General features: G+C 43.2%; 4 protein-coding genes across 7 annotated transcripts; 2 read left to right on the top strand and 2 right to left on the bottom strand.

The window, feature by feature from the left end:
• Positions 1–2,160: 2,160 nt before the first annotated feature.
• LOC118783400 (tripartite motif-containing protein 3-like) lies at positions 2,161–31,467 on the top strand. 4 transcript variants are annotated; one of them, XM_036537261.1, is made up of 14 exons: positions 15,312–15,333; positions 16,032–16,073; positions 21,912–22,093; positions 23,311–23,551; positions 23,799–23,950; positions 24,168–24,348; positions 25,521–26,250; positions 26,644–26,747; positions 27,167–27,334; positions 27,453–27,621; positions 29,108–29,167; positions 29,651–29,721; positions 29,929–30,069; positions 30,380–31,467. In XM_036537261.1, the coding sequence occupies exons 3-14, from the start codon at positions 21,948–21,950 to the stop codon at positions 30,530–30,532; spliced, it is 2,316 nt and encodes a 771-aa protein (XP_036393154.1). In that variant the 5' UTR covers positions 15,312–15,333; positions 16,032–16,073; positions 21,912–21,947; the 3' UTR covers positions 30,533–31,467. The 4 variants fall into 4 exon arrangements, with proteins under 4 accessions (XP_036393152.1, XP_036393151.1, XP_036393153.1 ...); XM_036537259.1 differs by lacking the exons at positions 15,312–15,333; positions 16,032–16,073 and adding an exon at positions 2,161–2,340; XM_036537258.1 differs by lacking the exons at positions 15,312–15,333; positions 16,032–16,073 and adding an exon at positions 14,439–14,566.
• Positions 31,468–34,119: 2,652 nt separating this feature from the next.
• Positions 34,120–49,031, bottom strand: c4 (complement component 4). The gene is made up of 42 exons (XM_036536290.1): positions 48,970–49,031; positions 48,735–48,873; positions 48,182–48,374; positions 47,192–47,381; positions 47,025–47,095; positions 46,850–46,935; positions 46,512–46,603; positions 46,204–46,291; positions 46,006–46,111; positions 45,502–45,625; positions 45,281–45,396; positions 44,819–44,992; positions 44,539–44,736; positions 44,010–44,204; positions 43,720–43,866; positions 43,497–43,620; positions 43,009–43,080; positions 42,658–42,864; positions 41,953–42,067; positions 41,676–41,746; positions 41,386–41,525; positions 40,871–41,074; positions 40,647–40,698; positions 40,422–40,505; positions 40,111–40,314; positions 39,780–39,855; positions 39,479–39,635; positions 38,882–38,986; positions 38,623–38,791; positions 37,930–38,138; positions 37,592–37,747; positions 37,184–37,243; positions 36,898–36,991; positions 36,422–36,599; positions 36,181–36,268; positions 35,977–36,051; positions 35,777–35,879; positions 35,518–35,607; positions 35,243–35,335; positions 35,062–35,145; positions 34,817–34,958; positions 34,120–34,535 (listed from the first exon to the last, which is right to left on the bottom strand). The coding sequence occupies exons 2-42, from the start codon at positions 48,821–48,823 to the stop codon at positions 34,394–34,396; spliced, it is 5,163 nt and encodes a 1,720-aa protein (XP_036392183.1). The 5' UTR covers positions 48,824–48,873; positions 48,970–49,031; the 3' UTR covers positions 34,120–34,393.
• A 3,044-nt stretch (positions 49,032–52,075) lies between these two features.
• On the bottom strand, positions 52,076–117,108 carry LOC118783080 (FRAS1-related extracellular matrix protein 2-like). Its single transcript, XM_036536761.1, has 24 exons — positions 111,931–117,108; positions 109,924–110,013; positions 85,745–85,891; positions 82,228–82,458; positions 78,591–78,716; positions 77,622–77,873; positions 68,434–68,583; positions 66,746–66,955; positions 66,261–66,458; positions 65,433–65,597; positions 65,034–65,216; positions 63,681–63,811; positions 62,652–62,807; positions 61,694–61,997; positions 60,923–61,054; positions 60,040–60,371; positions 56,096–56,288; positions 55,056–55,160; positions 54,803–54,930; positions 54,379–54,513; positions 54,134–54,260; positions 53,847–54,034; positions 53,301–53,447; positions 52,076–53,192 (listed from the first exon to the last, which is right to left on the bottom strand). Exons 1-24 carry the CDS (start codon positions 116,957–116,959, stop codon positions 52,689–52,691), a joined length of 9,363 nt encoding a protein of 3,120 aa, XP_036392654.1. The 5' UTR covers positions 116,960–117,108; the 3' UTR covers positions 52,076–52,688.
• A 20,025-nt stretch (positions 117,109–137,133) lies between these two features.
• Positions 137,134–138,742, top strand: zgc:64002 (uncharacterized protein LOC393330 homolog). Its single transcript, XM_036537460.1, has 3 exons — positions 137,134–137,415; positions 137,515–137,722; positions 138,246–138,742. Exons 1-3 carry the CDS (start codon positions 137,253–137,255, stop codon positions 138,670–138,672), a joined length of 798 nt encoding a protein of 265 aa, XP_036393353.1. The 5' UTR covers positions 137,134–137,252; the 3' UTR covers positions 138,673–138,742.
• The last annotated feature ends 5,437 nt before the right edge of the window (positions 138,743–144,179 follow it).

Genomic DNA, 144,179 nt, shown 5'->3' with positions numbered 1-144,179 from the left:
GGCATAATGTTTTTATAATGAAGCTCTCTGCTTAGTGTGTAGTCTGTGGTAAAAGCTTTATTGTATTATGGGTGGTGGTCTGGACCTTAATTTTGTGAGTGAGACTCTGTCTGATGGCATGGGTCCAAGGGACACACTATTTCTTCCATGTGGAATGCTGTACTCACTCTTCTGTGTTCCTGTGATATATCTGATTGACAGGTGGGGAAAAACATCATGGGTTTGTGTGTGGGATTTTGGGACCCGAGCAGCAGATAGATTGTGGTTCTTAAGTGGCCCTATATTATCATGCCCTACAGGTTTCAAAGGGCAGGCCTGACACCTGGATCACTCTCTACACAGCCCAGGTTGTCAGGAGTGAGATAAGGATTAATTCACTCATCCAAAGAGACAAGTGAAAGGGACATAATTACATTCATTTGTGTGATGCCTCTCCTATTGATTAGTTCAAACTGATTATGCCCACAGAAGTGACAGATGTAACGTAGCTATTAACATGAGCGATCATTTTCACCAACTCCTGGCGAAGGCCCACTGTACCAGTTCTGGTGTTCTTTCATCCCAAAAAGATCAAAATTTCAAGTCCCTTTAGGGCCTCCTAAGAGCCCTTTAAAAATCTACCCAAATGGGTCAAAGTTAGCTTGCGGTGTGATAACTAAATTTGTCTACCCTAAATGAGCATTTTATACAGAGTTCTCCGATGCCCTGGTTAAAATGTGAAAGTTTCTGTAATGGTAAAATGGCATACTGTGTCCTGTTGTTCCATATTTAATTGCTGTGTGTGACAGAGGATAACACCCCTGATAATGGAAGCACTCTCTGGATAAGCCAGTGGACTGAGATGAGAGGAGCACCTGTGTGTTTCTCTTACTGTACAGGCTGCTGTTGGGAGAGCGTGTCTGCTCCCTCCATCTGGGCTCCGCAGCGCTGGATGCAGTCTCCATGGCAACCCAAGCCTCTCACAGTAAAAATCCTGAGATGACTGTCTGTGCCCCTCCACCCCCACCTCCCTCTCCCCCCCATACACACACACACACACACACACACACACACACACACACAACCCTTCGTCAGCACAGGCTCATTCTCTCCTCCCTCCAAGATCCCTCTTTTTTTTTTTTTTTTTTTTACTCCTTCCGTCTGGCTCTTCCTATCTCTGGGGTTCCTTTGCATGGTTATGGAGCCTCTCTGGGGACTTCATGAATGGTGAATACAGTGCGGAGAACAAGGGAAGCATAAATGCAACAGGACTGTTGTGGTTGGGTGGTGTGTGTTTTTCTGTTATTGCTGACTGGGTATTTATAGCTTCCCTGAAAGCCGTACGTGGTCTCACAGACTCCTGAGCCCCCATCAAACGCACTCTCTCTCTCTTTCTCACATGCACACACACACACACACACACACACACACTGCCTCGCCCTCTGTCTCTGTTCTCTCTCTCTCTCTCTTACTTGCTCACTGTCACTCGTCTGCTCACATACGTGAATCCCAGCAGGACTCCCTCTCTGTTTTCACACACACCCCCACCCCCGCTTCTTTCCATCTCTCTATCTCCCTCTTCCTCCCTCCCTCCCCTCTCTCTACTGACTGCGCATGTTAATAAGGAACCTCTTCCGTGGGCCTGACCGTCCCCAAAACAAAAGGGCTTCATAAGCCAGCCCTCCTGCGAGATTCACACAATGGGGATTCTATGCTATTTCTATATGGCTCACTAACAGAAACCCAACAGCCGCCACAGTGAGTTCCTCTTTCTACATTTAAATTTTCACCCCAGATGCTTGTTTTCTCCACGAAATCCTCCAGTAATCGCCCCTTTTCACCACTCATAGTGATACTGATAGTAGGAAGATGGCCGGTTCTGGCCCGTTCCGACCTTTTTGTAAAACCAGGGGATGGGGTGGTGGTTGTGTTGGTGAGGGGGAACCAAACCCCACTGCAGCAGACCGCCTTCAGTTCCCAACCACAGTCAATAGCGGAGGATGCACCGGCTCTAACGGATGCCGTTTGTTATGCTCTCCGCGCACATCATTGGATACCCACTCTCCTCCTACTGTCAGAGCGGCCAATACGATGCGACGCTCTCTCTCCTCCTCACTCCCTCTCTGTGTTTCTCACCCTCATCTCATTTTCTCTCTCTCTACCTCTCTCCTCTTCTCTCTCTCTTTCTCTCTCTCCCCCTGTCTGTCTCCCTCCCTCACACACACACGCTGCTCCCTCTGATTTCTGCCGTTTCCTCTTTCTTGGATTCATCCTTTTTCAGGAATGCGAGGCTCTGGTGACGGGCGGCCCTCTCTGCACACGGGATGCTGATGCTGTCCTAACTCCTTTTCGGAATCTCCCGTGAGTATGGCCCCCCTCTCTCTCTCTCGCTCTCTCTCTCTCTGTCTCTCTCTCTCTCTGCATCTTGCTGAGCTGTACCGGGCGCCCGGTCCATAATCGCTGAATGTGTCTCGTTGGGAGGGATGAATAATTTATTGCGGCATCTCGTCACTGCTCGACGGACAGCTGCACCTCAGAGAATCGGGGGGAAAAGCTGTAATTGTAAACCACTTGCTCCCGCCGCAGCGAGGCGGTGTGCTATTGTCATACATGGAAAGGAGCACAGATAAATGACAGCACTGAATCTGATTTTGTCTGTCTGCCCCCTCATCTTCTTCTGCCTCTCTTGCCCTGTGAATCTCGCACACATTTCATTTTGACTCAGCTGTGACTCCTGAGTTTCTACGTGCAGGGTGGCTTCTTCACACTGCAGTCTCTGGGCTGGGGCACATTCGGAGGTGACTTATTTTTGAGTGCAGGAGAGCGCATTCATTTCAGAAATGTCCTGAGTGTGTGTTTCTTTTTTTTCTTAAGAGTTAATGGGATTTGGCAGGGATCGGCTTGTGATTTTATCTTTTAGTTGATTGTCTTGAATCTTTTTTTATGCTTCTCATTCTGTCTGCTCACAGTTCCAAACAGAAATACATTTTTAACAGTAATCAGGAAATAAATGCTGTCTCAATTTATAATAACACGACTCCAAGCTGCAATTTTGCTGTTCTCAAATGTGCTATATGTACCGCATGTTGTCCGAGCACCGGCAAGAGCATTTGCATTGTGCTGTTGTGAGAATGTTGTAGTGGAGTTAAAGGCTACCGATGTGCCACACTTGTCTGCATGGCCATGATTTTTCGCAGTGATTCCTCTGTCGGTACTTGGGAAATTAAAATGTCAAAGTGCATGTGCGCGGTGGACGTGCTATCCAAATATGGTCATGTCCCAGTTGACAGGAGGGGCTGTTAGTGATGCGGTCCCTGAGGTGGGGAGTCGCAGTCGCTGCACCACGCTGTCCTGCGCTGTGTGCGTGTCAGATGCTGGGCCTCGGTGAGGAGGCTGTGGTGAGAGGGTAGGGCTGGTCTCTCAGTGTGTCTCTGGCCGGCCTGTGCTGCAGGGCTGCAGGTGAGGCCGTCTGTCCGTAATGCGTCAGGCTGCACGCTGGGGCCCCACAGTCCTGATGTGTGACACCCACTGGGTCTTATTCAGGGGTATGGGGTGGAGGGAGATGGTGAGCCAGGCTGCTGGCTAAAGCATGTGGATTTCTCAAGGAAAGAGATGTCTCCTTATAGCTGATTTTTTTTACTGTAAAAAAAGGCAAAGTAAACTGGGCTATAGACAGCTCTTTGTGTCTCTAATGACTGTGCATGGTGTAAAGCTAATGATGCAGGAGGCCCATGCTGCTTTGCTGTTAAAGTGTACTCCATTAACTAATGAACTGTAACTTGGAAACTGCCAGTCACTGTGTGCAAATGGTAGATCTGTGGCTCAAACGAAGACGAAGACACTGAGGTGTGATTCCATTACAACCACCCTTGATATTAACGTGGGACTTCTGAGGGAAGGCTTGAGATCCTTGTATAAAGGATGGACAGATGCAACCTCTCTTCAGTGATTCAAACTAATTTTTGTTTCAGTTGGGATTAAAACAGACAATCGTCTCTGACAGGTTCTGCTTTAGGCTTTCTTTTAAATATCAGGTTTGAGAATCAGCACAGATTTCTGGTCATTACTTCTAGAACCACCTGTATTATAGTAGAAGCTGCTTCATATTTAGCGGTCTTTGAGCAGTGGAGGTTGTCATGATAAGCAGAGGGGTGGAAAATTAGTGCACCATTCAGTGCCAATCACAGCATGTTTTCTTAGACTGGTGCTGAGCGCTCTGCTTATTTTATCTAGACATGAACAGCTCCCACGACAGACATGTGTGGCTCAAAAAGCGTGACTGGTCAGCTTATCAGTCTAGAGAGGACCCAGACACAAAATGAATGTTCCACAGCACAAACAAAAAACAAATAGTAATGCTATTGTTAGATCACAGAGTATGCAGCTATTTGGACTGTTGGAATAACCTGTTTGGACCAGAGTGTGGGAGATGGAATGTCCAGCTGGCTCAGTTGGAATGTCACCAGCATAGAGTCTGGGAGAAAAGCAAACTTCACCTTTGAACTCCTATCTTGGCAGAGCTGCGCTAGCTGGATTAAGACCATGCCATGTTCCACTCTGAGTGTATGTGTTCCCTTGGGGCCGACTGAGTGTAGCTGCGATTGACATAACAATGGCTGACTGCAGGTCAGTTGGTGTTTAAGCACCACAAGGCTGCAACAGGAGGAACGTTTTCCAGAGGCATGACTCACAGAAGCATCACTCAACTGGAAGCAGTCTCTCGAAGAGCACGGCTGTGGTTAGCAGAAACAGACTTTTAAGTGCTTTTTGTAGACCCACGTGGAATAAACTCACATGGAGGCTTTAATGGCCACCCCAGGGGCTGATGGGATATCTGTCACTGAATTTTACATCTGATAGGTAAGACATAAATCACATGAATACAGAACACAACAGCAGACAGATGATACTGCTGGTCATTATCTCCTGTCTTGTAATATTCCCTACAGAAACCAGTGAGCTGAGAAGTGTGTGTGATTATGGTGTTATATTTTTCCAGCCAAATTATCCACTGCAGAAAATGTGAAAATTGCAAGGCACCGAGATTTATGAGGAGAATTATGATTTATTCTCGGCAAGAGAAGAATGATCTGTATTCAAGCACCTTTGCCTGGCAATCAGCATATGAATTGATGTACCATCCAACTGAAAAGGGGAGAGAGATGTATCCTCTCTGTGGGCCTTCCCAATAAAATGAGAGGGAGGGAGGTGAGGCTCAGTCTGATGTAAGCAGACCTCTGATTGGAAGGTCATGAGTTTGCATTGTGAACATAGATAATTAAATGCCCCCAGTGCTGCCAAGTTCATAAAGGTGATCCAACCCTTAACCTTTAGCCACTAATCTGTAAGGAAACCAATGCTCTATATTGACTGCTTGTGTTCAACGTCACCAAGCAGACAGTTGATTGATCTGCAAAAAAAAAAGCAGAATTATTGCATTGTGTTTATGTTGTGTTTCCTTTTAAGGCTTCCTTGATGGTGTCCAAGTCCACTTAAAAAAGCCAAGCTCTAGTAAATAAGCCGAAAAAACATGACAACTCGCAGATAAGACATGCAATTTCCTCTGCAGCATTTTCAGGTTTCAGTTAACGTAGCGATTGAAATATCTCCAGTGTAGGCTTCTGAGCTTGAAATAAGGGAGGCTTAAAATGAACTTAAAGCAACTGTTAATTCTTCAAAACCCATAAATCATTGATTTATGTGATTAACAAGTCTGTCAATTTAAATAAGGACTGCCCACCAGCAGATGATTGATTAAATTTTTTTTTGACTGATGTGGTGGCACATGAGGTTACACACACAATGGACCACGTCTACATGGACCACTATGGACCACGTCTACATGATATGTTCCATTGTAACAAAGAAGAATGCCATAAAGCTAACGCAGATCACCACTCCCATGGCTATCATAAAAAGGCTCCAGCGTAACTCTTTGTGATAATTAAAATGATTCAGTGTGAAGTACACAGAGGTAATGCTGTCATATTGTATGCAATCGAGTGAAAATGGAATAAGCTTCAGATGGGTGATCTCAATCTGAACTGGCACAGTGGGTAATAACACTAAAGAATGTTGATTGACAATCTAAAGTTAAGCAGTTTCATCATCTGAGTAGGTTAAAGGTAAATTCTTAGAATCCCCTATTTTACCCTTCCATGCCAACCCCCCAGATTATTTTATTATTATTATATATTATTATTAATTATTTTTATTATATATGTATTTTTGTTACCTAGTTGTATTATTACAAAACCATTGCCATAAAGTTAAGCCTGATGTCAAATCTGTGTCTCCTAATCTAAATTATCCAATATGAGCCAGTCTTTACTAGTAATTAACATTTACTAAACGTAATGTACATAAAAGTCATACTACAACATTAAATGCAATCATAAAAATGAATACACTGCAGATGGGTAATCTGTTAGGATATCTTTAAGGACACCTTATAAACAACATACTGTACAATGATGTTTCAGCCACAGTTGAACCACTTTAACTCCTTTGTTAAACATATTCAATTAAAATCAAAATACCTTTGCTGTCACAGGAAGGAATGCACAGTGAAAACTCAGGTTATGAACTGTCTCCATCCTACATCCTGACACTGGAATTTTTTTTTCATTGATTTGTGGCAATGTTTATTTTGAAGGTGGTGAACTGGTGATTCATGAAAAAGTTGCCAAAATAGCAGAAAAGTATTTAAAAGGCTACCTTTGTACCTCTTGCTTTTCTCTGCATCCTACAGTGTCTTAAAAGGAAATAGAAAGCTCGCTGTGTTCACTTTCATGTTAATTCACAGTTTTGGATAGAAGCATAGCACTCTGTGGCAATGCATGTTATGCATAAAAACTAACACTGACTCAGTGTTGATGGCCTCAGAAAATCCTAGAAATGAGGCAAAGTCAGCGCTCATTCCTATATGAATTTGAGCAGGCAGAGCGAGGTGTGGCTGGGGCGTCGGTCTTGGACGGGTCGATGAAACGCATCAAGCCTGCGTGTGGCAGGCGTTTCATCAGCCATGTGGCTAAGGTGAGGGGCGGCTGGGTGTGCACCAGCACCGGAAAATGTCCTGACCTCTCTCCGAAACGGTGTGGCGGCACAGGGTGTGTGGAGCCTGTGGAAAGTTTTGCATGTGGGGAGGGACGTGGAGCTGCTGGTGCAGGTTCGCGCTGAATGTGCTGAGCAAAGGTGTCTGTCAGGCTGCCGTGAGGCTGTGCCCGCTCTAATAGATGCTGCTGTCTGTTTCTCAGCATCGCCTCCCCCAGGCCCCCCCCGACACACCTCTCTCTCTGCTGTTCTCTGCAGCCGCAGTGCTTTTTCCACAAAGCGTGTCATCACCAGAGGTCTCCTAGGGGTCGTCTGCAATTACTGCACACAGCAGTTAACAAATAATATTCTCAAATAGTGTCTTTTCTGCACCTCTTGTTGTGAGCATGTCTAATTTACCATGACTAACGGAATTTCGCTGTCTTCTGTGTCAGAAATCTGCTGCACCCGGCAGAAATGAATGGCAGGATTATAACACATGGCTTGATTTCATCCACTCTGGTACATCACAATTCCTCCGTTCCCTCTGTTATTTATCAGAGTGATTTTCCTGCCAGTTTCACATAAAAGGCAGCTAGGCTTCATGAGAAAATTACACCCAGTTTTTCGTTGGATGAACCAAGCATTTGCAAATACGCCTCGGAGATGTACTTGGTGTGTACTTGGTACACCCTAAAAAACACGTTCCCTGGGGTTTCTTTTCAAATACTAATTGACTCTCACAAACTCCTTCTAGATGTACATGTTAAGTCATACTTTCCCTCTACAGATGATGGCTCCAGTGAAGCTAACCTGTAGAAGACAGAGGGTCCTTATGGGGGCTTTGTGTTAGTCCAGGCCAGAGGTGATGTATGGCCAGCAACCCAGAGAGTAGACAGATCTCAGGCCTTTGCAGTGACTCTACGATGCAGAGAGATATTCCCCTCCCTCTTCCCCCGCAGGAACTCTGTCTAAATTTCCCTCCTTTGTGCTGACCAAGAAATAGGAGGAGGGAAACTTCCCCAGCACTGCAGAGCATAGCAGCGCTGGAGAGCAGCTGGAGACTGATAACATCATGCAGTTTTTTTTTTTCCAGCTCAGCTCAGAGGATGAGCTATTTTGGCACACTTTCCGTTTTAAAGAGGCCGGCCAATTTTTAAATTACAGTCACATGTCACACCCTTTGTACATCTCAGTCTGCCTTTGTCCGTACAGCAGCCGTTCCCACCTAAGGCTCAAAGGTTAGCGAGGCTGTCAGTCAGTCAGTGTATCTATTTATCTGTTGAATTATTTATTTAGGGGCATGCCGCACCTTTCCGAGGTATTGGCATAAGGTACAGAGCAGATGGTAGCACAATAAAAAGTCTATTTCCAGGTCTGTGTATAGTACAATAAAATGTCAGTGAAAAGGCCATTGATCACACACAACTCAATGATTCTGCTGACCAGAGGCTGAATTAATGAACAGAGACCGTTCCTCCCAGCCCAATGACAGGTGAAGGAAGAGGTGCTGTATTGCAGTGCTCTGTCCGCATAATGTTTGGCGAGAGGAACAGATGTAGGTGTTGCCAGCAAAAGGAAAAGTCAAACAAAAGAGTAGCCTGGACGACCAGGACACTTCTTGTGTGTCTCTGACGGATGTGTGACAGAAGAGCTTCTTGAGTTAATGATTTTTGTAGGTTTGCGAATTACAATATGAGGAAAGTCTACTTTTGGATAGACAATCTGACATTAACTGTGCTGTTCACATGGTACTATATGGCATCAGTGAAGTCCATCATAAATGTCCTAAAATAAGTTCTTCCACAGCTTACAGCCGTTTTTTTTTTTTTAACAGTGCTGATTTTTTTCTGAATTCACATGAATCTCTCATCCTGATGATTTTTCAAAGTTAAATCTCCTCGTTATCTTAATCCAGCTCATCACGAGGGGTGGATTAATGTCAAATTCAGTTATGAAAGCAACGGTCCATTCCATTTTTACCTCAGAGCTGCTGTTTGAAATACGACTTTGTTAATGACGTATGATGGTAACACAGTCCCTCGCGGTGCATTAGCGCATGGAGTAGGACATTTCCTGGCTTTGGGAGGTGGAAAGTTCACTGGCATACAACAGTGAGCAGAGCTGAGATAGATTGAAAAGCTTCTCCTTCACAGATTACATCCATAATGAAACAGGGACTTGGGGAAATGTTATGGCTTGGGTAAAAGCAGCATGTGCCATGCCCTTTAAACGTGCAAATGTTGAGACAAATGCAGGCAGTGGGGTCCTCTTGTACTGACACTGCCCTTGGTGCTGCTGCTCAGGGCACTGACCAGTTCAAGAACAACTGTGAAGCCGTCTGTGCTGTGCGTATTTTTTAAGTGCCTGGCATTCTGAAGGATATGACCTGACAAATACAGCAGCAGCTCATTTGTACAGTCACACAGGTCTTGGCGGTGAGTGTGCGTGTGCGTGTGCGTGTGCGTGTGCGTGTGCGTGTGCGTGTGCGTGTGCGTGTGCGTGTGTGTGTGTGTGTGTGTGTGTGTGTGTTTGCGTCCAAGGTCTTGAGGTCTGCAAGGGTTAGCTTTTATTGTTAGCTTCTTGTATAGAAATACATTCTCATTACAGGCAAGATTTGTGTACTCTCCAGAAGGTAGGCTTATCTTTTATTTCCAGCATGGGGTTATACCTCACCCATTTTCAGGCTCCTGTTCTGGGTCCTAATTGTGGATGCACCGAATTGAGGACAGGCCTAAATAATGCATTAGTCCCCAAACCCACAAACATATTGGTGCAGTCATGCATATCCAGACCCAGCAGATAGAAGTCTCCCCAATCTGCCACCTCCCCCCCCACCTCCCCCGCACCTCAATATTAGCTTCTTCCATATCATCCAAGCTGCAGTCTCATGCACCTCAATCCGTCCCATTTCCTCATCCTCATGAGGCTGGGCAAGGGGCATGCTGATTTTACTTGAAAGGCAAGTAAAATCATGCTGATCCTACTTTAGGCTTTCCCTTAGTTTTTTAGCTGTCCATCTTTGAGGCCCCCACCACCGACACTGCTATATCCTACAGCATGCATACTTTCCTCCTGGAACATTCCCAGCAATGTGAAAAATCTGTGAGACATGCAGATCTGCCTCACACTGCACTGTGAAGATGAGGCCCTGCTAGATCAAGTCACTCCCACGCACACAGACAAAAGCACACAGACACACATACACACACACACACACACACACACGCGCACACACATGCGTACGTGCACACCCCTCTCTGCGGCTGGCGCACAGGGCTGGGCGTGTGGCGATGGAGCTGGCACTAAATACTCTCCCTATACAGAAGCGGAGGAAAGGAATGATTCCACAATGAAGATAAATGTTAGCGTCTGACTGCGCTCCTGTCAGTCCTTTCTTCATAAGATTGATGGGCTGAGTTGGATTTTAATCGCAGTAAACGCAAGGTCTCATTCACTATTGAGTTATCTAGGAAAAAAAAGAATACAAAATGAAACAATATGAGCGTGGCTGCTTGAGCAGGTGGGGGACATTCAAAGGGAATGGGTGTTCTGGAAGGCAAGTGGTGATGGCTGCATGTTGCCCTCTCATCGTGTCAGTCTCTTTTCATGCTGGTCACGTGTGAATGCGGTCCGAATTGTTGCCTTCTCACAGTGACTAAATAATCTGTCCAATGAAATTGGAAATCTTCAGTTCCAGTTCGGGTGTGGACATTTCCAGAGGTCATCATGCTGCATAACACCACACATAACAGAACATGCAAGCAGAGGCCAGAAGGCCCAGGAGAGGGAATTTTGATGAAAAAACGAAATCACTTGAAATAAACACTTGAACGTGTCCTTGATGCATTAAGGGCCCACAGTCAGCAGATGGAGCACGGTGCAGGAACAGTCTATTCTAGAACACTGTGACCCAGCTCTCCATTCCAAAGGACCAATCCAACTCACACGGCAGGTCAAGAGCGCCACTTGTGCTTTTTAATTTTATATTTATTGTTTTTGTTCTACAGGCTTGTTCAGGCTTGTGTCTGTCAATGGGGAAAGCTGTAGCAAGTGTGCCTCGCTGTGCACTTGACCAACTGCTGCCTTCTTGATCCTGCAGCCCAATCCGCCTCACAGCTGATTGCCATGTTAGGTGCCTGAGGCAGATGGCAGTGATCTGCACTGTAATGAATGAGTCAGTTTGCCTTTAACTCATAGCCCCTTTCGCCAAATCAAGCTTGTTGTAGGACATTAAACTGGTTATGCAATACTTGCCGTTAATAATAGAAAAAAAGGGCCATATTAAATATTTGGTTCTCCTTAACGTTGATTTTGATTTTATAAGTGAGAGCCGATTTGCTGGCCGAGCTTCAGAACGTGGGGCAGGAGCAGAGGAAATCTCCCCTCCATCATGCTGTAGCTCCGTCGATTACAGTTGTGACGCCCGGGATAAATATTTTACTTTTTCATTACATATTAAAAGCTTAATCGGGTAGCAGCAATGAATCATATTTTTCCCACAGTTTTCTGTCAGCACTCCAAGTGAATCGAGGAGGGCAAAAAAAAAAAATCAACACGCTAAATTATGCAATCAGAGCTTAATCTGTGATTGCGGCCTGCGGCCGGCTAAAAGCAGCCATTAATTTTGTTGCAGGGAGGAGATGTAGGAGGGCAGGGCAGGGATGGAGCTGGGATCTCATCCCCAGAGTAAGGAGGAGAGAAAGCAGAGCGGAGTCAATCCTGACAGATTAACTGCACAGAGATGTTTTATCAGAGTCTAAGCCTGCTCCACAAGATGATTAAATCCTATTTTACAGGGAAATTTGATGGGACATTAATGGCAAATAATACAAGAAGGAGCTGTAGAAAAGAAAACCATTTTAGAACACCATGTCTACCTATTTTTATTTGAAATTCTGTGTTGTATTTTCTGGCATTAAATGCAACACAAAGAGGACATTTATCAGAGTATATTCAATTGGATACTGAAATTGAGCGCTGTATAGGCAGACTTGCTGTGTTTTATATATGTATATATGTATACGTATATATACCTATACACATCTTTAAATAAATGGTGTGAAGCACAGCTAGAATGTAGAATACAAAATAGTAGAATGTAAAATGGATTATGGATGGCTTTCCTTTCTTCATGAACGTACTGTATAAGTCTTGGTGAAGTTACAACACAATGCTATCACTCACATAGCCACAGAGTCGGCTTAAGATCATGAACACTAAAATACTGTAGTACGGACAGCATGTAGCGCAGACTACTCCCAAGAAACTGGACCTTAGCTTAACCCTATATTCATGGGGTTTAATGCGGTTCATGCTAGACAGCGCACTGCTGCGGCGAAGCGTTTGGGTGTGACTTTGACTCAAATTGGATGCGACACCAGCAGCGTGGATGTATGCGCCGCGGCTGCCATTTCGTCTGAGAGGGGCTGCGCGCCAGACGGCTAGTAGAGACGCAGCCCACAGGAGGTCCTAAGCCAATCACCGCGGGAGCAGAACGTGAGCGATACTGTATCCGTGGGTCTGAAATGTGCTCATCGCCTTAACGCTGATCCTTACAATTACAGCCTTAACGAAAAAACCCAGGGTCCTCTAATGTGTACATTCAGGCAAATTTGTTATGGTTCATTCAGAAAAAAAAAACAACCCTGGGAATGTCTCAAAGTACAATCAACGATTAGTACTTAGTGCTCAAGTGGACTTCTCAAACACAGATTCAAACACTTTTTAACTGGATTAATGAGTCATTGAGATATCTGACGCAATACTGACAGATAGCTAAAGTAAGACAATGGGAAACGCATAACAAAGGTTCTGTTCCCTTTAATGACCTCAGGACACACAAAGGGAGACCAACTGGTCTTGAGTATTTACACAACTAATCAACAGCGGCTTCACGGTCTGCTTGTATTACCTCAAGTGCGTATTCAGCCAACAAACAAGTTGGAAATGAGAGTTTAGCATGTCTCTACAAAGGAAAATACAGAGAACCTTCTCTGTATATGTCATTTGCTTTTGTAGGCAAGGCTTGTATCTTTGTTTGCTCCATGCATATCCTTATCCTCTGCAGTGAAATATGTGCAGCCAAACTCTGATTATTTGGAAATTGGGAGGGGTTACACAGGCATATGTGCTAAGGCATTGGACACTCCATAAACAAACTTCAGTAGCCCATGCTATGCCTGCTTACACTGAATGCGTTCTGTAGTACAGAAAAGTCCCATTAACAGCAATGAGCTGTGAATGAGAGCGCTGCTGGTGTAATGTCATTTTTTACTGCCTCGTCAAATTTTCTTCCGTAGCACAAAATTACCCAATTTTACAGTTGCTTATATTGATGTACTTGTTTGAAAATACAATGATGTGTTAAAAATAGTTGTAGCAGTGGGGACTGGCTGACTGAATGTGGGTTGTTCTAAGTGAGAACATGCTGTTTGTCTGGTAGCATGAACTGAGAGGTAGCATGAAATGACTTTTTGAAAAAATGTTTTGAAAAAAAGAAAAACTTCTTTAACATGAAGCAGTAATCAGAGAGGCGGTTAAAGATGATGATCTGTTTTAAAATAAAAACAAAAAATATTTTCTGTCTGCACTACCTCCTCATAAGCTGTGAAAGTCATATTCATTACAGTGTCCTTGAATATATCATATTACTGATACAAGCTTATTTTGCTTATCATCAGACTCATGAGAGCTTTCACAGATCAGGTTTTGTCCGATGTCTGGACTTTTCAACCTAAATTGGGCTGTCCTTGGCAGTCTGGGTCTGTGAAGGTCTGCATCATAGTGCTGCAAACTGGAAATTGCTCTTTGTCCACTTGACTGCTAATCAAGGACAAGCAATAAACTTTCTTGATGCGAGTTTGGATTTCATTTTCTCAGCTTTAACATGGGATTGAGTTTTGCATTTTGGTGCTCAAGTGCTTATAGCATAAAGGAGGCACTGTAAATGTGAAAACATTCCCGCTAAAAGACTTCTACAAAGGGGGTACCTCCAATATAATATAAACACTCTGATCAGAGTGTGTATATTCTCACACTCTGAACTCTCTATTACACATTTTGCTGTTTTTTCTCTCCTTTTTCCTCCCTCTTTTCTTCCCTCTTGGGCACCCCTCCTCCGTTTGCCAGCACAAGCGTTATTAGACATTGCACCAAAGCGGCTGTCTGAATCAGTCCATGTTTTAAGCATGACCCTCGCTCAACCAATCACAGCAGGGCATGTGGGTGTAGCCAGGGGAGGAGCCTATCGGACTCCTCCGTTGGAAGAGTGGAGGGAGGTGGAGCCTCCGGGCTCAAGCTTAGCCTGCCGCTCCCTTATGTCACTGCTCAGCTGCTCCCATTCAGAGCCTGTGGCAGAGGGAGGGGGCCCAGAGGGAAGGGATAGGAGGAGGAGGAGGAGGAGGAGGAGGGGGGGGGGGCTGGAATGGTCGGTTGAAGGGGGGTGTGGGTAGTGAAAGGGTTCTGCGCTGTTCCTTAGTCACTGGGGCCTGTAATCTCTGGTCAGGAAACAACAATGGGGGCTGCCTGAAAACTCCCAGACCATCTCCGTGCTGTAAGTGAGTTTCCTCTCAGTCTCCGGGTTTGGAAAATGCCATTCCCGTTGGCCGTGTGACCGCGTGTTTGTGCCTCCGTGTTTCAGAGAGAGACTATGTGTGTGTGTGCGTGTGTGTGTGCGTGAGTGTGTGTTTGTGAGTATATGAGAGCAGTGGGCTGTGACTGAAGCTGGGATGGAATGCCATTGTTATAGCCGCTCTGTGCTGCAGAGACAGCTGCCGCTAGCCTGATAGGAGCCCGAGAGGGGCTAATTGCCTGTTCTTTCTCTCTGTTTTAACCCCTTTTCACAAAAAGTCGGACAGGTGGTGCTTCCAGCAGGGGCTGTTGCTGCTTGTTTATTTTTCCGCCGGGCCAACGGAGAGTCAGGGGGAGGAACCGGGAGAATTTTGGGAGTGCCTTTTTAAGGCTTCCTCTGCTTTTTTTTTCTGGCTAGTGCCAGAGCTTGGTGGGCCATGCTTGTGCCATCAGTGTCAGGACGCTGATCAGACAGCTGTTTTTCTGAGTTTACTGTTGACAGGAAAGGTCCGAAAGCCACAGGGACAGAGAGAGAGAAAGGGGGAGGGGGTGAGGGAGAGTCGCCCACAGCAGTTTTCCCCAGGCAGGGAAGCTGTGAGGCAGACTTGTATGCCCCATCTAGAAGGAGCAGTGATTGAGAAGTCGGGTGTCCTGAAGTGTCCTCAGAGAAGGGGATGAGAAACATGAGGACAGAGTTAACAAAGGACGGAGAGGAGGTGGTGTTGAAGGATGTACAGTTGATCACAATGGGTGAGTTTCAAGCAGAGGAAATTTATTTGTGGACTAGTTCCTGGAATGAATTTTAAGTGGGTCATGGCCATATGGACCCACGTTATACTGCTTTTAAATGGATGAGTTTGCTGAACATTTTTGCCAGCAAGTCTTTTTATGGCTTTCAAGGCCTGGGAGAAGATATTTTCTTATCTGAGAGTATGACTCTTTCTAAATACAGTGTGTGCATTGTCCTCTTATCTGGTCTATTCCCTGCTACTTTTCACTGATCTGAGACCAGTTTTGTTTGTATGGTGTAGACTTCTGTGAGAACATTTTGCTGGATTTCATATATTTACATATCTGCATTTAGATTTTTCAGTGTCCAAACCTCTGGTATTAATAAGCAGTGTTTTAAAATACAGGACTAGTTGTTTATTCAGTTTCTTTAAATATAATATCATTCTTGATGAGTCATGGATTTTGTTTAATTAAGGTATTAATGAAAACTTTGCTCAATGTTTTTATTTAAAGTTTACAGTCTGATGTGGATTGTTCTAGGGGCAGGTGCTGTCTTTGCATTGGGTGGCTTAGGTGTTTCAACTGAAATGAGAAGTGTCTGAGAACAACTTGACCAATACCAAGTATACTTTTAGGAAATTGTATATGTCTGCCAGATTAATGAAATGACACAAAAATGTGGATTCATTGCATATTTATCTCTGTCTTCTCCACAGTCCACACATGGAATCAAATATACCTCAGGTGGATTGGCACAGGTCCTATTTTGTTTTGTTTTTGGGAGGTTAATTTAAACATAATGTGGATTATCAAGTTTCTGCATGATGTCCTTCATCTTTAACCTTCCAGCATGTCTTACTGTTGTCACTTAAAATAATTACATTATTGTCATTCAGCAGATGCTCTTAGCCAAAGCAAATGATATAGGTTACAGTTCTATCCATCTACGCAGCTGGATATTTACTGAGGGCATTTTATTTTAAGTATCATGCCCAAGAGAACACCAGCAGTTCTCCAGCACGGAATTAAACCAAAAAAATTTTTGTCATGAGCCCTGCTACTTTCCAGTTTCCACTACATCACACTGTTGCCCAGTAATATCTGTGATAACATTTCTTACCATGGACAGAATCACTGATAGTGACATTTGTTACGTACAGCCCACAGACAAAGCCCATGGCACAATGGTAGTGTAGCATAGTGATAAGGGGTAGGGCTTGTAACGAAAAAGTTCCTGGTTTGATTCCCCACTGGGGCATTGCTGCTGTACCCTTGAGCAAGGTGCTTAACCCACAATTGCCTTAGTAAACATCCAGCTCTATAAATGGATAACATGTAAATGCTATAACCTATGTAAGCTCTGGATAAGACAAATGACAATGTAATGTAATCAAACATACATTAATGGTTATCACTATTCTACAATCCCACTAAATTAGCCTGTAACACTGTTAGTGCAATGCGTGCAGATTCATCCAACATTTCATCCATAAAGAGCAGTCATGAATCACATTGCCATGAGGTCTGTCACGGGTTGATTCATCTTATTGTTCAAGAATGTTCACAGCTTTAGGAGTGGCGGCATTAATTGCTGTGAATGGTTTTGGGGAGGGGAGGTGGGTACAGTATGAAGCAGAAGAATATTTGCAAGCTTAAATTGCTAGGTTGAATTTGTAATGTTTCATATATGTGATGGCTTTCACTTATGGGAGAGGAAGGCATCTGAATTATGATGAAAAGGGAGATGGGCATGGGGGTTAGAGGCCAGGTGCAATCTGTCAGGCTCTGGAAGTCTATTGCCAAAGGCATAGGGGAGCAACTCCAAGGATGTCCTGAATTCACATTTTGGGTTTATTCAAAGTAGAAAATCCAACACAAAAGAACTGTCTGAATATCAAATCCTATGAAGTACACCCTTTCCTTCATTCAATCTGCAATGTGTTGTGCTGTGGCTTTACCATCTAAAACCTCACACTGTAAAACTGCATTTCTATGATTGTAATCTTTGTCCATCTACTATAACTTCTCTTACCAGGGTGATGTCAGTTAACCTCTGCCCCTCTCATGCAGTCTGACCGTGTTGGTAAATTGGTAGCAAGTCTTCACTGAATAGGCATGCGTGCAACAGGACCACAGTAAAAAACCTGCTGCTAATTAATATTTAAAATGTCTGTGTGATTTCCATATTGTGTCACAACTGCTGGAAGACAGACTGACAGACAGCTGGAGAGAGCAGATTTCAGGGCAGTGTTATAGGTAGTTGTACATGGAAATTAAAGAAAACAGTTTGGAGACATATTAATTACACGCTGACTGGGCAAAAAGATGGATAGCCATCTTTTGATCCTTGAAACATTCACCCTTCACCTTATCTCACTGCTGGTGGGGGATGGCACCAGGCTTGGAATGGAAGGTGCATGAATGGTAAGTGAGGCTAAATCTGTTGTCAGGTTGTGCTGTTGCCTCATGGATTGCGCCTAATGAAAAAAAAAGAAACTCCTGACAGTTCCGTTTCACCTTAACTATCATAAAGCCCAATAAACCAGGAAATAGATGTATAATCTCAACCAATTACTAAGAATCCTTTACTTACTTACTTACTTTAACAGTAAATGAAAGGTATAGCATGACCAGCTGGCTTACTAGCCTTTCTGTAGTAAAAATGCAGTTAAACTGGATTACCTACTGGAGCCAGTCTCTTAATGTAAAGCTATTAACAAACTTGTCATTATAAAAAGCTTATCTGTGTTAAGACAAGGCTTAGCTGACAGGTTATGCAGAGTGGCAACTCATTCATTAACCATTTAGTTTGCTAAATGGTTACTTATGCACCATTTTATAAAATTTTCTGACCCTACCCTACTGCTTAACTGTGTACTTGTGCAGAAACTGGGTAGCTGCCCAGTTATCATTATGAAATGTATTAAAATCTCCCTGGTGCCGGGACAGTCAAGATTGTGACCTTCTGAGTCAAAATTAAAACAAGATCAAAAGAAAGAGCATACCTGAACAGGCATGATAAGGTAACCTTTCCCGTTAGTGTAGTACGGTACAGGGGTGCAAGGGATTGCATATAGACAGTAGTGTGCACCTGAAATCAAATTAAACGTTGAATGGGAAACAGAAATGTCAAATGAGGAAAAGAAATGTCAAGTGGGTAAAGTAATTAAATGAAATATAGGGAAAAGCTATACCTGAGCAGGAAAAAAGTGTGAAAAATATGTAATGCTGCTTCTACTCATCTGACAGTAAAAGTTCCAATTTATTCCAAAAAGTCAAGGAGTTGTCAGAGCTATTTTCCTCTCTGGCTGGGGTGTTCACCACCATCAGCTTCATACTTAGCAAACATTGCAGCCTTACAGAGTCTGTCAATGATACACTGCAGTCTGGGAGATGCTGAGTCACAACTCCTTACCAAGATGGAGGAATCATCATGCTCTATCTTTGAGATGGTTTCACACTGCCAGTTCAGCTGCATAAGAAATGGCAGGTTGCAACAACCCACACATTAGCAGGCCAGCCATGCTTAAAATGACATTACTGTTTTGCTGGCAACTCCGCCTGTGTTTCTGACATCATCCCATTCTATTCATCGAGCATGTCATGGTCACTCATGAATGATTAATTTTGTCAGAAACATTTCAGTCAATCAGTCAAAATCTGTGCACTTAATTTGTCTGAAAACGCACAGGCACAAAGATTTCATGCTCAGTATACATTTATTGGGTAAATAGTTAATGCCTAAGTGGTGAATTGTCATTTAAAAAGTATGTTTTTCAAATTTTACCATGCAATTTTCCATTGAGTGCATTGATTTACTTTTTCATTCTAAGGAAAATTATTTTGAGTTTGTAAAAAAAAATGAGCGCTATTCTGTAAGATTGTCTGCCTGAATTGCAGCTGAGAATTAGAAAGAATGACACGACAAACCTCTTTTATATATATTTAAATATAATCATTAGCATGCCTAATAACCTGTGATTTTTGGTCCAGATATGCAGATATATGATAGACAGCATTTTGCAGATCAAGTCCAGATACAAATTAAATATCATGGTTAGAAGAGACTGCTTGTGGATATTTGTTATCTCTTCATTCAGTGTGACTGCTATAAAAAACCCCTCCTATCACAACTCCGAGCACATGTCTTGGGCCTTACAGATATGCTCCAGGGCATGTTGTCTCCCAGCTTTGTGTCAGAGAACACAGAGCTGGGAGACAAGGCCACTTTACCAACAGTGGGATTAGAGCACTGTATGTAAAAATCTTTTTTTAGATTTCCTCATCACAGTGTTGACAGTCTGTGGCGACTAGACCAAAGGATTAGATACGAACATGCAGTAAAGACATGAAGTAAGAAACAGTAAGAAAAACAACTGAGAGCAGACGTCGTTGTCGTATGTATGGGGGAACGAAGAGCGTTTCTTGATGAAGAAGTGCTCACTTTGTGCACCAAAAACATGATGCCAGTGTTACTGGTTTTTGCAGGTTGTTAAATCACAGCACACAAATGGAACCTCACTGTTACTGTATCTGTGCAGAATTTGACAGATGTACAGATGGGTGGATCCGTGCCAATGGTATAAATAATAAATCTCCTCTTGACCCACTGATGCAGAGCTCTAAAGCTTTGCCTGTCGTCATAATGGCTGCTGCTATTATGAGGTTACTTTGGTTAGTCATCTGTTTTTTTTAATCTTTTTTTTTTTTATCCAAAGTAGTTATCAGGTGAATGAGATCATAATTTAAACATGCCATTAAAATATTAGCATTGCTTGTGTTTGGAGGCAATATTTTACATTCCCCTCTTTTAGCTTCACCTTTCCAAAATGGCACACCATCCTGCTGTGGCATTTTATTGATTTGTGTGATTGCAACCACCAAGCAGTATCTGCCTGCATCTTTGTTATGTGAAGCTACACTTCTCAGTGTACCTCACTGAAGCCTTATCTTTCCTTGCATTTGACCTCTTCTAACTGATGTATAGTATGAGATAAGGGTCTCTATAATGTACACCGCTGTTTTTATTAGTATTGAATTTATTTCACAGAAAACTCAGAGAGCATTACAAAATCACTATTTGGTCATTTTTCTTTTGGCTGTAAGCAGCATTGCCATGTTCAACGCCCTAGAAAAAGGTTTATTTATACTTAAGTTACATTATTCTCCTAACAAAAAGTGCACACAAAGTTCACGGCCTTTAAAAGAATACATCAAACAGAACACTTTCCCTGAGTTTGTGTTTTTTCATGGAGTGATTCTAGATGCTTTTTAATGCAGGGCCATAAAGAAACTTATATATATATATATATATATATAAGTTGTAAATTCAGTTCGCGGGTAGAGAAAATTGACTTAAGACTGGCAGGAATTTGCAGCAATTGTGCGAGGCTGGGCCCTGTGCCATCCTCAGCCGTTGCCGATCTTCAGCCCCCCTCGGTGAAACGCTTCGGCGAGGCACGTTTGCTGCGGCTCGCCTTTGCTCGTTTTCAGAATGCCACATGAAACACGCCGCGCAGAAGCGCGGAGTGTGCTTTCGTCCTCCCTTTGTCTGCGCACAAAGAACATTTCGCCGTTGTCGCCGACATTTATCGTGGTGTTTTAGCGCCTCTAACCTTGTTTATATTGAGTATATTTTTTGTTTGTTGGTGCATTAGTCAAATACAAGGAATAAGGTGCTGCTTAAATTTACACTGGGGGCTTCTTTTTCTTTTTTTTTAAGTGGCAACACTATGAATTCAGTGCTATCAGTAAGAAGGGAATTCAACATCAAGTGCAGCCTTCTACACTTAAATTTAGTGTCCTGCTCTGCCAGCAGCATTCCTTTCACTCCAGGGTACTTGTGGTTTCACTATTAAATCATTATTTTGCTGTATGAAAAATGAGCTCACACAGTTGTGTTTGAAAGGCATTGTCATCGTGTTATCATCCATGTGTGCCTGGGGAGAAGGAAATCACCCACATTTACGCATTTATGTTGTTCCATATATCAGATGAACAGCAAGTGTAAAGGGGATGATTGTGAGGTCAGACATTGTGGTGATTGGCTGTGTCTCCAGTGATGCAGATGTTGTGTCTGTTGCTGGCCATAGGGCACGTCATTCCCCTGACAGGTTATGAAAGGAAGAGGCCTAGTTCTCGTGCCAGGCAGTGTAGTGATGGCACCGTTGAGAATTAACATTTGACACCCTCTAATTGACTTTTTAGTGTGAGATGAGGGTTTCCACATATGTGCCCTGCTGTTTTTACTATTAATTAATTTATTTGGCAGGCAGTTCAGAGAGCATTGCAAAAGCACTCTCTTCTGTATTTAGTTCTACCATGTGGTGTTTTTGATCATTTGCAGTCATTTTTCTAAAAAGTTGTGTAGCCATATTGAACCCACTTGTTTTAAACTAGATTTGCCTGGTCAATTCACACCAGGATGATTGCTCTTCCAAGGGTGGATGCCAGACACTTTACCTGGGTTTATTGTTTTTCCAGCAAAGTACTCTAACTGCCCTTCAAAGCTAAAAATGCCCTTGTAAGCTCAGCATCGGGGAAAGTGTGTGGTTGAACGCCAAGTGAACACTAAGCCTCTCTCTGCCTCTTTGCAGGTTAACCGGTGCCCGTGCCCCTGGCACACTCTGTGAATGTCTCTCACCATGGCCAAGCACGAGGCCAGCAGCACCAGCCCGGTGGTGCGGCAGATAGACAAGCAGTTCCTGGTCTGCAGCATCTGCCTGGACCACTACCACAACCCCAAAGTCCTGCCCTGCCTGCACACCTTCTGTGAGAGGTACGACCTGTGCTTGACCACCTGATCTCACAGTCACAAAATCTAAGTGCTCATACTAAACATAGGTCTAAAATAGGCTAACATTTCCATCATACAGCCTGTCACATTTCTTAATCACTTCTGAAAACCATCACCATTGCATTAGAGATTCATTTGGTGAATCATGTGTGTAAGTTAATATTCACTAACATACTCTCTGCAAACACGAATGTTCAGTGCAGTTTGAATGGGACTCTACTGTACATTTGATATGGTTACAAAACAGGGGCATAAGATGTGCTGTAACCCATCTCTTAGAAATGGAACACTATGAGCTCATCCAGGATTTAACAAGGGTAATTTTGGGGCGGGAACACAGACAGAAAATGTAGTTCACCATACATGGAGTACTGCTGCCACTTATTTTCATACCTTTGGAGATGGTTTTGCTAAGCAGTTGGCTATGACGTATGCAGGAACCATCCAGAGTGTGGTGATCGCATTCATGATGTCACAATACCGTCAGCGGCCTGCTGATATTTCACCTGCTCTGATTCTCTCAGATGACAGGAATGCTTTCATCTCTCTTGGCAGGCCTTCCCAACCCGCCTTTCAGAGTTAGTTTTTGGCTAAGCTCAATACCCAGATCACCCCCTGTGAAGCTCATGACCGACACAGATACACACCCATTTGTGTTCTGTGCTAGAGCAATACTGAGATTATCTTTAGTTTGTTTCTTTATTGATCTTATTTCATATTTATGCTCTATATTTGCAACTGTTTGCCTACAAAGTAAGAAGGGAATGTACAGTGTAGAGGGATAACCGCAAATATTTGTTTTGTATTCAAATAAAATATGAATATGAAATGGAAATGACATATTGGCATTGTCTTATATGTATTTAAGTTTAGCACTGTGGAATTAATGACATAAGTAAACATATCTCTTTTTATCTTGGGTTTTCATTTCCTGTTTTTCTCTCTGCTGTTTTCTTTTTCTTTATGCATCCCCTTCTCTCTCATTCTCTATTTTTCTCTTTGTCATACTCTCGTCTTTTTTCTCTCTCTGCCTCTCTCTCTGTCCTACCTTTCCCTGTCCCTCTGTCTCTCGCTGTATCCCTCTCTCTGATTCTCTCCCATTGCCCCTGTCTTCCTCTCATTCTCTCTCTGTATATACTTCTCCTTCTCTCACGGCTTTTCTCTCTCTGCCCCCCCCCCCCCCCCCCCTGTCTCTGCAGGTGCCTCCAGAACTACATTCCCCCACAGTCTCTGACTCTGTCCTGCCCTGTGTGTCGGCAGACCTCCATTTTGCCAGAGAAGGGCGTGGCCGCCCTTCAGAACAACTTCTTCATCACCAACCTGATGGAGGTTCTCCAGCGGGACCCAGAGTGTGCGCGCCCCGAGGCCTGCAGTGTCCTAGAGTCTGTCAGTGCAGCCGCAGCCGGGAAACCCCTCTGCTGCCCCAACCACGAGGGCAAGGTAAGCCCCCCTGCTACCCTGACACCTTCGCTAGAACAGAGCTCTCCCTTATTTTAACCCAGATACAGGCACAACCGGTATCATAATAAAGTGGAAGGGGTAAAAGTTATTTTTTCACAGTTCGGTGCTTTTTTCAGGAAATAAAAATAATAACTCATTTTTCGGCAGCGTGGCTTTGGTGAGGCTCCACCGTTGAGTGGGATATTGCTGCATATTTTTCTGCTTTACTCCCTGGCACCCCCTGCAGGTGATGGAGTTCTACTGCGAGTCATGTGAGACAGCAATGTGTCTGGACTGCACAGAGGGAGAGCACAGGGAGCATGTGACTGTCCCCCTCCGAGACGTCTTGGAGCAGCACAAGGCCGCGCTCAAAACCCAGCTGGATGCCATTCGAAACAGGTGCGAACACCCACCATACAATCATCCATCTTAACCGATCCTGCTCATCATTAACCCTGACAAGAGCCACAACTTTTTCAACATCTTATAGTTTTAGATCAGTGAGTTGCTCAGACCTTTGATCAAATGTGTCCCTGCTGCTGCTATTCTTAGCCTGTTTGTTGTGAAGTTTCTCACACGGGTTGACCTCACACCACCCCCCATCGCCCCTTCCCAGGCTCCCCCAGCTGACAGCGGCCATCGAGCTGGTGAATGAGATCTCCAAGCAGCTGATCGAGCGTAAGAATGAGGCTGTGAACGAGATCAGCGGCACATTCGAGGAGCTGGAGCGGGCGCTGCACCTTCGCAAATCTGCGCTCATCACCGACCTGGAGAGCATCTGCAACGCCAAGCAGAAGGTTGGTCTAGCGTTCCCAGAATCCCCTGTTCTGTGATAGTCTGTCAGGAAGAACCCAGCTCTGTTCCAGCCATAATGCCTCGCAGATGTTTGGCCTCTGAGCCTCACAGCTCATTCCTTTACTTATACTTTGAAATTACATTAGAATTGAAATATTAAAAGGGCCATTCTCTGAAAAAACCATCAGATGTTTACCTTACAGTTAACCTTGCAGTTGTCATTGAACATTATTTCTGATTACTTACTCACATCATCTGGAGAAAGACTATAACCATTTAACGTAAATAAGTCCCCGCAAACATGATTTACATGGATTTACCAAGCACAAGCCAGTAGATACCTTTGCAATACTGTTTTCTTTGTGGAATCTCCAGCCACACTTTGTTGATTTTACTTTCTCATACCTAAACAGTAGATGCCTTTTATGTGAAAGCGGCTAGAAAATCACACATAAGGAACAGAGGAATTGTGATGTGTCAGAGTGGATGAAATCTAGCCACGTGTTATAATCCTGCCATTCATTTCTGTTGGGTGAGGCATATTTCTAACACATAAGAGAGAGAAACACTGTAAGGCTACATTAGACACGCTCACCTGAGGTGCAAAAGCATATTTCCTTTCATTTACTGAAACCACATGGTGTTGAGTGCCCGTAGCTCTGGGCCTTGTGTGTGTGTTGAGTAGGGCTGGGCAATATAGCCGTCGCGATATATCGGATAGCTATTTTTAGCGCAATAACAGCTATCCCTGGCGTGTGGTGTTAGCTTTCTTCCCGTATTGTTTTCCCTTTAGTCATACCTGATGTGGGAGCGCAGCTCCAGATTTCTGAGGCCGTGTGAAATGCTTCCAGGGGAAAAAACACCACTTGTGTCGTATCTATTCAATGTTGATATCACAGCAACAGCGCTATGCTGCTTCCATGCGGTAGACAGAAACAGATAAAGATAAAGAGTGAAAACATATGCTATGTGTTTTTCAAAGCTAACCGGTAAGTAAGCATTTCACTGAACTTTGGAGGTGTGCTCCCGCATCAGGTATGACTAACGGGAAAAAGAACCTAACGCCACATACCAGGGATAGCTGTTATTGCGCTAAAAATAGCTATTCGATATATCGCAACCGCTACATCGGCCAGCTCTAGTGCTGAGTGTCGGCCTTGTGTTCGCCGCCCAGGTGCTGCAGGCCCAGCTATCTGCCCTGCTGCAGGGCAAGGAGCACATCCAGAGCAGCTGCAGCTTCACAGAGCAGGCCCTGAGCCACGGCAGCGCCACCGAAGTCCTGCTGGTGCAGAAGCAGATGAGCGAGCGGGTCAGCGCCCTGGCCCGCCACGACTTCCCCGAGCAGCCGCACGAGAACGGCCACCTGGACTGCCAGGTGGAGACGGAGGGCCTGCGGCGTTCCATCCAGAACCTGGGCGTGCTGCTGACCACCAGCACCGTGGGCCACACCAGCGTGGCCACCGGAGAGGGTCTGCGCCACGCCCTGGTGGGCCAGCACACCACCGTCACCGTCACCACCAAGGACAAGGATGGCGAGCTGGTGAAGACGGGCAACGCGGTGCTGCGGGCCGAGATCGTGGCTGCCGACGGCGGCTGCACCGAGGCGGAGGTGGTGGACAACAAGAACGGCACGTACGAGGTGGGCTACACGCTGCGCTCCGAGGGCGAGTTCTCCTTCTCGCTGCTGCTGTACGACCAGCCCGTGCGCGGCAGCCCCTTCCGCCTGCGCGCCGTCAAGCCCTCTGATGTGCCCCAGTCGCCCGACGACGTCAAGCGGCGGGTGAAGTCGCCCAGCGGGGGCGGGGGGCATGTGCGGCAGAAGGCCGTGCGTCGGCCCTCCAGCATGTACAGCACCAGCAAGAAGAAGGAGAACCCCATTGAGGACGAGCTCATCTACAGAGTCGGTGAGTGCGGTCAGTCATCCTGTGCACTATGCTGACTCTGGATACTAGTGTCTGCTAAATGACTAAATGCAAATGCATCAATCATAATTTCCACCACGACATTATATATTACATTATTGTCATTTAGCAGATGCTCTTGTCTAGAGTGACTTTTATTAATTTATACAGCTGGATATTTACTGAGGCAATTGTGGGTTGAGTACCTTGCCCAAGGATACAGCGGCAGTGCCCCAGCGGAGAACTGAACCAGCAACCTTTCGGTTGCAAGCCCTGCTGCTTACTAGTATAGTACACTGCCCCCATATGTGAGATGCTTTTGAAGTCAGAGTCCCCAGGGTAGCACTGGATGTATGATTTAGTGTGCGTTTTCTTTTCTCTGTATTCATTTTGCAGGGACACGAGGGCGGGAGAAAGGAGAGTTCACTAACTTGCAAGGAATTTCTGCCTCAAGCAACGGCAGGATTGTGGTGGCAGACAGTAATAATCAGTGTATTCAGGTGAGTGCTTTCTGATGTACAGGTGTGCTTGGCTGCTGTGGTGATGAATTGCAGACTAAGCAAGCTCATATTGCTCCATACAGGATCACAGTACCTCACTGCCATTTTATTTCACAGGGATGCAAACTAAATGTGTCCTCAGCAGTAATTGCAGGTGTTTTTGTCACCAACAAATAATATATAAGCACATGTACATAAGAATCAGCAAAATTAAAAGAAACATATTTTATGCTTACGTACATGTCTATTCAACAGAGAAAAACATGTATAGTATTATAAAATAATATCACAATATTTGAATTTGTTTATTGTCATGTTGAGTTTGGACTTTTTGGAAAAAATGCTGCCGTTGTCTTGATGGTTTCCTTTTGTGGTGCATTTGTAATACTTTTAGCCATCATGTGACTCTCCTTCCTTAGGTGTTCTCCAATGATGGACAGTTCAAGCTAAGGTTTGGGGTCAGAGGTCGCTCCCCAGGGCAGCTACAGCGCCCCACGGGTGTCACTGTGGATATGAACGGTGACATCATTGTGGCTGACTATGACAACAGATGGCTTAGCATATTCAGCTCTGATGGGAAGTTCAAGGTGAGTGCTCATATCTGTTGAGAAGGCTAAGTGTATAATAATTATATAATACTGGTCGGCAGTAATATGTAGCAGTCTGTAGTCTTTAAGCACACTGCCGAATATCTTCCCCTTGCAGAGTAAAATCGGAGCTGGGCGTCTGATGGGGCCGAAAGGCGTGGCCGTGGACAGGAATGGTCATATCATCGCCGTGGACAACAAAGCCTGCTGCGTCTTCATCTTCCAGTCCAACGGCAAGCTGGTGACAAAATTTGGAGCCAGGGGTACATCAGACAGACAGTTTGCAGGTACAGGGGTAGAAGCTACATGGCTAAAAAGTTTTCATGTGCAAATATGGATATACCAGTTTATCTAACCAGTACAAAAGTGTGGACAAGCATTTTCTGGCATTCTGCAGTCTGCCAGCTTGCTGTCTTCTGTGATTGTTGCCAGTTTTATTTTGTTTTTGGAAATGACAAATGCATGGCATTTCACTTCAGAGGCACACTTCCCAAGCTTACGATATTGCCCTTTGCACCTCTCACACAACATTAAACTCATATAACTATATTAAGCAAATTGGATTATAGGGATGTGGTGGAGATCACATACAACAACAATAACATAGCAGTCATAAGTCTCTCTTGATTTCACTACCTGACTGATAATCCTTTCACTGCCATCCACAAAGCCTGTGAATACCATATATTGTCTTGCTGTTCTGGGCATTGGGATGGTCCTATAATAAAACAGTAAATAAGGAAGTGAACTGTGCCTCCAAGAATATTACACAGTGCATTATTTTACTATTATTTGTTTAAAAGGGAACCATGGAAAGGTCTTGCTGTTGTGAAAAAGGAGGAGGTGGGGCCAGATTTACACATGCTTGAGTTCCAATGTTTCATGGGACAACATTATCAAACGTCATTTGGTTGTGGTTTTCTGTTAGTTCATTTACTCATTAATCACTGTCTGCACTATTTGTGTTTGCTTGAATTGGTCAGCTTATTTCTGTAAACTGCTTTAATTTCTTGTCTGCTCTGGTTGTAGAATTGCCCTGGTTTTAGGGCCCTCGGTAAATCTCCAGCCCACCTGCTTGGTAGCATTCACAAAACTGTGTTGGGGTTGCCAGTTGCAACCCCTAGCTTTGTTTACATTTAAAAGCATCCTTCTGTACTATTTTGTGTACTTACACAAAATATGTGTAATTTACAGAAGGGTAAAGAGTTTGATTTGTTAATAGAGATAATCTCTAGATCTCTCAAGAGAGAGAATCTCTTGATCTACATTCCATGCTGTTGGTGTTCATGAGGATGAGGCATTGGTCACTGCTTCACAGCTCTGCTGTCAGACCAGTGTGTGCTAGAGCTTAAGTGCGGTCTGGCCTGCCAAATTTTACCCTGCCAAACCCTGATGCCATGCCATGGCATCCAACTGGCCAGCAGCTAACTTAACCTGTCATGCGCAAGTCTGCTGCCAAATGCTGTCTCATCACTGTCACCAGTCTCCATTCTGGGTTGTGACCTAGGTTTTCCTGGACTGTCAAAGCTGTGCATGGGTAGTTTAGAGATGCACAGTGACTGGGTAAAGTGTTTTGTTAAGTAACATGCTTTTAGTCTGAACATTGTGATTGGTCAGAGACTGACCAATGAGAGTGCTGCAACCTGTTCCATTCCTGCTGTATTCCCGCAATGTTTGTCAACAGGGAGGATGAGAGGAACTGATCTTCATAAAAAGACCTGGGTTTGGGGTGTTTATCTTTCATTTCTGACTTTTCCTTTTCATTTCTTTTAGAAAAAAGTGGTGCAAACATTGCACTGGAGCAAAAGCTTAGTAAATCTGGCCCAGTGTTCAGTAAGTATTTTGTGTGTTCATACCTTGCCAGTGTTCGTTGTAGAACATTCTTTACCACAAAGATCTGTGATGGAAACAATTACAGATTAATGTCAAAATTCAATAACTGCATTTTCAATGCCTCACACCAATAAGAATTTAAGATTTTAAAATGTGAATGGCTAAATTCTTGCATTCTACCTAAATTTTAGACCCTATGACATAGAAATACATACACTGAACTTGAAATAACATAGAGAATCTTTTTTCAGGCCAGTCTTCATACATCTTTTGGGTTTTGACCTCAAAGTTGAATTTTGACAGAATCATGCACAAGCCAGAGAAGCATCATGATTTTTAAGTAGCATATCTCACCCTGGGTGACAGGCCTTTTCTCCTCTCTGGCATATAGTTAGAGTGGGGACTCACAGTCAGGCACCTCTTCCTATCATGCTGTGTGACAACATGTAATGATCTCCTTCCTTCTCCCTACCGTGTCTCAAGGTCCACACTTCGTAGCTGTAAATAACAAGAATGAAATAGTGGTGACAGACTTTCACAATCACTCCGTTAAGGTAAGGCTTGAGTATACAGTTACAGCATTTGTATCATGTTTTTCATGGCAATTTATCGGCATGCCCCCAGGCCCATATTCTATTTGCAGAGCTTTAAAACATATCCCCTTATGACTCAATGTGTCCATTGACGTAAAGCCTGTCAGATGAGAATATAGCTTTCTTCCAGTGTTGGATGACTGAGGTCTATTTGTGTCATTTCTACAGGTGTACAATGCTGATGGAGAGTTCCTCTTCAAGTTTGGCTCTCACGGAGAGGGGAACGGACAGTTTAACGCCCCCACAGGGGTAGCAGCGGATGCCAATGGCAACATCATTGTTGCAGACTGGGGCAACAGCCGAATACAGGTGAACTGGATGAATGCAGCCCTTAGGCTATTTGACTCTGGGAGATAATTATGTGGTGGGCAGTGTTACTTGCAACCTGAAGAGGGAGCTATTGTCTGCCTTTGATGTAAAGAGCTGTATTGTCTGTGATTTTACATTTTTACCCTCTGCACTCCCAGTAGTTTTATATAATTTACATGACTACTTGTGTAAATGTGTGTATTTTTTACATATATATGCAAGTGTCATAAATTTAGGATCCTGCCAGCCTGTTATGTTGTCCCTGTTCTTCTAAATTCCTTCATCTAAATGATTATTGGTTATCTCGCAGGTGTTTGACAGTTCCGGGTCCTTCCTGTCTTACATCAACACCACGGCGGACCCTCTGTACGGGCCCCAAGGCCTGGCCCTCACGTCAGATGGACATGTGGCAGTAGCCGACTCTGGGAACCACTGCTTCAAAGTCTACCGCTACCTGCAGTAAGGCAGGGCCAGGCCATTCAGACCGCCACAGCAAGCACTGAGTCAAGACACAAGAAATGTACAGGGTTCAACGATCCTTCTCCCATTTTTGTACTGTAACTTGGAACATCAAAAAAAAGTCAGCTCCATTTACTTTTGTCCAAACTCCTACAGGAGAGGAAGAGAAACGAACAAACACTCTTTGTTATTTTTCTGTTGCCGGAGTGTGTGGACATGAAAAAGGTTTCAGCTGAAGGATTCAGCTTTCTGTTTAATGAGAAAAAAAAAAGAATCACATTACTGTATATCAGGAACACAGAACGATTCTAAAAATGTCGGTGTTTGTTGTTGGTGAGATAAACAACAGCTGAAAAAACAAGTTGGAATGTAATGGAGCAACAATCTTTTCCAAATGCATGAAGTTGTAGCCTATCAGAACAACAGCTGTAACAAAGAATGTTTATTGGGTAGCTTTTCCTGGCGCTGAGGGCCTGAAGAAAAATTGATGACTCATACCTCACTCATGACTTTGAGTGCAATAATGAGTCACAATCTTTCTCTCTCCATTCATTTCATTTTAACAGCAAATCTCATCCATGAACAAGTAAGCCATCCCAAATACCACTTCAACGCCATCCGTGCATTTCATTTGTTGTATATTTATTCTTGTAAACATATATCTGTATATCCTGTAAATTGAATTTGTTCGCTGAAGCTGCAAACCCACGAGTCTTTCAGTAATTCACAGTTCAGCTAGCTAGCATTTAAGCATTTGTAACAAGTGTGCAGGGCAGCTTTCGAGCTCAAAATTTTGTTTTTTTGGCGGACTAGACATACCAGCCCGCGCTTATGAGAATGATTGTGTAGTATTTATTGCAGACATCAATAGCACAATGATTCACTTTTTTATGTGCTTTTTTTTTTAAAGAAAAGACAAAAAAGTACAAAAAGGAAGAAGTCAGTTATTCTTAATTTATTTTATTTTATACATGATTTTATCTTTTGCAAATTATTTTTCTAATTTGATGTGTTTGATTTTTTTTTCTGCCAAACATCAAGTGCAAGCCTTGACATTATGCTGTATAGCAACCTTTTCCCTGTCCCCGAATCCTCAGATGTTGTCACTTTCAGTGGCAAACAAGTGGAACCGATTTCAAAAAAATTGATCTTTTATCAGAATTTATTTGCCAAAAATAGAAATGGGTAGATGTTGAACATAATATAAAAGAGTGTAGCATATACATTTATGTATATAGATATCACATATACTATATGTATATACTATCATTGTTATTACTCTGGCAGAAGACAATTGCCTTTAACAGACCAGCATTTCTGTTGATTTTCCCATGTGAGCTATTTTTGGTATCTGGCATAGTTTTAGCCATGGTTATCTCCAACCCTTGGACTTCAGTATAGATTTTTTAACAAAGCTTTCATTGACGAGCCCCCTACAGGTGAAATCTGAGGGTCAGAATATTCCGTTTGCAAACGTATTGTAACAGTCATTTTGCTGTGCTTTGTTTAAAAGTTGTGAGGGGTTAAATAACAACCAGGTCAACAGCCATTCTTTATTTGAGGTGGGGGGGGGGGGGGGGGGTCACTGTTATTGCATGTTGCAAACTATTTCATTTAGAATGGTGAAGTTCCAAAGTAGCCTACAACAGTGGTGCAACCCTTATATAACAAGCCATCTTTGTCCAGTGTGAAATCATATCACCGTGCTTCTTTCCTATCCCATGTATATTTCTGGATCTACATGAACAAACATCTGCTTAGTGATCATTACATTTGTTAAACCTCAGTATTACCCATAACAGCTGCTGACTCCTTTCATCGTTGCATGATACTGTTTAGGCCATCAAAATAACATGAGGTGCTGTCAAACATGACAAATTCCTACCACATTTATGTTTAGTCACTGGGTTCATCTATAGCAGTGCAGTGAAATTTTACATATTAAACTTCAAATGAGTACATGGTTGTTTTTTGTCATTTTTTGTAGCTTATCTGTTACTTGCAGAGTAAATGGCAAAACAGAGGACAAGAAAAGATTGTTAAGGACAGTGTAATATGAAATGTCCGACGAGACCAGGTAATGCTTTAAGTGCAGTCAGTGTTTTCACAATTTCAGTGGTTGCATGGAATACGTAGACAGATTTGTTCAGCGAATCCTTACTTATGGAATTATTCTGTAACTGTAAATGTTTCCAGTTTGCCACCAGAACTGTTCCTCAATTGCAATTACTTGTTTTCATAGAAAGTTCTGGTATCAAAAAAGCTGCAGGCTATGCTAGAGAGAGATGCTGAAATGTTGTGTCAGATGGTGTTCACTCCAGCCCTTCCAAATATTATTATTTTAGTTTATATGGTATGTTTGTGTGATATTAACTTGGACTATTTGTTCAGTGCAGTGTACCTTATGTTTTTGATCCCATATTTTCAGACTGACCAGACTTTATTACAATGCATTTTACTTGTGAACCAGTTATGAAGGCTAGGTTTGGAGCATTTCATACTAACATGTTCCATAAATAACTGCACAGAGACAAAGCTTCCTGTAATGCTATTAAAACCTTTACTGTGTTTAGTATCTTTTTTGTTGCATTGTTCACAACCATGTTTGACAACCAGTTCTTGAAGCATGCATTGGTGCTTGTCTCAAACCTGTCTTTGATAACACGCCACATTAGATGAATTTTCCAGTGTCTGCTGTGCTAACATTACAATACACACACACACACACACACACACACACACATAAATATAGTAGCGTGCACGGACTCTGAGGTCTGTTTTGACCCGGACATGGAAGAAAAAACTGGGGACAGGGGACTGCTGTCAGTGAACATTTTTCCCCTGTTGTTACAGGCCAACTGTGGGTTGTCTGAATCGCCAAAAACAACAAAATTGCCAATGATTTTCTAACGGCCAAAGCAACTTATTGGAGCAAAAAGATATAGCGCTGCTTATAGACAATGGTCTCATACAACACAGATTTCAAAATATTACAGCACTTTAATTAGATGCCCCCACCTTCTAACCCTTAACTGTTCAATATCAACCATGCACCCCTTGATATTGGGAAAAGAAACCCCATAATTTGTGTGCTGCCCCACCCCCACCAGTCCTTATTGGCACCCTCACTGCAGGGGGGTGGAGCAACACTGAAGTAAAAAACTCCACCAAACTGGTGTGTGTCAGAACATTTGCTAATAATGCTACACGATATACAGCTTAGAACACTGTTGTCAAACTTGGTTGCATTGCATGGACAGGGAAGTACTCCAATGTACTGTACCAATCGATGGTCACGTTTTCAGAAAGATGTGTGAAAACTGATTTTGCAGGGTTTTTTTTGAAGGGTTTTTACATGAATTCCACATTGTTCCACATTGTTCTACTACTGGTCAGCCCTGGATAGGTGGTCAAAGACAGAAATGTCTCCCTGCTGATTTCACTATATCACATAGAACTGGAATGCTGCAAGGGACTTGGTTATATGTGAGATCTTGGTAATGTCTGTCATCTGGAAGAAAATTCAGAGTACAAGGTGAGCATTGGTATGTTATATTGAAACCTTTTTGTAACACATTCACAGCGCCCCCATTTCAATGTTAAATTTTCAGTGTTAAGTTTATTTGTATTTATTTTTCTGTGAACACACAGCTCTTGAGTCTCTATGATATTCACACTGGTAATAAAAGCACATGATGGTTAACAGAGCAGCATTTCATAAATTTGTGTTTAAATCATCACATACTATTGGTAAATACAGTGTGTGCAGATTCATGAAAACCCAAGAAACAGATTAGCGTTGAATTAAAAGTCCTGTGTGTTAATGCAGAGGCACATCCCGAGAACGCAGTTTACTCTCCTCTGATTAAAGAGCACACTGGTTCAGCTCATACTGTTGTATGAAGTCTTTCAGAAGCTGACACGCCCTGCGGTTCTTCGTTGCCTTGCATTTCCCCTCCTCTGGTATTTCTTCAATCCACATGTCATTGTTAAGGATGTACCTAGGCCTACAGGACGCGTGATGGAAAGGAAGTTATTTCACTCACACTTTGTTGCTGATGATATCCCTGTATTATATACAGAACAGCAATGTCAAGAGACACTCAAAGACTATTACACCTATACAGCTATTCAGATATAAAACACAACCTGATTCTTGAGAAAAGACTTTCTCAAAATGAAGACTGTTCTTCACTGTATGTACAATATTCAAATGTGTCCCTGAAGTTTTCAGTATCTTAACCAATACTCCTGTTGCTGTAATGTCTATAACAGGTCTGTGGCTTACTGTTGGTTGTCATCGGTAGTGTGTGTTATGGTCGACTTTTTGCCCATCATCAGGTACTCCTTGTTGAGCTTCATGTTAAACGAGCAGCTTTTCCGTACGATCATTTCACGCACCGCATTCCTCATGATGGCATTGTCCTTATCTTTTACACAGAGGGCATAAGAAAAACACGTGATTACCCTGCAGAGGTCCCACCTGATAAAATGCCAAGTGGAAGGAGAGTGTAGCGGTGACGTATTGCTTACGTATCTGCAGGACTTTGGTGACCAACATGGTGTAATACGTAAACACGCCATCATCTGTTTGCTTGAGGACCTTGACCAAGTAAACTGTCACAAGGAAAACACAGTTACAAACGGAGCGGATGCATGAATGCGAACAGCCATTCTTCAGCGTTAAACACAGCGCGTTAAACAGCCATCTTACCGTAGTCCACAATGGGAGAGAAGCAGGCGTAGCTGTTACGGGTATCTGCTCCCATGTTCTTGCTAAATGTGACTATGGTTTTAGGACAGCCACCTACAGGAAAACAAAAATGATTTTAAGTATTCAAATCAAAATAAATGGAAATAACTTTGTTACTATTATTACTATTATATCATATTCCATGTTTATGCAGTACTGTAAACAGCATATACTGCAACCTAGAGGAACGTGACGGGGGGGGGGGGGGGGGGGGGGTTGTAGGGGAGGTACAGTACCTTCTGCACAGGCGCACACGTCCTCACTGCACAGCTTAGAGATCATGTTGCTCTTCTGAGGGGCGCTGTAGAAGACACTGCACCTCCTCTCTGAAAATTAAAAAAAAAACAAAACACAACATCCAATCATGTTACACAGTGAGCAGCTGAGAATTCTGGATAGGAGCCATTGAGTTCCTTGACTTTGTCATCCACTGCGACACTTGCACTCTTCTGGAACTGTATCACATGGAGCAGCGCTCAATGGGTGGACAGATACCTGGGTTGTAGTAGTCGTAAATAACAGCACCGGCTGGCTGTACCAGGCCTATAGGAGTGATCTGAGTGGCCCTGAAGGTCACACACTCCATGCTGTCTGTAATCTACAGGAAACACATCAGCAAGATGTATATGTATTAGATGTATTTACTGTACTGCAATATCATTTCCTGACCATGTTCATCACAGAATGAATCTTACCTTATTAAAATACAGATATACTTTGTTTGGTCCGAGATCATAATGATCAATATACTTTTCTGTGCCCTTCACATGCTGAAAAAAGGAAACAGAACCATACTTGAATGAGACAATCAAAAATATATAAATGGGTTAAATCTTCTCGGGAGAAACAAAATTAACATTTTATAATGAGTGAAGTAGGAATAATAGAACAGATATTACATCTTCAAGATCCTGCATGTTTGGTTCTAATCCACTTAAAAGCGAGATGTCCACTATTGCCATTCCAGTAGAATTCATTCCATTCGTTCTGTGGGTTAAAAACAAAGAGAGACAGGACCATTGATGGTTGAGGTAGGTAGGTGCATTTTTGTCCGTTGTTCTAAACAAAAGCAACAAGGCCTTGAACTTGATGCGGGGCAGCTACACGGAGCCAGCGTAACGCGGGCCCTTCTCGGTTTACCTTAAACACACTGTGTAGATGAGGGTACTCTCCCTCGTTGGTATCTCCGGGGCATGCCTCTTCCGGCGTGTGCGCAGGTCAAACCACTCCACCCTACTCAAGGGCTCCTCTTGTGCCTCCCCCACCTCCCCTGTCTCATAGTTATAGTAGTCATCCAGCTCAAGATCATCCAGTCGCTCTGCAAACCCCAAAAATCTATATTACAGTCAATCAATCAATCAATCAGTCAATCAACTGATCAAGCAAGCAATCAATATTTACATAATATGATGCATATGACAAGGTTTTGACACAGAATACACAGAGACTATATTGCAAAACACATGCTCAAAAATACATTAAAAAATATTTATAAACATAGCATGAATGTATAAATATAAATATAACATATATAACATATAACAAAGTACTTTTGACCTCATATTCAGTCTTGTCTTTTTCTATTTGTGAAGCTTGTAGACACAGTATGGACTTACTTTCATACTTCACCTCTCCTTCCAAGCTGATGTTTAAGTGAAAATAATCACAATATGAATCAGCCCTTTTCATAGTTCTATATGTATGAACAAGCTGTTGAGAAAAAGCAGAAAATACATGAAAAGAACATTTGTGTTAATAATAAATGAGCTGGATATTGAGTTGGGAACTTAAAGTCATAGTTACCGAGTTCATCCAAATGGCAGAGCGAAATAAATCTTCCACATGACTGTACTTAAATATCCGTTTGAAATTCTTCAAGAAAAGCTAAAAAATGTCACTCACCGACACGGTTCCTTTTCCGACACCCAATGTGCTGACAGAGACAACACTTCCTCCTATGACCTGTACATACCATGAGGACACAAGGATGGAAATGGTCAGTTCTGATAATCAGACACCAGGGATTAATGGGCAAATGCTGAACAATGCTTTGCAACAGGAACAGATGGGAATCTATATTTCCAGGCTGTGGACTACTTTTAAATTACAATGATGTAGTTAACATTGCATATTCTGAAACTCATTTTTTTGTATCTTTACATAAAAGGTTTCCCACATTGTTAGCATGTGTAAACAAAGATAGAAACTATCATACAAACATTTACTAATAAATAAATCCTGGGATCAGATCATTTCTGAGGGACAGTGAGCAGTGTTGATGGCACCATGACAGCAGAGTGACACTCTAACCTGGATGGCAGGTTGGGTGAGGGCGTTTCTTTTGGTGATGAGCAATCTCTCCCTTCTCCCTCTTTCGAGACACACCTCCACGTTCAGGTCAAGGTCCTGAACATCATTGTCTTGGATGCTGTACTCAGACAGGGCCTCCAGGGCCACAACTGTGTCCTGAGAAACAGTGTTCAAAGGGAATTTTTAACATAACTGAACCGACACAATAATTAGAATGTTTAAAGCAACACTCAAGTTGCTGCACACGTGAAAAAATGGGTTACTTGTTTGAATAAACCTTACATGCAGTTGCATGCGTGTAATCGCACACAGGTGAAGGTGACCGCTGCATGACTTACCTGTGTGGAGCGGAACCCACCCCCGTACTGGCGCTGCTCTGTGAGCCACCTGGCAATGCTTGTGGAATATGACCTGTCCTCCCCCAACAGCGCCTCCAGCAGGGCATATGATGTCATCTCCACGGAGCCGGAGTTGGCCTGGGTAACGCTGCGGGCTTTTTTCTCACCTTCCGGATTCTCCTCATCCGCCCAGTGGCAGATTCCCTTCTCTGTTATACCAGGTTATAGCAGGAACAAGACAGGTGGGCACTGTTAACCTTGATGACAAGTATGAATGGCCATGATGCCAATGTATACGTGTACCTTTAAAATTTCCTTGGAAGGTCTTAGTATTCAGTCACTTCCCGTTTGTGGATGTAGATTTTTAGTTCCTTGTAGACGGTAACCATAGCTGCCAAATGAATAATGACCAATAGAATACACATCGCTGTTTGGAGACAGGTGGTCTGATGCTTGATGTTGTAGACAGCAGCCTTAATGCTGTGTCAGAGCTCCTACTCATTTTCCACTTTGTGGTACTGTGTACCAAATGGCAAGGTTTGCACTTGTTCTTATCACCTACTACTGTTTCAAAGTGTTCCTTTCACCCTTTAACCTTTTAAAGTTAAATTGTATTGTATGAGAGGGAATGGCCCTCCACGTTCACAAGACGGCCCTGACCGCTACAATAAGGGTATGTGAGACAGTACAGACCCCGGTCACAGATGGCGATCTCTCGGAGCTTCGCGTGAGCCAGCTTGGCAGTGGGGCTCTGGGGCATGGATAGAGAGAGGGCGTAGGCGGTGATCGCAACTGCAAAGGGCCTCTTCAATGACCCCAGCTTCTGTTCTAGATACTGTTGAGCTTTTACCATCGCCATTCTCTGCAAGAAATATATCCTTCTGATAAACATCTGTAATCATATGAGTTTTTTGAAAACGTCAGATGACAATAAAATGTGACAAAGAATTACCAATTCGGTGCCTTCTCCAAGAGGATACACAGGCAAGGTGTGGTGCATCGTCACTAGCACAAATGCTGTCAACGACGCCTCTCCATCTATCCCTCCACCACTACCCTGAAACCGGGGCAAAGAAAAAGAGAAAATCACAAACCTCATGTCTTAAGCCAAAACACACAAGAGTCAATTCAGGTTCAAAGTGCTGCAGAAACAAAGGTTTAACATAAATATCTGAAGACACGGTTCTTCTACCTGAAACATGACCGCCTAAAGCAATTCTTATGTCTTAAACTTTGTTTCCCTTTATTAAAAAAACAGATCTAATGGTTTAATGTGCTCATATCTCTAGTAGCCAGCTTGTACCTTGTCTGGCCAACTATTGAAGCCTGGTCATGTAGCACAATTTTGTTGGCTCCGTAAATGACTTTTTGCTTGTGTTGCACTCTGCCTCACTTGTAAGTCACTTTGGAGGAAAGAGGCTGCCAATTGAATAAATTATATCCATGACTTTAGGGGAATTTTACTCCTGTTTATTTATGGCAAATATTAAGAACAATGACAATACTAATACTAAAATTCAGATCTGTAAGAAAGAGAAGTGTACAATACCTGCAAGTGTCCGCTATAGAAAGGGTTTGGATCACTGAAGGCACCCGTGGCATGCTGTTTGGACACTAAGTAGGACATGGACTCTTGAATGTAGGAATCCTGCACGGTAATGATCTCTCTGCTGCGAGTCAGCTCTTTTGCTACGAATGCCGTGAGCCTGACAAAGACATCACAATTATCGGTGTTTAATTTTTTAGCTTATTATTTTATATATCTTAATAATACAAATAATTATATCTTTCCTTTGCTGTGCATTGCAAAGCTGGACTAAAATCCGCTTAGAGTTAAAAATGGAAGTTACCAAACACTGCGAGCTGCATTTGAAAAAGACCCATATGAGCCATCAGCATTCTTGTGTGTCAGGATTCTGTTGTAGCCTGAAAAAAACAGTTCAAGGTAGTTATTTTTTTATAATGTGTCTCTATAATCGAATCTCCTGAGTGCCTATGAGACATTCATGTCATTATGACATCAACACAACAAATAATGAAATGAGTACAGAATTTAGTCTTCGGCAGTGTCTGTAGAGAGCATGTCCAGTGTGAGTGCGGTGCAGGTGAAGGCCCATATTGATCAGTGGGGTTCTGAGGAGAAGCCGAGGCCTGGTGCAGTCTGGCGTAAGGCAGGCTCACCTTTCTGGATCATGTCCTTAGCTTCATTCCTGCGGTCGGGATTCAGGTTCAGCCACTGGTTGGTTGCGTCCAGGTACAGCATGGCGCGGACGGCGGGGGACATCTTCGTCATGGTCTGCTCCGCGCAGCCCGTGGGCAGCGTAATCAGCTTTTCCACACCCTCCAGGTTCAGACAGTTCTCCGCAGACTGTCCCATCACTCCACCTAGGGGGAGGGGGTACACACTAAGCTACACTGCAGCCCCAATCCTCACCAATGCTGCCATGTGATAGGAAAGGCTATACATGGCTGCCTGTTTGGGACACCCTCACCTTTGATGCTCATCAACGTATTGGACTCCCCATCCGGTACAGCATCTGAAGGAGCTGGGATGTGGATATCCAGCTGTTTAGCATCTGCATGAGAAAAGAGTGTTAGATGGGAGAACTGAATTCAAGGCAAATTTTCTGTACATATTACAGTCCTGCTTTACAAAGTTTCTTTTTTTGTGTTCTGTCCTTACATACATCATATGCGTAATAAATGAAATGTATTACTTCTTCCATCAATGTTATGTTCTTGATGCACAGAGACGAGCTCCCCTTCTCCCTGCGTGACAGAGATGAGAAAACATCCACTGTGTCAATCTACTCTGCCAATGCATACTCTATGGCAGACTGAGGAAAAGTCACACTCAAAGTCAAAATGAGTGAGAATTAAAGGCTTTAGGATCTGAGAGGTGGGTGAGATGCTTGTTCCTCTGTTGCCTCCACATACGTACCACAACCTTGAGTTTCTTCTCTATTCTATCAGCTGTTTTCATAGAGGTGTAGGCAGTCACTTGGATGGGAATGTCGCCAATAATCAGAGGGACGACCACAAAGTAGACGGGCACTGCTGAATTCCCTGGCACTGACACCACCTGCTTGTCCTTGTCACCACCTGCACTGCACAGGCCATCCACAGAGGTCATCTTAACTGTCACCTGCCCACATTGGAAGAAGGAAGCACGAGCATCCTATCAGACTAATGGTCTCTGGCCCTATGCATCTCATGTTCAAATCCCAATAGGATGGGGCACAACCTATCTTTTGTAATCCTGAGAACCTCATTTTACTCATGTCACACTACTTGTCACCCTAGATAACTGTGTTTGCTGCTCAAACAAATAAACAAATAATAGACAAAAACAAAAACAAATTGCTTAAACAAATAATAGACTGCTGGAAATTTAAGAGTGTAGCATGGTGGTGTCTGGTATTAATTTAATTGATTGGTGCCTATTAGGGTTCATACCTGTAAAAGTTCTGGCCCATAGTTATAGACGACAGCTTTCACCTCAAGTTGCTCATTCCTTTTAACCGAGTAAGGCAATTTTACAGACACAAAGAAGTCCTGGAAGACCTTCAGGGGCTTAGGTTCAGCTATACAAAACCCTGAAACATAGAAAAATGGATGAGGTAATGTAAATGAGTCCAAATAATTTCATTTCATATTGTGTCACTGTCATCATATGAGTCAAGAAGTATGATGATGACTCTGATAGTCTAAACGAAGAGAAAACAGTGTTCAGTGCTCAGTCTAACCATTTGTGGTGGACATGCCAATGGCTTGAACCTCCCAAGTGGTTATGGAGTCTGGAAGGGTAACAGGATGCCTACACAACAACAAAAAAAAATGAGTACAAATGACTCCAACTAAAACTCAATCACGTACATTTTTATGGATACAGACGGAAACATCACTTTGAGCCGAACCAAAAAGGGCGTCAAGCTAATCTGGAAAATGCATCTGCCCTTGGTGCATATCAGCGGATTTGAAGACGCTTTTCTAAAAGCTGTGGAAGGAAGCATTCTGGGATACCTTACAAGACCAGAGGTGCCCACGTTCACGGTCTCCCACATCCATGTCTGTGGGAAGTGGCTGCGGAGCTTGATGTTTGTCTCGTCGATGGCGTCCTCTTCCTCGTCACTCTCCGCTGTCATAGGCAGTAATGAGGACGTCAGCAGGACATGGGCTCACAATGTCGTCTAAAATACATTTATGCTTATGGAGGTCAAAGGCCAAAATGGAGAGTCAGTCCAGTGCAATCACCACAAATCCAAACCTGCCGACCTGCTAATCACAAACAAAGCTAGGACAGGTGGCAGATGCAACCTGGATCAGGACCAGTACCTTTCTTACAGGTGAAAGAACTTCTCGTAACAGTTTAGTCATTCATGATCCATCATGACGTTAGTAAATATGTGAGAAACATAAAAAGGATTAACGTATGAGAAAACATAAAGATATGTCATATTAATATATATCAGGACACATGAGAACCTCTGGGGATAGGAAAAAAGGCTTAAAATTGGTGCGATAAAGAAAAGGAATCATACATTCAAAGGGGAGGGAGGGAAAGTATGAAAAAGGGATGATAGCATAAATGAAAAGTTTATGATTTATTTCAATATTTGCTGAAGTGATGTAGTGATGGGGAGAAAAGGCTTTAATGCTTTATCATGTGAGAGTCAGGGAGGTGATCACACAGAGGCACGGCGCTAATGGAAGAAGATGGTACGGTACATCTGGCCAGACTGTATTTCTTCTTGCTTCTTCTGATCTTCTCTCTCAGTGCTGTGGCGTCTTTGCAGCACTTCAGGAAGGCTGCGCGGCACTCGGCAGACTGGTGGAGAGTCTTGGCATGACGCTGTTCACAGGAAAGTCTCATGTTGAGCTTGGCTCCGTCATTACAGCACTTTCTCTCTGCTGAGCTTGGACCATATCTGTTCACTGAGAGGGAGTGAGGGAGAGGACAAGAGAGAGAGACAGACGGAGAGAGAAAGAGAAATAGGTGATAACCAAACATATGAAGACCTCTCAAACATGCTGAGCAGCAGAAGAGTGGAATAATGTAGCAGAATGCTAGAAGCACACCAATGGCAGAGAATTCCTGGAAATGTGTATATGATCTCTTTGTCCGTGATTTCCTTCCGTCACAGGTGTAATCTGGTTGGAAGAAAATGAAAAGATGTCATGTTAATCATTGCTACTATAATCATCATCATAATCATCATCATCATCATCATCAGCTGCCATCATTCTGGCAGTTGCTATCATTACAGGTGTGTGGTCCATAAATCTACATTATGACATCACTATCAATCAGATTTTTTTTGAAAGACAAAATTATTGTCATACATCACAGCAGAGGTTTCCAAACTTGCTCTGGAATCCCCCCCCAAAAAAAACCCTTTAACTTCAATATGACTTTTTGAGGGTTGCCTCTTCAGTTTTAATGTTGACCTTGATAAATTATCTTGATTTCAAGTACCCCCTAAAACCATTTCAAGTACCCTTGAAGGTACTTTTTCCCTTGGTTGCCTTGGTTGAACCTTCCACATTTGAGTAGTGCTCCTTCTCACCTATCTTTGGTGCCATGGTACTGCTCCCTAGGTAAGTGAGGCCAGCGTCTTTGAAAACAGATTCATGGTTTTTTCCTCCACCAATGGAACAGCCCAGGTCATAAGAGTTCATGTAATCAAACATCTGTTTAACAGGCAAGGGGTAGACTCAGAAACATTATATAAAACTGGAAGAGCATTGCAATTACAGATCTGATCTCAAAATGAAGTCTGAGGATCTTACTTTCTGGGCAGTCAGCTTGTTTTGCTTGTTAACTATGTACACTGCAGTGTCCACTGCAGCCAGTGCTACTCTTCCCTTGTCTGCACGAACCATCACGTCTATCTTGCTTCCTGGTGTATATTCTGGCTGGAAGGGCAGGACTTCTAGCTGAAAAAGCAAATAAAGACAATCATGTGACATATACACACAGAAGTCTATCTTATAAAAATTGCAGGAAAAAATAAAAGTGAGGATGGTCAGGGTCTGTTTTCAAGATCTTTCATTTGGTTCCTCATAATAATGTTCTCTACCTGCCCTTTGCAGACATCTTGGACATCAACCCACACTGAGTCTGCCACAATCTTTGGCGCCCCCTGGTGATTTATGTAGTAATAGGCCACCACACGGAAGGCAGGGACCAGGTCGTGACTGAATGGCAGGCTGACAGACGTGACATCTGTCCGTGCAACCCTGTTCACTTGCACCACTTTGCCTTTACTCAAAATCTGTAGCAAAGAAGGAGAAAAATAATCAAAACTGCCATTAGTACCATAGTTCTAAAAACTGTATAGTATGTTGTTTGAACAGAGATAGGCAGCCTTCAACCTTGAGTGGCAGTGAGGGTTTTAGACTGCAGCCAAACCTTTCAATTTCACATTGGGATTGAGGCTAAATGTGTACAGGTGACCATGTTGTAAAGCTACTCGGTATCATACTATCCTGACAGACTTCAATAATCTGCAGCATGCCACTGTATCACTCCGTGAAAAGAGGTTGCCTACCTCTGCCTTATTAATTAATAATATTTAATTAATTAATAAGTATAATCACATATCTGACCATGTAATAAATGTGTGAGGGCCTTTCGCTTCCAGGGTGTGTAATATCTCTGAAAGTGACAGTCATTTCTTGCCCCTGTTCTAGGATGAGGTGGGGCACCTCCACGCTCAGGTAACTCCCGCTTTGGGAGCTGGTGGCAGTGGCACTCATGTGTGCGTCGCTGCGGACAACATCCTGATCCTCTCCTTGTGCAAAAACCTGTGAGAAATACAGTTCACGGTCTTCATGACGTTCTTGTAGGTTACAAGCCATCTCCAGTCTTTCTGTTTTGAGAATTCACCTTGATGTGCAGAGATTTTGCCAGCTGGGGCACTTTGAAGGTGAATACAGCATCGCCAGCATTGTTCCCTGACCCTTGCAGAACAATAGATTCCTCTGCAAGCTCGTTCACCCTAACTGTGGCCCTCATTTGCAGGTGCGGGGCAGGGGTCCCATCTGGGAAGGTTGCAGTAGCCTGGGAGTACAGAGAACAAGACTGAACACTGGACACTTTAGCTCTGTGCTGGAACTGTGTGTTTGTAAGTGTGTGTCCATGTATGTTGGTGTGTATGTGTGTGCGAGATTGAGTGCGTATGAATAAAGAGGTACATGTGTGTGTGCATGAGGAAATCCGTGTGTTGTGTGTTTGTGTTGATGGAAACATGCATTTGTTATGTTTACATGGCCGTGTGTGTGCATACATGTATGAACCAGAGACCCTTAAATAGGGTGTGTGAGGGTCGCAGCTCCCACTGTGACATACCAGAATAGAAAACATCCCCTCAGGCGTGAAATACTGTTTTGTTTTTGACAAGTCAATTGTGTAAGGAGTGGTAACAATCTTCACAGTGCTGCTCTCTGCCTCTTCCAGCTCTCCACCTGGAGACAGTACAAGGAAGTCAGGGGCTTGAAACGTCTTTTGTGGGTGTGTATGTGCTCACATGGAAGATTCTGACTTATGGATCTGTGAGTAACGGTACACACTGGCGGTTTCTAGGGCTGTAACTGCAATGTAAAGACGACAGTTGTCCAGATTAATGCTTCGGTTTTGCGCCTGTTCTCGCAGATCCTTTGTGAGCAGGGTCAATGCTGCACTGCCATCTTGGATCTAAACCACAAGAGAATACAAAAACTTCACAACAGAAAACTTGAAAATACTAACACATATTTCTACTTGAAAACAGAGGGGTCTCCCAGTGATTTCAGACATTTTGTAAAATAATCATTTCCATAAAATATAATCTTGAAATCTGTTACATTTTTATTTCATGTTAGAGAATTCTGAAATATTCTTGCAGAAATATTACTCTCAAACAGGTAGCTGTTAGAGTACGGCTTTGCTGAGAAAAAACTCTCAAACTGAGACTGTTATTGTGGATAAATGGTGGTTAGGAACCTTTAAATTGAAACTGGTGTATTAACTTAATTGAGTTAAAATGTCTTTTAATGTGATGCAAGCAGCTTTATTTAGTCATAATCTTTACTTACTGCAGTCTGTACTTCAATGCCAGGTAGAAAGGTCTTATTCCCTTGTTCGTCGATAACGGCAAATCTTACATAAGCTATACCATGGACACCCTTCCCGTAAGTGTACCTAAACATGGCACATATTGACATGAGACATGAGACAGTATGGCCAGCCTACCAATGTATGGTAATTCAGATCTAATTTTCAAAAACACCTACCTGGCAGACACATTGAAATCAAAGGACTCTTCTTTGAGTACATAGTATGGTTGCGCCGGCTCAATTTTCACCTCAAATGATGGAAGAACTGGAAGCATTGAATGGAATAATCTGTATTACATTATAGTTAAATTTAATCTTCTTAATATGTAATCTTTAAATATCTGAACAAATCGAATTACTATGGTAAAACACATTTTCAAAACTACTTTATTGTTAAGTTATAGTACTTTACATAATAAAAATGTCTCTTTTTATGTCATAAAACTTACAAAGACAATACTCATCCAGCTCTTGGTTTGACTTACCATATTCTCTGACTTCAAATTCCACAGTGGTATTTGATGCAGTCTGAGAATGTGAGTTTAAGAATGAGGCAACTATTTTCCAATGGCCAGCCCTTAAAAAAAAGAACACATTGGTTGAATAAAAAGTATGTTTTTTTTTTTTTACTTTTTAACTTTCTTGTTCTGTAAGTCTCGAAACACACCCAGCCTAAAATGTAAAAGCTGCCTCACAATATCCTAATGTAGATTCAAACCTGTAAAAAAGATGTGGTGTACTGCCCACTGGTCCACACTGCCGTCACAAGACTGTTATCCTTTTCATACTGACAGTTTAGGTACTGTAAGAAAGTCTAACTTACTGCTCAACATCAGGGATGGCTACATGATCCTGAAGAATTTGTTTCGACTGCACCGTACGTTTATATATCATCAAACCTTTGGAATTCTGTGAAGAAAACAAACACTTTTAGGAGAGCTAATTCACTCTCCGCCTTCAGGTCACAAAGACCTGTGTCACACACCACACATACTCACAAATATTCTCAGTGCAATGGCCTCATCTTTGGGCATCATGTAGTTGTCCAATGTGAAGACCCTAAAATTTGCTGTAAATAGTGAAACATAATATTCAGATTTATACTTTGCCAGCACACACAAAAACAAATGACAGACACAAAGCTGAATTATAACAATGCAGTTACCGATTTCTCCTGGGTTGTAAATAGGTTTGTTGGTCTGGATAAAGATGTAGCCCTTTCTGGTGGACAAAATTATATTTTGTGTCTTAGTTCCATGAAGATCAGGGCTTTCTGCCACTAGCTGGACATAATGAGTGGAACTTTCTCTCTGTCTCTTTTTTTCCCTTGCATTTTTGTATAAGGCTGGATCCACCTATATCAATGGAGACAGACCCAAATAATATGTAAATGTTCACAACAATAATCATTGAAATTCGAAGAAAATACCACACTGTGTCAATGCACTTGCCATTTTATGGGGATGTCCAGTGGATATACACTGTATGGACAAAAGTATTCGGACACCTGACCATTACACCAACAGGGACTGTAATGACATTGCATTCAAATACATATACTTTAATATGGAGTTGGTCCCCCTTTTGCAGCTATAACAGCTTCCACTCTTCTTGGAAGGCTTTCCACAAGGTTTTGGAGTGTTTCTGTGGGAATTTGTGCCAATTCATTCTGTAGAGCATTTATGAGGTCAGGCACTGATGTTGAATGAGAAGGCCTGGCTCGCAATCTCCATTCCAGTTCATCCCAAAGGTGCTCAATGAGGTTGAGGTCAGGGCTCTGTGCAGGCCAGTCAAGTTCTTCCACACCGAACTCATCAAACCATATCTTTATAGTCCTTGCTTTGTGCACTGGGGCACAGTCATGTTGGAAGAGAAAAGGGCTTTCCCCAAACTGTTGCCACAAAGTTGGAAGCATAGCATTGCCCAAAATGTCTTGGTATGCTGAAGCATTAAGATTGCCCTTCACTGGAGATGAGGGGCCTAGCCCAAACCCTGAAAAACAGGTGTGGCCAAAATACTTTTGTCCATATAGTGTATAGTGTGGGGAAGAGAGGCATAGCCTGATTGGCTTTATGGTAAATGATTTTCCCCTGTATTATTTAGCAATGAGACATGTGTTAGACTTTAATGAAACATGCATGCAAGGATATAATACCTTAAGTTTGACCACTTCCTGGTAATTGTTGCCTGCATTGAGTACCACAGTTTCTTGTTTTGAGACGGTCATGTCTGCTGTCTGGTGCTTAAAAAACAGTGTCACCGTGACAGGCTTGGTGGCTTCATGGAGTTGGATCGCCACCGTCTCGTCCACATCCAGCTGAACAATGTTGGGAGCTGTGATCAGATACCTGGAACCACACAAACACACATACACACAGACACATACATACATACATATATACATAAATACATACAGTGGAAGCACACATAAACACACACATGCATATGCACACACACACACAAACATACAAAGAAGCACACACGGTATGCACACACATACATACACATACATGCACATATATGCAGTTAAATATAACAGACTACAGTGATAAGAAAGCTCAAGTAAAAGAAAGATTGTCCACATAACACACATAATACACAAAAATCCCAACAAAATAAAGGTGCAAAAAGCAAAACATACAAGCTAATACAGGTTTAGATGTATATAGAAAAAACATTTTCCTATGATGTGCATTAATGACACTCACAGTGGTTTCTGTGCACTTGTTGCCAGCAGAGCAGATATGATGAGAATCAGAGATAACTCCATCTGGATTGACAACTTGGCCATCTTCATTAGAAATTCCAGGCTCGTCTTCAGTTTCAAATTCCCTCTTATTGCAATACCTTCACAAAGACATACAAATTACATAAAATACTGTACACAAACAATTGGAAACTCAAAAACATTCATCTGTATGCCTGTATGTCTGTAAAAAGCACCATGCACTTCAGTCAGATGAAAAGGTCCAAGTTGCTAAATGAGCTCACTGTGCACATTTCTCAATAGCTCTGTGCAAATTTGGCAACAAAGGGGGAGTTTTAGAAAAGGGTCACATGGTTTCCCAGAAATGAGACAGTGTTTTTGTTCCAAAAAAAGATAAAAAACAGGGCTGATGTTAACTCTGTCTCTCCACACAAAGGTAACATAATCAATACAAATGATAATCTCCCACTGTGTCCTTTGGTGTACTGAGTGATGTCCTTGTGAAATATTATTCACAGAGGCTTGTCAGACTGAAGCAGCAGCTCATTTTTCTTGGCAACCTCTTCACAGAAGACAGTGGTATTCACTTATTCTGTGTATTCATTTCCTTAAAAAAAATAAAATAATGCCAAAACAAAAGCGTCTCAAGTACGTCAAATACCTCAAAACCAAGATGCTCTGTCAGAACACACTAGTAAAGATGTGGATGTTCAGACCTGGCATGGGATTCTATTGACCTCATGTGGTTATACAACTCAAAGACCGAGCCAATGTTTTCCCAGCAGGTGGACCAGCAAAGTGTCGGACTGTAAATCTGCCTTGTCCAAGGATTGGAAACAAAGCTCTGGCTGAATAACATCACCTGCCAGAACAAACCACAGCAACACCACCCGAAGTCTCCTTTCGTGGAGTTCTGCTTCAGTCTGTGTACTTGGCTTCCCTACCTGACCATAACCAAAGTATTTTCTTTACATATATTCTATGTATCAGTGTAGGATGTGTGTTATTGCACTTATTGAAATGTATTCACAACAGCCCTAGTTATTACAGCATGTGGTGATAGACTGGCACATGTACAGATGCAATCTGTTGTGTGTTGTACTCTTGATAGAAGTGTCTGGGTTTTGGCAAGATAGAAATTTAAGTCACAAATACTCCATTCATTGCTTTCAGTTGTCTTATATCATTAGCATTGCATTAAGATCCTAAGACTGACTTTGTGTTAACAATCATATTTCACATTTACTGACAGCAGATGGTGATGTTGCAGGCATTTGTTGGTATGGTATGAGTTTCACGCACAGTCACCTAGGTTATTGAAGTGCCTCGTTAGTGTGTATCTTTTTGAAAAAAATATTAAATTGGCTTGACTATGAATCATTATGATTTGAGCTTTCCTTCTACCCTGTCAGGTAAGGTCCCTTAACTCCCTCTCAAGACAAGATCTGTGAGGACATCTTACTTTTCTTGGAAAAAAATCTTTATTTTTCAGACCACATTCACTTTGTGCTCCAGAGGTCTATGTTACAAATACTTACAGTACATTGGCAATATTATAACACTGACCATTCCCCAAAACATCCAAACTATATTTACTGTATTTCTCAATACATATGTATATACATAAATACATACATGTGTACACACACATAAGCATTACAAGTGTTCAAGACAGTTCCATTCTAACATGATGAAAATGGACCATGTATCTAGAGTAAAAGCTGGGCATACTTAAATGAAGCACAGTGTTTACATACATACATAAGATCAGCAGAAACATGATACAGTAGGATGCAATATGCCTGCTTTTTTATATCTTAGATTGCATAGCATTCCTATTTTCAAATAATAAAAAAATTACAGAAGTGATTTGCTGTGTGAAGTGAAGTGCAGAGTAATACAATCCCAACAACTCATCTGAGGTCCTTACCAAAGCTCTGGTCTTTGATTTGCCATTTTACTGTAGTGTGATTCTCTGTGGAAGGGTGGGAGAGTGGCTTACTTACAGAAATCTGACTTTACATGTCAGAGCTGCCCAAGCGGTGATTTTACAACTGCACTATGGCAACTACAGTAGGTGACTGCATAACCACTCTCATACGATGGTGGCCGTCCAGCGAGCGTAGTATAGTACGTGATATAATTTTGTTTTGTGGTTCACAGAAAAGAAAAAAAAAACTCCTAATGATAAGTATATGTAAAAAAGAAATCCCAGTACTAATTAATTTAACATGTTAGGAACCGTAAATGGTAATGAAATTAATCTAGTCATTATCATTATGACATGAGGGAGACAATATCAGTTTTGAAATGCTGTATGGAAAATGCTTGCTATTTGAAATGAAAAATGTCAGTTGAGGCTAGGGGGCAATGTCATGATCTACTTCATTTGATAGGTTTATAGATGGGCTGTAATGTATCTCATGGCTAACAGTACCATTCCCTTTGAAGTTATTGTCAATCACTTTGCTAAGTGCGATGTATTCTAATTAATTTCTTCCTTAATTAACAGATTACAATATTTAAAAATTTTGAAAAACAAATAAAATGGCAATATGTCAACAGCACAGCCATGTAATGGAAGTGACTTGGCCATGAGTTCCGTCCATGTCCTCTAAGATAGCAAACATCTTGATTACTCTTCTAAAATGTACATAGATGCCCCTCACCTTATAAAAATTATATTTGTACCTAGCAGTACAATCTGAAGCTGTATCTAGTATATCTGTGACTGCATTATGGCAGACCAGCTGTCCTGATGGTCAGTTCACTATACTGCTCATAATCAGATTAGTTTTAATAAAATTGTTTATTAATAAAGTTTGAATAAAGTTTTTTTTATTAAAGTTTTAATTATTTTAATTAAATTGCTTTTAAACTTTTAAAGACTAGGCCACAGCACCACTTAATCAAACTGTTGGGGTTAAAATTGAAATAATTTTAAACATAACATTCATGCGTGATGAAAGTTTTGCTGAGCATCAAAAATACTGACAAAACGTGATTTCTCTCATTCTCTTCCAGAAACATCCCAAAGTTGTTTTAACAAACATTTTAGAAATTTTAAAGATTAAAAGTGGGAAATAAATAAAGAGCAGCAAACATGCAGAAATACTACATGATCAGTGACAAAAAAATATGATGTTCCACATGATATTTGTTCCACAGTAATGTAACCCCACATGGTACTGGTACATGACAGTGAGGTGAGAAATTCAAAAGAAAAAAAAATACACAATACAATGATCAGTAATCTTTCAGCTACAACAATACAACATGGATTTCATTAACATTCAGTGTTCTTTTGAAAGCCAGGTTTGTTTACAGCAAATACATCTCGCTAAGTTTAATCTGCATTGTTTGAAAGTGTGAAGAGAAATAGGCAATGGAATCGGAAAATGAATAACCTACATGGACGCACAATTTGAAATCTTGATATCTAAGGTTGACAACATTATGAAGTGCACTTACAGTAAAAAAAACCGTGAGTTCTTGCAGTATAAATAATACATGGACACTACCAAAATGGCCTGTAAAAAATCCCATCCTTTCCATTGACCCAGTACATCTAATCATTTCTCATTGATCCTTAATCTCAGACATCCCCAACCCAAACAAGAGGGGATCTCTAGCACCTTTGGATAAATTAAAACAGTCCTTTGGAAAGACAAACATCAAACCATTTTAAATCAAGCGCCTAGGTTCAAATAGGGTGACCTGCTATAGACGGGGAGATTGAGCTTCTGTTGTTTTTCAGTGACAGTTGAAGTGCCAGTTTTTTTTTTCCCAAGTAGCACGAGTTTTCAGATAATTGGCGACCTGAAGATGGAACCAATGCCCTCTTGTGTTCTGTTAAATCTCCCCCCAGCAGTCCCGATGTACAGATCTGAGGCACTTACAAATTGAACGAACCTCATGTCAGAACCTCTGTTTTACGGCACTGGGTCTGCAGCTGTCAGACCTCTGAGCTGTCGTTGCCGCCGCAGCCTTGCGCCATCATCGGCTCAGTGCTGCTCGACACCTTGGGGGCTTCCTTCTTCTCCTTCCTCTTGGCGCACATGAGCAAGGCGACCACCACGACGATGAGGACGGTCAGCAGCACCCCCACCAGGATGGCCGCGATCATCACAGCGCCGTCGTCGCCGTCGCGGTCGTTGAGCTCGCGCGGGATGATGCCGTCGGCGAACACCTCCCTCTCGGGGCTCTGCCGCCGGTGGCTGCGGTCCAGGGCGATGTGCAGGATGTTGGTGCCCCGGTTGTTCTCGGCGCCGATCTCCTCGGCGATGTCCGGCACCTCTTCGGCCGACCTCTTGGAGCGAGACCCACCTGGCAGAGTCAAGCCGCTGCCCTGCACCAGCGAATGGTATTCCAGGCTCCTCTTCCCAATCCCCCTGTTGGCGTTATCCCTGGAGCGAACGGTGTAGATGGTGTGGATGTACCATTCCCTCCCTGCTGACACCTGCAGGGGACAGAGCAGAGGAGAGTGGTATCTAGAGCTGAGACTGAAATCACGGCAGGCTACAGTACGTCAGAGACAAGGGATACTAGGCAACCGATCACGACCAACCTGAAACAAAGCTGTGGAATCCAGTCGGAACCCGTCCGAGCCCGGCTGCCTCACTAGGGGCAAGGCCTCTGGGTCATCCACCGCCAGGACAGCGTTGAAGCCCACATCCCCAAAATTCCTGCCCTGCGTCTCAGGCTGAGCTTTGTCCTGCGGTGGATGAAAAGGGGAAGCATGGTGCTGCACAGGTTCTGCACACAGTCTGAGCTCGCTTTCAATGGGGTTCTCATTCAATATGGTAGCAAGGATTGAAGTGCAAATCAAAATGGAGCAGAGCAGTGCAGCAAGTTATGGTAAGAACCATTCAGGGAGCAGGCAAGTGACTGAAAGGACTGAATTAAGTTCCCATTCAATATGTAAGCAAGGATTTATTCAGCTGTATAAATGGAAAATGTGTAAAAACTGTAACGTATGTAAGTGGCTCTAGGTAAGAGCATCTGCAAAATGACTGTAATGTAATTTAAGAGCAATCAAATCAGCATGAACTATGCAGAGAAGAATTTAGTTAAGATGAAGACACAGCACTGAGAACCATGCTAGTGTACTTACGATGATCTTGAACCTGTACAGCAGGGACGGTGAATCGGCCAGACAGCCGAATTCGAAGTTGGTGGGGTTGTATTTGGGGACGTAGCCGTCAGCCCCGGTGCATAGGAAGACCTTCTCAATGTTGCAGATGAAGGAGTGGCCAAGGTTCTGCACTGGGTCCACCATCACACGACCATAGATTATATCACCTGCACGGAGAACAAGTGTCCATTTACAATGCTCACAGTGAATGATTACTACACTGTAAGTAGTTAATATGGGTCATAAACATATTTTGGATCCAATACCCTCTGAGAAAGCTGTGTCGCTCTCCTGCCCAAATCCCATGGAACCGTCAGACAGCCAGAGTGTCTTCTTGGACAGCAGGAGCATCTGGGTGTTCAGGCTGAATTCGGCAGCCACTGGGTCACTTACCTGTAAAACAACAGACAAAAAGATGAATTAGGCCGTTTACAACTGACTGAAAGCTGAGGGGAATGCCTGAGACTGGTGTTATAACTTCATTTTAAAGCCCTGAGTACTGTGATAGTACCTGCTGGAAGCGGATGTCCAAGTCAAAGGTAACAGGTTCCCTGGGGTTGCAGACAACAGGGAGAGTGTACTCCAGGCTGGGAGCAGCTGTACAGGGGATCAGCTTCACTGTGTATGTGCCCGAGTAGTCTCTCACCTGCAGGGGGCAACGTGATGGGAAACAAAAGTGGGACCTCCATAGGTAATAGGAGATACCGTTCAATTTGCAAAACCACTCAGAGAAACAGGTACATTACAGTAATGTACATTAATGTAATGCAGTAATGTTGGATCACATAACTATTCACTCAGGAAAAAGTGCATCCACAAGCACAGGATTTTGCAAATACTGGAAATGAGAAAAAGGAATTTGGTATAGTATTTTAAAGTAGAAAAAAAGCAAGAAAAGTTATGTTACATATGTACAAGAGTGTAGGGCAGCTTACAGCAAAGTCTGAGATGAAGGTCCACTGCTGCATGGGCTGGTTGTAGGTGGGCTCGCTCCTCACCAAGGTCAGATTGAAGGTCAGGCCCGGGTGATCCGGGCACATTATCATCGAGGTCAGAGAGGAGGCTGGGATAACAATACACATGAAATGCTACTACAGACTGGGCGAGGCTGCCAGCAGGAAATGGTTTATTGTATGGTACTGCTTTGGGGTGCTGAGGCCAGCACAGTAGAGGGACTGGTGAACTCACCGGAATGCGATGTCACAAACAGACCCCTGAAACGGGCCTCGGTGCGGAAGTTGACCACCAGACGGCCCTGCTCATTAATGCGCATGCTGGTCGGGTACAGAGCACCTGCCATACACAAGAGATAAATGAGCAACAGACAGCCACTATGAGGATGATATTCATTTGATTGATTTGACCGGAAAAGGTCTTGCTAATTGAGACAGTAGGAGGAACACTTCATGCCATATTTGAGAAGCTGTACTGCTAGGCCATGTGGTAGCACACCTATGGCATTTTGCCTGATAGATTGCCACATAGAGGCCACATAGATCTTACCTGATTAGTCCTCTCACCATTTTTTGGTTGCTGTTGCTTGAATAACAAGTGTGTCAATTAGATAAATAATTCTACACCCAAAGAAGATCCTTTGACTTATATTTTAACTCAGGTAGAAAAATTAATTCTAACAAAGGTAAAAAAAAAAAGCATGAGTCAAGGTGGAGCAAAACCTAGCAAAGAAACTCCATTCAGAAAATCAATGCATTTTTGTCTGCATTAAAACTGTGCGCAGTCTACACAGAGTAATTTCTATGTATGTCATCACATGCCCCTCCCTGCACACATGAAGAACAGTGTGTAAACCTTTCCACACGGTCAAATAATCAGTGGATCTATGGAAATGGTACACAATGTTCTGATGTTAAGAAAAGGGATGCTTCCTTACCATGCAATCAAGAGAAATTAGCTAGCTCAATTAGCTTTCCAGTGGCATGGATTCTTCCAATAATGAATTGTTTGATAGCTAATCTAGCTGACAAATGAAAACAACACCAGTTTAAAGGAAGGGACTTGTGTCTTCTCTACTCTGAGCTCATATGTTGCCACTATGGTGCACAAATTTTGAGTGATACAATGTGCTATGGGGGGTCAGGAAGGTCACAATACAAGCTAAAATGATTCGACATCAGAATGTTCCTTGAGGAATAAACCTTTATCAGTCATCACAAAACCTGTATTTCCCATTGCACGTGTTTCCCTACTTTTTTAATTGTCAGACTTGCCTTGCAGTTCTGCTTCTGGAGGACTGCCGACACCGTCCTTCCACAAGATGGCAGTGTCGTACACGAAAGTGAGGCGCAGCTCGGACTGCAGATCGAAGTGCTGCCAGCCGCCTGCCCCCACCGGGGAGTGGAACACGTAGGACACATGGAGGGGAACCCGCAGCGTCACATACGACTGGACCAGGTTCAGCACCTGCCGGCCAATTGGGAGAGAAGACATCAGACCCCTCGCAGTTTTCTCGACATGAGAAAATCCATTTTGTGTCCTTCTGTGTTATTGTATAACACTTCTCATTAAACATTATTATGTAATCCGGCAACTCATGCATGCAACATAATGCCATATTTCACATGTGGTACTGGTGACTACTTATTACAATGAACAAACTGTCCCAGTTTTAGAGTCATTTTCTCTCTTTCTGTCAGTTCATGCTAGCTGCCGTAAGTAATGTTTAGGTCTCTCAGTGCTAATGTTCGACTTATACAGTATAATACATGACATATGAGGATGTTACTGCATGCTGGCAAAAGTCCCACGTAAAATGGGAAATTTGTTAAAACATTTTAGCAATCCTTTGAAAATTTTCTAAAAGATCGTGTACAAAATCTGTTTGACATGGGGGTTTACATTGGCTTTGGCATTTGCGTTGGCAGCTTTCCAGAGGGGCGTGATTTTCTTTCAGCCTAAAGCCCAAATCAGGATGTATTGCAAACCCTAACATTTTTCAGAGCTTCCTCCTCTGTTTTACATCCACTCTCATTTCAGCAGCCTGTGGGCAATCAATCGCTCTACATCAAAAAACCCAGGACGCTCCATTTGCCTACTGGAATATAAAACAGTAATTTCAAACAAAAGATTCCCACAATCATTACACTAATACATTATTCATCATTTTTCATCATTTTTCCCCCCTCCGAGATCTTTGACTGAAACTGCTGACGGAAGGAGATGAAAAAGCCTGATGTCACAGCTCCGGCCATTGGTGGACTTGTGGGGTACCCTGGCGCTCGTCTCCACGCCGTGACCTCTGGAGTTAATATCTGCCGCCTGCGCCGGCCGGCCGCTGCGGTCGTGCACAGACCTGCTCTGCCTTCGGGTGCAGATAACCGAGGGCATAAATGATTTGCTAGCCCCCTGACACTGCGCGCCGGGGGCCGGCCACATTCCTGCGCTGCCGTCTAGCTCCACACAAAAGGGGCCTCGGCACAACAGGAGTCCCCCCCAGGCTTCTGCCCCGCGAGCCCCGCGTCAACCCGGAGGACCGGCCTGCACTGGTCTTTGTCCCCCGGCAACAATGAAGTGAACGGCAAATGAGGCGCTAAGTTTCCCGTCCCCTTTTCATCGTACTAATTACAATCGGTGACATCGGGCTTAAAGCGACCGATGTCAGGGCTAAAAAGCGGGTCTCGCCTGGTTCAACGGGTGTGGTGCTGTGGCCGCTTTTTTTTTTTTTTTTTTGCGCTGTTCCCATTTGCGATCTGACTCAGGCTCATTTGAACACGGTCCATCGTACGTCAGACTCTCAGCGTGAGACTGAAAGGGGCATAAAGGACAGAAAGGAACACAACAGAGCACTTCCCGCTGTGGTAAATATCTTGCCAATGGCTATGGTAACAAAACATTCTTGTAGCCCCTGATGAAGATACACTGTGTACCAAGTCAGTTGTTTTCTCTGCTGTCATATCGAAGTAAAGCTTTGGACTGTATACAATGCATGATCTGTCCATCCGCCTAGCTAACTTTTCCCACGGTCACTGCAGAAAGATCTGTGTCCATTAACAAAACACTTCACTGCCTCCCCTGCAGTAAATGTTCATCTATCTCTGGAGTTCAGCTTCTGGCTTCCCTGTCATTAAAGTTGATTTTTACTTTATGATTACCAGAACAATATTATAAAACAAGGATTACAAAACAAATGCCTTGTAATTACTGTACGCACACTCTTTGGGCTGTCAGTGGATGACTACATTTGGAAGGTAAACATTAAGACAGAAAACTTTGACCACTGTTTGTTGTGATTTGCATTTTTGACTGGAAGGTATCAGAGGTTTCGTATAGTGTTGTCCAGTGCATAGTTTTTCTAGGGCATTACTTTCTGTTTTCACAGAAGCCAAGATGCTTGGCAAAAGGCAAAATTGCTTGAATCAAACTTCAGAGCTTTAACAATGGGAGAGAAACCTTACCTATAATTCTACAATTTTAAATCTTCAGACATACAAAGCGATCATTTTTTTCCTGTCTCTTTTTCTGTCTTTTTCCTATCTTCACAGACAGAAATGCTAGGACAGGATATTTGTATTCCCGTATAAGGATACACAAAAAGAAACATATATAATTACGAGATCATAATTTCTGTTAATTCCACGATTACATATGAAGTACAGTGCTAATGTAATGTTAAATGAAACTTGTAGCAGTTCTAGGCTCTTTCCACAAGAGATCACTGTGTGTCAGCAGCAAACTAAATACAGTGTCTGCCTTAGCTGGCTGCAAGCCAGAACAATTTCTTCAGACACAATGCACAAAAATGTTCAAATACTTCACGATAATATTTATTTTACTTAAAAAATACAAACTTGCCTCTCAATTATATTTGCGTAGCCAATTATAATCAGAGCACTATAGCCAGAAAAGTACTTCCAATCAGGGAGAGGCATTATTAAAATTAAGCCTAATTCTGCAAAATGGAAACCCTGCAACACAAAGAAATGCCTTCAATCTACGCACCAGGAGTTCCCAAAATCAGACAGTATTTGCAAAAATGTTGTCATAACTTTCAGAGAGCACTACATTTGTTTCGAATGTTAGTTCATTAGATTTGTTGGCAAGTTAAAAGCATTTGAATGCTTTCAAGGGACTGGATTTCTTTAAATAACATTCTTAATGGTTTATTTACAATCACCACACATATTATCTTGTCTGTGCTATTCTGGGGTCACAAACCGCTTTCAGTGTCGAAACAGGGTCATGCTGAAGAAGTGGTTGAGAGGCACTCCTGTACACCCATCCCCTCCTCCATAGCCTTAAGGGGTTTTGCAGTAAATATTTAACCAAAGTTCTGCTCTGACATACCAAAGTATGTCAGGAGAGGCTCCTTGGCAGACAATTTACAGTGAGATGACCCACTAAAAAGGAACTAACATGCTAACATCACATGCCGATCGTGCGACCCGGGGTAGTCTTTATGACGCAAATCACTTTTAATGAACTGGGAGCAGACTGACGGAGAGAGTTTCCATGGTGAATGCCAATGAGGGGAGTGCACAGGCATGTTTACAGAGAGGTAAAGGGGGGGAGTTTAAGAGGAACCCCTGTCTGAGCAGGGTGGCACCTACAGTATAACCCCGCAACAAAAGCGAAATAAGACTCGACACCCTTTATAAGCACCGCCCTGACTTCTGACCCCGTGTAGCCCGGCAGGTGAATGGAGGTCTCCGTGAGGAGAAGCTGGCTTCCATAAAACAACACAGACGCTCAGTGTTTGCTGAGCGTTTGGTTAGTCATTACCCGAAGGTCAACACAAGGCGCGTTACAACAATGCCACAGTGCGGGGGGCCAAGCTTTACTGCCTGTCTGCTGCCTGTGTGCCATACTGAGCAGACGGTCAAGAGCAAGCTATTAAACGGCCTGTAAACGACTCTGGTGTGTGTGAAAGATCACTGGGAGAGAAAGAGAGAGGAAGTCAGGGAGTGAAGACTTCCTAAACGTGAGTCTCTGCGGCCGGGCTCTTATGGCTCAAAGTGGATTTCCTGCAAGTTAAAAAATACCATCGGGGCACTGAAGGGGGCTTTTTCTGAGTCACTATGACTCTGTCCCGCAGGGAGCTCCCCATTAGCATTGCATCGGCTCTCTCTGTGCTGCTAGCAAGTGGAGAAAGGATAATAATTCTTTCAAGCAGGCCAAAATTCCCCTGGCCCAGGACCGCGTTGGCAGCACCGCTCACCTGCCCATCGGTGCCAATGGTGCCGCCGCAGTCGGTCAGCAGCTCAGACATGTCATAGTAGCTGACAAACTCCCACAGGCAGGCCTCCAGGTTGAGGTTCCTGTAGAAGCGCAGTGTGCTGGAGCTCCTCAAGGGGGTGTTGTACTGGTAGGGCGCAGTCTCGCCGATCACCTCCGGGTTCTTGGTGGCGTCGGTCAGGAAGCCGTAGCGGGTCTTCACTTCGTTGAAGTCCAGCAGGTTCGAGCAGCGGTGGTTGCCCACCCGGGTCCCGTCGGGGCTCAGTGTGAGCTCGAAGTTGGACAGAGGCCGAGTGGACACGACAGGCAACATCCCTGAGAGTACAGAGAGAGGCAAGAGTCAGAGTGAGAGTTAATAAGGGAGGAGAATCAGAGTGGGGGGCTAGTGAGAGAGGAGTCAAAGTGGGGGTACTGAGAGAGAGGAGTCAAGAGTGGAGGTTAGTGAGAGAGGAGTCAGAGTAGGGGTTGTGAGAGAGAGGAGTCAGAGTGGGGTTACTGAGAGACACCATGGGAGAAAGAAGTGTCTGACTGGGGATTAGTGAGAAAGTGAGAGTAGAGACAGATTGGGGGTCATTTTGAGAGAGATAAAGGGAAGAGGAGACTCTTCTCTGTCTTACTATAGCTTAATTCAAAACAGATCTACACAGACAAAGCTGCACTGCTTTTCACTCTAGGGTCGATGCATGAACAATCATAAGCCATGGAATCAGATAGGCTTTTGGCTTTAAAATGTTTAAACAGATCACGATAAAGGACCCAACAGCGCACAACAGCATGTTGAATGTTATCATGTGTAGAGGTGCTGGGGGCTCTTCCCTACAGCAGAGCAGACAGATTATTCAGAGCACCCCCACAGGACCTCTCACCGTCCATGTGCGGCATTGTGATAATCAGCTTGATAAGGTTGGGGTGGTCTGGATCCTCTGGTCCTGTGTAGCGCAGCTTGGCGGAGAAGGGCTCGGCGCCCACCGTGCCCACTTTACGAGGCTGGCACATGCCTGGCAGGACACACAAACATCACCACGATCAATAACCACAACAAATCACCATGATTCGTAACTTTCAATCTGAATTCAAAGCCTTAGATCTTATAGTTTAAAAACAGTAGATTCAGAATATAGTTGCACCAATGGATTAACAAAATACTGTCAGGTTCAGCATTTGATCACTGAAAGTATCTACGAGTTCTAGCAGCTATTGAGGGAGTGATCTTGCAGTATCTTAGGCAGGAACAGTATCTATAACCTCCAGAAATTAGTGAGAAAGAGATCAATCTGTAACTTGGTCATGGATGTTCTGTATCTATACCTGCGGCTGGTGAGAAGATTTTACACAGGTGCCTACAGTATAACTTTCTGTAGATGGTCAGTCAATGTATTATCATAGGCAGATGGTGTGTATGACTTCTTGTAGTCACTCAGAAAGAGATTTGTCAGTGATTAACACATTGATAGTGCTGTTTACCACTGCAGCTGGGGGAAAAAGGGCTCGTCAGTGCCTACAATTTAACTTTCTGCCACTTGAAAAAGGGGTCAGTCACACTGAAGTATGCAACGTATAACTACTTAACCCCTAGAGTGCATTTTCGGTGTGGAGTTGGGGGGTGGGGGGGTGAGGGGTAGAGTTTCGGCTCTCACCCTCCTCCATGCTGATGGACACGATAGGGCTACTGAGCTCCAGGCCCTCGTCCCCGTTGGAGTTGACGGCGCGGGCGGCGCACTGGACGCGCGAGCCGGCCTGGAAGTAGATGGAGTCCAGGGTGATGAGCTTGGAGGAGGTGAAGAAGGTGTTGAAGTCCACCTCCCGCATGGGGCTGGTGACGCCGTCCAGGCCTGTGGGGGCGCTGACCAGCCAGCGGTACCGGGTCAGCGTGTCGTTGATGTGCTCGCTGGAGCAGATGGAGCCCGTTTTGTCGTAGTCCGAGTACTTGGGGTTGCAGGCCTAGCGGGAGGGAGAGTTTGACAATAATACATTAAGAAACAAACACATGCTGTGGGCGCTACATGATGGCTGTAGGGGACTTGGTAAAAGATTACATTTACATTACATTACAATAATTTAGCAGAGGCTCTTATCCTGAGTGACTTCCAGCAAAAAAGAACGTAAGTGTATCCATTCAAGTTGAATAAACAGTGTCAGACCAGGCTAACAACACTCCCAGACCAGTGTGTGTGAGCATAACACTATTAAAGCCCTTCCCTAAGTTATCTTGTGCAACCTGACTAGGCAAAGGAAGCCAGGTATACTACCATATATCAGTTGCTAGATCACAGAATCCAAAACACATGGCAATACTGCATGTAAAATACACAGCAAATACTACAAGTGGCAGGTGTTAGGGGGCAGGGCTGAAGGGCTGGCTTCTTGTAAAATAGGTATGAGAACCATGGGGATACTGGTGTATGATTTCTTTATTCTTTAGCATCTTATAATATGATTGAACTTCTACACAATTCACCATTCAGCCAAAGTTATTATTCAAAAAAGCAATGAGCTCCCCTGTTTAATCCTACACTTTGGACAATTGCTTATGGAGTTGTGTGCCCTCCTGTTCTGCCTCTGTGCAACACTGCAGAAAGGAACAACTTGGCATACTGTCACACAGACGACAGGATATCCGCCTGCAGGGGGTGTGTCCTTGGTCCTGCCCGTGTCATCATACTGAAGCAGTGACACCACCTGGGGCACGGAGGGAAAGGTGACGTCCGCCATGCTGTTGGTTTCCTCGATGTAGATGATGGCTTTACTCATCTGTCAGGTAACACAGGAGTATGGGCCGTTATGAGGAAATAAGTCATATATTATAATATAAATCAAAGCTTGTTATTTTTATCAGCTATGATTTCACATGCTTTTCAGTTAACACAACAGAAAAAAACACATCTTAGGTTTGTATTCTGTTGTTTAAATCTTTCTTTAAAAAAGAAAGATTTGGCAGGGGAAAAAAAAAGTTTAATTCTTTCACTAGAAGCTAATCTTGGAGCAGATGTGACAAAGAAGGTATAAACAAGCTTAACCACTAGAGGCATCAGAGCGTTGATGTGATAAATTATCTAAGGCACTGAGGCTGGGTAAGTAGAAGGAAATAAAATGCATTATTTTACCAAGCATATCCTGCAATTCATTCTCATGCAAGCCTCAGCTACAAATAATAATTGTTTATCTGGCTCGAGCTTGCATTTTTCAGTTATTTGTGGCTTTTTTTGTGGGGCTGATTTTTCTGTGCTTATTAATAATAACTATTAACTAAGATGGGTCAGTATTCATTTTACAAATACACATTGATTGTTCATAAAAGCAATGTGCATGCAGTTTTGTACTACAGTAACCGCAAGGACCACATTCAGGTTCCACAGAGCTTGTTGTCTGCTACCCTGGGCTGTGCAGAATACTGTATCTGCATGCCCATACAAACACACCAGCAGCGTTCATATTGAATGCAGGACTTTCTGAGAATACTGGAATCCAAATTTGAAGTGCATATTTGAAATGTTCAACCAAAATTTTTCGATGGTGGTGGTGTTTTATCTATTAAAATAAGACTAAGATTAAGCTGCTCGAGGTGTTGATAACATTAATAACTAGGGTTAAATGGGAAAGCGTGAGCCTGATTCATTTCCCGACCTGGGTCTCGGCCACCATGTTCTCGTCTGGCTTCAGGTGCACGGTGAAGGCCTCCCTCATCTCTCGAATGCCGTCGAACAGGATCTCCACCTCCACAAAGTGCTGAGTTTCACCCTCCCGGAACTGAATGTCTGGCGAGGGGACAGAGGTTTTTTGACTTTAACACAAGTGACTCAAACCAAACAGCCCTAGTTATTAGATTTGATGGGCTGTAAAAAAAATTCCACAGTGAAAGATCAAGGCCAGACTTATTTGAAATGGGTCTGGTGAAAACATTTCTGGATGTTTCAGACAGTGCTGTCGCTGCCACTGGCCAGCCTTTTGCTACCTTTCCTTTAGAAAATATACTTCATAAATGCACCTGTTTATAAGAGCGAGTTGGTAAAGGCATTCTCCTTTATATTGAAATTCATCAAATGACTCACTATTGGACATTCAGTGTCTGTTGTGAGATATGTAAAGAATGCTGCTATTTTGTTACACCATCTGTTCATAAGGGCATTTTCATTTTAGTGGCAATTCAAGAAATGATTCAGTAATGAACATCTGTACTTGTTGGTATAATCTATACCCATTAACATACACTTCCAGGGCTATCTATCAAAATAAATTGTCTTTGGGCACATATTGTAAACCGTGAAAATGATACAGTAAAACACCTCCCATCAATCACAAGAATCTGTGCCTTCTTACTCAAACACATTCGAACCATGGAATACTCTTTTCAGGATGCCAGTGAATTCCAAAGGATTTCTTTTTCATTACATAACCTGGAATGCTTTTCAAAAAATGTTTCAAAGCAATATAGTGTGTACATGTTCTATAGAACCTGAAGCAATGTACGCTTGAAATGTAGGAAAGGAATTTAGCATGCTTTCTCTATGCACAAACCACTGGAGAGATGTTGCTATGCATCTTGCTGAAAGTCCTTACTACTGCATAAAAATTAGTAATGCAATGGCTTTGTAGGTGGTAAGGAGATCTTCTCTTACAAAAAAACTGAGAAGATTTGTCTGCGTGGACTGTAAAGAGATTCTGTTTCAGGGTAGTTTGCTTTTATTCATTTTATTTCTATTTGCGGTTTCTGCATTCCAGAACAAGTTCACATGTTCATCTCTACCCACTTATTTTGCATAATTATTTTCTATTCTTCCAGGCAAGAAAATGTTTGAATTGTGGCTTAATACCTACTCACATTTTGACTGACAATGCACTCTTGCTGCATTGTTTAATTATATTCAAATATGCACTGATTGTTTCAACCCACTACCGCAGTTCCAGATAGGATAAATCTGCTATGTTTGTGGCTTTAAAAATGAAGCCGGTTTCTGCTTGCAGTGAATGCCCGCTCACCCTCGGATACAGGGTGGTAGTCCTCCCCCGAGTTGGCGGATCCATCCTTGGTGTGGACACGGACGACGGACACCTTGGACGTGTCCCCCACCCTGAGCACCGGGATTCTCACCACCGACACCTGCCCCGCCTCCTTCGGCTCACTCACGCTGAACTTCGTCTCCCCGAACTTGATGATAGCCTCTGGGAAAACACGGACAGGGGGGTTCAGAGATTCAGGGCACTGCATCCAGAATAGCTCTAACTTTTATTAATCAGCGGGTAGCTGTTATCAGTAAAAGGACAGAGCACAGCACAAGGCTTTGATAGCGGCCTCTCCCTGGGTTTTCGCACCCGAGGCAATGCTGCGGAACGAGAACAGAAGTCTGTTAGCTTGTTAACGCCAGCGAGGGCCCTTACTGTCTGAGTCGTCTTTTATCTTAACGAGCGTCTCGTTCTGGGCCCCGATGGACGCGCCGAACGGAGACTCGCTCTTGGGGCTCCCCAGCACCAGCCTCAGCTCCTCGTCCTCCTCGTGGATAGAGTCGTCCACAAGTGTCAGGATGCACGGCTTCTCCACCTCCCCTGAGCAGAGAGAGGGCGGCCATGAGGCGCTGTGTACCGATCCCATCCCTTCAAACTTTTAGGCTGCATTTGTTTGCAAATATCCCGTCACTTTGCAGCCAAATGAATATTCTAGCAGCGCACGAAACATGAAAACAAATAAACCCAGAACCTCAAAGCGTACAAAAACTGTCTGCACCGGGTCCAAAACAGCTGATAAAAGAGACAAGCGGTAATAACAAGCTGCTTTTTCTGTGCAATCTCAATCTGTCTTTCTTTGTGAGATGAAGAGCGGAGGTCACATTACCTCAATGCATCTAACTAACCACTTCACACAGATAATCATTTGATGTCTGTAAGTATCTTGCGCAGTGAGGAGTGGTGACTGATACCATTCCCACTCCCACTTAGCTTCATTTATTTTAGCACAAAGAGACTTTAGAGCAAGCTTATCAACTGAAATGTGTAATTAAACATTGCTGTAGTTGTCATTATTCACAGCATAGCAGAGAGTCTCTAAATAGTAAGCAGCAGATGCTGGGAGTTCAAAGGGGGCACTATAATATATTTTGGAATGGTACACATAATCCAGTGATGTCCATGAAAGCAAGTGACATGAACTAAGACGCCCCTGCACCCCCAGTACCCCCCCCCCCCCCCCCCAGCCCTCCAGCAGCTCTGTACCTGGCAGAAAGGTGATGATGGAGGCGTCTGTGTTGGGCCGCTCGTTGAAGTCCATCATGACCTGTGCAGAGCCCTGCCGGGTATAGCAGCGGACCGTGGACTTGTAGCTGATGTCACCGCTGCGGTACACCATGGCTGACACCTGACCCTCATTCTCATTGGCCATGTACATAGCATCCCGGAACTGGACCTTGGGAACTAATGAAGGGGGAAAAAGGTCAATGAAAATGTCAATCAACTTTACAACTTAACAATAGTATTAGAAGACAGGATTCTAGTACCACTGTTCACCCTCTATTTCCAAAGAGTGAAATGTATCTAATGCATCTAATGATTTATTTTGAACGTATACTCTACATAGAAGGCATGCTCATGAATTTGGAAATACTGTGCTAATATAATAATAATATACAGTAATAGTATGTAGTAATAAGAGCTGCTACTACTCATTCTTTAGAAGTAAAAGGATGCTGAGGCCTACTCACGGTCTGAGAAGGAGTCATTGATGAAAATGGTGGCCTTGTCCGGCTCTCCCAGGATGGCATTCATGGGCATGCGGAGGACCAGCTCAAACCTCTCCGGTCCCTCGAGGACGGGCAGCCCCAGGTCGTCCAGGATGGTCACGCGGAAGGTCTGCATGTTCACCCCGGGGGCGAAATCCAGGTTTCTGCTGATTCCAACATAGTCCACCCCAGCTGGAGCACAGGGGCACAGAGGAATATGAGTCAGTCACGGACATCGTGTTTCAAACTAAGCACGTGTGGTCTTCTCTCAGCTTCACTTTTAAATCAGTCCTGCCCCACTGCTTGCTAGAATAGTCATTACTGTTCCATCAATACGAAATGAGCTTTTTGTAAAAAAAAAAAAAAAAAAGAAAGCAAAGATCAGAACCGTACTTGTGGAATGAACTTTGCATTCTCACCAAGACAGTGCGGACTACTTGGAATTTGTCACAGGATTAAGGCTTCATTGCTGGGCCTTGGGTATCTTTAAAGGCATGATCAGGGTATACAGTTGCCTGGCTTTGAAGGGCCCAGGCGTTGATGGCATACCCTTGAGCCTTCCTCTTTTTCCCATGCGCATATGACCCAGTAATGTGCGCCGGTTCGGAGCTTCACGTCCACCGAGGCCGGCAGAGATTAGATAACGCAGAAACAATATTTTGAAAGAGGAGAGAAAAGAGAGCGCCTGCAGAAAGGTGGGAGAGGGGGGTATAAAGACCGCTGACGGCAGGAGATACGGGAGGAGGTGGGGATGGACGTGGAGACAGACTCCAGGCTCGCCGCGTAGCTTATTCCCTTAGGCAGAGGGGTGCGTTTGAGCCCCAGCGCGAAATTAAAGCGCTGCATTCCTTGGGCTCTGCCCTCACTTGAAACGAGCCCCCCGTCCGCGCAGATCACACCACCCCGCACCTATCCACCGCCCCGGGCCACGTCAAACCCGCTGTCGCTCCACCGTGTTTGCATTCCTCCGTCCGGCCCACGTTCCCCCCTGCAAAACACGGCCCGCGCGTTTCTCCTGTTTTCAGTCTTCCCAACAAAAGCAAACCTTTCCCCTGACAACCACTGAAACTGCTGCTCTCTGCGTTCTCGCCCCTTTCAGGCTGGTCTGTTTCTCTCCTTCTCTAAGCCTACACAGCCTTACCCACAAGCCCGCAAAAACATGGCTGAGATTAGTTTAATAAACACTGTCATATAGAATCTTGTGAAAACACACAGTTAATCTCTATGCCTGAGAGAATACAGTATGATTTAAATACCCTTTAATAATTTAGGAGTGTGCGATTCTGACAGCTGGAGATTACCTTACCTATAAAAATAAAAACTTGACCCAGTTCTGCATAAGAAAGACTACTCCCATACACTCCTCCGCATTCATGCCATATATAATTCATGCCCACAATCCATAAACATTTTCACACAGAAACAAAGCTGATGCAATGAATACTTAAAATCATATCGAAAAACTAATCTCTTTTTTTATCCATTTACAAAAACTGCAGAAAATTATTATTGAACCTCATCACTCTTCATGGGCGTGGCGGCTTTGTGAAGATTTGACTTGCATTTAGCTTGCAATTTCATATCTGAGCATCGCTGTGTGTGTTCTAATACTAAAGAACACCTGGGTGCCCATGCACTGTAAGAGACCTTACTGTTCGAGTGACACCCACCTTCGGCTGACACAGGGTCCGTCTTGCGGGACCGCACCGTGACCGTGGCGGTTTTGGAGAGGTCGGTTCCCGTCCTCCACACCCGCACCTCCACGAAGCCGTCGCTCTCGTCCACGTGGTACTCCGTGTCGCCGAAGTAGAAGACAGGCGCTGAGGAAAGGCAGAGAGATGGAGGGGTCTGTTGTAAAGGGTAGTAAAGTGTTTCCCCACAGAAACCCGGAGCACTTTATCTTTGAGTCAAACAATTTGTGTTAAAATAGCTGATTATGGCTGCAATTACCCGCAATCACGAGCGTACGAGTGTACGTGTGTACTAGCGAACTAGCTCGTAGCGAACACTGTAGCAATGTTAATTGCTGCTTAAAAAGCCTTCCTAAACCCTCTCAACAATTATATGCTTTTATAGTTTCTCAGCCATTTTAGTGGTGATAGGAGGCAATAATCATAAAGAGGGAGCAGATACAGTCCTCTCCACCTGAGTGGGAGGTCTGGTGCAGTGTGTAGATCTGCCAAGTGCTCTTTAAAAAAGATGAACTGATTTACCCACCCAGGCACTCATGCACTCCCATTCACCCTCGACTTAAACATCATCAAATATGCCCACCTCCACTAAAAAGCTATTGTAACCCACAGCCTGCTGATGTGTGCCCCGCTATGAAATAACTCCTCAGCTCCAAGACTTGCTGTCTTGAGAAGCTGGGTCTCATAATTCTGACATGGCTTCTCCTAAGCACTCACTTTTGTTAAGGCCTAATGCGATTGCCATGGTTACACAAGAACTACTATGAAGTGCTGAGCTACACTATGGTAGGATGCCAGGGCAGGACAACTCCTCTTGGGTCAGTGGCAGGTATTGCTAAGTGAGGTAATCCTAATGCAGTACTTCTCACATCCTGTACAGGAAGAACTGTAGAGCTCTAGAAAAAATAAACAGAGCTAATGCCTCTGCCAAATCAGAGTAACCACAGTCCACAGGCACTTCAAACGGTGATACTGTACACCTTGTGACATCTTCTATCCTGGCTTCACTGATCTGTCAAAGAAATGACAGTTTGACTTGACAAGATACCATGGTCACTGCGGGGAAGGACTTCTGTAGTGAAGACTCAAGGTGATGGCTCCACCTGCCAACAAGGCTGTATTGTATTCCTGTGACAATGAACACCATAGCTCATATTCCGCTTGTGTTTATATAATCACCTACATCAGTGTGTGGCTGAGGTACTGCAAGTGTTCCATAGATGGGTCACTTAAACAAAGAACTTGCTGTATTACATTCTAAAATGAAAGAGACTCCAGAGACCTAAACAGTTCAGACAAATAATTACATTGTGTGATGTCTATATCATACAAATGGAAACATTTGGATTGAAGAATCTGTAATTTTACAACTTGGTATGACATGTTTTAGGGACCCAATTTTAAAAGAGAGCAAGCCATTTAAAAGTGTTATCAGTAAAAGGGCTGTCAGCTGTCCTTACCATAGCACTTTGGGAATGGCTAACACAAAGCTATAATGTTTAGATCTGTTTGTACTACTTTTCATACCTCTCTAAGACCTCACTCATCTTGACCTGACTGTGTACTTCAAATAATTCATCCAGATCTTAAAACATCTGCATGTAACATCAGACTCCAGGATAAAAATACTCTGCAGAAAACACCCGAGATGCGTGGGTCACAGACAAACAAGACACGAAAATGCCCTTGAAGCACCAATCAGGCAAGAGGCCCGCGTGAGAATCACAGTGGGGCAAACACATTTTTCTCCATAATCTGTGCAGGTGTGACGTTTTAATGAGGAGTGTGCACCATGTCTACACCGTCAAGCTGCCGGCGTCTGTCCCGGCAGACAAACCAAACACCCCAGGGCGCAGTGAGACCATGGTGCGTGCTTTGGCGGTAATCGGACCCCAATAGCCTGGGGTTGGCGGCGCGGGGGCCTGGGTTCTTTCGCGGCATCGTGGTAATCAGATAAGGTTCGTTTGTTAAGCAGACAAACAGCAGGCTTCAAAGGGCCACGGCCCATTAGCTGAAAGGTAAACCGCTGGCTCCAGAACAGCCCACCTACCCCCTTTCTTAGCAGCCCCACCCATATCACGTTACCTGTGTGGAAGCCATCCCAGGTACGGGTTCACCTGTGCCTGACACTCTTGGCTTCCCCAGAGGGCTGGTTCACGGGGTGCAGAGGTATGGCATTCTTAATGACACAAAGCGTGTCCCGCGAGGCACGTAAGGAAAGCTGGAGAGGAGAAACGCACTGGAGCGTGTCTCTATGTGCTGCCCTCTGCGTTGTCACGATCAACCTGCTCGTGCAGCGGTCCCCACAGCTAATTGGTTTCGGTCTGAGAGGGGCGCCGGCTAATGAGGTCACAGATGGATCTGAACTTCATTCTCCTCCATCGCTTCCTCTGCTCTGCAGATAGCACGCCTCCTTACATGATGACAGACTGACAGAGGGAAGAGTAGCTGTCTCCTGCTTCCCCTGAGAAAACCACTTTCACTCCCGCACTTGTCTTACGAGTTGGTTCGCGGAGACAGGCTGTATTTTCAGAGTCGCTCTGTATAAAATTCTGTCAAACGGAAGCCTGCCTTCAAAGGCCTGGCTCTCATTAGACTGCTGCAGGCTTGTTTACATTTCAATATTGTTACCAATTTTTCTCACATGAAATATCTTTTCTTTTCTCAAAACCCCTTTTTTCTTCACAAGTTTCACTCTTCGATTCTGCATAAAGTTTCGGTGCAGAGTCTAAACCCATCTATGTCCAAACTCTAACCCCTCCCCCTCCCAATGCTGTGCTAAAAGATAGTAGGTGTAAAAACACCTCTACATGCTTGTCTTGAAATGAAAGATATCTCTGATCCTCAATTTTGCCTTTAGTCAATCCAAACAGCATCATGAGAATAAGGTCATCCATGCACATTATTTCATAATCTTTGAGGCAAGGATATTTGCTTCTCTAAATTAAAAATTGTTGTGTGGAAAAACTGCATTAGAGAATGGTGTATGGAAGGATACTGAAGCTAATAATGCCCGGGGCAGGTTATAATTATTGCCTTAATTCAGCGTGGATCTACACTTGATTTACTCTTCATATTAAACTATTGAAGGAATAAATTAAAGGTTATTAGCTCGATGCCATTAAACTGTGACATCAAATGCACATAATAAAAGTGAAATTATATTTATATTCACGATTTGCTGGAACCCAAGTTTCTCACGGTGAAACACAATTCCCCAAACCCAGGTCTCTATGAACCTGCGCTTGGCTAACGCTGCCTTTTGGCCATGTTCTCAGCATCTGGAGCCGATATTAGGGAACGCAGCGAGTAGTCAAACAGTTGGTGCTTTGCCAATAGCGGTCTCCCACCAGCACAGATTAAAAGCACCGAACTTCGGGTCGTCCGAGCTCTCCGCACTCTGCTTCTTCCCCCATCGGCTCTAAGTGCTTTTTGGAAACTATTAGAAAACAAACCAATCATGAGGCGGCGGCAGCATTTGCGATGGTAAAAAGGGGTCCGCGGAGAGCATCGCTGAGAGCAGAGGCTTCCCCACAGGGCATGTTGTACTCAAAAAGGCCATTTAATTAAGCTTCTACAGTGCCTGTGGTGGCTCTCCAACAGCAGAGCGTAGGCTGGAATATGGATCACTGTGGGTGTGCTGCGCCGTCTGGTCTTCTGGATCTATTCATTCCCTTCTAGCTTCCTTGCATTAATACAAATTAATGAAACCTCCACACAATGTGGTTTTCTTCACTGTGCGCAAATCCCATTATGAAGATGAACGTAGCTGAAAGCTTGGCTTATTAAATGCTAAATTAAGGCTACATGAGCGTAGAAATATCATTCATTTCTATTAGTACTGTCTGTCTTCTTTGCACTGGTGCAGAGTTTTGATTGGGTGTGCAGATCTTTCCCTTTTTTCAGGGTTTCTACATTGTCTTGTATGAGGCTGGTAAGATCCACTAACGGAATAAGTAGAGAACAGAACGTGTGATTCAGACGCAGTGCCTGGAGAGATATACTGTGCGCAACTTCGGAGCAAACATCACAGGAGTAACTGAAAAATACACCCTGCATGCTCCTCCGTGCTGACTATCTTATACTGAGTCAGGGATTCGGCTGCATCTTCCCCTCCTGGGATGCAGGAACAGGCACACCTGTCAGGGCTAAAGAATCCCAAAGAGCCGCGCAGCCAGAGAGTACCGCGAGCAGAGAGCAAGCCTCTCGTTTGTTTGAGGGGAAATTGGCAGCCTCTCCACCCCACATCTGCTCATGCTCCTTTGGGACACGGATAATGACAGGGTTCCGGAACCCCCCCCCCAAACTGAGTCATCGTGATCCCCGGATACTGAGCCCGGCCTGTCCTGGTTTCAGACTGGGTCGTAATGATACCTCTAACACGGGGCACAAAAATTTACAAGCGAGAGACACAAGGTGGTTAATTGCGAGGGTCTGATCTAGCAGTGCGTGCGTGTTCATGCCCTAGAGACTCTGCAGTGCGCCTCTTTCCCGGATTTAGTGTACATTACATAGCAATTAAATCAGCATGAAGCGACACGCTCTTACAGAGTCATCACTGGAAGCTGTACGGTAAATGCACATGTTGCACATTCATGTGGGGGTGGGGGGATGGCGTTAGTGATGAGTGACGGAATTAAGTCCTCTGCTGTGGGCTCGGCTATAGCCTTTTCGCGTTCACTGAAAGTTCACACCAATTTCACTTCATCGGAGGGCTATTTCTTATACGGTTAATTAGAGCACTGCAGCAACAGCATGTTACTCATAGTGGTCTCTGACAGTGAGGCTGGAACCGCTGTCCTAAGAGAACAGCTCTGTAAGCTCACCACGGCAGTGGGAGAATTCAACAGGGGGCAGCAGCTCCTTGCTCTCTGCAGCCCTGATGGATTGGACGAGTGTGTGCATGTGTGTCCGCTCAGGGGCTGACCTGAATGGGGCACAGCTGCTGAAACTCCAGCCCACCCCAGGGAAGGGCGGCGAGAACCCCCTCACTGGCAGGGACAGGTGCTGAACAAAACTACCCCCAAAATCACCCTCCCACACTCCACTCCTAGTCCTGCTGCCTGTGGTCAGGGGGTATCTTTGTCACGCGTGGAGGGAAGAAAGCAGCATTGCATTCTTCTTTCCAGAGCCCGTAGAGAAGCGCTCTGACAGACAGTAGTAATGAATCCGCTGCTCTGCCTTTTCCAGATGAGAGAGCTTTCACCAGCTTCCCCTCCCCTCTGAGAGACTCGCCCTCTAATGGCTCTCCGGTCCATGCTATTAGCACCCCTGGTCAGCCACGCATTCCTACACAAAAATGAGCTGATTGCCTCACTCTGACTGAATGCGTGCTGGCGCCTAAGCATCTGACCCACGATGCATCTGGGGCCGGGGGTGCCACAAATGGTTTACGTCATGCTGTATTTGTTTTGAAGCGGATGACTTCAGCGTGGAGGTCACGGAGGGATAAGGCAAACTCTGAGAAAGAAAGCCTCAGGTGATGACTGTCAGGCGTCAAGACACTTTTTAAAAAAAAAAAAAAAAAATCAGATACCAATACAATGTACACAAAGCAGGTTTCCACAATGGAGGACTCTGTTCACTACTGCCTTCATTCATGCTACATTAAGTCACGCTTACGAAATGGGCCCATGCTGCCAAAACACATGCATGAGATGCTTTGTTTGTCATTAAGCTTTGCTTTTGGAAAAGTGAGACTTCATTGAGGAAAGCTGATCTAGGCTAAGGCAGGAGTCAGCTGTGCGCTGAGTGTTTGTAATCGTAGCGCCAGACACTGCCCTGCTCACACTGTAACTTTAAACATGTTCCAGCTCATTGTTTCATGTATTCGGTCCCGAAATATTAAAGCCAATAACAGCAATTCACCAAACCGTTTCAACGGCACATGCCAAAAGGCATAAAGCGTGCCAGCATGAGGCACTCTGATTTACAGCCTGTTTTATTTTTACACCCTCGAGCTAATTTTCCTTTTCTTTTCCAGGGATGCACTTGGTGCTGACCAAGCATGTTTTCTCCACAGTTAAGTACAGGGGGCAGACAGCCCTCCTCTTTAGAAAGCTGTAAAATTAATTGTAGTGAACACATAGATGCACGCATGCACACATGCATGCACGCACACACAGACACCTGAGAACTCTGAAACAACCGAGGTGAGTACTCCTTGAGAAGTCAGTACTTTTTATGGCCCTGTGTCAGACAAGAAAGGCCAGTTATAATGATATTAAACTCTTGACTTTTGGGTTTATTCATGTCTGACCCTTTCCAGGATGGACTCAAAGTTCCAATCTTACCCACACTGCTTGAGGAAAACATATATGTTACTTACGTTAACACATTCACGTGGGTGGGTCTTGACACCAGCACAATGATAACTGACAACTTGTGTAGGTGGCTGATAAAACTGATAAAAGGTAAAACCAAATATCCTTGACCTACTTCAATCAGTGTATGGAGAAAATGGAATTTTGCACAACCACTGTGGTAGCAAAAGATCTTAACACTCACAGGAACTGTTCTGAGATCTTTGCGTCTCACACAAATCACAAAGGCTGATGTTCAGCTGATCAGTGTGCACTAACGCTAAAATGCTCACTCTGGAACTGTGCCCTATGGCTTTTCTAGACTGAATCTATGACATTTTGAGCAGGATCACAAATGAGCAGAATTCCATGAAGAATACATCGTGCTCTATTAAAAACTCAACTCTTGAACCCCGGTGGAGCAGCTGTCCTGACAATCTGACTGGAATACCCAGGGGTTCCGTGGGTCAAAGGCTAACCTGCACCGTCTTGGGTTACACCGGAAGGAGCTAGTGCAAGGAAGAATCCCACGTATCTGCTGTACCAGGCCAAATAAACCCATATGAATTCTATTTCCAGGTTTGACTTAACACAACTCTCAAGCGGCTAATAATGTAATATTAACCTGAAACAGGAGCAAGGGCACTCCATAAAACTACCAGAGCTCAGGTTCAGCTCCCTTGGGTTTATGCATGCAAAATCATTTCCTAGTTGTATCAATTATCCATTAACTTACTGCACATATGTGGTGGAGGAGGGAGACACCATCAGTTGTAAGCACTGGAGGTTACTGTGTAGGTGTGCACATAAAAGATTTCACTCAGGTAAACTAGCATTTAGGAGTACGTGCGAAACTACAGTATGTGGAGGGTTAACACGCTTCACATGTTATGAAAAGAGTTAAGTTCAGCAGATCTGCAGGAACAATTTGTCCTAAAAGCTATGAGCACAGTCTGTGAAAGAACTCTGCAGAATGACAAAGCAGGATCCAAGAACCAATTTATCTTCTTCTGAGGAAGGTTGTTTATATGCAAGGGAAGCTACTGACCACCCTCAGACTTTTATTGCTGCGGACATTCTGCCTTTTGAGATAGGAAATTAGAGACTTTGCTTTTCTGTGTGCGACTGCAAAAAAGAAAACAAGCGATACCCCTCCGAGCCTAATGGTCCTGCTCTCCTGCAGGGAGTGTTGCACGTTTCTCATTTCAAATACATGGCGGATGACTCCGTGAGGGGGACTGCCCCACAGATATGCACGGTATGTGGGGAGTTACTCATCAGAACAGCTTTTTTCCCTCTCTCCCACTGAATTTCCCTGTGTTGGGAACTTAGGTTTGGAGAAACTTCGCTTAATGGACCTGCACTCAGTTGCATAGGGTGGATCAGGCTTGCCAGCAAGTGTAAATCTGAGTCTGGGCAAAATTACTTTGTTTCCCATCTTAACAGGATTGGACCCAAATAAACACTGAATCCCATTATTAATGGTTTTACAGTTCATGCAGTATCTAAATCCAAACATGAAAATGAAGCCAAGTTTAGAGCAGTTTAAACATCATTAGATTAGATTCTTGATTCAATTTCCTCTGTCAGCAACTTACACACACATACCTACATTAGTTCCATAACCACAATGTTCAAATTGCCGAAGATTACATGCACATATAAAGGTTAATGGGCACCAAATGAAGGATACGCATTTATATTGAGGTAATTATCTCAAGGCATATGTGATGGGGTTCAATTGTTGTTTGACCCTTGGGAAAAAAAAGAAGAAAACTAGATTTAGCGATATGTCAGGTGCTTTCAACACCACCGCTCACTGAGAGCACGCTGAGGGAGTCTCTCTCCCGGCGGCCCTTCCTGAGATGGAGGGGTAGAAGGAGAGGCATTGCCCCCGGAGGTACCGCGAAACAAAGAGGGACGGGGTGGGGGGGGAGGGAGAGAGGAGGGAGAGGATCACCCTGTATCGGTGGCCTGGAGATGAACGATAAGGGCCCCTGCGGGGAGGATTGGGGGGTGGAGAGAACAGAACGAACGCTCACGCCACAACACGAGCGCGTGGATTATCACACCCAGACATCTCTGTTTCCTACAGAGACTGTGCCCTACACCAAAGCTAAACAAACATGCATCTGTTGGCATGAGATCAAATGCTTGTAATAAGATATTGCAAATAGATCTTCCTATGAATCAGAAAAAAAGCATTGCAGCATTTTGACATTTTCATGCAAAGGAACGGTACATTTTTTATGAAGGCTCGACAAAACATGATAAACCCCCTGACAAACGGAAAAGGCTCTTTTGCTGCAGAAAATACGCTATACCATCTTGACTTGAGAATACAGGACTTTTACTTCTTTTTACTTCCACATTTGATGGAAACAGGACAGTAAACCATCTTAAAGAGTACTGTCTGTTCCACATATATCATCATATATAGAAAAAGTACACTTGCTCAAGCATAAACCAGTAGGCAATTTGTATTGTGATACAACAGCAGTACAATAAAGCAGCCTGATAAAAGGAAAGCTCTTGAAATAAAAAAGTACCAAATATGCTTCTCTCCACACCTAATATTGCTTCAAGGAGAGACCTATCCATTTTGAAACTGGGATGCACAGCAAAACAAATCAAAATGTAGCGGGAGGTGGTGAGACAATTTGCCCATCTATTGCTAGTCTCCATGGCTGACAGAGGCTTGAATGCAAAGTTCTAAGCTTGATTCATATGTGTGTCACAAACCATGAACCCACAGCCACTGGCCAGTGTATTTGGCTGCGATTCTCCCTTAAATATGTTCTCAGTGGCTTGTATGTGAAAGTTGATTTGTGGCGGACCTGAATGGTGAAGGTGAGGGCCCCTTACCGTCGTCCAGGTCGGGCAGGATTGTGATTCTGGCAGACGGGTACTCCTGGCCCAGGCGGCCACCCATGGGCATGCTGAGGGTGACGTTGAAGGTCTCCTCCTCCTCGTAGAGCGAGTCGTCGATGACGACCACCCGGCAGGGTTTCTCTGTCTCGTCCTTGTCGAAGCGCAGCACGCTGGTGTGCTCCTCGGGCCGGGAGATGTAGTCGGAGTAGGACAGCACCGTGGTGGGGATGGTGCCCGTGGCGGTGGCTGCGGATACGCGGGCATGGGGAGACAGCCAATCAGATGACCCCGATTAGGACAGATGGTGGGGAACGCCTGGTGAGCTGGAAATCAAAGAGCTCAAAGCGCCGGATGGTGCACGCTCCAGTTTCTTTACGCCTTTGCTGCCGGGTCTCATTCTTTCTCTTTTCTGGCTCCCTGGTGGTGCAATGAACCCTCTGCCAACATAAGGACTGCACAATCTCTTATTACCTTTCATCATCTCCTAGAAACAAATCCTTTTACTTGTAATTTCTAATGATCCATTATCTTTCCCTTTGAGATAGTGTTCAAGGACTTGTTTTTTTAATCTGAACTGCTTTAATTTGACTATTGTATTGTAAGTATCTCATGCATTCTAAGTCACCCTGGATAAGAGCATCTACTAAATGATAATGAGGATAATAGTCCTTGAGAAAGGTACTCTGCTATCTTGCTGTAGCCCTGAAAAGCCAGTGTGAAAAGGCAGAGATAACACACAATCTCAGCAGAACAATACAGGTATAGGAGCTCATGGGTGCTGCAAGTACCATGTTTACCTTCATAGATGACAACCAGTGATATACCCTTTAATCCAGCAACCAAGGCACATACAATATAAACTTTACTGCATAATTCAAACATTTCCCTCGCTTTTTTGTGATTAGAAGGTTACAGGATGCTTGTCAAGGGGGGTTAATGGGAGGTTTTGAGTGCCCTGTGTACCTTGCTGGGTGTAACAGACGACCATGAGCTCCTGACTGACGTCTCCGCTCCTGCGGACAGGGATCAGCAGTTCACCGATGTCCTCCTCAATTGCATAGGTAGACGAGGGAATGAAGACAGTGGACTCTGTACGGGGATTGGAAAAGTACTCTGTTACTCTAACAACAGACCACAATTATGCCAAGCTACCGGTGCATGTAATAGGCAGGCCAGCAATATATGTGAGCTTAATCCTCCCCAGACACTATGCCCCTTACGGAGAGGGAGATTTTTCTGTTTATACTGAATTATTCAGAATTAGCTTAAGGTCAAGAGAGTCAGCAACAGAATACAAATTAATGCAGAAGTTACAAGTGATTCTTGGAGAGAGTTTCAGCAATGCAGAGAACAATCTGTCAAATGGCAGAACTGAGAGCCTAATGATGTCTTAAAAGAAGTGAACAGTGAAGACCATCCAACAGTGGGCGCGCTGGGACCAATAAAACCATATTTGACTTCACTCTGCTTTCTTGTTTGAGTTCCCTCTCCTCGCTTGTTCATTATCTTTGATTTCGTCCACTTTTCTAAATATATTCAGGCAATCTGCTGAATAAAACCAACATCAGATGCTAACCGCTAACGGCTACTGTTCAAATGGGAGGGAAAGAGGAGAAGAGCGTTGTGATCTTGTGAGGGTGTGATGAGACGTGGTCTTTCCTTGCTGAACAAATGAGCATCCAAAATCCTCTGGGAAGCTTCATCAGACACACATGCGTGCCTCCTCAGGATAGTGGTGGTGGATGGGATATCTTGTTACTTAAACCCTGGAGTGAGCCAAGTGCGTGCAACCGCCAGACTGCAGACTTAATAGGCAAAACAGAAATGGAAGGACACAAGAAACAATAAAACAAGAACACCTCCCTGCATAAGCACGGCACGTGCATGCCGAAACGTGTTAAAGCCATTCGTCTGTTTTAAACAGTCTGATTTCGGGGGGCTCCCTTCCCTGCTCTCTCGTCCCTGGCATGCCATGACTCTGTTTGAGTCAGCAAACCTGTGGCTCATCACTCATGATCCCTGGACGGAGAGGTACCTCTTATCTGAGCCATCCACAAAAGGCAGGCTACAGCTGTCAGCATCCTGCTTCTTCAGGGGCCAGTAAACCTTTTTTTTAACCATCTCATAGCCACACACCTTGTCAGTAAGCCCCAGAAGGCCTAGTCTCAGCTTTGTGAGTGGGAATGAGACCTTCTTGGCAGAATGAACTGGCTTGTATCTAGTAAACACGTGAAGAATATTTGTCTCATGAACATTACTGTGTAACTGGTTCTAATAAAGTATTTTTATAGATATAAAGTACACTTTATAGCCACACGTTGACAATACAAATACAATATATCCTCATATATGAACACATATTGGTGTGAAAATATTCCTCTTTGGATAAAAAAGAAAAATAAGTAAATTAAATAAATTACTTGTAACCCTTAGAGGTTCACGAAAAATGATGGTGTCTTTCAGAGTTTAATTTATTTAAAATCATTTTTAAAAAATCTGTCAAAATAGTGATATTTAGAATAGAAATCTGAAATTTGGGGTATCTCTTGAGTGAGTGACAGGCACAGTGGTAGTCCTAGGAAGCTCCTTTCATATTTGATTAAAAGACTGGGATAATTAATCTTCTGCTTCAAAAGCAGCGATGGTTCATTTTAGCACAGCAGCCAGAAAAGACTCCTCCACCTAAACAACTATTAGAGAGATACCAGTGCGCTCCTAGTCGATTTAACTATTCCACAGGGACCGCTGTTTTCAGTAAACAAACACTCCCAACCATAACTTTTAATTAGCTGAATTGGCCAGCAGGATAATTAAAAAAAAAAAAAAAACGTTTCTGATGGTTTTCTCACATACATAGGGATCACTTAAAAGGGAGGGGGGGGGGGGGGGGGAATCACTGAATGGAAAATGTTTATCTTACTACAGTGATATAATACAGGTCAATGATTGGTGGTTTCTGTTTAGCTAACCTTCCATTTAAAAACACCCACCCACCCATCTCAGATCACAGTTTCTCCTGCACCACTACCATCTCTGCTTCACTGTTAGATGACTTGAGATTCCTGGAAACACTACGACACGCAGCTGTCCGTGCCCGTTGTGAATACGCGTTTATTTATCCGAGCTTAAAAGAAAAAACATCCTGTGGGGCTATTCATGTCTGGCTTCCCTGAGCACCCAGGCGCCCATTTTAGAGCCCATGTGAAAGTGGAAGCTGGACAGGTTAGCGGTGGACTCTTCTGCAACAGCCGCCCGTCTCTCCTCTCCTGTCACACATTTGTGTGTCCCTGGATCACTGAAAGTCAGGGCTAAAGCCCCAGAGCTTTCTCCCCGAGTCTGATTTCATGCAATGATTAAGATGCACAAGGCCAGATAAGCCTGGGGCAGAGCAGGGAGGGAGAAATCACTCGGCGGTGTGGCAGTTACACTAACAAGCCCTGAACCCTCACATGCACTTGCGGCCTGCCTGTGTCTTGTTAACAGCCGCCTCTCTCCTTTGAGCTTTGCAGCGGCTTCACCTGTTGCTGGACGGGGGCATCTCCCTGTTGCGGGATAATCTGATTTGTCACCCCTTACAATGAACTCGAATGAGAAAAGAAGTGAGAAAAGGCAAGCGAGGAACAGACAGAGAGGTGCAACGGAATGGAGAGATTTTTTCCCCCAGTTCAAAAACAGCTCAAAGAAACCTCCTTGCAAAATCAGTTGTAAGGATTACTCGGTTTAGCCTGGAGGGAGCCGTCTATAAAACTGCTGTGTGTGCTAATGATATACTGCAGTCGTTGTGAACCAGCCTGCACTTAATACAAGCCCTACAGGCTCAGGTGGTCTGGCTTCCATCTGGACTGCAAGGCCAAGGTTAGTGGACTTCTAACATCCATCATATATGAGCAGTTAATTGGAATTAAGTAGTTCCATTCTTCTATAATATCTTTTATCCAGACATATCATCGCTGTTGTGTATCTCCAACTGAACAGTTTATAATTTAAAAAGCCACTTGGGACTTTTGTTGCGTCTTCATTCCAATCTGTTTTTTTTTTTTTAAAAAAACATAAAATATTCAGAATGTAAAGCCAAGTGTGAAATCAATTCTATAGATTGGCTTTAATGTGTAGGCTGTGGTAGCTTGAAAACACAGCGTCTTCCTGCAGCACAGTTTAAATGAAGGCGTTAAATATTTATAATTATATATAATATATAATATTTATATAAACAAATATTTTTTTTCTTATGCACACTGACAACCCACCTCTTCAGACTGCATCTTGGTGCCACTTCAATCCCTGCCCCCTAACACCCGCTACTTCCAGTATTTGGTGTTTATTTTACGTGTAGTATTGTAATGTCTTTTGGATTCTGTGTTAGTGACTGGTGTATGGAAGTATATTTGGCTTCCATTGCCTAGTCAGGTTGCACAAGTTAACTTCTGGTAGGGCTTGAATGATGATGTGCTCAGATTCACTTGTCTAGGTGTGTTGTTAGCCTGGTCTGTTGCTCATTTAACATATGGAGACACTTATGTTCCATTGTGCTGGAGGCCACTCTGGATAAGATGTAATGTAATGTAAATGGAAAGGAATAACACAAGTATGACGCACTAACCGTCGGCTGGGTCCAGGATCTCCACAGTGGCCACCTCAGGGAACTCCAGCGCCCCCATGACCGGCTCGGACAGGATGATCTGGAAGGTCTCGGACTGCTCGTACTCGCTGTCCGACAGGATCCGCACCTTCCAGGTGGCTGTGGTTTGACCTGGGTTGAACTGGACCTGTTTCTGTGACTTACCCCGGAAGTCCTTGTCCTTCTCAGCTGTGCCATCTTTGGTGCTGATGCCTTGTGAGAGCATTGAGAAATATTGAAGAGAAAGAGAGAGGCACTGTTACATTTTACATAAATGTACAAAAATGTCCCATTGATCATTTCCCAGTGTCCTTGCTCTAGAAGGGCAACATAATGGTTGCATAGTGTGAATCTTCATTAATAAAGGATTTTATCTGAAGAGGGATTATAGTAGGAGGGATTGTCAGTTGGCCCTAGTCTGTAATTACCCAGCATTATCAGATGCATTTGTGTGTCGAAGTGCAAGTGAGACCTGCATTACAATGTCACCAAAGCTGCTGCAAACACAACCACAAGAATAGGTCATCACACATCCACTTATCCCAGAGCAATGACATCATCGCGTCGCCGCCCGCAGAGAGGTCTGACAGTGCCCTCGCGGGACACGATAATCAACCTCCCGTGTGCCCTGACAGAGGAGTCTATTTGCACCGCTGTCAGTCGGGTATCTCTGAGCGCAGCGCCCCCGGTCCCGTCCCCCTCCTCACGAGGGCGTCCCGCTGAGCGCGGCGTCTCCTGCGTTCCTGTCGGACGCTGTTTGATCACAGCTACTCAAGGCCGCGCTGCTGGCAGGGGCCCGTCTGGCAGCGCTGTGGTGCCAGCTGCCGGGTGGCACATGGGGTCTCGCCCCATCCGTTTGATAGTGCCGTGCCACACAGCAGGAAGCGCTCAATTAATAAAACATTAGAACGCACACACCCCCCCTCCCCCCCTTCCCCGCCCCAGACTTCTCTGAGGTCACCCACAAACAAATAAAAATACTCAGCTTCCAGAGCAGCTTTTCACCTCTGAAAGCGCTCCACAGAAATGAATGCAAAATATTGCTTTTTTGCCAGAATTAACATTTTATTCAATGAAGATGCATGAAAAGGAAGCTTTGATCTGCAAATAGAGCAGAAAAAAGTCAAAAGTCCTCTCAGTGCTGGTCTGCATGTCTGTATAGCAAATAAAATAAAAATCCTATATTTGATGAAATTGGGGATGAATCTTCAAAGTAAAGGTGTGAGTGAAAAAGAAAAGCTTCCCCTTCTAAGCTCACCTCATGCAAAGCGGGGAATCGGACGCCTGGCATTTCGGGTTTGGTTGTGAGGGTCTGCGGGCCAGTGCGGGAGGAGCGCTATACTGAAATGGTAGCCAGCACAAAGCCAGGGAGATTCGTGCTCCTCAGGTTCGGGCTTCTGATCATCTCTCAGAGAGGGGTGATGTGGGGAACTGTCCTCAGAAACACTGCTGAGGCCACCGGCTGAGGATCTTTCATATTCACCAGTGGAAGAGGTGCAGACATAAAGTACCAGCTTAAAGGAAATAATGAGATACTGTGTTGCTCTTCAGCTTCTTGGCCCATCTTCCTCTAAGCATGCTGCCAGGGTACAGTTTCCTTTCTTGCTGCTGCTGAATTATTTTAAGGGCAAGATACTGTGCGACAGCAAGTTATTTAATGTAAACACTCCCAAGAGGATCATCTTCATTTTTTCCTGGGAAGTCCGAAGAATATTGAGATACACAAGAAAGGAGGAATTTATGGTTCCGACGCTCTGGTTCTCTCGTCTCCAGATGCTCTTCTACGCAAATCTGTAATCTCAAGATGTTGATTTATTATGAGGCTGGGGGCTGCCTCTGGTTGGGGTTGCGTTTGCGAGGGGTGAATTATCCCCCTGTCACTGGAGGAGAAGGGGGCCTCCTTTGTTTTAATTACTGCAGGCCAGGGCCTCGCGGTGGAGATGTACCCAGAGAGAGAGATACTCACAAGTTCAGCCCGAACAACACATTAGTAACAGCCTCCAGGCAAGAGAACATTCAGAGAAGGTGCGAGCATGCTCCTGCGTCTCGTAAGAGATTACCAGGTGTTCTCAGTCAGGCCATTCTCTGAAAAGTAAGCAAGAGTGAGCTTTCACCCGCACTCCCACCTGCCCCGTTATAAACAAGCAGCACCTCCTCAATCTCCCCCTGCAAAAAAATGGGCCTTAAAGCGAGAAAGGCACTTAGATCTGGTGCTGTAATTCTCAGTCGACTGAGGATAAAAGATAAGAGATTGCAGAACTAGAAGCCCAACATATTTTTTTCCCTCTTAGTTTTGTTGTGTTGATGGTGGAGGCTGAGGTTAGTCACCCCTGCCTTCACTGTAAAGTGCTCTGAGCTCCATCAGTGGGGTGAAAGGTGGTATAAAAGCATAATCTATTATCATTATCATCGCTGTATGACCTTATTACTAACTCCATCAGCAAGTCAAAACAGTGAATGCTGCACATGCTCTGCTTTTAAACATGTATCTTATGCTTTGGTTGACCTCTCCCTGCAGGTGCTTGGAGTTCTGCTACGTGGGGAAGTTTGTGAGAACGGAAGTATCAGCCTCGGGTGACTTCTAAAAAAGCAGGGTCTGTGTGACGCCTGTGGTGCCCCCTCCCGCCCGGGTCTCTCTCTGCTTAGAGGGGCTCCGTGACTTACAGCTCAAGGAAGGCTCTTCTTTAAGCTTTAACAAACACAGGCCACACCTTTAAAAGAGGCTGGAATGCCCCAGGGAGATTCCCCCTTGCAGACTGCCAGGTGATTGATGTGGGACGCAGTCATGGGGAAGTCCTTTCAAACACATGCCTGGGACTGAACACCACTGTGGAGGCACCTGCTACGTCACCTTTCACCCCCACAGCTGAATCCAGCGGGTTTGAAAACTTCACAGAGTAGGGGACCCTTTGTGTGTATACTGGGAGCCAATCAGCTGGCCTGCCAAGCAGTTCTTCAGGAAAAAATACATCTAGATGACAGCACTGCCTTTCCCTTTGTCACCTTCAAACTGGGTTGGAAAAAAAAAAAACAACTCAAAGTGAAGTCATGGGAAGCTCTTAAATTTTCATTCACTACTGAGCTGGATGCGGTTTTTGTCAACTGCAGTCAGGTTATTGTGACCTGAGATTCAAAGGTAGTGAAGATGGACCTCATTTTCTCCTGATTGACCAAGACATCATGGTGGCAAACCATTGTATCAGCAAACAAGAGGGATTAATATGCATGGTGAATAATGTCTATAAAAAGTGCAAGTGAGAAAGTTAAATACTGACAAATTGTATAGTTTCAATGGTGGTTTTGAACATTAATCAATCCATCCAGGAGTCTATCAAATTTTATTTGATACAGAGCTGATACTCCACAAATGCATTCAAGAGCAAATCCATAATAGTCTAACATCCATAATGATTCGTGGATTTCGATTTCGATTTCGACGAGCGACTTTCAACCACAAAAAATGAAACTGTGGGAGAGACTGAGAGGTTTGTTCACTCACTCACGAAAGAAGTCTCCCCCAGGTACCCTCTGCGCCTCAGGACCACCTCCAGGAACTTGGCCTCTTCATCCACCACGTAGTACTCCTTCTCCAGGGAGATCCAGGCCCAGTTCAGCCGGAACTGCTGGTTCTTCAGCTTGTTGCCTCCTACGCACAACAGAAACTTTTAATAATGTATTCGAAGGCCATTGATTTAAAAAACACCAGTTGAGGCTATGGTCGGTGGTTAAAGTAACAGCTTCCTTCAGCACACTTCAGCAGAGAACTGCTTGTACTAGTTACCAAGCTTACAGGGTTTTCTAAGACGGTATTTCATATGTACCTCTAATGACATTGTTTTAATAGGAAAAACCCAACCTGGCAAAAATACTTGCAACATGCATTTAATTAATTTGACATTCTGGGCCAATTTCTATATACTCTTTCATTAAAATAATACCTCTGTCCTGAAGACCAAGGTCATTTGTCTTTAGACTGCATCCTATGCAAACGAGGTACCTGCAAGGCCTAATTTCCAGCCAATTTTCACTGAGCCAATTCATTGATGCTGCTGATATATGTGACTGAGACTTCTAATTGCCTCTTTTCTAATTAAGAGAGAAGGCTACTCCTCTCTTTCTTATCGGCATTATTTTCTCCATCCACTTTGAAGTTTTGATTCAAAGCAGGAACTCAGTATTCCTGGAGGGTATAGCTGGCAATTACATTCTGACCACAGAAACAGGGCTGAGTGCCCGCACACACACACACACACACACACACACACACACACACACACACACACACGCACACACACACACACATACACACACACACATACACACACACACACACACATACACACACACACACACACTTTCCCACACACCTTTCCTGATAAGAGGACATACTGATCAGCAGTCACAAAGACACATAATGGCAGATAATGGAAGAAAGCGCTGTCCTATGAAAAGGACACTAACCAGCACACAGTAATAGTGGCTTTACAGGTGACTGCAACCTGAAAGGATCAAACTACCCCCAGTGTGATTATGAATAAGGGGAGTGGGGGGAAATCATTCCAGGTGACTGGCGCTCTGAGTCTATGGCAGACGCAAGAGAAAGGGAATAAAGGTAAAGCCCACAGGAGGGTTTGGCCACATTGTTCTCCGGGTTTCAGGGCTTTCGGTCTGTTTGCATTTGGCACAGCTACCGAGGCCAGCCCCGCCTCCAACCGCCTTTTCCCCACAGCTGTCACGGTCAGTAAACTTGTCACATCCAGCCCGACCGCTCCGCTATGCTACGCTCTGCGCCCCCCCGCGAGAGGATCCCAACCCACACACTCTCCACGGCACGTCTGAGGTTTTCCATTTCCTTTGTGTGTGTAGGTGTGTATGTGTGTGTGAGAGAGAAAGAGAGAGAGAGAGAGTGAGAGAGAGAGAGAGAGAGAGAGAGAGAGAGAGAAAGCGAGAGAGACACACATTGTGGTGCCTCTGCACCTGTCCAGAACTATTTCATGTGGTTTAATCTGACTACACCACCACTCAAATTCTTTTACTTTGATTTTAATGGAACATTCCGGGCGTCACACCTGTGGGCAAACAATCCATGGTGAAATTTCAAAGAAACAACATATAATAGCAAATGTGCAGCAATGGGGGGTGATCTGCCACACTGTTATTATCAAGGGCACTGTAATGAATTCATATTAAATAGATCTTACTGACAGTGATGTACAGGACGTACAAGCTAGTAAAGTTTAACAGTAGTGCTTCCCAGAGAGAGGACCTGCATATCTAACCTGTCCAATATTTTATGTGTTCTCACCTCCGCAGATAAACATCTCAGCAATTTCACCAAGTCATGAGAAGATAAGACAGCAAGGGATCAGTCAGAATATCTTTTTCTCTCTCCACTCAGATAAGGAGAGGAACCGAAGATGATAAAGTTGCCAGGGGAGAGGTGAAGTATCCCTGGCCTGCCTTCAAAGTCTGATGTTTCGGCCTTAATGGGTTCTGTCAACATGACCATGATGAAGGGGTACAAAGGCAGGAGCGGAGCCGCTTTAGTTCCTCAAACTGTAGAGGGAACAGCGCTGTTGGCAACAAAAAAAAAAAACATAAAGAAGGCTCTCGAATAGCTCAGTGGTCAAGCCTCTTGTCTTGAGGCCAAGCTGAGCTCTACGGCCCAGGTTCGATCCGAGCTGTGTCACCAGCTGGCGATGACCGGAAGCCCACAGCAGAGGAACAAACTGCCTTTGTTTGGGACAAGGGTGGGTATTTTGGTTGGGGTTGCTTGTCTCACTGCTCCCAAGCACCCTTTCATCCTAGTTGCTTGGATGACATCAGCAGAGTACTGCTTGTCCTCCAGTGAGTACCCACTTTACTGTAGTGTGCTACGTGACTTCCATTGTGAAAAATGGCTGCATGCGAATGTATCAGAGGATTGTGTTTGTCTCGCCTTAGTGTGAGTGCATAAGGTTATTGTGGTGAGGTAAGCCTACAACTGTATTAAAATGGTGATTCCAAAAAACTGTTGCATAAAGGGGAAAAAGCTTAAAAAACTGATAAGGTTTGAGTTTGTCACGTGACGCTACCATAAGATCCTGAGGCTAAAAAGGAAATTTCATAGAAAAATCAGGTGTGTTTCATTTTTCCTAAACTTCTCTAAAGACAAAAGATCACAGGTTGCTCGTAATCGCAGAGGTGGGGATTGAAGCTGGGCCTAATCTCCCTCTTAATAACTCGTACATTCGGGAGGCCGAGTGGAACGGAAGGAGCTTTTCTCCCTCCCGTCATGTTCCACTTGATTCCTGAGAACAAACAGAGAGTCTCTGTGTGTGACTTGGAGTTCCCTGCTCTCTGGATAAGGCAGAGGGGCAGAGGGAGCGAGTGTCGCAGGTAAACATGATGTGTGTGATCTCTGAGTCGTGAAGGCCGCTGCTAGCGGCTTGGGACAAATTGAAGCCGTAATCCCATCTCAGCCCCCCACCCCACACCCCTGAATCCGAGCAGAACTCCCTTCCTTTTGAACTTCCTTCAGGTTAAATAAACCACCGGATGACACATGACACAGTGTAGAAAATGTCTTTTATGTACCATATATATGTGAGTCAAGCTGAGCTCTTGATCTACGAATCTTGACAAAAGGCAGATCACATCCACCTCCATGAAATAATGCCATTGGTGGTCCAGTAATACAAACTTTAGGCGAAGAGAACATTAATTACAAATGCAGGTGACCCCCTCCTTAATCACAAACAAAAGGAACATTCCAAGGCCATTTAAGGTATGATTTCACCAATGCACGGTCCATACATTTCACTGTGAACATTATAAATCAGCAAACCATAATAACATATAGTCCATGATTTGAAGATATAAATATTTTTTTAAGCCTGGCATCTGGAGGACAATCACCAGTTTAAATTTTAACATGAGAATATTCAAACAATACACTTCTACTTTGTGGGATTTATAATTACAGACAAACATAAGTGCATTTCTCAGTTACCAATTTACATCAGATTCCAGTATAAACAGTAATTAATGAGATTCACCTTCATTACCAATTGTCTATGGGTTGATACTGAGGTAGTAATTGCCCTGGGTTCACAACAGTCTCACCATGTAAGTGGTGCTGCTTATACCGCAGCATGTTACATATCTTAAAAGGACTTAAAGGTATGGGTGTAAATCCAGAGCATACAGATTTCCTAAGGGTGAATTAAAGAGGGACAATCATCCAGGACGCCAGTAAGTGTACATGATGAAGGGACTCCCCCATTAAAAAAAAAAAAGGTCAAATAAAATACTCTACTCAAACATGACTTTACATCCCATTATTTTGGCCCACCCCACATAAAGCTGCATATTTACTTTCAATAAATGCTGCTGCCCTGTCTGCATAATCCTGCATCTGAACACTCCATTTTTTAAAAGTCATTACCAAAGGCATTAAATGGTGTGCATAACAGAAATGGAAAGAACTGCCCACATCATGTTTTCTAAACTGATAAAATTCCAGTTGTTTTTTGTGCTTCAAACAGTGAATAGATATTTGCTCATTTCTGGACCTTCACATCTGTGATGAATAGTTTCTTCCATGGATTTTTCCAGTTCAGTGATGCTAAGCTGGCTAATTAATTCTCATTTGCAGTGTCATTACACACAATGAAAGTATGGAAGATACGGATGATTAGTTGAAAACTTACCACGGATTCTCAAAAATCAAAATCAGCCACATTAAACCAGAGTAAGATGAATAATATCCAATGATTCTGACATTTCTCACTCCCTCACCACCATGGAGATGTAAGAGGCAGAAGAAGTACACAGTTAAACCTCCATCGATTTCTTTTGTGAGTTTTTATAACGTCTCATATTATGCCTCATTTCCTTGACATGATGATGGCCCACCTTAGATTGAAGATATGTTTTGTTCAAAGCAAGTCTTGACATCAAAATACCCTTTGAACCTCCTCATATCTATACCAACATATAATCTATCTAACCATATTCTCTTTACTCTCATGGTCAACAGAAAAAAATCTGGCAACTATCTCACACACACACACACACACACACACACAAATTAAGTGTCTTCCGGTAAGAGCCTTCTGACATGTCAAGCCTATGTCACCTTACTTTACGTGTCTGGTTCCCACCATTTCTCTTGTTGTCATCAACACATGACCTTCAACTTTCAGGAAGACAAAACACTGGACAGTTTGATGTTTAATGACCCCTTGATTCTCTCTTCAAAAAAGATATGAGAAAGTCCACTTCAAAGAATCTTTAGTTAAACTTTAGCTCAAGGTAATGGTGCTGAGCTAAGTTTGTTCTAACATCTTTGGTATCAGACCATTTTCTTCCATGTCCAACTGACAGGCCTACAACAGCATTGAATAAATATTGTACCACATCATGCCCTGTGCACATAGCTTTAAGTAACTTTCAAAGTCAAATTTATTTCAAAATCTCCATTTCAAACTCTAAGACTACAGCACATGCCTAATCAGCTGAGTCCTTCTCTTAATGATACTCAAAACTGACAGACTTCACAGAAGTGCTCTCTTCATGCATCATCTGCTTAAGCTTTTTCTAGCTATTTGTCCATAACCTGTTACTTTATTCCTCTTTTTCTACATTTACAGGGTGAAGACACTCCGAACCCACACACCAAACCCCCTCCCCTTTGCCCTGACCTAAAATATGTTCTGCAAAGAGTCAAAGAAGTTTTAACTAATACGTGATAGCACTTTGATTTTTAAGCACACAAAGAAAATGTCTTTTGAAGTGCCCAATCTGAGCTTCACTTACATCAAACTTTAAGTTTGTATCTCACCTTCTCATTTCAACCTTTTATGGCAAGGATATCCCTTCTTCTTTCATACAACGCCAAAACCATAACCGTACCTTTTTTAACACAAAGATATGAGATTAAATATTCTCCTTTGAATTGCTGGCATTCACCTACTCCCTGCCAGCCACAGACTGCAAAGATTGGTTTGCACGCTTGATCTTTTTTTCTCTAAGTATCCCACAGTGCTTCTTCAGGAGTAGCAAGAATGTAATTAGACATAAAATTACATTACAACTTCCAATCCTCTTTTTTTTTTTTTTTTAAAAAAAAAAAACAACCTGTAAATGCCACCACAACTTACAACTGCCTACAGTACATAATCAGGCAACAACACATTTACAGCAATACTAGTCCTTTTTAATGCTGCAGCTCTGAAGATTATTTACAAATGTTTTTGTGACACCTCTGCCTTTTGAAAACACAGGCACACAGAGATTATACAGTTGAGTGGGCATTTCGCCTTTAGTGTGGAGGCAGAGAGCATTTAAAGAATCTGGCTGTTTGAATGTTTGATATGTAGGCAGGAGGTGTGCTGATGGAGAGGAGCTCTCTGAAGTGGGTGAATGTGTGGGTCTGCGACTGTGCCAGTGCTGTGCCCTTGTCTCTTTCCAGAGCTCACACAGTAGACTGCCCTTATTTGGTCATCCTTGAGATCCTAGGCCCTGGACGCCCGGCTGGTATCCACACTCACCCAGACACAAAGTCTGAGCCCGACATTCGGCGGGGACAAAGTAGAACAATTGTCTCAACACATTGCTGTGGTGTCATTGTCACAACGTGCAAAAACAGCCACCACAAAAGAATGGGAAAGAGCATCTAGGATGGCAAGAAAAACTGACAAGAAAAGATTACATCAACCGTGGGATCTCAAATCTTTAATTATATATTTGCCTAATACTATTCTGAGACAAATTTTAGTAGGTTTGCATGGCATTATGGGAACATTGTGTTCAGAATGTGGCATTAGGTTTTTTGATACTTCTTTCAGCCCAAAGTGCTTCACTCAACACAGGCAGCACAGTGTCTGATCTAGAATTAGAGCCTATAACCACCTGAACCCCTTGGATATTACTCCACACTGACACCAACATGGAAAGAGGATGGATTACAGCATGAAGAAATACAGCCTTAGTCAGAGAAAGCGGAATGAATGGAGGCCAAAGATCTTTATCTTCTGACGTGACCGGCCTCCAAGGGCGAGTTTCACATGGAGTTAAAAACAGAGCGGAATGGGAACCCACTCCGAGCACAAACACTCCCCTCTCTTATTTATTTACAGTATTCTACCGTGACCGTGACACGCAGTGGGATGGCTGCCAACCGCTACAGACATGCACACAGCTACTTTATATTCATTTGTATGGTGGGTAAGGTGTATCAAATTCTTCTCACAGACAGAGGACAATGGTCCATGCAGGTGCCTGTGGGGAAATCACATACCATCATGGGCTGAACCCTGAGAGGAAAAAAAAGGAGACACAGAGAGAAGGAGAAGTGCTTTGATGGTATAATCAAACTTGACCTCATTAATGGTAAGAATTTGGGACTTAAAATTGGTTGAAAGATTTAGATCTCTGGAGAATTTTAAAAGGGTTTTGACCCCTGGCCACTGGCTGGACGGTCCAGACAGCCCAAATGGACATAAATCTGGAGTCACTGTCCACTATTTTCGGTCAGCCACAGCGGCTTTGTGTTCCTGTGGACTGGCCTGAGGGGCAGTGGGCTTTTAAAGGGAGGCCCAACTAAGGGAGCTGAACTGCACTCAGGAGGTGTCTCAGTACAGAGGGCTAAGGCTTTGGTGAACTTCAGGCTTTGAAAACATCCTTTCTCTTCAATAAGAGTATCTGAGCTGGTCTATCTGCACTTGTATGCTAATGATTCAGCCTAGCATATCTGTGATTGTTCTTGTTCTTCTCTTTTCAAAAAGGAGATTTAAATCTCATAAAAATCACAGCACCAACATGCTTGTTCCATGAGACTCTTAAATGGTAATATATGGAACTGTATGTTGTGAAAACCCAACATACTACTGCCATACACTTTGACCACACAAACAAGATCAACCATTACACTGTAACATGTCCATTGTATATATTGTGTTATAAATAACAAAAGTGGTGTAAGCATCCATTTTAATAACCCTGTGGTATCCGTTGTCTTGGTTAAAATATCTAAGTGTTAGATGATGGGATGAGAAATACTCTTGTTCCAAAAACACAAAGGGCAGTGTTCTTTTTTCGCCCTTTTTGATTCCAGATTGTTCTACAAGGTTGTTGTGGAAACCATTAAAAGGCCCTGTTCCTGGGTCACAAAAGCCGGAGCCCCACACTTCTGTGGAGAGGCAGTCTGGAATTCACAAAGTCTCCATTCAGATCTGGCTCCTTTATGCAATATGTGGCTCACGGGTGAAGCTGGTCGAATATACAGTTTGTGGCTAAAGGTCAACCCCAGGCTGGGAGTCTGTGCCATGCTCTGCTACCAGCACACACAACTGCTTACGATATCAATTTGTTTGCAATTGTTCCAAGCAGAAGAAGAAAGAAAAACACAACTGAAAAATAATTACATAAATTGTTTTTTTTTTTTTTTTTTACAATTGGCAGTTCTTGAAATGAAACACTTTTTTCAATTCATATTTATTACTTGAAGTTAAGCCCAATGCTTATTGTAGCTAGACTGAATTTGGGCCTTGGTTAAAAGAGGTTTAAGCTTATATTGCTGGACTGGTGCCTGTTTCAAAAGAACCTTCTCATTTTTGCACGTAGCACACTTTTATGTTTTGGTTTTTAATGTGTTGCTTCTGAAACAAGGATGGTTTTGACTGAACACTGTGCAGGTTTCCCAAGTCTTGTCTCTTCCCTCGTGCTCTCAGTGGGGATGGATAGTCAGAATCAATATGGATAATTCTCCCGGGGTGTTTCAGATGCTCTTAAATAAAGGTCAGTTTTTCAATGTGACTGAAAAACACCAGTGCATACTCCCCACAAATCCTGTACTTTTTACTCTAATCCTATTACACTTGCCTGAGGATATTAGCTCTCGGAGAGCACCTTTGGATTAGCGAGCCACCCTCTCCAGACGCCTCACACTGCAGAAGCTACATGCTGTCATATTCAGCCCCCTAAACCAGGGGGGGACAGGGTGTCCTGCCAAGGCTTCAAGGTCAGGCCTTATCCCAGAACTGCGGCTGCATCATTAAATCTGAAGATTACGGTTCAGACTTGGATGGACACAAGCTATTCAACAATGTTTTCTTTCTTCCTCTCTTCCCTCTTCTCATTCTACTCTATCAGGGCCCTTGTGCATCAGGGCTCATGGCCTAAGGTCATGCCCTGATGAAGATGGCAGCACTGCAGGGCCAGTGACATCAATATGTTCAGTGGCTGATAAATGGCCCAATATCTATGATTCACTTTATTTAAGCAGAACCACTGCATCTGTGTATTTCCTTAGGTAAGTTTCTTGGGCTTCATTGGTATACAGTGAGTGTCAACTCCTTGGAGGGTTAGCCCACCCGTATTTGCATGCATTCCTAGTTTGCAGGCAGGTTAGGTCAACTTAATCCTTTCTTCACTGCCCTTGAGCAACATAAACCCCACACTGTACTGGAAAATCCTTCCCGCTGCATGTCAATGTAATAGTCTTCGACTTGTTTTGTTGCAGTGTGAAAAGCCCGAATTCTCCACGGCAATGGAGACAACAGCAAAGCCCTTGACAAGAGGGCTGCAGAGTAATTCCTAGGCGCTCACACATAAAGGTCATTGCGGATTAAATATTGAAAGTCTTTCGCTCATTACCAGTCAATTATGCATGACCACTCTGACATCCTCAAGGCCGCAGTTGCTGAAGCAACATTAACAAATCTTCAGTGAGGGGGGGGGGGGGGGGGGGGGGGGTGACCTAACCTGTGCAAAACAAATGCCTAAAATGAAAACTACAAGGAAATAGAACCTCTTTCCTCAGTCTCCCCTCTCCTATTTAACACTTTAAACTCTGCACAAATGCAATAAAGAAGAAATCAAGTAATCTGCATTTTTCTCCATGACTTTTCAGTATTCAGGGCCTAACAGAGCTATGCAAATCCTCTGGGCCTAAGTGCGATTGCTCAGCACAATGCAGGCCCCAGTGTGTAAAGTGTGATCAACCCACTTAGGGAACCTGCTTACAAAACAAACAGCATCTTTCAGGTCATTTCAGACACATTTGTCACACTCCCAAGTGGGAAAATGAGCTTTATGCGATCATTAGGCCTGCTGAACTGAAAGAAACAGCGGTCTGCCACTGAATCTAGCCCATGTGAAAGCACTGGGATGGTCCCGGACAACACCAGCTCTGAAAAAACAGTGAAAAAAGGGAACGGGCTGGGAAGGAAATTTGGGATACACAGGACAGCGTGAAAACCAAAAACAAGAAAACAAGGAAACAAGGGGACACAATGGCATGGGACAAAAGGATGTGACAAGGGGGGGAGAGTGTGCTTTTTCTTGACCTCTGAATGTGCAGTGTTTGTGCTCTCGTCAGGCGGAATAATGGTGAGCTGTTTGCTGAATGCATCAGCGCGAGAGCAACAAAAAACACTCAGGCCTCTGGGACTCATGAGCTCTATGCTAATAGTCCAGGGTGTTTGTTGGGCCTTTTCCAGGGCAGGCCCCAATGCCTCCATCCGGTACACTGTGGTTCAGTGAAATTAATAGAGTCTGGGAGTTATTTTTTGCACAGGCCTGTGTTTGACGAGAGTGAGTTTGAGGAGGTGACTCATACGGAGTTAGACGACAATGGGTTAGATGAGTGAGAATTGTGGACACGCTAACAGCTTTATTTTACCTAAAATGCTCCTGACATACACAAGTGCACTGTATAAAGAAAGCCCTTTAAGAATGTTACAAACTAAGCAAATACTTGCTATTTTGTTAAACTTTTTTTCCTCTGTCAAGAGGGTAGAAAAATTGTCTGTCATCGCAATGTTTTAAATGAACATTGTGCAATGAAAAACATTTCGCATGTTCTGACAGGTTTCAATCTCTGGCTTTATAAAATTGACCAGAATCAGGAAAAACACACCTAAGGAGACGGGCACGAAGGATTATTAATGCACTATGCCAATGGATTTCTGTCCATAGGTCTTCACTCTGGCAAAGCTTTCGTCATAAACCAGTGTCAGATGATAATGAATCTTTTTATTATGACATCCCTGATTATTCATGATGATCTGAGCTAAAGGTGTACAACACAAAGTGGGTGTGTGGGACCATTAGGGTGCAGTGGCACAAGATGCCTCTAGAACAGATTCACAGGAAGTATAATAAGGGGCTTCACCAAAGGGCACTCCAACTGAATGTACAGTTAACTTGCACCATTCTCAAAGGGAGTGTAAGCTTCAGCTCTGATTCAACATTGGTGTTTTCCATAGGACCATAATGGATGAAGACAGTTCCGTTAGCAATAATTCCTCTGCCAAGTTCAACAAACTCAGCTTTGGTTTGTAGTTCAGAGCATCTTCCATACCATGCGGGCCTCATAACTGACCATATCAAATACTAAAAGTGCTGGTTAACCCACAACCCTGGGGAGTGCCCTTCCATCACACAAAATTGCGTGATGGATCGGAAATCAGGCAGAATGCTGTCTGTCCGTCAAACTCTCTGGTCTCCTCCATGAGGGATTAGCGATTTTATAGACTTCAGAAGGCTGGCCTGTTTGTTTGTTCAGAGAACGCAAGGATCACCCGTTTTGTTGGCTTTTTTCAGCCTTAAGTATTTTCTGTGCATTATTTAACTCTGTGAGCCCCTGGCTGCTCCCTCGTCACCCTTAGACCTCTTAAGCCATTAATCTCCAATCTCCTTGTCCCACTCACTGAACCCCCCCCCCCCCATCAACCCCCTCCACTTCCACCCTCTTCACTGTACAGCCAGGGAGAGCCTATGGCCGTACATCCCATCACCGGCTTGCATTCTTTGAGCGCTGGCAGCATGATGTAGGGGTTGGTGGGAGTTCAGTGAAAGCCACACGCACTTGCTCCATAACGATCTCACGCTTCCACTGATTGAAAAACAACAGCGAACACAAAACCCTCCGGCAAACCAGCAGTGTCAGCGTTTCGGTGCATTCCCTCTCAGTCACCGTGTTATGTATCCGTGAAGGCTAACCTCTCACCTAAAAGTAGCGGAGATGGAATCTGCAGGATCTGAAACTTTACCCATGGATATTTGTTCACCTTTTTTGATAGAGACAAATAATCAATGGAGTCCGGATTATTTACGCCTTCAATGCAACAAGTACTTTTGTTTTTGTTGTATTCTTTGTTTTTTTTTTTTTTGCTGCCTAACTGACTAAAGGTCAATAAAAACGGATAGAAAAGATGTTTTGTATTTTAGTGGGAGTCTTTGGGCTATTTTGGCTGTGGCCTTTTCACAAATCTCTAGTATTGGAGAACATTCTTTAAAACACAAGCACTCCAGTCTACAAGCCCCCCATCAAGTGGGTTGATGGATGAGTAATCAAAGCAGAATATCTAGGCAACCATGTTACTCAAAACTGGCAGCACACGAACATTTGAAGGGAAAACCAATGTCTACTAAAGTAAAACTCAAGCCTAACTGGAATCATTTCAAATGATACTTTAGGGTTATTTAGGATTAGGAAATGTTCAAGTGTAAATAATCATAATAGTATCTAAAAGGTAGTCTGCTGGAAAAAAAAGTCTGGTTGTGGAAGTAAAAAGGGATGATTAAATATTGAATTGTAAGAGGGCCTCCCTGTTCCCATTCTCTGCCTCTCTTTTTTCCCACAACCTGCTAATGCGTAACTCCCCTGGCTTTGCATTCACCAGCGGCCCTGGAATCTTCGGATGAGTGCAGGGTCATGCTGCATGACAAGGTGAGCACGGAGGAGACAGGCTGGGCTATTTCAGACCGGGAGGAGCCCCTGTCTGCACATACCTTTTACCGCAGGGAGAGCTCTCTCCATCGCAGGCGTTGGCTCTTGATGCACTCGTCTTTTTGACCTCCCCTGACCTTTGACCTCCTCAACCGCTTGTATTATTTCTTTCCCGAGAGCTCTGCCCACACAGACGGCAAAAGCCAGGTACGTGTGATTGATCAAACTTTATGCAGGCCAACCTACAGTTCATCAACCTGGAGTGTCATCGCAGGAGATTTAGAGTGCGGTTATCCATCTTGGCCAATTACACATTGCGATATAGGTCTATTGCTTCCTGATGTTGGTTTTCAGCCTGGGAAATGGTAAGAAAATGTGAAATCGCTCTTGGGACTGGATGAAGGAGATTGCTAACACCAGATTCGATTAATTTCAGCAAGGGTGGTACCTCGGAGTTGGTCTATAAGAGGTACAGGGCCCATCTGACAGGTTTACAAGGTGCTCCTTGCATTTACAGTTAAACACATGAGCTTTATCTTGCAATGAGTCCAGTACTCTCTGTAATAGCTGCATCTGTCTGGAACATGAGCACTGCTCACTTTAGTTGCCTGTAAAATCCCTGCATTCTGTGGCCCCTGCTCACTCTAACAGCTTGTAAAACCCTATTTTCTCTATCTGCAGGGAGGAACTTACACACAAGAACCAATAGTGCAATACAGGAGGAAGCAGATGAACCATTTCGACCAACAATCGAGAACATACACAAACACATACATCATCTTATCCCGAGTTTTAGGGACTGCTTTTGGGGTGATGGCTTTTTTAAAATTCAGAGTTCATGTGTGGCAGTTATTAACTACTGCAATTAATTTAATAGAGAAACTAAAAAGAAGACAATCTGAAAGAATCATGTCAAATATACTGGAGAATCTTCCATGTTCTCTTCGGGGCGGGGTTGAAAAGACATTGTGCATGGCCAGAAAATTTGACAATGTTGCACAATTGGTATGACAGCATGCACTTTATTTGATTAGCACAACTCCTTACCCAGGGAAGCTTACCTACTGTACACGTGACATGCCATTCATTTGCATACAGTTTGACATTTACAAAAATAAGCAGAAGCTGAAGCTGGAATGAATTATACTGGTATTGTCAGCAGTAGAATGGGAGAGTCCTATCCAGGATCTGAACCAGCACCATTCTGGTTGTGATTCTAGACCCATTTGGCCACTGCCACTGCCTCACACTGCATCTGAAGCTGTGTGCTCAGAAGCTTATGAAAAATTGTGAAATAAATTGTTCCTGTATGTACCCAGCTGAATAAATCACACATGTTGTTTATTGTTACTTGGTCTCCAGATAATATGCCATCCAAACAAACAGCTACCATTAAAATTTAAGGGTCCGCACATTTCAGCACACACTGCACTCAGTAGGCGGACTCAATGCTCTCAGTTTATAACCTCAGCTTCCACTACAGTTCTACAACTCTGACCCGTAGATCAAAAAGGCATCAGTGTTTGCCAGGATGCAGGGGTATCTGAGATGGAGAAGCACAAAAGCATGGCTCCAGGCTGGAGGAGGTGCACCCCCTCAGTTCAGGGGCCTCCACAGCACCTGCGGCTTTCATCTCCTTGCTCTTTTCTCAGCTACATCTCCTCTCTTTAATTTCTCGGCCCAGAGCATTCCCACTTCCTGCCTCTCCCACATCTCTGGAGGGGAATCTTCACAGGGTCTGTATACTGTGGAACTGGTACAATGCCCACCACCCCAACCCCATCTACAAAAGATTGACGGGCTCAACTTAGCTCAGCTTGTTGTTGTATTGGACTTAACGAATGAGGAGCCAGACCACAGAGAATATGCTGGCTCCATAAGGAACGCCTGGATCTTTTTTATCCACCGACCTAAATTGTATACCTATTCCCACACATTCACATGACCGATCATCCCTCAAATAATAACACTGACAAAAGGTTCATTTGTGCTTTTGAGAAAAATGTGGAACTTTTGGAAAAAAAAATTGCCAGATTGAATTGTTCGCCCATCTGTTTTCTCTCCTGTACTGTCAACTGCACACTTGTGCTGCAATGTCCTCTATGGGCCAAAGCAGTGCCCACATCTCAGGTTCATGAATAACATGATGTAGGAGGACAACTTTTAAAAAGTAAGGAATTGCTGTCCCTTGGCTAATTTGGGGTTGTCACAGCAACAAGCACCCCTGCCTCCTTAGATCTCTAAATATATCTGCAGGTGTCTGTGGGGGGCTAAGGAGCGCGGCAGGGAGGCGGGTGTCGGGAGGGGTGGGGGGCAGAGATCTGCCTGTCAGGCTCCAGTCAGGACACCAAGGCCCTGCAGGAGAACGCCCTGAGGCTGCGGCTTCTCCAGGGCTGTCAGCAGCTTTCTCAAATAGCAAGGAAAAGGGACGGTTAGACATGACAAGCTGCTGAGCATCTGAGGCCAAAAAACATTACCCAGAGTCCTATGCTGAGCGGAAGCACAGTTAATGCAAGAAATAAAATTCAGGAGCTCAAAACAACACGCCATCTGACAAAACGTGAAAAATGATCAATTCAGCTGTATCACATGTTTAAAAATTCTTTAACAGAGCCAGCTTCTTGAAGAATTTGTGTTACAATACAAGAAAAGGACTTTCCACTATAAAACATTTGGTTAATTTTGTGGAAGTTATTCTCTGCTCATCTATGCCCTTCTATGCCCAGTTTTCTTCTGTGCTAAAGTGAGCTCAGCTCTGTTCAGCCTATGTCCCACAGAGAGGTTGTCGACACACGCCACCATCCAGCAGACAAGTCTGGGCCTGGTGTTTCCACAGACGGTGGAATTTCTCTCTGACACATGCACCACCACTCCATTCTACCCTTTCCCACAGCCCAGAGGGAGCAAGTCTAAAGCATGGGGGGGGGGGGGGGGGGGGGGACTCCTCTCTTTTCAGGTTGCGGGGGTGCCCTCTACCACTTGGGGTACCTGTACCTGGTGTCAGTGCTCAGATGCAGGGAAGCACTGTTGTAACAGTCCCATCACCTGTTTTACCCAGGTTTTCATGTTCTACATGCATTGATTTTATTGCTAATCAGTGTTGATGACAGGAGTCATTAATAATGCTATGAAACTGATCGTCTGTCTTGCGCGTAATACTAGACTTAATATTAGAAAAATCAAAAATGCACTGGACTACCACAGGCACAATTCTTCCTGCAAGGAAAGTATTACAGTGACACAAAATAAACCCTTCTGTTAAAACTTTCAGATACAACTCAGTTCCATAACACTGTAAAGAGCTTTGCATTTAAGCTGCTAAATGTACAAAAGCCATATTGTATTCCGCGAAACTTCTGAAGGAGCCATAGAAAAGGAACATGTTACAAACAGGCAGGAATCACAGCAGTGTGTTGTTTAACCTCTGGGCTTCAAAAAGTATATCAGCTCAGGGCCTCTTCAAGAAAATCCTTTGGTGATTTATAGTTACAGGGGATGTAAGCTATGAACTTTTTTTTTCTGTTCAAATATCGGCCGTGAAGAGTGTGTAATACCTTTATATCCAACCAACTCATCTCAAACCGGCTCTGTAGTGTTTTGATCCTTTCTTTCACTCTAGCCTTTTGCACACTGCCACTACCATTATGTTTCAAAATGTTAATTTATCAGCAGATGCCCTTATCCAAGCATACTTACAGTCTTGGACAGAACCTCCAATCTCAGACATTATGTAAACTGCTTGAGATTTGATTTTTATTGAAGTTGAGAGTCTAACAGTCTAGATCCCAGTTAGGGTTTACAGAGTCCCACAGAGTGAGCCAGGACCTAGAGTAGCCCCTTCTCTGCGGGCTGTGGGCTTCACGCTGGGGTTGGCTACTCTCTCCTCTGTAGGCCCGGTGCTTCCCACAGGCCCGGTTATCCGCGTGTGGCCACTCACAAAGACAGGAGTTTTTGTCAGCCTCTCAGTCCCCTGTGGCCCCAGCCCTGTGCAAACAAGACCTCATCAATTGTCACCGCAGGAACAAACATCTGCAGCACTCTGGGTTACACTAACTCACGCAATCTCGGCGGAGACCTTTCTCTGCAGGGAAAAGAGAGAAAAAAAGTTGCCCAGTTGCCCGGAAGAATAAGAGTGCTGACAGAAAAAGCTGAAGCTACCTTCTGTGCCAGAGAGCCAACTCTTTCTTGTGCCAGACGCAGAACTACCCTGGTCTGGAAACAATCCAGGACTTTGTGCTGTCCTCTTCCTTTGTACTCTGTGCTATTAATCAATCCCCCTTCTTGAATTATGTTTATAGTCTGAATATTTAAATGCCCAAATGTTTAAGAAATGGCACCGCCTGAAAGCAGAGAGGCACTTGACTTGGCTTGAACGGAGAGGCTTGTAGGCAAAGATTTACCACTCAGTGGAAGGCCGACTAAACAATAGGATCAGAAATCGCTCGCCGGGAGAGGCTGAGCTCTCTGGAACGGCGCACAGTAACAGACAGGAAATGAGTGATGGGGCAGAGGCAGCGAGGTCTCCTCTCAACACGCCAGGACAGGAGCTGGGGAGCCCTTGGCACTGCTTAGGGTCCCGTCTGCCACCGTGGTGATATGTCTTTGTGTGATCGGCATCATGGGGGATAAAGGGGAGTTCCAGGCAGACATACACAACCAGACAACACAGAGGGGCCCCATTCATCATCAAGACCTACGCTCTCAAAAAGAATGGAAGTACATCCTTCATTGTACTAGCATTGGAAGAGTCTAAAAACATCACAACAAGATAATCCTTAAATTACTGCCTCGTTTGGAACAGACTTACAGTATGTACAGCAGGCAATAAATACCCTTTACACTGCAGAACAACACAAAGGTCAGACACCAGATCCTATCGTAGATCAGCCCTTATACAGGACATCTGTAGCATTGCATGATTTTGGTTGGGCTGGTGCATGCTCCTTGGTGATTTGCACACTGAAAAAGGAAATGTAAGATTGTTGGCACCGAAGGCCTCAGGGCCTTAATTATTCTTGTTTTCCCACAGGATGCTGTTCTCAAGTTTAATTACGATGTCTTAAAGAAACATATGAAAAGAGAGGTGTGGAGAGGCAGCTCATGAATCACACGGTACATTCCAGCATGCGCAACTACATGTTCAACACAAAATAATTAAATCCCACAGATATCCCTCCTTCTCTCCTGCCTTGGTCTGCACCAGATGTTGCGTGCACTCACTCTCTAATCGGACACCGAATGCTCAATCTCAATGTGCCTACAGATATGAAATCACTGCCTAGACCCCTAAATGTTTTATTAGTAGGAAGGACAGGAGGATGTGAAGGAGAATATGTGACTGCATTTTCAGTATTCTTCAAAAGAAACTCTATTACTGTAATATGGCCTGAGAGCAGAATGGATCAAATATTTCCCGCACATTACGTGAGCAAGACTGCAATTACATTCTTCACAAAGTAATGCTTGTAATTAAACTAAATAAAACACCAGGCTATTTTACTCTGGATCTTGCCCTGTCCTGTATTCTTTCCTCTCAACCCCTTGTGTTCGAGTCTTGGTTTATGTCCCCTCCTGTGGTACATCACAGGTAATAAAGTGAAACCTAATCCCCTACAGTGCTGGATGATGCTCAAGTTCATTTATGGCTTTAATGTCATCAATGGCCTCCAGTAATCAGCTTGCATTGTTTATCACAGTCTTGGTAGTGCTTGGCACAGCCACTAATGGTTGCGTGATCCTGCAAGCTTACAGCACTCCAGGGCAGTCTGTACTGGTGGGTGGAAGGTATCCCTTTGGTGACATACAGATGTACGACATACCATGCAATAAAAACACACAGGCATGGCAAGGGCCTTCTGGGTCTGAAGCCTTTGCTGATACGCACCTGTAACAGAACAGGTGAACATCACAAGGTTCTAAAGTTCTAATGCTTTTGTGCTTAGATCAGCACATTGGGATTGAACTTCCAAAACAATCAGTTTTACATTTCATTCATTTAGCAGACACTCTCATCCAGAGCGTGTTCCAGCACAATGCAAGTGTATCCATTCAAATTGAATGAGCAATAGTGTCAGACCAGGCTAACCACACTCCCAGACCAGTGAGTGTGAGCATAACACTATTCCTACCACAAGGAATAAACTTCAGCAACCTGACTAGATAAGGGAAGCCAAGTATACTACCATCTGTCAGACACTAGATCTAGTTTTTATCCCAAATTAGAGAGAGAAACCAGTTTAATCATCATATCTGATTGCATTACTCATTGTTTTTCTCTTACTGAAATGAACTAGTGATAACCTCCAGCTACATACACTTTGAGATCTCCAGGCAGGCACACCACTCCACCATGAATGTATTGGAATAAAAGGGAGAATCCACCAGCATGTCAGTGTGGCCCTGGAGCAGCAGCCAGAGAGGGGAAGGCAGGAATGAAAAACAAAGGCCAGGCCTGAGTGTCTGTCAGTGGGAAACGTCCCAGACGCTGACTGACTGGACGGATTAGGGGCTGCAGGCAGAGAGAGACTTGGCTCTGCAAACAACAGCCTGGGAATGCTGGGGCTTGTGTGTGCTCAGGTAAGCTCACCTGAAAGTGGACAAGGCGGAGAAGGGGGGGGGGGGGGGGGGGGGAGGCCAATCGGACGATGAGACAAGAGCCTGTCCCCAGCCTGGCTTCCCTTCGGCGTAGCCACTGCCGCAATGCGTGACCCTTCCTCCACCTGCGTTTCTGCTCTGGGCAATGCAAGTGAGAGGCTCCGCCAGGAATGAAAACCCCAGACCCAAAACGCTGATGTTGACCACATTCATGCTGCTTTCAAAACCTTGACAGTCTTGACAAATGGGCTGACGCGCACGTCAGTCTGTAACCTCTGTGACCTCATCTTTCAGCATCTCCCCCACCACCCCCCTCTTTTTCGAGGTGGTAAAATTACCAGTTCTGTTTCTGGGACAACTCCGTTAATTGGAGACATCAGAGAAAATGGCTTCACACGAAAAACTAAACCTTCCTGATTAAACACCTTACAACTGTTCGCAAAATGTCTCCATACACAAATGAGAATGAAATCTCAAAGTTTCTCTGACTTAATGTGTTTGTTCTTCTCAGAGGGGCAGAGGGAGCAAACAGTCACAAAGTCCCTTGGACTAACATTGTGAGCTATCTACAGCAATCCACGTCATGCAAAAATGTATGCGTGTCAGACATTTGTTATTTAGAGGAGCGATTGCTCCGATGATATTTGCATTTAAAGAGCTCACGCAGTCTCTTTGTGTCAGTAATCCTTCGTAAGCCACATTTTATTACAGCCTACATTAAGGATTTTAGCTGTGGTGTCATTTGTCAAGCTTTTAGGCAGCCAGGCAATGGCCAGTGTTCTCCCCCTGCCGACCTGATACCTTTCATTTCGAGAGGCGATTCCAATTCTGCGGTGAAACTCAACAGAGGAGTTATTTAGCACCCCTCAATGTTGCCAGTTAGAAAAAAATCAAAGCCACTTGGCAGCTGCCCAGACCTGAGGAGGTCAAAGGTCACCACCAGATATTTTGAGCACGGCTATGCCAACAAAGGGCTCCTCTGGGGACGTGCCAGCCCCAGCCATTAGTGCCAGCCGTAAGAAAGCATGTCTGAGCGTTACAGCTATCTGACAGCGCTTCACTGCGGATGAGCACCATTTCATCAGCCAGCAGGAAAAACATACACCCGACCTCATTTGTAAATTACTCATTTATCAGTTTTCATTAAGAAAATGGCCTCAAAAAAAAGAAACAGAAAGGCTTCAGTCTTTACACAATGAACAAGCTTGTGGATTTACGCCAAAATAAGAAAAATATCGCCGTGGGCAAATGATTTTGTGAGAGACCCCCCATTAAATGAAGACATTTCATCACATGGTAATGATAAGCCTACTTTGGATACATTTCATACAGCAAACACCTGTCATAATCTTCTGTACTGATTGCAGCAGGAGGATTTGGGTCTCATTTGGTGAGAGACTGGCAATGCTAAAGCAATCAAACACAATTTTTGAAACGGAGCCATTTACAATCAAATTGTCACAGTCACAGCTGCCATTTTCCAGAGGCAGTTAAAAGAAAGAAAGAAATAAAATTCATTTTAGCCAATGTGGAGAAAATAATGTTTATCTCCTTGGCATTTTGCGGATGAATAAGCAGAATAAGCATTTTAAGACACCGCTTAGAAATTAATAAATAAGTGAACACTGTGTGGCACTTTAAAACATCAATGCGTCAAATGCATTTAAAGGCTTTTCTATTAATGAGTGAGCAATTTCCCTGAAAATTATAATCTGTGCACAGCACATTGATTTGTTGGCTCATTTAATGGCTCACAGGGTATTTAAGCATTGACATAATACTGATTGCATGACAATTTTTATTTATATAAGCTTGGTATTTTATTTACATGGAGGATAATGCAGATTAATCTGACATGGGAGATTTGCCTATGGTAAGATGCACCTCCTACTCAGTAGGTTCACCTTTTCAGATGTGTCGGCATATTCACAAGACCAGCTCTGTCCAAAGATCAAGCTTTGTTTCCCTCACACATACACCTGTAGACACGCAGTCTGTGTAAACAAACACACTCTCACTCTCTGACACACAAATGCACTCATTTCCAAATTCCAAAGAGCAATAAAACATTCACACAATTCGATATTCACAGAATCAAAGGCATCTCTACGCCTGACAAGTTTTCTCTTCTCTGTGTAAACAAAAAGTTTGCGAGAACAGTTTTGAGCACCGAGTTCACTGCCTCGCAATATCCAGGCTCCACAAACACATCTGCTGGGGGAACACAATGTGTTTGGCTACAAGAAAGTGGCAGCGAACAGCTGTGCAGCGGTAACGATGTGTTCCTCCTCCTCCGTGCTGCTTTTCAAAGGGATAGAGACGCTACCTGGGGATTTAGGCTATCCGACAGCAAAGCTCCAAGCCTTACAAAAACAAGCAAGAGTGAGAACTTCACAAGAGCTGAGGAGGCAGATCCTCGCGGGGTTGAATTTGAGGTGAGCGCATCTGACTGCGTGCGCACGCTCGTTCCGTGCGAATTCGCTACACCTCAGTTGGAGCGTGGAAGTGGAGTGCGGAAGTTTCTCTATAAGATGTTCAAAAGCAGCATGTGCCTGGATACAGTTGCTAAAAAAACAGTGACTGTGGTTTAAATAAATACAAAAAATGTGAAGTATACACTGCTGCTGGAACCATGCACCACCGCAACCACCGAGCCCTATTCTGAGTCTACAGTCAAATCTTGATTCTGACTGGATTACTCCTCAAGTACACTACAAAGAGTCTGGATCCAGAGTCTCTAAGCATTTCACAGTATCTCAGATACTTAGGGGCTTTATTCTGAAGCAAGCCCAGATTGCATCTAACCGCAGAGTACTTTGTCCTCATCTTTGAGCAAAGAACTTGAGCAGTCTAAAGAAAGGATATGAGTTTAGCGGTTGCAAAACTGTAACACTTCAGAACAGTCAAAGTCGTGCACAAAACATGCCACAGTTAGACTGAACTTGAGCCCAAGGACCTCTGTCTGTCTGACCCTTCCTGTCTGCTCCAGAGATTCCTAACCATGGATACCCACTGGTCTTCAGATTAAAACTGTTAGGCTGTCACCATTTCAAGGCAGCGTCATAAATCCAGACCCAAAAGAAAAAGAGGGAGAAGGGCTACCAGAGAAGGGGCAAGCCGTATTACAGATGCAGGAATGAAGAGCTTACTGAGGGAAGAATAATGAAACATTACAGCTGTGAATGAGCCTGGCCATCAACCAGTGCCTACGATCAGATATCTTCATTCAGACCCCTCTTCACACCAAAGGAGCAACATCCACCCACCCCCAAATCCTCTAATTAGCTCCACTTCTCCAGCCTTTAGGAGAAGTCGATTGTTGTTAACCTTTAAATTATAGTCGTGAACCTGCACATTACCATGGGCTGGCACAGGAGTGGGGGAAAAAAAAAAAAAAACGTGTTTAGGAGTGCACTTCTCGGTGAGTCTGGGAAAAGGAGGACCTGTGTTAGCGGGGCCTTTTGTGTTTCTCCACTGCCGTGGAAAAGTAGAAGAAAGCCCTGCGCTGTCAGAGTCCCCTCTTAAAGCAAATGCCACCATCAACGTCAGTACCAGCAAATCAGAGAAACGCACAAATACAAAAACCCCGCATAGGTAGGGAATGGAGGGGGGCATTTCCCACTCGCATACCTAAGAGTGAGAGCCTTTTAATTTCTGCAAATTCGAGTGACCTGTGCACGGAAAAGCTGATTGGGGGTGAACCCACCAGGAGATGACAATGCCTCAGAGTACCCCCGCGCTGAGCGAGAGAAGGTGAAAAGAGGCTGCCTGTGCAGCTGAGGGCATCTCAAAGAGCCTCTGTCACTCATCGCAACTCATGCTCATCATGCTCCAAAGCTTTTCAAGGAGAGCTCCCGAAGTATGTGGGTTTTGCAAGACCTATTGTAGAATATTACTGGCCAAATGTTTTTTTTTCCCTCCAACCATAGGTTCCTTTACAATTGCAACATATGCCATGAGTTGTCCCTACTGACCGGGAGAAATAAGCATGAGAATGGGCACAGGGAATAACTTAATAATTAACAATAAATAATGCAAATCTGGGGCCATCCATTTTTTTTCCCCTTTTTCCCTGCTCAGACAATTCAAAAGAGACTTAATATTCCATTCAATTAGAAATGCCCTGAGGAGAAACGAGCACAATCCCCCAGTGGGTTTCATTTTTTTGCTTCTTTGCCTCAACTTTTAAAATTCAAACATGTCTTTTTAGTATGGGTCCCTTCAACCTCTTAGCCTTTGTGTGTATTGAAGAAGGCAATTTAATGCTAATATAGGATTTCCTGGGGGAAGAATGGATTCTTTGCCTTTGAGGAACACAAATGAATGCACAAATGCAGAGATACACGCACACACACACACATGCGCGCACACACACACACACACACACACACACACACACACGCACATTGGTGCACAAGCATACACACACACACACACACGCGCACACACACACACACATGCGCGCACACACACACACACACACACACACACACACACACACACACACACACATGCACATTGGTGCACAAGCATACACACACACACACACACACATGTGCACACACACACACACACACACACACACACACACACACGCACACACGCGCACACAAACACATACACATTGGTGCACAAGCATACACACACACACACACACACACACACAGCCTCTCTTTCGCCCTCTCCCTCTCCCTCTCCCTCTCCCTCACTAACTGGAAGAGCACATGACAAGACAAAAATGGTTTGATTTGTATGTGCACTTATAACATGCACAGTAAAACCTGCACTGAACACCTCCTCTGACACACTACTCTAGCTGCAGCTGGGATATGCCTACATTAGTACACGACAACCTTAAAAAATCGTGTCAGAACAAGCAGAAGCAAGTAAAGATTCCTGCATGATACACTGCATTGATACTGCCTTGTCTCCATGTTTGAAGCTGATCCCGATAAGAACACTTCCCCTTCTACGAGGCACAACTTCAGTGCAATCGCCTGGTTTTATCTCTCATGCCCCTGTCTTTTCGATTATCAACACAAGTGATCTTACAATGCTTTAATTCACACATTCTGTTTAGCCACCTTACATGAAAAGCCTCTTCAGAGGCGAACAAAGGAACAAGATTCCTATATTTCTTGGGCTTTTGACATTGAACAAACCCAAAACATTAAAATATTAATTCTGAATCAATCACATGACAGTCAACCATATTTTTAATTGATTGCCCATTAGAATTAGAATGTCATAATTTGTTTCATAAGCATAAGCCTGACAAGATGCTTAAGGCCAGACAGTGCCTTTGACCATAAATTCAAACAGCATTCAAACAGCCATTAATAAAATGTGTGGAAGGGCCATCCTACCACTGTCTTCAATGGAGAAGTAGAAGATGTCACTTGTGGCATTGTCTCCATCCTTCAGCACATAGCAGATCTTCATGTCATCGATATCAGCTGAAAAAAAAAAAAAAATACATTAATGCCCATACTTCTACTAATTAAATCATATAAATATACAGTATTTTTTCTCTCACATGCTATAATATCCTAGCTGGATGACACTGATGTTTCATTATATTTTTTCCAAATATAAGCCTGACCAAATTTACTCTTTATGGTAATGCATTTTAACATTAAAAACACCTACAATATAAATGTTCTATTTTATGTGCTTTGCAGACTGTAAGCTGTTCTGTCAAATCGAATACTGAATTAAGCAGTGGCAGCATAAAATATTCTTAAATAGTGTTTAAATTGGTTAGAGTCACATTAAAAATTTGTCAAGTCTCTTCATTCAGCTGCCATAACACCATTTGAAGATTTCAGTGACAGATATTCAGAGTGGCCTCTTGGTATTTACATGTTTTGAAGAGTATACTGTTGTGCCAGTTTGATCATCACAGCTTATGAATTTCTCATTTCTGTCTTCTGTATTACTCAACAAGTGTGCAATGTAAAAAACCTACTGTCATTCATGTTTCAGCACTTATGTAAATTCAGGCAATAATCCTACCACTTGCCAGATTTACCTAGTATCCAGACATGCTGTAAAAATAACGTATTAAAAAACACAAAGAAAGCAATAAAGGCAAGGAGGATGCTCAATTACCTGACATGATAAGAAAACTGTAAAAGGAAAAGTCACTAAAACTTAAGAATGGCAGGAGACTGTATAATGACAGGGAAGTGGAAAAAAAGCCTAGAAGAAGTCAGGCTTCCAGAAGCACCAAAGCGCCCACATCTGTTATCTTCTAAGCCGGAATCCTTGCACGGATTCTTAATTCCCTGGGAGCGGGCATGGTGTGAAGTTTATCGACCCTGCTACCCTCAATATTTGATGTCAAAACATTTCCCCTCAAAGAGGCTGGCTCATAAAAATGTAAACCCTCAATTTCAGAGACACGGAGGGAGTAGCTTTATTTACTGTCTGTTTACCCGCGCTAGATCCCCGTTCAAATATTTAGCAGGCATCCGGCGGGAAGCGAGCGCAGAGAATGGGATCGGTAAATAAAGCAGATTGATTGTTTCTTTCCGCCTGCTGCCTGCTCTGATGGGAATGTTTGCTGAGGTGCACCCCCTCGTTTTCATCTGTAGCCTTTCCCATGTCTCTGACGCTCGGCCGTCTGTCACTCCGAGCAGAGCCGACATGCGTTTCACACCTTTCGGACAGGGCTCCAGCATTCATATGTTTTCCATTATTTATTACCTTTGCCCTCTCCCCTCATGGAAGGTAAGCCCTATTCATATTTAATAAACATCACTAATACTCTAAGAGAGCTAAATAGATGAGCTGAAAGGAACACAGCTGGCCAGACACTCCATCACGCCAGGGCAGCTTCCCCAGCAGGTCAGTAGAGCTTCTAATTGTAATGCCTTTGAGACCTCAGTAGTTTGCTGCCCAGAGCTTGCCTATGCTTACGGACACCGGCGGCAGGGCTTGTTCTATTCCAGGAGAGGCCATGACACCACACAATTTATTTTTGCAATTTTCTCAACGCCATGTTAATGGCAGATCTGGAAAGCACTCTCGCAAGGCTGGGTTTAAATCAATTATTAAGGAAAGGGAAAGCGTGTGAGGTAAAATCATAACCTCTCGCCCCACTGAGATCTCCAGTTATTCAGAGGGTTTAAGCTGACACGCAACAACAAGCCATCTGCTTCTTTTCCCAGCAGTGGTTAAAGAGCTGTAACATACAGCTGATGCAGGCATGAACATGGTACAGCTTCACACTAAGAACAGTACATATGAAAAGTACGAATCTGTGCGTCTCAGCTCTAACTGCATGATTATACACAAATAAATGAATATACTCTGAATTTCATTGCTAAAGCTGTGAATCAAAACAAGTACAAAAAACATGTGTTTTTTACCTTGAGTGAACGTTGTGATGGAAGCATTGCCTTTGCCCAGGTTGATGAGGTAGCCGTGCTCCGGTCCCACTGTAATCTTGAACTTCACAGAGGCCTGGGTGCTGTCCCTGTCTTCCGCCTTCAGTGTCTTGCTTGTGATCATGAACCCCAGGTGTCCGGTCGACAGGATCCGCAGGGTGGGGCCACCCTTATTGACCACAATCTGCGGGACCCCGTTGTCCACCGAGAAAATGGTGATCTTCATCATCTGCGGCTTGCGGGTCTCAAAGACGGTGTCAGGAAACACGTAGAAGTCGGTGTGGGTGCCGTCGGTGACGGTGAAGGAGAAGCTGTCCTCTGTTGACTCCGTGCCATCGTGCTTGTAGCTGATCATGTTCTCATTGAGGTCCTGCTTGGTGAAGGAGGTGACAGGCCGGGTATTGTTAAAGAGCAGCTGGCCATGAACGGGCACCTGGGTGATGGTGAACTTCAGGAGGCGGTCGACCGTGTCACGGTCCTCGATCGTCAGCTCGAAAGGGGTGATCAGCTTGTTCTCGCCCTCATTCACCACGAGGCCGTGCACCGTCAGGACGGGCTTCTTGTTGTCCACGTCCGTGATGGAGACACGGAAAGTGCGAAAGACGGGGTTGTAGCCGTCAGTGACCTCGAACTCAAAGCTGTCCATCTTCACCTCGTCGTCCGAGGTGTGAATGTAGTAGATCTTGTTGCCAGCCAGTTGGAGCTGTGTGAAGGTGGTGATGGGCATGCCAGGTGTGTCTGTGCATTCCAGGTGCCCCCGCACAGGAGCTCTGGTGATGGTGAACACCAGGTTCTCATCTGGGCTGTTCAAGTCGCTGGTGCTGAGCAGGTCGGTGGTGAGGGTCACCCTCCCACCCTCTTTCAGGGAAACGCCTTTGCTGACAACGTCAGGGAACACCATGTCGATCCTGCCGACGGTGATGTAGAAGTACCTGTCTATGAGAGGGTTGAGGCCGTCGGTGACATCAAATTTAATGAGATCACGAATTCCCTCCTGTCCATTGTGAATGTACACAATAAGATCCCGGTCCACCTCACTCTGTGTGAAGTTCATTCCGACTGTGATGTTCTCTAATAATCCAAAAAGTGTTCTCCTTTGTAAGAAGCCTTGTCCAGGGCCATAGCGAATTATGTAGGTTAGAGTGCTATCCTCAGAGTCCAGATCGGTGGCTTTCAGAACTTTATTGTTGATGATTTTTGTTTCCCCTATCTCAATTTCTAGGCCATCATTTATTGCCATCCTGGGGGTTTCATCATCTACTGGAATAATCATGATGATAACAGTTTTCTCCACTGTGAATTTACCATCAGTGAGAAGGACATTAAAGCTGTCTTCTGTGGTCTCCGAGTCATCATGCTCATAAACAATGCTGGAGGCCTCTTTAATCTGGTCGAGAGTGAAGTTGGTGACTGGGATTGTGCCAGTGGTCAGCTGGTTGAGGATAAATCCATGCTTGGGGGGTTTGGTGACAATGAACGTCAGTTCATCTGCAGCGATATCTGCATCTGCACCGTTCAAAATAGGCGTGTCAATGACAATGTTCATGCCTTCCATCACCACAAACTCCCTCATGTAGATCTCTGGCTTTTCATCATTCGAGGGAATTATAACGATGGGGAAGAAATGTCTCTCGGAAAAGTTAATGCCATCGGAGCACCTAAAGGTGAACCTGTCCTCCACAGGCTCAACTCCTTTGTGAATGCTTTGCACATAATATATGTGGCCTTGTCTGATGTCTTTTATGGTGAAAGCACTAATGGCTGTCCCTGACCTGGACTTCTCTGAGCCTGGTGCAGGTGAAATGTTCTCTACATAACCGGAGGTGGGCTGGACTATAATTGTGCAGAGGAGGTCGTCTATAGGGGTGTCAACATCTTCAGCACTTATGTGGTGAATTTCAATGACATTTTTCTCTCCTTCAACAACACTAAACTGCAGCCCCACCGTGACCTCTGGTGCCTGGCTGTCCAATGGAAGGATGGTGACCTGCACTCGAACCCCATTCACTTTATTGCCCCCTACAGTCCATTCATCTGACATGTCAGTGAGGGTCAGATTAAAGAAGTCCTCTTTTGTGGTGAGGCCAACCTCTCCACTCGTGTGTGCATACACCACAACCCCATTGATGATGTCTGCCTGGGTGAATCTTGAGGAAGGCACACCATTCACAAGAATTTCACCAAAATTGGGGGCGTCTTCCACAATGAAGGTCAGCCTGAGGTCATCTGTGTCTTCGTCCCTTCCCTGAATGACATTAGTCGTAATCTCCGTGGCTCCGTTTTCCAGGACATCTATGTGGGAACCGATTGTGCCCACCGGGAGATTTATCGTTGGTGGTTCGTCGTCGATGGGCTTCACGGTTATCTTGACTGTGATTGTGACGACATGGATGCCGTCGCTGATGTCCAGCTGAAAAGTGTCGCTTGTTGACTCATCGCCATTGTGAAGGTAGGAGATTTTGCCATTGGAAACATCGTCAAGGTTAAAGAAATCCCCTTTGGTCATGTCAGTGAACGTGTACTGGACCTGGCCGTGAAGTGGAGGCTGAGTGAGAGTGAATGATATCTGCTTGCTGTCAGTGTCAGCGTCTGTGGTGTCCAGTTCAGAGCTTGTAATGATATGAGTGCCCCGTTCAAAGACGGTGAAGCCAGTGTTGGTTATCTGAGGAGGTTTGTTGTCAACAGGCTGCAGAAATATGGAGAAAACTCCCTCCACGCTATTTCCAGACGTGTCCTCAACAGTGTAGTGGAACTGAACCACGTGAGCAGTGATTCCCAGCTCCAGGTCAGGTGGCTTGTAGGTTATTTTGTGGTGGTTGATTTGTGCCTGGGTAAATTCAGTAACCTCAGTCACAGGGCTTTCTGTTAAAACAATGGATCCCAGTATGACAGGGCTATTTTCATCAGTGTCAGTTGGTGGCTGGATGATGGTGTATTTCAGATCTCTGTCCTCTGAGTCCAAGTCAGTGTAGCGGAGGAATTTTTTTCGGAAGTGGGTCAGCTGATACTCATGCACAGTCATTTGCAGGGTGGTGCCAGGAAAGAGCTCAGGTGGAATGTCATCGATGGGAAGAACTTTGATAATAAAAGTGCTCTCCCCTGACAGGTTGGGGGGGTCATTGTCATCCTGAACTCGGAACACAAACTGGTCCATGACTGTGTCAGTGCTGTGGGGCCCTACGTGTCTGTAAAAAAGCTTCCCATCAGTAATATCCTGTTGCAGCCACTCTGTAACCACTTTCTCATACACCTCATCGTTTGCATTGAATTTCCAGGTAGATGGGTCTTCTGGTGCCTCAGACTGGCGCAACAGCACCTCGCCAATTGTGGAAAACGGAGGTTCGATTGTAAATTTAATGGTTGAATCCTCAGAGTCAATGTCTGCAGCACTGAGCATCAAAGGGGAAATGGGCATCATCTGATTCTTGAACAGCACCAGCCCGGTGTTGGCATTTATAATGGGCGGCTCATCGTCTGTTGGCACAACGGTAATAGGAAACAGGAATTCCACTTCATGTTTGCCGTCCGTCATCCGGAAAATAATGTTGTCGCTGTATGTATCGCTGCCATCATGCTGATAGATGACAACGCCAGCATCAAGGTCCGCCGGGGTAAAGAATTTCTTCCTTGATCCCAGAACAGTGAGTTCCCCATGCCGCAGCCCATCAATAACGGTGATTCTGACGTTGTCTAAATTGTCCTCATCGCTGATCTCGAGGTTGTGCATGCTGGACAGCGGCCTGGACTGACCTTCGTACAAAAGCTGCCCTGTGTTTCTCGTCACCACAGGGGCCAGGGTGTTCATAGGCTTCACCACGATCATGAAAGCGAAGGGGTCAGAGACAGCCCCCTCTGTGTCCACCACCTCAAACTCGATCTGAAAAATTCTCTCCACATCAGAGTCCACAGAGGGAGGCTTATAGGCTATTTTTAGATCCTTGAGGTCTCCTTGATAAAACGATGTGATCGGTAAATTCCTATCGTCAGTGCTCACAATGTAGCCCTCCTCAAAGGAGAGAGGAGAGGTGATATTAAAGATTAAATCATCAGGATTGGATTCAATGTCCTCTGCGGCCAGCATGTCCGGGGTTATAGCAGTCATAACAAACTGATCAACTTCCATCATCATCATTGCCACAAAACTGGGCTTGGGGGCTGTGTTTTCCTCTCCCTCCCTTATACGCACCATAATCTGGAAAAACTCTTGCTTGAGTAAATTCCCCTCTTTGTCCTGCAATTCCACAATCATTGGAACATAATCTCTGTTTGGAGACCTGTGCGTGAATGTGTGCTGGTAGCGTATGTTTAGCTTGAGAAATTCATCACAATCCACCATTTTTCCCAGTTTAGCTTCATCTATAAGTTTCCCATACCTGGGCAAGGGGCTGCCAGCAGCTAATGAGGATATCTTGCATTGCTGTTCATTTCTATCAAAAGTGAACTCCAAAATCTTTCTGTCAATGGGATTACTAGTGCCAAGCAGTTTTTCGACTGTGAGAGGCATGTTTCTGGTTAATACCTCCAACTGAGTGAAAACGACCTCAACCTCCATCATAAACGGTATGATAATTGTATCAGTTTGCGTGTCATACCTGAGCTGCAATCTCACCCTGTCCTTCGAAGGGCTCCTCGAGCCGAAATGCGTGTACTTCACGTCGTTTGGACCAAATTCACACGAAAACTTCTTTGGGAATAGCTGTCCGGGTCTCTGTGTCAAAGGATCATTATCCAGAACAGTTATGCTGCATCTATCTCCCGGCTGAACTTGAATGACTAAATCGTTGATGGGGTCAACAAACACTGGTCTCCCGAACGGCACACGTATTCCATTGTTCGCCACCAAAATTGCATCCTCTGAAAGTTCCGGTCTCAAAGCGTAAGATAATCCCAAACTGTCAAAAACTTGTGCCGATGCGTTACCTGTCAGAAGCCCCGCAAACAGAAGAAGTCTGCAGAAACCCACAGCGGCTATTGCAGTCCTGCGCCGCTGCAACAACATGTTTCTAGCCATTTGTCGTCAAATGCCACTGTGTGGATGTTCTCCTCTGTGCAGATGAAATCCGGAATAAAAAGAAAAGGGGGGTAAAAACTAAAAGAGATTTGATTGAGCGCTGAAAAATCTCACATACGCATCCGTACCCAGACACTGCATTCTTCCCAAGCTCCAACACTGAGTTATAAACTTCAGGCACTTGCAGGCTGAGAGTAAGGAAATCACGCCCTCTTTTACAGGCGATTGGATGATATTCACGGTGGAATGCGTTTGTCAGGTTGTAAATGGACGTGAATGATGTCAGTCTGAGGAAGAGAGCGCGACACGGACAGTCCAATGCACGGGGACGACTTGTAGCAGGTTGAATTGAGGTGAGTCCAGGGATTTAACGTTGAAACAAACGAATGAAAATTAAAAAAAAAATACCCGAAATGAAGACACAAATGAAACTCTTCTCTGAGCTATACGTGATTGGTCGAAAACGGAAATTTATATATAATGATCTATTTGGAAATGCCTACGAAAATTGCAAATACTTACAGATATGAAGCTATTTACAAGAGGCATGTCTGCATGGCACTATTTCAGCGGGGCACACTGTATGCTTGCTGAACATTGTACAGCATCCTTCTGTGTAAACGTATTATGCAGTACTTAAAAACTGGAGAAGGACAGCAACACGCCTCTCACAGTATATTGTTACATTATATTTGAAGTGAAATAACGTATCCTACTTATGAATAAAATTTCAAATTACAGGTTATTATCCATAGATGTGAAATGAAAACAGGCGCATCTTTTCATGACAATAAAAGTGTACAGTAGCCTAGTGTTCTCCCCTATGGAGGACATGTCTTGTAAATAATTTGGCTCCCTCTCGTGGTACAGTACTGTATAAGAAAAATAAATCATCCATTCCTCATCCATTCCTCTCTCTTTCTATTTCTGTATATGTAGATAGAGTGAGTGTATATTTTCAAGATGCTCAGTGGGTCAGTAGTGGTGGGGTAGACCTATCATATCAATCTCATACCCCATGAGCCCCATGTGATCCCATAAGCTGAGAATGGGTTGTGGCGCACACACAATTTTAACACTGGTTCAGGCCTTCATTTATATTTTAATTGTGCGTTACCTATATTCTGTTATTTGTTTGTCTAATAAAGACAATATTTGGATCATAACCAATTCCTATACAGATAGATCTATATTTTTATAAAGAGGAGGTTACATCATGCTTTAGAATGCCTTGGTGCGTTTCAAATTGTCCGTACAAATTCTAGCGCAGGAAAACATAACCGATTAACTCCAGTTTTTGATCTCATGACTGTAAGGACTTCCACAGATGGGCAAATTCTTTTTTCACGGAATCTAACTGGAACATCCATTTCTTCACTGAAGCCATGTGTAACATTAGTTGCGAGAAAGAATGAGAGAGATGGACCCTGAAAGCGCAAGATTGAAGAAATAAGTTCAGTTTATGCGGAGAGGGGGAGCACTTCCACTGACAGTGGGATGAATGATAAGACAGCCAAACTAGGATGCAAAGCAATTTCAGCAGAGTGCCACGACCAAGCACCAGCTCGGCTTAAGGTCTGCCTTCCTTCTCTTTTATTGCTGGCGTAAATAACCCTTTCCCCTGGGCAAAATGGTGCAAAAAGCCTGCAAAGTGCAGAGCTCGGCGGGCAGCAGCTGCTGCTGGCCCGTCAGCTGCTCTCGCAGAGTGCACCGCTAGGCAAAGGTTGTCCGCCAGAGCAACTTCAAACACCCCAGCTGCGCGGTGCCCTCCCGAGAATTTTCAGAAAATATGGCTAAAAATAATCCGAATTAAACCCGAACTACCCACTGGCAAGCGTGATAACTGACATCATTTGCCAGACAGAGTTGAACCACTATCAGGCTATTTTACATTTTTTGGATAATGGATACCAAAGAGCTGATTACTTCAGTGGTTGATAGAAATACATAATTGCCTAGCACCAGGGAGCTGGAGAGAAAAAAAATCAACATGTTTATCTCTGTATATTTTTTATCAAATTTTATTCGTGTCTGTCATACCAGAATGAGACCTGTACATACATTCTTAGACTCCAAGACTACAGCACACACAGGTAAATGATTAAAGACAGGCATGGTAGGACTTCTTCTGAACCAGAGGCTCATTCATTGGTGAAGCTGAGTTGGAATTTTGATAAGAAAAGATAGGGCACAAAATATGCAACAACATCCACTGGTTCCGCAGCATATGCTGTGAAAATGTTAATGGCTTCCCAACAACAAACACAGAATCCCAGGTTGAAGTTGTTCTGTGTCACTAGAGAGTCATCAGGGCTAGGCAGAATTACAGCAGCAGACATTAGAATGACAATACACCTGGGGCAAAAGAAGCCCTGAAGTACTCGTGCCATGTAATTTTTAGACATATTGTTTTTGGCTGACATTTTCTGTGATCTGTTTCACTTGAAAGATGTCAGAATAATATGACACCTGTGATTATTCATTATATACATTTATTACATACCGCAACATAAGTATACTCATAAACACACTGCCTACGCAGTTCCCAAAATACAGCCTGTCATTAAGATATCATTTCTAAGTCTTAGACATAGTTCATATCTCACTGGGAATACATATATAAATAATTATACTGTAATCTGAGCAGCGTTCCCAAATACAAAATAATCCCTCTCAAAGTAACCCTTTTAACGGAATGACCATGATACTCGATTAGTAGAATAATGGCACAACTTTAATGACTGTAATGATCTTTCAATTTGAGTGACCAACTTCCCATGTATTTCTCTTTCTTGGTGGTATTCATTCAATGCTAAAATTCTCTTTAGTAAATCATGTAATGTTTTGTCATACTGTGCTATTGTGTCATACAGTTTTGCTTGTTTTTTTTTTTTTTTTTTTACTTTTAGCTCTAAGATGCCCGTGAGGCTGTAAGGAATTTAGGCCAAAAGTACTACAGGTCTATTTTAAATGCATGATGTGGCTGATAAGCTATACATAGCATTTCATTGAGTGACCAGGACGTCTGTGCACAGGAAGTAAGTGTTTTATGTTAGGGGACACATAATACAAACACCTGTCAACAACAGTAACTCTCAAACAGGGGTTATGTATTATTCTAAAACAAGGTTATAATATGTTTGAGCAACGCTATATGGTGGAGCCTGCTGGAACATAAGACTGTATTTTCTTCATGAAAAGTGAGTTTGTTCAACCCTGGGCTGTCTATTCTAATTCCTTGTTAACACGTGAAAAAATATGTTGGAGTTGCCATTTTGAAAACATATTCATGGACCCAAGACAGAAATTAATTGAATTCATCACTCTGGAAGGTCCTGTAAAAGTTCAGTCAGGACACTCTTGGTAAGACTTTGGGTCTCAAAACTGTTTGTAAGGATGAGCGTGTTCTTGGGAAAAGTGCATAAGAAAAAGTCACGTCGGATACATGAAATGTGTGCAATGTGTGGAAGCACTCACTTCTGTTCTTACTCTTGCTTATATGATGGTGAATAGCAACTGTTCTCAGATTTGATGTTCATGCATGTTGTATGTAATTAGCAATCCCATATAGGAACATTCTTACTACAGAGTTGTAGGTTAAGCTGAAATTTTGCAGAAAGGGAAAAATTGGTCTAAGGAAAAAATACTTTTATTATTTTTTTCAAATGTGTTTCACCACATAAGATCTGTCACTAACAGTATCTGTATTAACAGATCCACAATTATAGTTTGACAAGTAAGTTAATTACAGTATTATTAGATTAGTTTTTTGGTATATTTATTTGATTACTGTAAATTGAATCACATTTTTTAAATAATGAACTCTAACTCTAATCCTGAACTTTAAATGTATAAACTCTGAAACTGAAATGTCATTTTGTTCATATATAAATTTGATAGTTGTACTGTACGATTTTATCAGAATGGAAAAAAATCATCATCTTGCTTAAATTTGTGTGCTTCCGTAGGTGGTACAAGTGGTTGGCAGCGGTTGTAAAATTCAAGTTTACGTAAGAGCAATTCCAATTAAGAACAAACTGATGAATTCCAGAATGTTCTCAGACTGATCGTACACACTATGCGCACAAAATTATTTGCACACACAAATGGTGTAGCTGGCGCAATATCTTTATTGGTGTTACAGCATCTGGTTGTTCAATGTTGTGTGTGGCACTGACCCTATATCATGTTGAATGCAACCCCAAGTCAGCATGTTTCAGGGCATGGGGGCAGTGCCTGGCATACCTCTTTTTTTGGTTGAGAGACAAGTACATTGACAACAAAACAATACGGTAGCCCATACATCACATTCACATTGAAAAAGTGGAAACAAAATGGGGTGTGTGGTAAAGCAGCAACCAACGTTCAAAGGTGTCCTTTTACAGCAGTCAAATGAAGACCTCATTTTTAGTGATGCACAATAGTGATGGAGAAAAATATTTCCACGGCAGTATTTCTGGTATACTTTATATGGTATTGTAGCTCTATTTCAATTTTTTCCTGTTAGACAGTTTTTTGTCGGGCAGTGGTGTATGTGTCATCTCAACTGCATTCAAAATATGATATTAATGAATTTGTCTGTTGGTATCTGAGATATTCATAGCCACCTTGTCATTGATCATTGACTGACATTTCAAGTCATAAATCTATAATTTTGTTCATGGGTCCTGTTCTGTTGGCTGAGTGCTCCACTCTACCCTGTTTTTTTTTCATCCAGAAGAACTTCCAGCTGTCAGATCTTTCAGAAAACAAAGCGCTTTCCTCAGACGCCTGTCTAGCCCAGTCATGAAGACTCTCCCCAGACTCTGTTCACCTGCCAGCGGGTGCGATCTGTACACTGAGGACTCAGTCTCCCTCCCCCTTTTTCTCTCTCTGTCTCCCACTCTTTCTCTGATGTTGCTTTTCAAAAAAAAAAGAAATAAAAAAATAACTTTTTTTTCAGGACACAGATAATACCACAAAAATGCATGAAATTGGTATGAACTTTTAAAAGTTGATGCAGTTTTTTTTTTCTTTTGAGAAATCCCCCTGTCACACCTGCCCTGCAATTGTTTCAAATAATTACAACACCATGAAAATCAGCAGGCAAGAAGAACATAACTACAAGGACTACTGTACGTGTCTACATAAGGGCTAAACAAGTATCTACCTGTTAAAAGGCATGGGGCATGAAAAGGACACCCCAGGAATATGTGTTACGTTTAATAACCTCTTCTCACTGTTGCCAGGTTGCAACTAGCGAGGATCCGCTATTAATATCTACAGTGCTCTTCAAAAAAACGAGCTAGATGTGGCCATTCTGATGCATTATGTGCATACCTGCATGACATCAGTGGTGAGCATAGAGTAGGGGTCGTATTAGGCGCTCAGTCTGTGCTGTAAGTGTGCACGGAGGTTACTTTTTTAATATGTCACCAGCTAGAGAGGCGTAAGTGGAATGTGTCTCCGGCGCTCCCTCCCTGCAAAATTCCACCTCCCTCCGCTGACTCCTGCATTCTGCGAACCCTGCCGTTGGGGACATGGGACGGGATTTTGGGAACGCGGTTGGGGGGATTAGTGTGAGTCTATAGGCCTGCGTCTACTGAGATATCCCAGCCGACAGTTGTTGAATTGTATAGTTGCACCAGAACAAATAGAGGGGCAGTCGCTCTGGGCCCGTCTGTCAGGAGCTACTTATAAACACGGACTAGTAGTTGATTGCCAAGCAGTGCCCGGGACCACGTGCACAATTCAGTGGAAAAATAAAAGTAAGAAGAAGATGAAAAGCTCTTTTCAACAGTGGCTTCAGGCATAGCACACGCAGGGCGAGAATGAAATAAGAGAACACAACAATAGTGGCTGCCAATTTCTGGGTTTCAGCTATAGCCTGGATGGTTTAAGATAGAAAACAGAGGTTCTGACTTGCTATTGTTTCATTTCCTAGAGGGTCAATCAAATTATTTATAAAATATACACAAACAGATATATGAATATCAGTTCTGTCATCTTCAACAGACTTGTATCATTTGCATTTGTTACACCTCAAATACTAAAATAGTGGGACGATGTCAACATGTCCCACATAAATATTTCAGAGTTTCCAATTTTGGTGAGTCGCACAAGACCGGTCATTAAAAATACTGCTTTAACTCCACCAGAATGCAGACAGTCATTGTATTGATTAAAGTGTCTGCCAGCACAGTGTCTGTCTGTTACTGTAATCCTCTAACTGTGAGGGAGGGGGAGTGTGAGGGCTAAGCACAGTGCGGTCTTCTTAAAATAAATGTCAGGGAGGGAGTGAAACTACATCTTGCTAAAAGTTTCCTGCATAATTACACAGTTGCTGAAAGGGATGTTGCCGGAGGACGAATTAAAACAGAAAAATATAATAATAGCATAACAGGAACAGAGAAAGCATTTATAGACTGCACACACAAGAGAGAGCTTGTCAGAAATTCCATACCTTGAGCTATTAAAATGCTTTTGTTGAATGATTGGTATAACAATCTGCTACGCATTACTCATTCTCCTTGTGTCTTTTGTTCATGGCAGGGACTTGCAGAATATAATGAGCTCTGCACAAAGCATTCATACGATGCACTCTATAACAACAGGACTTTGCTGAGCCTCACAGTAGATGTCCTTATTGTACGGCTGGAGTAAAAATGTCACTACCTTGTTCAGTAATTCATTTGCACATATATTTCATTGTGTATTTGGAAGTCCACAATTATTCCCCTTTTGCTTATCACACATTTCCTTGAAGCGTTGTAAATCAGCTTCTCTTTCTTTGCCTTTAAAACTTCAATTTTCTCAACTTGTCAAATGTAAAATAATATGCTCAAGGCTGGCGTCACTGCACATCCGGGTATATTACCATAAACACCGTGTGTGAGATGTATTTTCCACCCCGGATGTCTGCTGTATCATAAGCCTTATTGCCATCAAAGTGCTTCCTGAGTATGACACACCGAGTGTTTCCATTCACCTCAGGCACACTTGGGAAGTGTCAGTCTATTTACACTTTCCAAGTGCTGAGTACTCAGTTTGACAGAGCTAGGAGTATCTCTTATGCATTGTCAGTGCCAAGCATATCTGAGGTTGATTGCAATTGATTTTCAAGTCGTATTTCTAACCTTTCTCAAGGTGTCTCACCTGACAGTTGCCTTGCTTTTTCTTATTTTAATATGAAAGGGAAAAAATCATGTGTATTGATTCTTTTTATAAGATATCTAATAAATACAAAAAAAATGAAATAATAAACAATGAAGGGGTCAAAAAGGAAGTATTGAAGTATTCAGCAGCTTTTAGGCATGACAGCTTGTGTTATATTTTTTCTTGCAACATTTTTTTAAGTATTTAATAATAACTTTTTGCATACACTATATTTTATACCATCTTTATGAAGTCTCTAGGTAGATGCTTATAGCTATCAATAGTTATATCAGAAACAATGTTTCTGTTTAGCTGTGTTTAGCTGTGTTGCTTGAGAAAGTACATTGTCAATGCTTTGAACTGCTTATTTTGCCTCGAATTGCTTAGCAGACACTTTTATCCAGAGTAATGTACATAGCTAACAATTTAGATATTAGATATTAAATTAGATATTACTTATTTATACACATGCACTTTGGAGAAACAATTCTGGCTAAGAACCTGTCCCAAGGGCACAACAGTAGGGACCACCAGGGAATCAGTCTCCACGGGGTTACAAGCCCTCTGTATTAGCACTATGCTACATCACTCCTGTACAGAAGTCTCTGTTTCAGCTCTTTTCCCAGGCTTTAGCCCTCTGAGCCGGTACTTTCCACTAATAATCAGGGCCTACTCACCAAAGTGGTGGATTCATACATGCGCCCTGCAATTATGAATAAATAAAAACTACCTCTGTACTTTGGACAAGAAAAAAAAATCCCGCCTTTTTAACACTCTTGGAGGACATCTATTACCATACTCTCAACTTTAAATCATTTCTGACACATGCTCATTCTCCTAACATTTTGTATATCATTTGGGAAGTGCATGTATCTTACTGAAAGGTTCAGACAGAGAAAAAATATGTGGAATTGTATTTGGCTTTTTCATCTGGTGATTCCAGACACAATAATGGCAAAATGGACAACTTATGCCTTCACTTGAAAAATAAGTGATTTTTGAATCTCCACAGCATGAATATGTGTTGCTCTAAGAATTTGTCTGTAAGGCAAGAAATATCCCCCTCCTCCATGCAACAGAAATAAGGTTCATCTAAGAAACTATGCTGCAAGCACCAACATGCTGAGAGTCTGACATGGGCAAATGCACATTAAAAAGGAAGATCGCACCAAAAGGAACATACTTGCCTGGATGGCCTCATATGTTCCACTTCCATTTACAACGAAGTTTGCGGGAATCTTTTGCATGTACAACGTGTGTCTACATTATGTGAGCGCAGGGTACTAAAAGTCAGTTTCAAACCCACACAGAAGTCATGACAACATCAGGATTAAAAAGTGAAATCACATCACTTGTCAAGTGGGTGTGAGGACAGGGCAATGAGAGTAGATCCTAAAGAGAGCCATGCTGTAAAAGACAATGGGTCTCTTGTTCCATCCTTTGTAGGGACATGAGCTCAAGTCTGTATGTATCAGAGGTGCTTTCAGTTTTAATCTTTTGTCTCCTCGCTGGAGGCTCGACCTGACGTTTGCAATCTGAGGTGTCATGGAGTGGAATGTCTACAATTAACACTCTGACCCATGGCATTATCCACGGGTCAAAGGTCCTTAATTGCTGAAGGGGTCATCGTTTTAAGCCTCTGCATTTAATCCTCTGGAAAGTTCTGTCTAGGCTTGTGCCAGAATTTGAACAATCTGTGTATTTCCCAGTTTGTATATCTCAGTCCCTGAGGTGTGTATAAACAAGTGTATATTTGTGATGTTACAGGTAATTGATTAATCTGTTACAGTTAATTGATGGTTGACAGCAAATATTGATTGAAATGCATTGGGTTTCATAAACAAGTAAAATATTGTAACACTGTGTACATGCATAAGCTGGTGTAGCTTTAGGCACTCATGTTAAGCCCCTTGTACGTGACACCCCCCCCCCCCCCCCACCCACCCCTTGTTGTTGTGTCCCATGTGTTTATGGGTGTGGTTTGGGTGGTGACATGTGGGCAAAGGTTAATTGGCTGGTGGAGGTGGAGGTGGTGGTTGGGCAGAATGAGGTCTTTATCATTCTTTTTTCAGTTAGTCTATGCTGCAGTGCATTACCGTAAATATGCTTTGTCTGAGGTTTCACTTTAGGTGTCTGGGTACAAGCTACAATAATGAATTAAGTTAGCTACATGTCTTCCAACCAAAAGGCTAGTCTGTGAGGACAGGAAAAAAGACAGCCTTTAAAGGAATTGACACCTGGACTTCCCTGGCATTCTGTTACATTAAGGGAAGCTAAACCCCACAGTCTGAAGAGGACAAGTTCTAGCTTTCAGAAATGTGCACAGTATACGTGGTAAAAATGAAACTGTTTAGGTAAATATGTATACATCAGATTGTATCTTTGTATGCCATTAAAACTTGAGAGAACCTTCAGCAGGTTTATATAAAATTACTGAGAACAACACAGAAACACCTCAGTAATGAATAATGATTAACGAGAGGAGGTGGGTTTTGCGGGGCTGATTTACTAAATGTCAGGATGTCACGTATTTGCTCTCATTACCATCTCTCTCTGTTTGTTTTTCCGTCTCATCTTGTTTCTGCTGATTTGGTGTCTTCCCTGATTAGGAGCACCGGTCTTTGATTAAACCCGAATGCGAGATAATCAATATTGTGACACTAAACCAAATTGGTTTGGGTCAATAGTCAGTGGCATTTAACAAAGCAGTCTGCCAGATAAATTGTAATGACTGCAGAGAGCAGGGAAAGGACTCATTGAGCAGAGATGGGCACGGTGCCGTGTCTGGGTCCTGACACCCAGTATGAGAAGTTGGTAAAGCAAACTTGCTTGTAACAGCAAAGCCTCAATCTGTGAGAACATTTTCACAGAACCTCTTGCCTTTTTTTTTCAGACAGTGGAACAGCAGCTCTGGAGGAAGTCTGTAAAATCTGTCCTCAAGCTATTTCATGTCAATGTTATTTGTTACTGAATTCTGATATTTCTTGAACACCAGCCTCGAATTTGATATCTTTTCAGCACTGAAAAATAAAAAAAGGTGATGCAATAGAGAAGTACTGCAAACAAACAAAAGAAGAAGAAGTAATTATTTCACTCAAGCTCTATTTTTGTATCAGCAAAATGTGAAGGCTTATATAACTTAGTTCCTCACGTGGGCATAATGGCCACATCATGGAAATATTGATTAAGAGTATTAACTGTATTAAATGTAATGCAGATGTATATACAAATGTATATGGATATACATCAGGTTTTCTTTATGTATTTTATGTAGGTGTTTTAGCTGTAACATGCTGCAGATAACAAATAACTAATTAAAAACAGGTAAAATTAATTTGCATGAATGTTGATTCTTCATATACGCTGAGCAAGATTCCTGTTCAATTGCAGCTACTGCTGTAATTTTGGCACCAGATCCACAGATGTAGTCTAGCTGTCATTAGACTGTTACAATTGTTCCAGCTTATCACATCTATTTTTACTGTTGCTTTATGCCTTTTTCCCCTACTGAGTGGCAATGCAAGCTTGCTCTGGACCCCTCTGATCTCATTAGCGCTATTTTAGTTAATCTCTTCACTGGCCGAGGCTCTCCTTTGATCATGCACACCCCATGTTGGAATGGCTGAGAAGCATGTTCAGAAAGTAGCCAAAAACAATTTTGGTGACAGGTGGGTACCCAGCGTAGTTATGACAAACAGCGAGAGACAGCCAGAGTCCCTAGGTTGGGTGTGGGGGCAGAGATGGGTGGGGGGCTTCTTTCTCTTAATGATGCTTGAAATTAAAGGGATATGTTGGCAAACATTTTTCAGAGAACGTTTAATAAAACAGAGAACCCTTGGAATGCCTACTGTGTTCTATGCACAGAGTGATATGAAGTAAGAGGTACTGTCATCCCCTAACAGGTGTTATGCAGAAAGTGTCTTTTTTCATTGTAGGTATTTAACAAAGCTTTGTCTCTCTGCAACACTCAACTATGTGCGGAAATGTCAAGATGTGCTTATTTTATATTTACCCTCAAACGCATTCATTGAATGCATGTGTTGCCTGAAGGTAACCTCCTGATGGCATTTAACGTGAGGCAAGTTTGAAGTGTTGAATGAGTGCCTCCAGGTGTTCCAGGTGAACTGGGAAACTGCCGGAAAACCCTGCAAACAGGACAACTCACTAACCCTTGTCGCCAAGACCAAGCGATAACCACCAGGTTTCAGCAGGCTGGGCACATCAGCATCCAGTCATACTTTCATTCCCAGAAGTCCCAAAGGTAAAGCTCAGGGGTCTATCCCTATAGCATGGCAATTATAGGAGCTAAATGTCCTACTTAAACAGAATAATCTTTGTTTTACAACAGTCAATATCGTGTCATAAATTATATTTAGCTGATAATGTTCTAAAGGCTGGAGGTGGTATGCACTGTTGGTTTTAGATACAGAACTTAGCTTATGTCCTAATGACCTACTTCTAAAGCTTTCCAATGACTGGAGGACTCTTGCCCAATACCACCCCCTGCTGTGAGGAATGTGTATAACCTGATCACCAACATTTAAGGGGACATGTTAAGTAGAAGGCATCAACTCATTGGACTGCAGGCTCAGCAGGCAACTGGTAAATGCAACCTCAGTTAAGATTTAGCATACAGGTTAGTGTTTAGTTTAGAATGAATTTTTCACAGATTTTTTGATAAATTAACAAGCCAGCTAGTCAGTGCATTGCATTACACTCATTTAGCAGGCACTCTTATCCAGAGCAACCTCCAGCAAAAAAGAACAGAAGTGTATCCACTGAAGTTGAATGAGCAACAGTGGCAGACCAGGCTAACAACACTCCCAGACCAGTGAGAGTGAGCATGACACTATTCAAGCCCTACCACAAGTAAACTTGTGCAACCTGACTAGACAAGGGAATCCAAGTATACTACCATTCATCACAGTCACACAAGGTGTATTAATAGGAATATTGAATACTGTTATGAGGCTGACTCCAAGCAAGGTCACAATGTGACAGAAAGTAAGGTTCAGTAAAAAAGAAAGGTATTGGTATAACAGAAAACAGCCTCTGATAAGGCTCTAAATATGCCTGTAAATGGACTGTACCAGGATGTCCTCGAAGCGCAGATTCATTGAAACTACCAAAGGTTTTCCAGAAATAATGACTTCTCGAACACTCACACATCCCAGGTTTGCTCCACAGTAGTCCTGTGGAGCAGCTCACACACTGACATGCAGCCACACATTGTGTCAGCTGGAGCAGAGTTTGTTAACACAGAAGTGTGAAATGGCCTTGCTGTGTTGACGTTCACCTCCGAAAGCCATGGCCAAATCAGACGACTGGTTGCCCTATTCCTGCAGAGTCTAGCGCAAATAAATCATTAGTGACCACAGGCAGCTGGGCTTGATCCAAGCAAGCACAGAGCGCTGAGGTTTAACTGGTTTTCCCCCCATGTCCTCCTCAGAGCCATCAGCGTATAGTCCCTCAGTTTTATCTGAGATGAGTAGATGTTCCACCCTTTACATTTTAACTCTTCATTCCTTCCCTCCTCAGATCCTTCTTCCCTGGTTTCATACATTCCAGAGGTCCTCCTACAACTGGCACGTGTGCCACTTCAGAGCTGAGACCCAAAATAGGGAGAGTTTTCATAGATGTATCTTATATTTGTTGCTGTTGAAGCACAACAGACATGTAATTCACAGACAGGAGATGTGTGAGAAAGCAGAGGAACATGCTTACGGCTCTTAGGATATCCCAGAAAAAGCTGTTCCCTGTCAAAAAAACAATGACAAAAATTGTGGTGAATGTTTGGTGTGCTACTTTTGCAGGAGTTTGCAGTTGGGGGTACGCATCTGACAGCCAGAAGGCTTTCAAGGAGATTTACAACCATTATTAGGCATAGCATCTGTCACTGGAGAAACATGCATGCTGTTATGTTTTAATGCAAATGTACTGCATTTTGGGCTGCCCACACTGAATTGCTCAAAAGTGGCTGTTAGATCCCTTTCAGGTAAAAAAAAAAATGCAGTTATAAGTCACAAATTCCATTTATTTTCAAATACTTTACAAAAACGTAGCTATGCAGGAAAGACCATTTTAATTAAAATTGGACACAGGAGAACTGTGTAATAAAGAGATATTGAGACAATTACAACATAAACTTAACTTTCTTACACCAGTTCAAATAGGAAACAACCTACCTTGACCACTGCAGGGGACTGGAGGGGGTCAGCTTTTATATAAGTTATTAAAAAGGTGTTGGGCATTCAAGCTATTGCGTAGTCACCTCGGGGTCAGGAGGCCACAAATCTTAATCCTGTTTCTGCCAAATCTGCAGAGAAGCCCTGCAGGACATGCCTCTTTTGATGAGTTTTGAACATGAGGCACTTAACCTGAACGCCCGCTCCACGGGTCGCAACTAATTAACACTCTGCAAAAGAGAAATGGAGTAAATTGCTTAATGACGGAGAGAGCGGTAAGTTGACTCCATGGGTTTCATTCATTTACGGTCATGGAATCATCTTAACTCTTTGTTTTGGGGTAACCTTAGGGGCTGTTGGTCACAAGATGATGTTTGCAGGAGTTCACAGGAGACTTCCACTAGATTTAACTATAAGAATTCCTCATTTTTATGTATTTGTTTTGTGTTTGTGTGTATTTTTTTCTTTGAGAAGTGAGATAGATGTTACTCCAGGGTGGATTGTATTGAATTGGTACATCTAAGGTGGATATTACTCTTCAACTGGGAGCATCCTTATGTATAAAGACAGAACAGAATAGAAAGAGGGAGTGTATTGAGAGATAGATAGAGAGAGAGAGAGAGAGAGTGTGTGTGTGTGTGTGTGTGTGTGTGTGTGTGTGTGTGTGTGTGTGTGTGTGTGTGTGTGAGAGAGAGAGAGAGAGAGAGAGAGAGAGAGACAGAGAGAGAGAGATTTGGATGAAGAACCTGACAGGGATTTGCTCATGGTCTGTTACTCTCTTTTGTTTGGACGTTGGATTTTCCAACGTGAAGCCGAGGAGTTTTGGTGCTGGCTGTTCCTGCAGGATGCATCAGCGAAGCACTCTGAATTTGAAACGACATCACACAGCTGAACAGAGAAGCCGAAGTCCTTGCTCAAGAGTCTATTAACCCTTTCTGAAACATGCTGTGCTTTCGTTCCATTTTCACCAACCACTTACATTGTTTGGCCCTGTGTGAACAGATGTAATGATAAGCTCTTTGTATGCAATTCTCAACAGTTTCAACACACCATACCTCATCATTGAATGTATACTCTTTCACAGAGCTTTCATACACTCCTGTCTGTTTCATTTTCTTGTTATATGCTTGTTATTTATAGAAAAAGTACCATTTGCCTCATACTTGCTTTAGTCTCAGTTGTGTTTATTTTCTGGGTCTTAAAATGTACTAGGCAAACTGCTTAATAAATGACAAGGAAGTACAAAGTTGGTTCTGTTTACATTTTTGTGCTACTTTAGTCTGGTCATTTGAAGGTTGCTATAGGAACCAGGTTGGGGCCAATATTATGTTGGCAGGCACACGGACCCTGGCTGAAATGTGCAAAGTTGTGTGAAGGATAATCTGGCCCTTCTATGGCAAAAAATTAACTAATCAGTTCATCATGTCTGCTGTGTGTAAACAGGAAACTTGCCCACAACTTTCAAATACAGAGTTAAAATTCTCAATTAAAATCTGTTTTTAAAGCACATGCAATGGATTCTTCAGAACATGACACTTTTGGGTCAAACCTTCACAACACAAGCCCCGTTGAATGGGTTTCCCTGCCAAGAACTTGTAAGCAATATATTTGCATGCAAATAGCAGAGTACGCAGGGTCTTTTCACAAAACTGCTGGCATGAAATATCACCTCTACAAAGAGTGATGCTGTTGTAATAGAATTTTACTGTCAAGGATTTGTTTGTCTTGTAACTAAAGCAATGTCCTTCACTTTTTTAGATTAAAATAGACTATAAAACAGAATATTTGTAATTCATTACATGAAATAGTGAGCAAGTGAACCATGGAAAGTTGCACAAAAAATGCAGAAAAATACAGTTTATCACAGTAAAATACATAACTCGGCTACACAAACACCAAAACGTCTGGCATCTGACTGAAGTGGGCTGACTTCAGCCTCTCCAAACAAGACCCATTTTACACCTTTTTAATATTTTATATCTGCAATTTACCTGATGTTTTATTTAAAATCTATGGGGAGGGAATTAGCACACGCAGGCATCTGAGTTCAGGAGGCAGCCAGGCTCGACGGCACTGAGAACTGGACTGTTTCAAGCAAGAGTGCAGACCGGAATGAAGACCTCATCAGTGGTCAGTGAGCTTGAGAATGACTTCAGCAGAGTGACAATCCCACAGTGGGGTGGCTGATGTCCCTGCAATAGAGGGGATGCCCAGAAACATTTTCATGTTTCTGCGCTCAGCTGTAATTGAATCTAGCCTTAATCTTCCAGTAAGCCGCCTATCCCAAAGTCAAACCTCTTCCACTAGACTTGACCGTAGGAATTAGATGCTTATTAGAGACCCTAAAGGAATTCATGCAATGCTGTTTTTTTCAGACTTGAGATACTGTCTGCCTAACAGTATTGGCAGGTATATCTGTGATATGGTGTTGTGAGAAAAGGAGCCAGTGATTTCCTCTATCTATTGATGCACAGATAGAGGATTTAATAGAGTATGTGCTCTTTACCTGGAAGACGACCCAAAGGTGTGCTGTGTGATTCCTCTGACACAGGTCTTTCACCAGCGTGCTTCTTCTGACACACTCCTTCACTAACCTCCCCATCTCCTGCGTGCGCACACACACAGGCACACGCACGCACACACACACACACACACACACACACACATAGACACACACACACACACACACACGCATACATACACACAACACTACCACTACAAAAGCTGCTGACAGCTGAACTGAGACTAGTTGCTCTGGCTTTTTTCTTTATTGTAATGGGAAGTGCTGGATGGAGGTGAGACAGGTGACAGCATCATCCAGACACAGAGGGAGATAATGGATCTTTGACATCTCCTTTCGTCACCTCTCCTCGCTCTTTCCTCTGAGTCAGGAACCATTCAGCCATTCTGGGCTGCTGCGGTTTCCGCTAATCCTGGTCTTTAGGTTGTTTTGCCCACCTCACCAAGAACATTGTTGGGACTTTAGGCTTAACTGTGAAGCAGTGCAGGGAAGCAATGCTTTAATTTTACAGGGCCTAACTGCTTGAAAATAACAGTTTATTTAGTATATTTACTGTTGGGTTTCAAAATTTTGTTCATTTGATGATGAAACATTTTGATAATTTTGCTGTTGTATTCATTGAAACACAACACAATGAAATTTTGTTTGGTGTGATTTGTAAGAAATTTGATACAGTGATTCCATGTAGTTGGAAGTCTTTACTTGCCTACATGAAAAATGGGTGTCTGTGCTTAGACTGAGTGATGCACTCTACTGTATATAGAGTAAAATCCATATATAGATATGCAAAGGATAATACTCATTTGTCACTAATGGGCAGCTGGTATAATTCAAAACACTGGAAATGGAAATACCCTGTATGGCTCTGATATGATCCTGTGCCTGAGCTCCTGTACTGTACTCTAAAGACCTGAATACCAATCTGACAAACATATACTAATACACATGGAGGGCCTCTAAAGTTTCATTTGAAAGATGTTTCTTAATTTGCATGCATGAATGCATGCACAAGGTATGCTTAATGGCCATATTCACAAGACTGAGCAAATACCAAAGCATCACATAAATCAGTATCGACTGTGTTAAATAGTTGTGGTTTATTGGCAGGTATGGAAATAATGAATGTTTAAAAGCAACAATTCACATCAAAGACCTTGTGTCCTCATGTTTTAAGCTGGAGGCAGATTCTGTCTGCAAATTACTGCCCTGTATGACTGTAGTACCATTCCGGTCACATGGGAAAATTTCCAACGAATACTACCAACCCCTACTTTTAACAGTGTGGTGATAACACACACAGCATCAGAGGTACTAATTGAAGGTGTCTGTTCATTAAAAAATTATTGCTGTTGTAACAGTTCCTCTCTGAGTGCATTCTTAATGGGAGCAAAGAGATGAAAGTAGCTTGAACCCATTCACACAAGTGATTTATTATGGAGGCTATATGCTGAAAACTACAGCAGGACACATGATCTCTTGAAATGAATGAACAGATCAAAGAAGGACCATGTGGAGATTTCATGCTTTGTAGAGTTTCAATACATATTGCAAAACATTTCCAAGAAGAAGAGCTTTGAATTACTTCATTATGCTCATCAAAACATTTTCTTTTTATTCTTTTCAAACTATTTTCCCTCAACCATTTTGTTCAAACAAATTCTGTATGGCTATTAGCTTATTTTCACATTAACTCCTGCAAAGATAAACACCTAGCATATAATTTGCGCCTGTGAACAATCCCTCTACTAGACTAATACGGCAGGGGGGTCTCCCAGAGGAAAATCTGAATCAGTGGAATGTTCCATTGGTGCGAGGTTTCAGTCTGGGCACCTGGGCGCGTGTCATGGATGTGGTTTTTGTGAAGTTGCAGAGTCTGAAAGGCCAAATACTACCGACGCACAGCAGGCTGCGGCAATGCACCAAATGCCAGAATACGGGAATTGCATGGGACACGCGTCACGGGCAGAGACTCGACTGAAACACTACAAATGTTTGTCTTCTTTCCAGCAGTTTCAGGTGTCAGCTGTATAGCAGGGTTTGCGCTTCGAACAACGCACAAATAGGCTACAGCTGCTTATAAAATACTGATATGAGAAACAAGTGCCTATAGTCATCAAAACACTGGAACAGAATAATTTCTATACTAAGGATGCTTAAAAACTACTAGGAATCAAACAATCCACTCATAAGGATCACCGTTTGCTCACCTGCACGACATTTCATATGGTTGTCAATAGAGCAGTTGTGCATCATCAATGAAAGAGTTTAAATGCTTTTTTAAAAGAATTTAAATACGTTTCTCTTATTTACAATTATTTCTCTAATTTCCAAGGCACCTAGGTCGTAAAACACTTCATTAAAAAATGCATCTTAGCGAAATGCCAATGGACGTGGTAGGAAGACAGACACTTTCTCTAGATGAAAACGCTGCGTTATTGAGCCTTAGCACAGTCTTTAACCAATGACAGAAATGCATGAGAGACTGAGCGTTCCAAAGTCGGTGATTCTGTGAAGGACTACAGAGGCGTCACATTATGACAACGAATGCGAACAGGCAGGCAAAACTTTGTCGGAGTTCATTGACGTTTCATTTTCAGTATAGCTACCAGAGACAACCTATCAAAGGGAGACAACAGACTGTAAGTTCTGCACTGCCTCAACAAAGAAGTCGGTTTAAAAATTTTAAGGACTTCTCCTTCAGGAATTTTGATTTCGGTTAAATAAAGGGAATTTTAAAGTAGCAAAGTAAGTACATAGTCTTTTTTTTCTGATAGTGAACCTTTGGTATTAACCTGCTGGTGAAACACGGTGTGTTACATACTGACTGCCAGAAGATGGCGTTCTTGTAATGTACATGTATATATCACATGTCAGTCTTTTCATTTTGCTCCCGTTACTTCCTACCATTGACAATACATCTCAAATCGTCTTGCCCACCCATCATCCAAAACCCGAACATGTTGTGTCAGGAGCAGAAGGTGTCTAGACCTTTTTTAGACAAACATACTGAGGAGAAGAGACAGTGTGGATTAAATAAAATGAAAATCAAATATTTCTGCCTTGGTGTGTAAAATATTATTTCCCTAGCAGCACCAGTTTCTGCTGAAAAATACACTCTGGAATGAAATCTAAACTGGGACCCATTGGTGATCAAAATATAAGTAACTTTTTACTAATGAGTGCTTTGGGTACAAAGGAAATTCAGTAAAAGCCTCATTGTGCCAATAATATGTGCAACAAAAAGTGATATTGTCATTTAGGTGTGAATGGAGGTCACAGATTTTTTGTAAAGTATACTACTCATTTTGACTCATTTTGCCTTAAAAATGAGGATTGACTGTAGTGTTAAAATGAAATACATAGCATTCTTTCTTTCAAAGAACAGAAAACATTCAGCATATTACAGTTATACACATTTACCTACATTTTACAGCACAATACCACAAGCAATAAAATGTAATCAATTTTTTATGTTCAATCTATTAGGCTGATAGTGACTGCATACACACATACACAAAAAAGTGCTCACACACTGGGACACAGATGCTTGAATATGACTGACTGAGGCAGGATGCACAGAATTAGTTTGTTTTGGAAGTGCATTCTCTGCCTGCTCAAAGAGAAAATGTGGTGAAACTGGATCTGCTCACACACACACAGTCACACACACACACACACACACACAGTCACACACACACACACACAGTCACACACAACAGCAAAAGAAGAAGACCATTTGCACCAGAGTGATATTTCTTTCACATAAATTCAATTATTGAACATTTTGTGCATATGCCAATCCTCACTTCTCACTGCAAATTTCAGATCAATGGCAATTTATTGTTATTTGTAATCCCCTCCAGTCCCCACCCTTGCCCAAATTCACACACACTTAGAATGGCTGGTTTTCAGAGCCTGAGCATGACAGCTCAGGATTTCTCCTTTAGTCAGAAAACAGGATTTCTTTATTATGGAGTTGTGTTCTGATTAAAGGAATCTGACTCCACACCTCTCCATTTCTGTTTCACTTTTCTGTAACACTTTTCTGTTTCATAAAAGCAGACCCCCCGGTTAAGCAACTGAAGGAAATTGTTTGTGTTAACAACAGGTAGTGATAACAGACTCTGAATGTGGTTTGAATAATTTCTTCTTCTGTTTTCACCCAATGAAGGGGAATAAAACAGCTATGGGCAATTTACAGTCCTGCCAGAGCCTGCCTTATCTAATCATGATCAGACATGTACTGTACAACACTCTTACGCTGTGAAACTTGAAAGTGAAAGTGATTGCAACACTCTGAGATTGAGCAACGCATATACAGGAAGTTGTGTGACTTTGGAAAACACCAGCAGATGACTGCCATCTGAGATAAACTACATGACTCTTAGTCTCTGGCTTACACAGTCGCTCGCTCCAGCATTTTCTAAGGCATATAGAACCACACAATACATCGATGGAGGAATCAGCCCACATAATCTTCACGGAAGGAGAGTTTTATCAGAGTCATTTTGATGCCAGAGCGTACTTTGACTCCTTCTACGCTTCTCCGCAAGGCCACCCTGATGAGGATTATCTGCCATTTGAGCTACATCAGCTGAGCAAGACATTCTCAGCAGGTAAGCTGAACGCTTGACATGGGCATACGGTGAAAAGGATGTTTTTTCTGCCCTTTAATGTTAACCTGGTCACAAGCCTTCTGGTTTCCTACATTTCAGGAAACCTCAGGGGCCAAAGGCTAATTGAAGTAGGAACTGGACCCACAATCCACAGCCTGATAAGTGCCTGCGAGTACTTTGAAGAAATTGTGGTGTCAGACTTTGCCGACAGCAATAGGCGGGAGATTGAGAAGTGGCTGAGACAAGAGGAGGGATGTTTGGACTGGAATGCCATCATCCAGTTTGTCTGTGAGCTGGAGGGAAAAAGGTACTGGATGGGTTACTGCTTGACTAGTGTCTGTGTTGTACTGTGAGAATTGGGCAGAATACAAAGGCATTCCCTGACAAAATCCCCTGTGCATGTGCTTTATAGATACATACAGTACATATGTATCTAACTACAAACAGTGCCCCCTCAGTGTAAATAACATTGCACTGTGCAATACTATTAAGATGGAAGTATACATCATGTTACATCATGTTTTTGTTGTTATATAATGGAAGTTGTTATAAATACTGATGCCATTATATACAGTATAAATCAATGTTGGGAACAGAAACTGTTCACATCATACTGAATTAGAAACACCAGATAATTACATTTAAATTTAATTTTAACATGGAATTTTAACGTGCAGATTTGCTGTTATGCTTAATTTGAATTGTGGATAGGCCTCAGTCAACAGTCGATCAGTGTACTGTGGTCCATCCATTGTGAGAACTGTGTTTAGGAACTAACAGCACTGTGCAGGCAAATTGACGAGACTCTCTGACTTTTACTGGCATGACAGAACACCAGATGAGGTGGCACAAAGGCTGCGGAGGACAGTGAAGCAGGTACTGAGGTGTGATGTCCGGCTGGAGAACCCCTTCCACCCTGTGACGTTCGAGCCTGCAGACTGCGTGATGACCTCCCTGTGTCTGGAGGCGGCCTGCAAGGACCTGGACACCTACCGCCGGGCTGTCCAAAGCTTAGCAGCCCTGGTGAAGCCTGGTGGGGCGCTAGTGATCACGGGTGTCCTGGAAGAAACCTTCTACATGGTGGGGCAGCAGAGATTCTCCTGTCTTAAGCTCAGCCAAAGCTTCATCGAGAAGACACTGCGGGACCTGGGCTTCTCCATCCAGCAGTTCAACACCTTGCCTGCGAAACACGATGGGGTCAACGAGGTGTCTGATTTTGATGCAATTTTTCATCTTGTAGCTCAGAAATCAATTTAAATGGGATTCATTGTGGGTTTTCCTATGTAAAAGATGAATCAGAGTGACAGATGTACTGGCTTTTGCTTGAAATATATTAGACATTGGAAGCGTTTGACTTCTAATGTAAAAATTAGTGTTGAGATGAAACTTTTGGCTTCTTTATGTGAGTGCTGGATCAAGATCAGTGGCATTGTCTGAACTGTACTGTACGTATCATGGATTACTTTATATTCCCCCCAGAAGTAATTATGTGTATCCATTGAGGTTGAAAATAGAATTTTTTAAGATGTCAGTTTTATTTTAAGCATGGATTCATCCCATTAAAAGTATGTGTATTCTTCCATTTGTCTGTCATTTTCATTCACACATTAGGCATCCTTTGCACTGCATTGGGCCAGGCTGAAATGCAATCATGGATAATTTGGTTCTCTATTTCATGAGGGTCTAATGGCCCCAGTACAGACAGGACTGATTTTCCAGAAGGAGTCACGTTAGCATCTTGCCTTTCACTGGCCGATTGGGCTGGCAACTCTATCCTCTCCCTAGTCCCTGTCAAACCCAGCTGTCTTAGTGGGAGGATCTCTACTGAATGGATAGGGCACAGGTTAGATAAGCGACATGCACAGCAGACATCAGGCGCAGAGTCACACTGACACCACTTTTAGGTACATTTAAAACCTGTCACTCACACCCTAGTCACACTTATACCATACTAAACTATTCAAGTCTACTAACTAGACCAATAATGCAGGACACTACTTTGTTGACACATGTTTTAGATTATGGACAAAGTAGTGACCTGCAGTCTACATAAAGCCTATGTAGGTTGATCAAAGAGGTCACTCCTTTCTGTTTGATGGACATGGTTTGGGTCTCTATGGCAGGATGACATATTCTGAACTATTGGAGTTAAACAGTCTTCTGCTTGGTGTAGTGTTGATTGGTGGTAATGATCCAAACAACTTGGTGCCCAGCAAAACTGCAAACAATGGATGGGGGGGCTTTTCAGTTTTAGGGGAAAAACTATAGAGCATTGCCATCAGCTCCTCCCACCACACACATTGCATTGTGGTTCCGCTTTCCCAGAAGAGCTCAGATATGGCTTTGAAGTGGCGGAATCACGTTGAGCCTCAGCATTAACACCGGTGTTGAAATTACAGAGAGTCATTAGTCACATTCAGCCCCGTCTCTCCATCGTTCTGGGGTGGAAGTGGGCAGGGCAGACTCATTACTAGCACAGAAATGAATGCTTTGTCTTCATATTTCAAGCTTTGCTTCCTGGTAATGGTTGTCCATATCCCAATCAGTCCCTAATGTGTAAAGAAAAGCAAACTGCAAGAAATCTCTGGAGAGTATATTTGAAGGAAAATAATTGACATCAGCAAATTCAGTGTGTGTTAATAAAAAAGTTTTGTTAGTCTTTTTTACTCTCTTTTAAAAGAGTATTCAGAATTTATTTATTTACTTATTTTTAAAACAGTCTAGTCACCACTGCAAAATGAAATCATGAACATTTTGCCATGACTTTACTTTCGACACGAAAATATTTTTGTAATTATTTAAACTTATCTGCAACAACTGAAAAATAAGTCCGAGGTGAGGTGGGCACAGAGGTAGAGTTCTACACAATCGCATACTATGTGTGTTTATATGATCCCACTTAGTGTGAAAAGCAAAGGCTGATTTAGAATTTGGTCTGTCCAACATTTTTATCTGAAAACACTTTTTTTCTTTGATAGACATCACATAATTCATCCTGAATCTCCAAAGCCACAAACTCAATCTGTTAACTCTTGGAAGAATAGAAAGGTGGCATTAAAGCTGCATTAAATTACATTGATTGTGCCCCAGCCAATTCTGAGTACAAATATTTCACTCATAACACATTTTTATGCTGTGATTCTGCTGAATTTTTCTTGGAATGTTTCATGTGTTAATGGAGAAAGATGTACAAGCTGATTAAACAAAAAACAGGATCAACAGAAGTACAGAGATATCTTATTCTATACAGCAGAAATGAGTTAGGAACATCAGATAATACCAGGTGGGAGAATATAGTTATTGTTTGCCAGTTCCTTCCAGTAGGGTAAGGGCTTTGTTTTATTTTCTTCCTATTTATTACACAGAGAGTTATGTGGTATAAGATTCCAGGAGATGCTGAAATATACATATGGAGACAGATATATAGAGTTCTGTTCTGAGACAGAAAGTCTTTTCTTAACTTATATCAGCCTAGAAATATTGATAAAAGTAAGTTGCATAAGGCATTCTCAATAGATGGAAAACCTTCACTGATCTCTGAGCCGTGAAATCACTTCCCTCTCTGCAACCTCTCTCGCCTCCTCTCCCTGTCTCTCTACCTCTACAGTGATTTCCTTTTGTAAAATATATATAAAATACCTATGTATGTACATGCGTCGGTGTGAGAGAGACACACACTACACCATACTCATCTGTTCCACTGTGGCCGAATGGGGAACATAAAGGTTATCCCCAGACACAATACTTAGAGTTATAAGGGGAGCCAAATAATCACAACTAAGACTATGGCTATATCTAATCCATTGTGTATTGTATAATGCAGTTAACACACTGCCAAGCAATATAAGACAGAGCACTTTTCTAGCAGCTGAGCTCTAGTCTGCTACATTCTTTTTTTGTTATGCATTATCACATCAGAGCTGATTTATAGGTATTTCTCCAACTTTTTCAAGGTACTTTGAGGCTTTATTTAATATGAGAACAGCAATACTAGATCCAGAAAAGAGCAAGGTTGTGTCAAATGAATACAAAATTGAGTGCTGAATAAAACAGTCATGAAATATGTGTGCAAAAAAAAATTTTGGATACAAAAATAATTTACTGCTGCCCTTTTGTAACCAAAGCATGAGACAACCAGCATCAAATGTTAATGCCACTACCAAATGTATAATTCTAAATTGATCTCTGATTTATGGTATACTGAAATATGGTATACTGGATAGTGCAAAAATATATGCAGATCCAAAGTTCTTTGCATGCAAAGCAAAAGTGGAAACCGGCAAAAAAGAAAAAAAAAACATAACAATATGCAGATATATAGCTTCCAACATGAGTGATTTATTAAATAAGACAGGACAACATTTCTATCAGACGCTGGTCGAAACATCCTGTCTCACTTAATAAATCACTTATTTTGAGAGCAACAGTACATATGTGTGTGTATTTTTCCAGGTAGACAATGCAGACCATAACACTCAAAGGCAACTCCATGAGGCATTGGTGTGTGCATTGTGAACCCTCATATTGTCTCATCTGCAAGTTTCAAACCTGTTATCATTCACAGAATATATACTGCATGGACATTTAATTTAGCTTTGGACTTGATTTACAAACTTAATTTAGCCAAAATTCCCTGTAAATGGGACCCAGCTTACACACAGCTGTGCCTGCTACCCCAAAATATTTTTAGCACAGGGCTACTGCTATGCCTCGTAAATAATCAGCAGGGCATATCTTCCTTGATGTTTGCTGATCCGTGTGATATGATATGATAAGATTTAATATGCCATCTCTCCTCTTCCTTTAATTGATCAGAGCATGTTTGGAGGGAGCGTATTTAATTACGATGTACAGATTTAATTGTTGCTTCTTTTAAGCCCTGCTTGTTTCAGATGCATGAGGAAAGCTGTCAAAATTCCTTTTAGATACAGTGCACATCACACTGGAAAACAGACAAGACAGTAGCACTTTTATATAATAAAAAAATCTACAATCAACTTTTTATCTTGTACTTTTCATTAAGAACCTTGGTGTTAATAGCGGTATATGATATGATATTAACCTTAATATATCTGATGCTCTATCAGACTAATGCAGAAGAACTTCTGAATGGGTTTTTAAGTGGGATATAGTAGCGTCATCTCATTAGCTTCTTTTAGTAGCCAGTTCAAGATTAGTAAACAGCATCATGACATGATCCAGGAATCATTATAATCACCTCAAAACATTCTTGAGTAAAAGGATGTAACATACTGGAAATATATGGAAAGATTGTTTTTAAAAACATTTCAAGTTAGTTTAATAACATCCCTTTTATTGCCTGAAATAGAAAATCAGCTATTGATTGAAAGGCAGATCGTAAAAGACTGCTCTTGATATGTTAGTGACTGTTAATGGCTGCGCAATAACAGAATAAAATATTAATATGGTAAAATGTGTGCATGATGTTCACCAAAGTGTTTCATTCAAGTCAATGTGAAGTGCAATCCAAAACAATCCCAAAATGCTTACATCAAAGGTGGCCAAACGGCTTGGCTAATTGCAGGACAGGTGGTGAATTTAATGAGTTTAAATCCTGCATTTCAAAAGACCCCAGAGATAGTCCTTCAGCAAGATAGAGCATACATCATACTTCATTTGCAGTTAAAGATAATGCCCTTACTCTGGGAAAGGCTCTGGACTATTATGAGGACACTGCCTTGTGGGTTGGACACCACAGGAAAAACATAGTATTTGAATGGAAAATGTTCATTGTGTAACGGAAAAAAAAAAAAAAAAAACTGTGTGTGCATGTGTGTGAGCATTGTGTGTGAAGAAAAACCTCATTAGTCCAAGGTTCCTTGGTGCTCTCCTAACATTTTTAATAGACCTCACACCTCATGCTTTACTGGGAAGGTTGCAGTTGTAATTACAAAGGTTACTTTTGTTCATCTCTGATCCCACAACCCTTCCTAGTAACTCCACCTTTCTAGAAGCTTGTCTCCATGTGTACAGAACCTTCATATTCATACATTGCATCACATCCACATGCCCCCACAATAAAACCTACAGATGGTGTCTACAATGGTGTCTGCTTAGCAAAAACTATAATAATTAGATACGAATACTAATGAAATCACATAACTGGAATCAGCACCTGCTGTAGAAGGCATCTGTTAATGTGCACGTCATCTCTTTAATTAATTCGGGATGTAAGTCATTGCTCCATGTGTCAAAGATGAGGCAGGCAAGAAACAAATGGAGTCGAGTGGACCGGAATATGAGTGATCTTCGTTACCTGACTGCGTCCCTCATTTCACACATCTTGACTCACGATGATGGTGCTGTCAGATAGATGAAACTTATAGAGAGGCCGGTTCCAAATCGCATGCGACAGACCCCGGTGAAAAGGACCCAGATCTGCATCGCTGTGGTAAAACAGCTCACTGTTCCTCAGTGGCAGTTACCCTCTTTACCCAGCCTGCCGACCTTGTGGAGAGAAAAAAAAAAAAAATGACAGGGCGACTTATGCATCAATTACGCCATCAGCCTTACCCATGAATTACAGCACCCACATGTCAGTCAGGGGTTTTATCTGTTAATCCATGTGTTCATTTGCATAAGGCCATGCGGTGTTTTCTTCTCAGCCATGGAGCAAAATAAGCTCCATCCAGCTCTATTCAGGAAGGGTTCTTGAACACACAGAATATCAAGTACACAGAGCCCCGCAAAGCAGCAAATGTTTTTCACACATGAATGAAAGTCAATCATTTTCACAATAAACT

The sequence above is a fragment of the Megalops cyprinoides genome, chromosome 9, assembly GCF_013368585.1.
Source record: "Megalops cyprinoides isolate fMegCyp1 chromosome 9, fMegCyp1.pri, whole genome shotgun sequence".
NCBI classification, from domain to species: Eukaryota; Metazoa; Chordata; class Actinopteri; order Elopiformes; family Megalopidae; genus Megalops; species Megalops cyprinoides.
This window is presented reverse-complemented; position numbering and strand designations above follow the sequence as displayed.

What these genes read in the sequence shown, in the direction of transcription:
- zgc:64002 (XM_036537460.1), top strand. Translation starts at nt 137,253, where the DNA reads ATGGAGGAATCAGCCCACATAATCTTCACGGAAGGAGAGTTTTATCAG. An exon ending in GAGCAAGACATTCTCAGCAG is followed by an intron (nt 137,416 to 137,514) that starts GTAAGCTGAACG and finishes CCTACATTTCAG; the next exon opens with GAAACCTCAGGGGCCAAAGG. An exon ending in TGTGAGCTGGAGGGAAAAAG is followed by an intron (nt 137,723 to 138,245) that starts GTACTGGATGGG and finishes CTGGCATGACAG; the next exon opens with AACACCAGATGAGGTGGCAC.
- LOC118783080 (XM_036536761.1), bottom strand. Translation starts at nt 116,959, where the DNA reads ATGGCTAGAAACATGTTGTTGCAGCGGCGCAGGACTGCAATAGCCGCT. An exon ending in GATAAAAGACGACTCAGACA is followed by an intron (nt 65,217 to 65,432) that starts GTAAGGGCCCTC and finishes GTGTTTTCCCAG; the next exon opens with AGGCTATCATCAAGTTCGGG. An exon ending in TGTACAGGTTCAAGATCATC is followed by an intron (nt 53,448 to 53,846) that starts GTAAGTACACTA and finishes CATCCACCGCAG; the next exon opens with GACAAAGCTCAGCCTGAGAC.
- LOC118783400 (XM_036537259.1), top strand. Translation starts at nt 21,948, where the DNA reads ATGTCTCTCACCATGGCCAAGCACGAGGCCAGCAGCACCAGCCCGGTG. An exon ending in CTGGATGCCATTCGAAACAG is followed by an intron (nt 23,951 to 24,167) that starts GTGCGAACACCC and finishes GCCCCTTCCCAG; the next exon opens with GCTCCCCCAGCTGACAGCGG. An exon ending in TAAATCTGGCCCAGTGTTCA is followed by an intron (nt 29,168 to 29,650) that starts GTAAGTATTTTG and finishes CCGTGTCTCAAG; the next exon opens with GTCCACACTTCGTAGCTGTA.
- c4 (XM_036536290.1), bottom strand. Translation starts at nt 48,823, where the DNA reads ATGAAGATGGCCAAGTTGTCAATCCAGATGGAGTTATCTCTGATTCTC. An exon ending in AGGGGATGTTTTCTATTCTG is followed by an intron (nt 44,993 to 45,280) that starts GTATGTCACAGT and finishes CTGTACTCCCAG; the next exon opens with GCTACTGCAACCTTCCCAGA. An exon ending in TGGCATGTCCACCACAAATG is followed by an intron (nt 41,526 to 41,675) that starts GTTAGACTGAGC and finishes TCTATGTTTCAG; the next exon opens with GGTTTTGTATAGCTGAACCT.